At 45.2% G+C, this 144179-nt stretch overlaps 2 protein-coding genes and 1 pseudogene across 2 annotated transcripts; 1 reads left to right on the forward strand and 2 right to left on the reverse strand.

Moving 5' to 3' along the window:
- The first annotated feature begins 38743 nt into the window (after positions 1-38743).
- Positions 38744-40579, forward strand: LOC138287158 (zinc finger BED domain-containing protein 5-like). Its single transcript, XM_069227518.1, has one exon. It carries the CDS (start codon positions 38744-38746, stop codon positions 40577-40579), a length of 1836 nt encoding a protein of 611 aa, XP_069083619.1.
- A 6697-nt stretch (positions 40580-47276) lies between these two features.
- Positions 47277-56991, reverse strand: LOC138288516 (sulfotransferase 6B1-like; annotated as a pseudogene).
- Positions 56992-62472: 5481 nt separating this feature from the next.
- Positions 62473-110048, reverse strand: LOC138287159 (sulfotransferase 6B1-like). Its single transcript, XM_069227519.1, has 6 exons — positions 109844-110048; positions 107845-108029; positions 107216-107342; positions 103032-103096; positions 94893-95079; positions 62473-62546 (listed from the first exon to the last, which is right to left on the reverse strand). Exons 1-6 carry the CDS (start codon positions 109980-109982, stop codon positions 62473-62475), a joined length of 777 nt encoding a protein of 258 aa, XP_069083620.1. The 5' UTR covers positions 109983-110048.
- Positions 110049-144179: the final 34131 nt, after the last annotated feature.

Consider the following 144179-nt stretch of genomic DNA (forward strand, 5'->3'; position numbering starts at 1 on the left):
CAGGAATAGAAGTCCAGACACATAGTGACGGTGAGGAAGAGCAGGCATCAGCTATGGTTCTTAATAACACATTTGAGGAGTACCCTTGATTGAGATTTTTCCAATGTTTACTTTGGACGAATTGCATGCGGATTTACAGGGAACAGTGAAAAAGGAGGTTTGGGATTTGACGGGAAAAGAAGTAGGGTTGATCAAAGGTGTGGAGCCAATTAAAATTACTTTGAAGCCGAATGTTGAGTTTCCAAAACTTCCACAGTACAATATGCCACAGGATGTGTTAATGAAAGTGGCACAAATAATTGGGGATTTCTTGAAGCAGGGTGTTTTGAAGGAAGTGTTGAGCAGTCCACATAATTCACCTATCATGGGGTTGACAAAGCCTTGTGGAAAAGTGCAAATTGTGCAGGGTTTACAGAAAGTGAATGGCATGGTGGTTAAATGTTGCCCGGTTGTGCCCAATCCAGCAGTGACACTGTTTCAGATTCCATGTGAGGCAGAGTGGTTCACAGTAGTCGATCTGTCACAAGCTTTCTTTTCAGTACCACTTCACGAGGATAGTCAGTTTCTTTTCAGTTTCAAATTCCTAGATAAGGGCTACATCTGGTGCAGGCTTCCACAAGGGTATACAGAGTCACCATCCTTGTTTAACCAGATTTTGAAAAAGAATTTGGAGTCATTGGAATTACCCTGCCAATCGACTCTTGTACAGTACATTGATGACTTATTGATTGCATCCAGAACGAGGGAAGAGTGTAAACATGATTTGATTGTCCTACTTAATCATCTGGGAGACTTCGGTCACAAAGTCTCACCTGCAAAATTGCAATACTGTCAGAAGTCTGTCAAATACTTGGGTCATCAGATTGAGAAAGGGTTGAGGAAAATTTCCTGAGAGAGGATTACAATGATACTGCAGAGAAATCCACGACTTCCCAGAAAGATGTGCGCATGTTCTTGGGAATGGTAGGATACTGTAGACAATGGATTCCAAATTTTGCTGAGATTGCCAAGCCCTTTCAACTGTTGACTCACAAGGGAGTTACAGATCCTATTACACTAGATGAAGATCAGATGGGGGCTTTCACTGAATTGAGAGAGAGTCTGTGCAGAGCTCCAGCACTGGGAATGCCTGATTACACGAAACCTTTCACATTGTTTTGTCTGTCTTGACACAGGTCCATGGAGGTGCTTATCGCCCAGTAGCCTATTTTTCAGCTACCTTGGACCCAGTTGCAGCAGCTTTACCAGGTTGTCTGTGAGCAGTAGCCGCAGTTGGTCAAAGTCTTTCCCAATGTGAGGGGGTAATCATGGGATACCCAGTGACGGTAATGGTGCCACATTCAGTTGAAATTTTGCTGACAAAAATAAAAACCCAAAATTTGACGGGGGCACGACTGACAAGGTATGAGACGAACATATTGGGAGCTCCAAATGTTACTTTGAAAAGATGTACACTGTTAAATCCAGCAACACTACTGCCAAGTGATACTATCGAAGTTGGAAAAGAGGAAGACATAGAGCATGATTTTCTTGAGGTGACAGACCTCTGTACAAAACCTAGACCTGATATTAGAGACGCTCGACTGGAAGAAAATGATCAAATTGTTTTTGTTGATGTTTCATGCCTTAGAGATGGGACAGGTACATTGAGAGCAGGATATGCTGTGTGTACAATTACAGGAACACTGGAGGCATCTTGGCTTCCTAGTGTATATTCGTCACAAGTGGCAGAATTGGTGGCTCTCACTAGAGCATGTTATGTCTCTACCCGGCTGCGAGTGACAATATACACAGATAGCCAATATGGATTCGGAATTGTGCATGATTTTGGTCAATTGTGGTTACAAAGAGGGTTTATGACCTCACAAACTGTAAACATTGCAATTCAAATTTACTGTAATATTTACATAGGTATGACATGTAGTGGGCAGCAGTAAACACACCAGGAGCCAGAGTGGGGCACAGAGATCTCAAAATAGAGGGTACAGCAGGTGGTCATAGAAATAGGGAAATCAGGCTACCATGTTCAATGTCAAACACAAAACTGCAATGGAAGGTGAAGTTACAGTGTCCTACCTGTGTGTCACTGGAAGTACTGTTGAATTAGTGTACTTCTGCTGTCCACATCTTCTTCCTCTGCTTCCTCTTCGTCACTGTCCACAGGCTCCACCGCTGCCACACGACCGTCCCCAGACTCATCCGCCTTCAGGAGGCCAAGGGTTCTCTCAATGATCCTTGTTCCTCTGTCCTTGTCCTGGCATTCCTCACTGGGGTCAGTAGCCATGAGAGGTTGGGGTAACCAGAGTCACCTGAAAATGTTAGAGCCACACACTCATCTTTAAGGCCAAACCCACACTCATATACCTACATCAACTGATGTGGACCATGGACTCACCTATTAGCCACACCCGGTGCCACTGGGGTTGAGACATCACATATGGGATGCTGCTATTCCTCAAGATAAAGGCATCATGCACAGAGCCAGGATATTTGGAATTGACATGGGAGATGTACTGGTCCGCCAAACACACCATCTGCACATTCAGAGAGTGGAAGCTTTTTCTATTTCTGAACACTTGTTCATTTCTCCGATGGAGGGGTGGCACAAATGCAATATGTGTACCATCAATGGCACCAATGATGTTGGGGATATGTCCCAGTGCATAGAAGTCTGCCTTTACTGTGGCCAGATCCTCCACCTGGGGGAATACGATGTAGCTGTGCATGTGTTTCAGCAGGGCAGACAACACTCTAGCCAGCACGTTTGAGAACATAGGCTGTGACATCCCTGATGCCATGGCCACTGTCGCTTGGAAGGAACCACTTGCCAGGAAAGGGAGCACTGACAGGACCTGTACTAGAGGGGGGATACCCATGGGGTGGTGGATAGCTGAAATCAGGTCTGGCTCCAATTGGGCACACATTTCTTGGATTATGTCCCTATCAAGTTTGTAGGTCAGGATAATGTGCCTGACCTCCATTGTCGGCAGGTCCACCAGGGGTCTGTACACGGGAGGATGTCTCCATCTCCTAGTCATCCTCAGCGGTTGCACTCTAGGGTGAAAAACGGTGAGCAGAAGGTCATATTCCCACACATGTCATAATTAATATAAAATTCTTCTTTTACAGGAACAGTATGTGAACTCGTAAGTCAGTTGATGTGCCAATGTCTGCTGTGACGCAGTTATCTGCCATGGCCTGTGCCCCCCTGAAATGGCAGCTGCCTGACCTGTGAGGAGAGACAAGTGGAAATGAGGTAATTCCGCTGGCGTTGTGCACGGTTGCGGTCAGCAGTCGATGACCGCCGCGCAACATCACATTGGTTATCATTGGGCCCTATGCGTTCCAGGAGCCAATGGCGATGTACGCCGTCGGTGACGGTACGCACCTCCGTGGACATGACCGCCATTTTCTATCTGTGCACTCACTTGCTACCTGACCTTCAACAGGAGAGGACCTGCGCTGCAAGTGCTGCTGTGACCTGTGTCTGGAAGCGACAATGGCTCAAGTTTCTGGGGAAAGGGCCCCTGCCTTCACTTCCGAGGAGTTGGAGAGACTAGTGGATGGGGTCCTACCCCAGTACACTTTACTCTATGGTCCTACAGACAAACAGGTGAGTACACTGTAAGCATGATGCGTGGGCCATGAATGTATGGATTGCTGTGTGTGAAGCCTCGTGTGGGGTGGGGTCTGAGGGGTCCTGGGGAGAGTGCTGCATATATGTTGGGCAATGTATGTGCGTAAGTGGATGGGGGCGCTATGGTGGGCCATGAGTATAGCAGTCCAGACGGTATGACTAATACCTTTTCTGCTGTATTTTTTCTGCAGGTCACCACCCATCAGAAAAAGGGTATTTGGCATGCCATCGCAAAGGAGGTCCAGACGCTGGGGTCTTTGACAGGCAGAGCACCCACTGCCGCTAACAGTGGGAGGACCTGCGTTGCTGGGCAAGGAAGACGGCGGAGGCCTAGCTGAGGCTGGCCTCCCAACGAAGAAGGGGTGCCTGTCGTACCCTGACCACCTTGATGTTCCGCATCCTGGCGGTGGCCTATCCGGAGTTGGATGGGCACTTGAAGGCATCACAGCAGCCACAAGGGGGTGAGTATAGATTCAGAATCATGACTTTGCGTGCGTTAAGGTATTACCTGGGTGGGGGATGTGGGCTGTGGGTGCCCCTAGGCCAGGGCGAACATAGCAGGGTATGTTTAATGATGGCCAAGGTCAGATGCACTTCAACCCCAATAGTATTAGTGGGCATCTACTACTGGGGAGGGTCCTGTGGGTTTCAAGTGTGCAGCTAATGGTGTTAGGCATTTTACCCCATGGGCTGGTGACTAGCAGTGTAACTGGTAGTGCATGGCCTAGTGCAGAAGTCTGTTCCCTGTGTGTTGTGTACGCCAATGGTAGTGTTGTTGCTGGCATTGACCAAGTGTATCCTCTGTCTCTCCCCCCCTTTTTGTTTTGTCACCCTGTCCTTGTGTGCATTAGCGTCATCTGGCGGAAGAGCAGAGGCACCAGCGACGGAGGGAGCTGCATTCCACATGGGCCTGGAGGTCGAATCCACCGACGGTGAGGGCATCAGTGGGACGGAGGGCGAGGGGAGCACCACGATGGAGACAGGAGGGGACATTACCAACAGCAACTCCTCCTCCGATGGAAGCTCCCTGGCGGTGGTGGACACCTCTGTGCCCACCCCAACTACAGGTACAGCCGCCACCCCTATACCAGCACTGCCCTCCCACCAGCCCCTCAGCGTGTTTCCCGTGCCCGCTCACCCAGGAGGGTGAGCATCTCATTCGCCCCAGGCACCTCAGGCCCTACCCCAGTCATCCCTGCTGCTTCAGTGAGGAGGCTATTGACCTCCTGAGAGCCCTCTCTGTTGGGCAGTCAACCATACTGAATGCCATTCAAGGTGCAGTAGGGCATTTGCAACAAACAAATGCATACCTGCAGGGCATTCACTCTGGCATGGAGGCCCAACAGAGAGTATTCCAGGCTCTGGCAAATGCACTGATGGCAGCCATTGTCCCTGTCTCCAGCCTCCCACCTCCAACTTCCTCTACCCAGTCCCAATCCCCTCAACCCAGCCTATCCCAAGCACACCTTCAGACCAGCAATCACCCAATTCAACACACAGAAGTGGCCCAGGCAAACACAAGCACCACACTACATCTCACAGGCACTTACAGAAGCACCATCAACATGCAGACATACCAACATCCACTGCCTCCACTGTGTCCCCCTCCTCCTTGTCTTCCACCTCCCTCCCAGTAGCATCTGCATTCACACCTGCATGCACTACATCCTCATCCACTACCTCCAGCATGCCAATTACTACACACCCCTCACTGGCAGTCACCACCCCCACATCCATGGACACGTCCCCTGTTTCCTCTCCCACTGTGTCTGTGACCCCTCCTCCCAATGAACACAAACGCAAGCACACACACACCCAACAGCCATCCACATCACAACAGCATCCAGCCCATGCACCTGCACCCAAACACAGCAGACTGATACCTCCTACAACCACTCCCTCTTCCTTCACTCCCAAACCTTCACCATTTTTCCACCCCAGTGTCCCTAAGAAGCTTGTCCTCGCCACCATTGACCTATTCCCTACCCCTCCCCTCATCCTTTACCTCGGGCCAGGGTGGCCAGAACCCACCCCAGCACCTCAGCCACCCAGTCCACGGCCACTGTGGTTTCTGCAGCTACTGCAGGTGTGAGAGGCTCCAAGGAGGCACCCGTCAGCCCAGCCAGGAAAGAAGGGGCCACCACCTAGCAAGGGCAAGAAGGGGACACCAGCCAGCAAGGGGAAGGAGGCACAACCAGTCAGCAAGGGCAAGACAACCAGCTGGCAGAAGCAAGGAGGCACCACCATCTGCCAAGGGCAGGAAGGGGCACAGAACACTAGCCATGGCACTTCAGCCGTCCGAGGCTGCAGGTGAAGGCCTGGAGGCTACCACTACCACTGCCAGCACCCCCACCTGCACCGCGCCCAGCACTGCCACCTGCACCACGGCCAGCACCGCCACATGCACCGCCGCCAGCAGCACCACTGCCAGCAGCAGCCCCAGTGGGCAGCCGTCCGAGGCTGTAGGTGAAGGCCTGGAGGCTACTACCACCACTGCCAGCACCGCCACCTGCACCGTGCCCAGCACCGCCACCTGCACCGGGGGCAGCACCACCACATGCCCCGCTGCTAGCAGCACCACTGCCAGCAGCAGCAGCCCCATTGGGCAGCCGTTCGAGGCTGCAGGTGAAGGCCTGAAGGCTACCACCACCACTAGCACACAAGGGAGAGGGGAGGAAAAACAGAGTGACACACACTCACACAACACCCCCACCCTCACCCCCAACACCATACACAAAATACACATGCAACAACATAACATATACACCCCGTAACCCTCAGGAATAACGCAAGGACAAAAGGAATGGAGTAAAATGAATATAATATTAGTAATTTTCAGAAATAAGTTCATAAAGCGATAAACAGTATGTATAATCTAAACAATAAATACAAAAGGAGGGACAATGCCCACTCCAAAAAGTCAGTGGCCCACTGGGCCAAAACACATAGGCCAAGGCCACACTTGACTCCTGCCTCAATACGGAGAGAACACTACAGGGGCATCAGGTTGAAAACACACAGGCACCTCAGGGGGACGGGGAATGGGGGGTAACTCAGCCAGAAGATGGTACTACGCTACTTGGTCCTGGTAAGAGTGCAAAGCCACAGTCTCACAAGTCTCTGAAGTGGGTGGTTTGCCCACTGCTTGGTCCTGAGGAGGGCAAGGCCACAGTCTCTCAAGTGGGTGGTTTGCCCACTGATTGGTCCTGGGGAGTGCAAGGCCACAGTCTCTCAAGTCTCTCAAGTGGGTGGTTTGCCCACTGCTTGCTCCTGGGGAGTGTAATGCCACAGTCTCTCAAGTCTCTCAAGTGGGTGGTTTGCCCACTGATTGGTCCTGGGGAGTGCAAGGCAACAGTCTCTCCAGTGGATATATCTCTCCACTGGTATTGGAGGGGGCTTTGTGCCCAGAGTGCTTCATCCTGCCAAGGATAGGGTGATAGAATGCTGTTCTCCACTGGTTCTGGAGGGGGCTTTGTGTCCAGAGTGCTGCACAGCACATGGTGTGTGGCAGTTCCCATTCCCGCACCTGGGTGTCTGAGCCACGAGATATCCTGGGAACAGGTAGCATGATACTCCATGGAGGCAGAGACACACTCCACCCTGCGGTGACACAGCCTGCCAACTGTTGGTACTGCCAGTGCTGGTTGTGGTGCATCATGTACTCTGTGCAGGGTCCAGGACGTCTCCTGCAGCTTCGGACGACTGGCCACTGGGGATGATGGTCATGTCGGTTGTGGTGGCACTGTCTGAGCACGTCGCAGGACAGGTGGAGGTGGCTGCAGTGGTGTCAGCGGCGGAGATGCTGGCGGTGGTGCATGTGTCAGCACCTGTGGAGGGAGACACCAGGAAGTCTCCTGCAGCCTCTGACGGCTGCCCACTGGGGATGATGCTGGAGACTGTAGCAGAGGCAGCAGACGTGCAGGTGGGCGTGCAGGTGGTGGTAGTTGCGGCGGTGGCCACCGCTGTACAGGTTGCTGGTCTGTCTTGCAGAAGGGGTGTGACCAGTCCCTCACCCGGAGGCTCTGTGCCCTGAGCTGCTTTCCCTTTAGCCTTGTGTCCCTTCCCCACCTTGGAAGTCGCTGCTGGGACCTTGGCACTGTCCTCTTTTGTCTTGGAGGAGGCCTTGCTGGGTGGTTGGTGCGGCTTTTCCCTACGGCATGTTGTCCCCTTCTTCACCTTGGCAGGTGGCAGAATATGGTGATCCTTGGCCTCACTAGCTGGCACACTGGCAGCCCTGATGGGTGCGGCCCGCAATACTTTACTTACAGGGACCACAGTGCTCAAAGATTTCGTGGCTGAGGTGCTGGCCTGGGATCTGGACATCCTGGCCCTAGGGGAAGGACGGGGGGAGGTGTAGGGAAGCGGTCAATGTTAGCCAGGAAAAGCTTTTTAGACACACTGGGATGGGAAGATGGAGGGGGTTTGGGAGTGGAGAAAGTGGTAGTGATGTACGTCTGCTGAGTTTGGGTGAGGGTGAATGGGCTGGAGGCTGTTGTGAGGTGGATGGCTGTTGAGTGGGTGTGTGCTGGCGTTTGTGTACTTTGGGAGGAGGCCTCACAGACAAACTGGGAGAGGACACAGGTGACGTGTGCATGGTAGTGGGGGTGGTGATTGCACATGAGCGGTGTGTGGTGATGGGCGTGCTGGTGATGGAGGTAGTGGCTGAGGATGTAGTGCATGCAGGTGTGAGTGGAGACGAGACTGGGAGGGAGGAGGAGGACATGGAGGAGGGGGACACAGTGGAGGCAGTGGATGTTGCTGTGTCTGCATGGGGACGGTGCTTGTGTGAGTGCCTGTGGGATGTGTGGTGCTTATGTTTGCCATGTCCACTCTTGTGTGTTGATGAGTGTGCATGCTGGTCTGATGGTGTGCTTGGGATAGGCTGAGGTAAAGGGGATTGGGTCTGGGTAGTGGAAGTTGGAGGGGAGGAGGGACACAGGGACAATGGCTGCCATCAGTGCTGAGTCCAGAGCCTAAAATGCTCTCTGTTGGGCTGCCACGCCAGAATGAATGCCCTCCAGGTATGCATTTGTTTGCTGCAAATGCCTCACGACACTCTGGATGGCATTCAAAATGGTTGATTGCCCAACAGTGAGGGATCTCAGGAGGTCAATAGCCTCCTCACTGAGGGCAGCTGGGCTGACTGGGGCAGGGCCTGAGGTGCCTGGGGTGAAGGAGATGCCCACCCTACTCGGTGAGCGGGCACGGGAAACTCGATGAGGGGCTGCTGGGAGGGCGGTGCTGGTAGGGGGGGTGGCGACTGTACCTGTTGATGCGGTGGGCACAGAGGTGCCTGCCACCGCAAGGGAGCTCCCATCAAAGGAGGAAATTAAAGGAGGAGTCGCTGGTGTCTCCTCCTGTCCCCGTCGTGGAGCTCCCCTCGCCCTCTGTCCCACTGGTGCCTTCAGACTCCGTACATTCATCCTTCAGGGCCATGTGGGTTGCAGCTCCCTCCTGCTTCGGTGCCACTTCTCCTCCGCCAGATGATGCTAATGCACACAAGGACAGGGTGACAAAACAAAAAGGGGGGGAAGACAGAGGAGACACATGGTCATTGCCTGCAACAACACCACAGTTGGCGGTCACAACACACAGGGAGCAGCCCTACGCACTAGGCCATGCACTAACAGTTTAGGGGAAAATCACATGCCCATGGGGGACTGTGCCTAGACCCATTTCATGCACACCTGGAACCCACTGGAGCCTGACAAGCCCTTTTGAAGTTGGACTGGGACTGAGCCTGCCTAACATTGGATCTACCCTGGCACGTTTGCCCTGGCCTAGGGGAACCCACAGCCCACTTCCCACACCCAGATACCTCCTAAAGTGCGCAAAGTCAGCTGCATGAGACTGTACTCACCCCCTGGTGGCTGCTGTGATGCCCTCAAGCACCCATCCAACTCCGGATATGCCACCGCCAGGATCCGGTACATCAGGGGGGTCATGGTGCGACGGGCACCCCTTCCACATTGGGAGGCCATCCCCAGCTGGGCCACCGCCGTCTTCTTCCTCCAGCAGCGCAGGTCCTCCCATCTTTTGCAGCAGTGGGTGCTCCGTCTATGGTAGACCCCCAGGGTTCGCACTTCCTTGGCGATGGCACACCAAATACCCTTCTTCTGGGGGGTGCTGACCTCAAGGAAATGTAAAGTAAGAATGGATTTTACTCGCCCGTCCGGTTATTCTTACTCATTGACCACAACGTCCCACCCTGGCCCACAAACACATATACTGACCATCCTCACATGCTGGCCTCTGCCCACCCCCCACCTCTATCTTACATCGACGCCACTCCATACATTCATGTCCCATCCATCATGCTCACAGTGTACTCATCTGTTTTTCTGGTGGACCGTAGAGTTGCATGTACTGGGGGAGGACCCCATCCACCAGTTTCTCCAACACCAGGCTGGGGTGCTGGTGGCCTGTTGGTCCAGTGGCGGGACCTCCTGTCCACTAGCGCCGGCGGAGGTGGAGGGCTGTTCATCATTCAGGATAGTGTCAGGGGCCCGTTGGTGTGCCACTGTGTCCCTCTTGGGGTTGACCACGTCTGCCAGCACCCATGCAATGGTAACCAAGGTGTTGTTAATTGACTTCAAGTCCTCCCTGATCCCCAGGTAGTGTTCCTCCTGCAGCTGCTGGGTCTCCTGAAACTTGGCCAGTACCGTGCCCATGGTCTCCTGGGAATGATGGTATGCTCCCACGATGTTGGAGAGTGCCTCGTGGAGAGTGGGTTCCCTGGGCCTGTCCTCCACCTGTCGCACAGCAGTCCTCCCATCTTCCCTGTTATCCTGTGCCTCTGTCCCCTGAACTGTGTGCCCACTGCCACTGCCACTGAGCCCAGGTCCCTGACTGTCTTGGGTTGGTGGGTTTGCCTGGGGTCCCTGTAGTAGTGGACACACTGCTGATTGACGTGTCCTGGGGTCGGCCCGCTGGGTGGATGCTGTGGTGGTGTTTCCTGAGGGGGGTGGTTCAGTGGTTGTTTATGACAGTGGCAGGGGAACTGACTGTCCCGAGGTCCCTGATGGGCCGGGCTGGTCATCTTGATCCAGGTGTGCAGAGCTGCCGTCGTCACTGTGGGCCTCTTCTGTGGGGGGACTGGATATGTCTGGTACCTCCTGTCCGGTGATGTTGGGTAGGGGTCCTGTGTAAATTCATAGTTATTGCATCTGTGTGCGCCATCTTGTCCAATGTGTGAGTTACCCTCTACTCCTGTGCTTGGCTTATTGTCTTTGGCCTTGTGTGATTGTTAATTTTGGGGCCTGGGTGAGTATCTGTACTGGACATGCTTTGGTGATGGGGGTCCATGCATTGGTGTAACATGCCGGGCTTGGTATTAGGATGTGTCGATTGTTACAGTGGGGTATCTGTGGGGTGTTGGGGTGATGGGTGTGAGGTTTGGGCTAGGAGTTTGTGATAGCATGCAGGTAGGGTGGGGGTGATATAGTAGTAAAGATTTGCCTTACCAGAATCCAGTCCTCCTGCTACTCCTGCGAAGCCCTCAGGATGCATGATCACCAAGACTTGCTCCTCCCATGTTGTTAATTGTGGGGGAGGAGGTGGGGGTCCACCGCCAGTCCTCTGTACTGCTACCTGGTGTCTGGATACCACAGAACGCACCTTCCCCCGTAGGTCGTTCCACCTCTTCTTGATGTCATCCCGTGTTCTTGGATGCTTTCCCACTGCGTTGACCCTGTCAACAATTCTCTGCCATAGCTCCATCTTCCTTGCAATGGATGTCTGCTGCACCTGTGATTCGAATAGCTGTGGCTCTACCCGGATGATTTCCTCCACCATGACCCTGAGCTCCTCCTCAGAAAACTTGGGGTGTCTTTGAGGTGCTATGATGTGGTGTGGGTGATGTGCTGTTTGTTGTGCTGTGTGATGTGTTGTGTTGGTGTGTGTTGTATGAGGTGCATGGATGTTGTATAAGTGATGGTGTTGTGTGCCTGTGGATGCTGGGGTTGTGTTTGCAATTCTCTCTCTCTCTCTGCTTCTTCCAAGAAAATCATTGTAAGGGGTTGTGGGTTATGTGGGTGTGTGTTTTATAGTGGTGTGAGGTGTGGGTGTGGTGTGTGTATGTGTATCAGGTGTGTGTATTTTGAATTGTCCAATGTGGTTGTGTATTGTAAATGTGTGTGTAGGTTGAGCACAGACGTGTGTACCGCCAATGGATTACCACGGTTGAATGACCGCCGCGTTGATTCATGGGTCGTGATAGTGTGGGTGTGGTTCTATTGGCGTGACGGTGTAGGTTTTCATATTGCCAGTTTATCACTGACCTTTGGTGTGGCGGACTTGTGTGGGTGTCTGTATTATGGCGGATTACGAGCTGTGGGTCGTAATACCTGTAGCAGATTTCCACCGCGACCACGGTATCTTGATGGCCGTAAGCGGGATTTACCGCCAGGGTTGTAATGAGGGCCATAGTCTGGAGACAGCAGTTCACTTGATGGGCAGGGAGATTCTGTATATTGTAAAAATTAAGTACTAAGGGGTCATTTAAGTTTAGTGGACTGACCACAGACAGTGTTGGACTGGCCTCCCAAGCTATCAGACAGCCTGGCACTAACAATTGGCCAGCTTGAAAGGGTCAGTTAGTGGGCCATTTTTTTAGGTCTCATAGGCTGTGACAGGACCAAATCAACACAGCCCAAACACAGGCCCTTTCAATGTGGCCCATATTGTAGTGCCAGATTGCAGAAAATGACAGTGCATTGGCGATCACAGAAGAAACTGTTTATAGGTGTTCTATGACAACGCAGCATGGCTGCTCTATTGACACTTACAAAATTTATGACAGCAAACACCCCAAATTGAGATCCATCTTTCCAAATTACATTATTGATCTCCACTATCTGAGCAAGGGAAATTTGAGGACTTTTCTTGTCCAGTACCATCACAGTGTAAATGACTATTCTTTACAGAAATAAGGCGATAGTTTGTGGTGTCTCAGGGACTGCCCTAAATAGGGTATTCCCTCAGATGTAATTTTTTCCTGCTTCAGGTTTGTACAATGGCTTTCCTGATGGAGGAGCTAGTGGTACTCCACTTTCAGGAAATCTCTGAGGTGGGTGGACACAATATCCACCAAGGGGCCGGTGACATATGTTAAAAGTGGTGAGGCGGGCACAGGGGAAGTACAGGGGGGTCCAAGGGAGGGGGGAATGCATGGGGCATGGGAGGGTTTTACCTTTACAAAAACAACTCACCTGATGCTGCTGACCGCCTCACACTCCTCTTCCTGGTCCCATCAGCTTCAGAGACTTCCTGTGCCATCCCTGTGCTGCTCTCATGCTATTATCAAGCATTAGAGCAGTGTGGGGATTGGCCTGAGCAGGCTGGTTCACTGCATGCTCCGACACAGAGAGTCTGTGCTGTTTCTCCAACGTAAGTGTGCATGTCTGTTTGGCTGGCCTAGAGTGGCCGGCCAAACAGACATGCTCACTTAAGTGCACTCACTCCTCCTCCCCCCTCCCCTGGCCCAGCCCCACCCCTCCATGCACATGCTGGCTCAGAGCCAGCAGCTGAAAAAATAAAACAAAATATAATTTTATTTTTCAGCTACTGGCTCTGAGCCAGTGGGGTGATGCTCCTTTGCCATCACGAAGGAGCTGCCCCTGTATTCATCATTTTTTAGCAGCTATCCTGTTGTCCCCCCACCCCTGAATCCCTATTTAGGGCCGGATTAAGAGCTTGTTGGATGACCTGCTCTGTCACAAATGTGATGAATAACTCACCCAGCTTACTACATATGCCATATGGTATAATTCATGGTATAATGTCTGTTATTTTTGTGATGGAATAAACCATATAAATCAGGCTCCTAATTAATGTGCTAACATTTTAGCATTTATTTCTTCTTTTCTCTCTTTCTGATCTTTCAACATGTAAATGATGTCCTGCATAGCATATTTATATGTGTTTTGTTTTCCTTTCTTGCTTTTTTTTGGGGGGGGGGGTTTACACTTCCGATGCCATTCTTCCTGAAACCAGTTCAGCGCAATAGTGTTCCCATTGACTCTGCTGCTGATATACTGTCTTCTACTGACCTCTAATGGGGCGTGAGAAGTAAAGAGGTGGACGAGACATGTGCCAATTTTAGCAGATGATCCATTGCTCCTACTTCTAAATGAGGCCCAAAATAATTTAATGACATAAGCTAAAATATTTAGATTCTTTCTTTTTTTCTTTCTGTCTGACTTTCTTTCTTTACCATTTTTCATTTCTTTGTCTTTCTTGTTTCCTATTACTTTCTGTTTTTGTATCGTTCCTCAATTATTGATTCTCATTCTTTCTTTTTTTCTCTTTTATTCTACCTTTTTACTTTTGTCTTGTCTTTTTTCTTATCCTTTAATAAGTTTGTTCTTTTTCTGTTCTTTTTCCTCTTTCCTCTTTTCCTTTTTCACTTTTTTATTGTTTTACTATCACTTTTCTATTCTCCATTTTTTTTCTTTTTTCTTATGCCTCAGCTTTTCCTTTCTTTCTTCACTCCCATTTTTCCTCATTCTTCCATCTTGCTAGCTTCCTTTCCAAGTAGCTTGCCTTCCTTTGTTTTTCCATTAATTTCTTCTGTATTCTCTCCAATTGTATTTCTGTCTCCCATTAAATTGCTGTATTGTTCTTTTATACTTTTCTCCCTCTTGTCCTTCCTTTCTCCCTCCTTTCCTCCCTCTCTCTTTTCAATTCCGTTTGATTTTATTGTACCAGCATAAAAATCCTTACAAACATTTTCCCAATTAAAAATCAGTCCTTCACAACAGGACCTATACACAAACATTTCCTACTTAGGTTCAAGAAGGAGAGATACATCAAATACACCATATAACAATATAGCTAAAATCAAACTAGCCTACAGTGAAATGCAAGATATAAAATGCCTCATTCAGACCATGGTGTAATGAAATTTGCCTCCCACCCGCCTGCAAGGTACCTGGAGCGCTCCCCTTACCCCTGGACTCAGTCAGGGGCCTTCCGCCCGTGCACAGTGTTCTGTGCCGATGGGGTGAGGGTAGGAGCTCAGCGCCCTCCCACTTCAGGGACTGCGAGGCCCTTTGTTACGACACTGCATTCAGATGTCAAAACAGACAAAATGAAAGACAAACAAAAAATCCATGTGTGTATTTCTAAATAGTAAGCTGCTCTAAGCTGGGGCGTAGGGAAAAAAAAGATATTTCCTAGCCTGACACAAATCATCATTGCTACAGTTTGAATTGAGCAATACTAATATACCCCAGCATTCTGGACTTTATGGATGCCTAGGTGCCGAGTATCTGAGCCAGTAAACTATTGTAGTTTGACTGAGTACCATCCCCGTTCAGAGTGTCGCCTGATGTAGGATATAAGCAGCAATAAAGTGCCTAGTGTAATAAACGCATTTAAAACTGAATACTGTCCACCAAGTGGTGCGCCGCACAGCATAGCGTGCTAACAGTTATACAGTGCCTAGAACAGCATACTGCAGACTGATATAGGACACAGTTCATACTCCTGCAGGGAAGACGATAGTTATACAAAATTATAGTCGCTGATCAATTTATCACATTTTTTTTCTGTTATTATTTCGTACTTTGAACAGCAAGTTGAAAACAGAAGACAACTTTTTTCACATGCGCAGTCCTTGAACTTAGAAAAGGTGTGGCATCAGTTCACAGAATACTATCTCTATGTTGACAGTTGCGCACACTCTAAAACGGGCGACCTTTTTCCAGTGGCGTGTTCACAATCCTAACTTGATGCTCCCTGTACTTTGCTGCCTTGAGGTGTATCATTCACATAGAAAATAAAAATAAAAACTTGGTTTTTGGCTGATGGTGGGAGATAGGTTTGGTATTTCGTCTTCTTTCGTTCTAAACACCAAACACTGCAGGATTTTATATATTGTATTGAATTAACTGAAAATAACATTCCAACATGGCTGACTTAATATTCCTCCGCAAATCCACACATCTCTTCTGCACCTTTCATCATCCTGTTTAAAAAACCTATAAATATAATCTGTAACAAGCATTGTTCAAAAACACAATATGCTACAAAGCTTAGCTCTGTGGAGAAGTCATCTATTTCTGCATAGTACTATACATAAATTGGTAATAAAGTTTGACCATGCTGCAAGTACCAAGTATTAATATTACCTAATTTAAGTGTGCTCAGTTTAGGAACTTCAAACGTCTGAGAGGTTAAGTTGAATTTGCTGAGATTTGAGCTAATGACTGACAAATCATAGAAGCAGGGGCGGCTGTTTTGCCCCTCACCCCCACCAGCAGCAGGAGCTGCAAACCTTTAAAAGTAAAACGATAATAAACAATGTTTATTGTCGTTTTATTTTTACAGGGGGGGCTAAGGGGGTGACGAGTAGTGAGGGGAGTGCACAGAGTCTACCCTCGGTGTGCATGTATGTTTGGTTGGCCGTCTCGGGCCAGCCAAACACACATGCGCACAAGGGCTCTCTCCAACCTGGCACTGTGTTGCTGATTTGGAGAGAGCAAACCTAGGCTCCCAGTCTGCATTGAAGCGCCCAGACTGGGGCGCTCCAGCCAATCAAATCGCTGCTCTGAGCAGCTTCTTGATTGGCCACAGGGCAGGCCGGGAGCCTGCAGTGCAGCAGAGAAAGGCAGTGAGCTTCACGTAAGTCTTTCTTTGTAATATATTTATTTATTTTTGTGTTATTCCCCTGCCCTGCCACTTTGCCCAGTCACCTGCCGGGACTGCATAGAAGGCCAGCTAAAAACAATGGACCCACGGAATCATCTTGTCAATTAATTTAAATACAGCATCCACCTAAAATATCACAGGCCACTTCCACACTCTGCAATCTTGAATTCCACATATTTTAGATGGCCCAGACCCCCAGAATTTTGCAGTTTTGGGTGGCAAATTTTGTGACCAAAAAAAGCAAAGTTTGCGGCCCAAAACCTCAAAATTAGCAGTATTTTTATGGTGGCTAAAAAATGTGCCTGTCACAAAAATACTGCAAGGCCTGTGCTGTCACTGCTGGAGACTGTGCTGTGTCACAATCTGTAGCCAGGCAGTCTCCAGCAGCACAGTGCCTAGATTTTCAGGGTATCTGATGTCAAAGAGAGCAGAGTACAGTACGAAACCTGCTCTTTCCGACATCTGACATCCTGCATGTGTAGGGCACCAGGGGCTGGGGTTGTGGCAGGGGGAGGGTGGCAGTGGACGTTGGGGACATGTCAAAAAAATGCACAAAAAAAGAGGAGACATGGGAGGGTGTTAGGCATTAACATGAGACAAGAGGGGGCCCGAGGGAGAGGAATGCAGTGGAGGGTGGGGAGCAGGAGAGCCTTTAAAGTACCTGCAAAGTCTGCGGGGCACATAGGTGTGAGGTGAGCTGTAGGCTAATTGCACAGGAGAGGGCTCTGTGCATTTGAAAGGTACCTCTGCTGCCTGCTAGCCTGTTTCACCCTCACTTTACTAACTCAGCGGTAACACAGAGCCAGTGAAGAGAGGGTCATTCCCATGGTTTTTTTTTGTACACAGATTTTGCAGGTACGTTTCTAAAAATTGTGGGACTTTTACAAAAGTGCTGATTTTGTGATTTTTTTGCACATTGCAAATCATGATATTCTGGGATATCTCATATTTGGGAAGCTTCAATTAAAAGTATTTGAGAAGTAGATATTTTGGAAAATGCAAGAATAAAGACCTGGCCATGCCTCCTTAAGGGGGAAGAAGACAAGATATAAAAGAAGAAGAAAAAGTCTTGTGAAGCCCCTTTCATTATTGGCATGATTAGAAGACAATGCGCAACTGCCATCTTGATGGACGCTTGCACCACTGCACCAACTTCACTGACAGTTGTTGCCACTTAATTTGAGCGCGAGTGATGCTGGGTAGGGACAGGGGACACAGACTCCTTCCCCCTCATTTGGAATGCCTCAGCCTAAATTTGACGGTCAGCATTGCCACCTGGAATTCAGAGACCAGTGCTGTGAGTGACACCAGTTGGACAGCGAATGTTTATTACTTTTCATGTGATGACAGTATATCCCCCTTTGAAGCTTCAGGTCTATCTGAATGTCACTGAAAAAAGTGATAAATCAGAATAGGAGCATATACAGAAAATTCATCTTCCCAGGAATACTAACTAGGAGGCTATTCCTTCCAGTCATTCAAAAACTGAAGACAACTATGAATATTTTGAGAATCACATATTTCTTGGACTTGAAATTTGGCTTGTCCTTGAATCATGATTAGTGAAGGACCAAAAAGTAAATGATGATATGGATGTTAGGTATATGAATTTAGTTCTGAAGCGCGTTAGCATAGATAACATTCCAAATGGGGTAGCTTTAGGTGAAAAGACATTGGGTTATTTCGGTGAGTAATAAGAGACAAACCAAAGAATTGAAGCTGGCACTTGACTGGCAGGGTCAAGTCAAGTGAAATCCAAAAGCATGAACTGGAAGAAAGTGAGAAGACAGCCAAACCTTAGGACCAGGAGTGCAAATATGATCTCTTTTATCAGCAATATATTTCCTCTCATGCTTAGAGTGACATAAACTGTCCATTATTTTCTTTGTTTAATCTGGTAGGACAATGGTTCCCAATCTGTGGTCCAGGACCCCTGGGGTCCGCGAAGCCTCCTCTGGGAGTCCGTGAGTGCTTAGAAAATTAAAAAATATTAATAGATTAGATCCCCAGCTTTCAATAATGACTCAGTGGGGGGTCCCCGGATTCCAACAATGATTTAGTGGGGGTTCGTAGGTTCCAGTAATGGTAAAGAGGGTGTCCACAGAAGTCAAAATGTTGGGAACCACCGTGGTAGGATGTTCGTGAATTCAGCATCATCTGCAAACCAAAGGATCAATGAATGCTGAGGAAGGAGCCCCCCTTGGATGAAACACCATTATGCAAAATATGGAGGAATCTTTGATGGTACTATTATTTGATTCTCATAAGAGAAAAGCTGTAACCAAGTAGGGTGTACTTTGTCTTGCAAGGCATTATAATAAAAGCAAAGATATTGGTTTGACACTAGCTCACTCTTTCATTCTGCCCATTGTTCTCAGGATGGTATCCTGATGATAGATGTTCAATACCAAGAGCTCTACAAAGCCTTTCGTAAATGCTATACATATTGTGGTCCTCAGTCTCAAAATGTTAAAAACCCTGAGGCCCCCAAACCATGTACAGTGAAGATACGGGCTGTGTGGCCATGTTGTAGCATTTCCCTACAGGCAAGCCGAGCACTACAGTCGGTGGTTCTCTGCCCACAGTATTCGGTGGCTTTGGGTTGGAGGTTGCGGACCAATTGACATTCTTCTATCAGCCAGGAGCATGTGAATTGTAGCTGTCAAATGGGTGAGATATTGCTCTCTTGTGAGCATTTATGATAACCATTTTTTTAGTTTGGAATCCTGTGGGGGGGCAGAGTTATTTCTTAATAATTGTATAATTGAAAATCAGAGTGTGATTGGGTAATCTTTTTAGGAGTTACCCTGTCCAAAATGGCAGGTTTCCCATTTCCTGGCCACCCCCCACTTCCTCTCATGCTCTCTATAAAAGGCATGAAAAGAGAATGATGGGCATGTCTGCTCCAGATTTATTAATTCCTTCCTGCACAAATTATGATACTCTATTATTTTGCAGCCTCCTGGTTCTCAGCTCAGTCCTGGTAGCTACCTTTTTGAGCCTGCCATTATCTGCCTTCATCTTTACCCAGGATGATTTTTATGCCTAGAGATTTTTCCTTCTAAAGAGCCTTTTTTGGGAACACACTTCCATGAGGTTTTAGCAGTCACTATTGGGGGTTCTCGCTACTGAAAGGAATTTTCCTTTCCTCTGGTCAAGTCTTTCTGAGATAGGGAATGGACTTGGTGGTTTACATGTGGCAGATATAGTGGAAATGATTGTGTGAGGCAGGCAAAAAAGGGTACAAATATCTGTTATGAAACAATTGCCCATTTCAGTAGCTGGGAAAGGTGAAAAATGAGCTATGTTGTAGAAAATATCTACAATAACCATGGAATTGGGACAGAAAAGTCCTCTGCTTGGTAATGGACATGCACTCCTGCGTGCCCAACTACAAGGAGGCCCAGATCCCTAATGCTGAGCAGTTGAATCAGTTGCTGGTGCTCCATCACCAACAGAAGGTGCACGCTTGGGAACTCTGGCCAGTCTGATCTTGTGAGATGCAGATAAGATTGATATTGGGCCTGTCAGCCCTGGGGGAACTTGCTACCACTTAGTGCTACAGCACTGGAACACTGTAGACTTTAAAATAGTGTGATAGTGGACTCTTGAGACTCGGACTACTAGTGGGGCATACCCTAGATGTTGCCTACAGTGAAAGGGGAATAACCACTACTGCTTGCAGCAAGTAAAGCGTGGGACCTGGAGAACAACCTAACAAAACACTATTTGTGAATGTCGGATTTTTCCTCTCTTTTGTTAGCAGTAGAATTAATATACTTCTCTTTTTTCTTAAAAGTGAGTATTTGGCTGGAAAATGATTTATTGCTGCTGTTGCATGCATTTTGAGCTGTGAGCCTATGTTCACTCCCCTGTATCCAGCTCCCCTAGAGGGAGCCTTGGACTGCTCAGACCACTCTGTTCATGAGAGCCAAGTGCTGAAGGGGTACTTCGCCCAGTAGCTCTGAATCCATTTTAGGTTGGGCCCCAGGACATCAGGAATGTAAGCCTTCAATCCCCATGGGTGGGGCCCAGTAACCCCTTCTTGTCCTGTGGCCCTCGGAAAGGGATTCTGACACTTGGTATGCTTCAAAAGCGAGAATGTCAACAACTAATTTGGTGCAAATAGTAAGTATGGATTGGAGCCACTGCTAAGGGCTGGAAATACCCAAAAGGTTTTGAGTGTAAAGACTCATTTTGGGCACAGATACGACACTCTGAAACATAAATTGGTACATCAGAATGTAGTGCTGGTCTACGAAGAAAGTCTAAGGTTGTTCTAAATCCCCTATGGTCAGTCTCATGTGGGGTGGGGGAATCCAGCTCAGGACACTAGGTGACTGATGTCTGGGGGATCCTTGCTGCAGCAGTGGACATAGCTGACATTGAATATGGTGTGCGTTGGTGCCTCAGTTCCCACTCCACAATTGTGATTTGCTATGAAACCCTTCTGAGTCATTGTACCTCAACCAAATTCCTCTTTCAGTTGAATTATCCATCAGCCCCATTATTTGGACCTTACTCCTTTTTTTCATCTTCCTGACATGCTGGAGCACATGGGGATGCCACTGTTGCACACGGGAATCTATGCACTGGGAGCTTTAGAGGGGGGAGCTGGAATGGGTGCCACAGGTTGCAGCCTGATAGCCCCAGGAGGATGACTGAGTAAGGAAGAGGAGGGTCCAGGGAAAGGTCTTGCATAATGTACACCAGAATCAAAATCCGCACCAGATCATAAAAATCAATATACCAATTTACTGACTGCCTTACCTAAGTCATATACCAGTATACTGTTCTAACAATATCATGGGCACTAGTGATATTGCAGAGGTATCAGCAGTGCAAACAGAGGGCTCGGAGTTTGATTAATGTTGGCTTGGGTCATTTGAAGTGATGCCAAGAGTACCCAAGCACATGAGTATGTGAGAGGATGTGGGCATGTCAAACTACCCCAGAGAGGTATTTGAATATATCCACAGGCTTTTAAAGTTGTTTTATGCACAGCAGTCAATCCATATCAGCCTTCTCTTTGCTCTGAGCTCTATGCACCCACCCTTGTCACACACTTGCTGAACTCAAAGCACGCATAGAGCTGGCACAGACACATAGAGAATGCTTAGAGTTAACACAAATGCACATATTGCAACATATTAATGCAACTGCTATGACATCAGTATGGCCTGTGAGAAATAGCAGAGACTCCTAAGGAGTCTGAAACCAAGGCAGTAAATCAGTAATGATCACAATAGCATTAGTACAACCCCAGCACCGAGCCACCAGAAGTCCCCTAACTACTGCACATGAATGCCAAAACCCAGCAGAAACAAGCATAACCTGTAGACTAACACGGAAAAATATTCTGCTTCCATTCAGAAAAGTATGAGTTTGTGAAAGCCAGGATAAGGAATGCAGGTAAGTAAGTAAATATAATTTATTGTGTGTTTACTGAAAACCATTACAAAAACATAGTATGTAAAAACACTATAATAATAAATAAAAGAAACAACACAAAAAAACAGAGTACTCAGCAGCCTGATCTTTGTGTGACTAAAATAACTTAGTGCTTGTCCGTACTCGACTTGACAAACAACTGAAGCACATGCTGAGTTATTTCACTTGCTTAGCTAGCACCACCTTAAGATTTCCATGATTTCACTCACCAATTGCGTATCTATCAAAAAGTAAAAAGTATGGACCTGCTTCCTAATAATCAAGGCTGTTTTCATTGCCATTAAATCAATACAAATGTACAAATTTAAAAAAATGGTCGACGACCTAGACTTTGTAGGAATGAAGTGATAAAATGCTCGTCCATTGCTCAAATTGTCACTTAGCTCTGAGTCATACTAAGTCGCCCTTGTACACCTTGACTAACTTGTCTAGTATCATGTTGAAAATGTTTATAAAACAACTTGCCTATTGTATAACTGTTGGATTGAAGCAGTCCTTCAAAACCAATGTGATTCATCTTATATTCAGGCATCTGAAGGATGGCACTAAGGGCTTCATTACGAGTGTGGAGGTCTGACTGCCAGACCGCCGTGGTGGTGGCCGTCAAAAGACCGCCATATTGGCAGTCATACAGACCGCTGTATTCCGAGTTACACAGCCAGGCCCAGCCAAAATCCTGACACCCCCAGGACTATGAAGGTCTGGAAAGAGACGTCCGATCACAGGCACAGCCAGCCTGTCAACCAACCACCAAACCTATTCCAAGTCGAAAATCGCCGTGGCGGTAGAGCCCTGGTGGTCTTCCAATGGCATTGAAAACCATGGCAGTCGGCGGTCCCCACAGTAATACACAACACCATATTGGATAGATTTGAAAACAACACAGCTGAGACACATACACATACTCGATACACCTACGAACCACACTATAAAACACACCCCTTCACACACCACAATCCTTTGCATCTCCCTTGCCAAACACAGAAGCCAGAGCAACATCAGAGCAAACCGAACCATGGAATAGGCACCACACCATCTCTCACAAAGCACACATCACACATCCTCACAACACCCCCAACACATATATTTGCACCATAACACACTATTTATTCCCCGTCACACCCTCATCACAGAGCACCTACAATTACATTTGTTCCTTATTTCCTTACCACCACCATGTCACCACAAAAACATCCCCATTTCACGGATGACGAGTTAAGAGTCACTGTGGATGAGATCATCAGAGTAGAGCCTCATCTATTTGGATGTCAAGTCCAGCAGACTACTATCACTAGGAAAATGAAAATGTGGCAAAGAATAGTTGACACAGAGTGAATACTATAGACAGCTACCCACGCACAATGGACGACATCAGGAAGAGGTGGAATGACCTTGGTGAGACAGTACGTTCCATGACTGCTAGGCACCAGCTGGCAGCCCACAAGACTGGCAGTGGTCCCCAACCACCTCCCCCACAGTTCACATCATGGGAGAAGAAGGTCTTGGTCATCCTGCAACTTGAGGGTTTGACAGGAATACCTGGGGGAGTGGAGTCGGGTAAGTCACAACAACAAAATTAGCTCACCAAAATGTATTGGCATGCATGCTCACTGATCACCTTTCCCCACCTACAATGTCACCCCACTCAACAGTCCAGTATCCACTTGTCCATAAACCCCTGTCTGGCCTCCAACATGCCACTTACACCCACATGGGGAAACAACATCTCTGTGTAGGGGATGAAGTACAAGGATTGAGAGCACTACAACTCCCAGCAGGTACTGTTCTACTATCACTAATACCAGGGCAGTGCAGCCAAATCAAAATTACCTCCCTTGTCAACTCCATATTGGAGTGTACCCACTTGAGGGTAATTCAATTGTATGATGTGTGGGTAGGACAGGCAAAGACGGCAATGCCAAGGTCAACAGGCACTGGTAATGTCACGCCACTCAGCCAATACTGTGTTCTCTACCACTAGGACCATTCTCCCTCTACTCAGCCTATGCCATGTACTCACCAATGGGGACATCAACTATATAGTGTGTGAGTAGGACAGGCAAAAACATCAATGCCATGGTCAGCAGGCACTGGTAATGTCACTGAACTCAGTCAATACTGTGTTCTCTGCTACTAGGACCATTCTCCCTCTATCCAGCCTATGCCATGTACTCATCTATGGGGATATCAACTGTATTGTGTGTGGGTAGGACAGGCAAAGACAGCAATGCCAAGGCCGTCAGGCACTGTCTACTCAATGCAGAAACACCTGCTGACTGTGCATCTGTCCTAACATCCTTGTACATTAACCTGTTAAGAAAGTCTACTCCCCTGAGAGGATGACTTATGTATGCTGTTTGTGGTACTTGGTGTAACATGACTGTAAATCCCAGGAGGAACAGTCCCTCTGACTCCAGTAACCAGGACACTATCCACAAAGACATTGTGCTGCTGTCTGTTAATTCATGAATGCAGGTTACCTACCTGGGAGGGACCAACATACAGATCATTGTACACTCTGTGATGTGCCTAATCAACTGCATCCATCTTGAGCAGATAAGCCAAGATAAGAATGGTGTGGAAAGAAAGGACAGCCCAACCTATGTGCCCAATGAATAAAGGACAACTCGAAGGTACCAAGATGCATCATCTAAATGCTTGTGGCAGAACACATATTCACAATGAACTGACCACATGATGACAACTAACATATACGACAACAAGGATCCGGGTCTGCCCGCATAACAGTCTATCAGGTCTTGAGATGACCTAAGCCACATCATGCCCAGCCACAGTTTTGACTGCACTGCTGGAAAGATAGGACTCTATCAACAAATATCCAACTGCCAAGATACTCAGACATCCTGTAGTAAGGTGACTTGAAATGGAATTGATCTGTTCCCCAAATGTCAGGTCCATACAGTTGATAGCAGGTGCGCCTTCCACGTAAGGGAAAAATGCGAAGCCTATTGGTGCATGGCCTTAAACAAATGTCACTGTAAACTGTTGAAGGTACATTACATAATACACCCGGTAGCATTCTGTCTCTCACTTCAACAGGTCTACCTGCCACCAATCAAGAGACTGCCACTCCCCCCATGGATGAAGCCCTCAGTGAAGATACCTCTTCTGGACATGTGGACATTAAGGACGGCGCTGGCCCATAGGGGGAACCTGGTCAGACGATACCTGTCAGCCTCACCCTGACCACATCAACTCTTCCCAGCCCTGTTGCATCAACATTGTAGGCAATCAGTTGCCCCAAAACCTGTGTCCCGAGGACAGAATAAACAATCTTGTGCCCCCCAGTCCAGGTACCTGAGTCACATCTAGACACCTCTGACAATGATGGACCTGGGCCCAGTGGTAGGGGCCTAACTGTGCCAATGGTGCAGGCACGTGGGGGTAGGGTGTGTGGGAGGGAGGGTGTATACCAGCGGCATGAGGCTGCAGGGGATGGGTCTGGCCAGAACACCATTGCTCAAGTCTTGGGAGCCTACCAACAATCCCAAGGTGTGATGGGCCAGGTACTCACTAAAATCAGGGCGATCAAGCAGCTGCGTGGGGATTATCACCATGAAATATTGCAACAGTGGGAGGCCCACAATGCCATCTTGTCCTCCCTAACGGGGTGCTGAAGGACATTAAGGCCACCGTGAGCAGGGATCGACAACCAGACCTCTTCCATTGGCCTAGTAACAATAGTTCCTTCGACCTCTGTGGCAGCCCGTGGAAGGGAGGCCCTGCCAGGGGTAGGACCTGCTTCAAACACTCCTGCCTCTATAGCTGAAGAACTCCTCTGCAAGTGGGGATGTCCACCAAAACATCCAGGAGGTGCAGATGCCAAGACCTCAACCACTGCCAGGAAGTGACCTCTTCCTGATGGAGCCCCTTTTTGCGTAACAGAATCATTCTGTTGACTGTTCTTCAAACACTATCCATTTTCCAGGATAGTAGGACAGTGGACTTTGGACTTCAAATGTTGTGGGAGCTACTCTACTGATTACATCCACCATGACTGACCCCTTAACTTTTTGATTTTTTTTAACTTAAGTTTCCACCTTTATGTGTAGTGCACATGTGAATGAACACAACTAGCACACAATCAAGTGATTTTTCATCATTTTGGAATGCAAAATGTGAAATTCAGGTGATGCAAATGAGGTACTCTTAAGATGGTAATGTAGGGAGGGATATGTCAGAGGAAGTGTCAGGCTGAGGATTACTAGCAATGCAACAATACAAGTGGTCAATAATATGTTTATTTACACTTTACAGCCCATAGGCTGCAAAATGTCTGGACTGTCAATGCCAAGAATGAGAAAACATTGTTGCTTTGGCTAGATACCTCAAAGTACCACCCTCCTGGCCACAGAAGAAAGGGCTGTGTCAGAATCTGTTCTGTAGTATAAGCAAACAGATTGGTAGATGTTGTCACCAGCTTGACCATTTTCACATACCAAAACCAGGTCCATCCAACTTAACATACCCCATGAAACAGACAGAGGACAGTACAACAGTCCCTAGTCAGAGGCCAATCCTATTACAATGGTTAGGCATCTAGTGGTATGTTACACAGCTATGCCAGTGTTGTGGAACAGGCACTGTGGCCTGCAATGAGGAAACGCATCAACAGCTACACACTGGGCATACAGAATCATTATCTACAGATTGGAAGGGAGAATGGATGGATTGCACAGGATGATGTTACAAGGTCACATGATCATTCACATGAAACCATTGGACCAACATACCAGGGCACACAGGTATATTCTGTAGCTCAGATAACTGCCCTCCTACAGTCCAGGCAGCCTTGGCATGGAACTCACACAACCCAAATTTGCAACAAACAGTGCCTGTATCAATTCCATGTCTTCTTCACATATCAGACCAGCTACAGCCACCTGCCAATGACACTACTCTGAAATGCTCACATGAGGATGGCATGGTAAAGACACCATGAACGAAAAAGTGACGTACAAGGACTTTAGGCAGGCAAAGGCATACATGAGACACAAAAGTAATTTTAAACCTCTGTTGTTTCTCTGACAGTGCAATGTGACTGCCCCAAACAAAGGAGATCCTCAAGAGAGGCACATTTCAAGTCTGATGTAGCCAGCAAACCTGGCCTGTATGATGTATAGCATGAGAGGCTCTATCTCGTGGTGACAGAGATACCCTTCTCCACAAATCCTGACCATTACAGTATCCTGTGCAGTCACAGTAATCACAGAACATCACATACTTACGCTGAAGGTTGTGGAGCATGCATCAGGCCACAATGATCTTACAAACTTTTGGGGGTGAATAGAGGAGGGCTCCACCTGATTTGTCTATGCTCCAGAATTTTGCCTTCAGGAGCCCAAAAGCCCGCTCCACAACACAGCGTGTTTTTCCATGTGGCTTGTTAAAACGGACTTTCCCTGGCATAGTTGGCTTCCTCACTGGTGTCAACAACCATGGCAGATTTGGATAGGCAGAATCTCCTGTAAGTAAATGTGACATGCGTGCAACCATCAGTCCAGACCAATGTCTCATTAGCAGCAGACATAGCATATAAAAACACATGGCATATGTTACTTACCAACCAGCTAGGCCCTCTCTGGTACAGTCATGTCATCATCTGGGGAATTGCACTGTTTCTCATAATGAAGGCATCATGGACTGAACACAGGTACTGGGCACAGACTTGGTGAATGTAGAGGTCCTCAAAGCACACTACTTGGACATTGATGGAATGGAAGTTCTTCTTTTTCCAATAGACCTGTTAATTGCCATGGGATGGAGCCAGGGCTATATGGGTACCATCAATGGCTCCCACAACATGTAAGATGTCTGCCAAACCATAGAACTCTGCTTTCACATGGGCGAAACCCTCACGTTGAGGAAAACAAATGTAGCTGTCCAGGTGTTTCAACATTGCTGAGAGAACATCCTTCAACACAAAACTGAACATTAGCTGAGACATCCCAGCAGATAGGGCCACTGTGTTTTGGAAAGTCCCTGTGGCCACAACACTGATATGACTTGTACTGTGGGTGGTATGCTATTTGGATGACGTATGGCTAGCATCAGATCTGGTTTCAACTGACTACAAAGATCCATGATTGTCTGCCTATCCAGGCAGTAGATCTGAATGACATGTCTGTTCTCCATGGTCTGCAAGTCTGCTAGTTGGCGGTACACAGGAGGGCGTGTGAGCCTTCTCCTCCCAGGGTAACTATGTGAGCCAAAATGAAATAAAGGCAGTCACTCAATGTGTCCCTAGCAATTTACATACTACATGTCAGATATGAAATGTGTCATGTCATGTGAGTCACTGTAAACATGATACACAGCACACACCAGACCTAACATTTGCACATTTGTGAAACATTAACGCCTTGTTTATCTACATTTGTGTATCTACATTTGTGTATTTGTGTAGTACAGGGATTGCCATGACTCCAACTCCCAGCAGGCCCTGTTTCTGTAACTCCAAACACCAGCACAGTGGTCACTTGCCCACATACCCCTGTTTGCTAACTCACAAATGAACTATAGTCACCTGGAGGGGAGAACATTGGAAAAGTGTGTGAACCAGTTGGAATAACCTGACTGCAACTCACAGTAGGCACTGTTTCAGCAACTAAAAACACCAGAAGAGTGTTCATTCATCAGAAGACCCCTGCTTGGCAACCCTCAATGTAAGTCTACTCAGCTGGGAGGAAACCATTTGTATAGTGTGTGCAGTAGAGGGAGTGACATGACTGCTAAGCCCAGGAGGGTATGTCATTGTTACTTCACTCACCTGTCCAGTGTCCTCTCCTCCAAAGACTCCTGTTTGTTGACTCACAAATGAAGTCTACTCACCTGGGGAGATAACATTTGTATAGTGTTTCTACTACAGGGACTGACATGACTGCTAAGGCCAGCAGGCCTTGTTTCTGCAACTCCAAACACCAGCACAGTGTTCACTTGTCCAAAGACCCCTGTGTCTTAACCCTCAATTTAAACGTACTAACCTGGGGGATAACATTTGAATAATGTGTGTACTAGAGAGAGTGACATGACTGCAACTTACAGCAGGCCTTGTTTCTGTAACACCAAACACCAACCCAGAGTTATCTTGTCCGTGAACCCATGTTTGGCAACTCACTCCCAAATGAAGTTTGCTCACCTGGGAGGAATGGGGAGTAGTGAGAGTGGCCTGACTGCAACTCCAAGGAGGCACTGTTTCTGTAACTCCATCCACTAGCACAGTGGTGACATGCCCATTACATGTGTTGGTGAACTCTCAAATGAAGTTTACTGACCTGTGGGCATGACATTTGTCACGTGTATGAAGTAGAGGCGGTGACATGACTGCTAAGGCCAGGAGGCTCTGACTGTCTAACTCTAAACTCAAGTCCAGTGTTCTCAGCCCAAATACTGCTGTGTATTAACTCTCAAATAATGTTCACTCATCTGATAGGATAACATTTGTATGGTTGTGGGAAGTAGAGGGAGTGACCAGAATGCTAAGCCCAATAGGCCCTGTGTCTCTAACTCCAACCACAAAAGCAATATTCACTTGCCCATATCTATCTATTTATGAACCCTCAATTGCAGTTTACTCACCTAGCAGGATACCATTTGTCAAGTGTGTGTAGTATAGACAGTGACCTGACTTCAACTCCTTGGAGGCACTGTTTCTATAATTCCAAACACCAGACAGTAGGCACTTGGCCAAATACCCTTGCCTGCTAATTTCCAATTGAATTTTACCCATCTGGGAGTGACAAAGATACAGATCATGCTCAACTCTGAGATTTGTCTAGCCACTTATCTCCATCTTGACTACTTTACCTAAGATGAAGCTATTGAGGACAGGAAGGGCACCTTACTCAATGTGCAAAACAATGATCCCAAAGGCCTCAAGATGCATCACCAGAACAGTATTGGCAGCAAACACATTCACAGTGCACTGACCACATGATGATTCCAGTCACATGTACAACAAACTCCTGGGTCTGCCTGCATAACAATCAACTGGGCCTCAACATGGCCAAGGACATATCATGCTGAGCCTCTGTTTTCCCTGCACTGGTGGCCAGATGGCATTCTCAGGCCTTCCTTCCAAGTGCTAATGACCTGCACATTTTAGCAGCTGCTTGGCTTAGATGGAATTGGCATGCTTCACAAATGTCAGGTCAATACAACCAATATCATGGCTACTTGCCACAGTAAGATTAGCTGCAAAATAACTTTGTACACGATCTATGCTTATGCTTAAGGTAACATGAAATTGTTGGAGGTAGATGTCACAATACAACCAGTAACATTGTATCTTTCACATCAACAAGTCGAACTGCCACCAGGCACACTGAGGCCACAGAAAAGACTGCTACAACCCCCTTGGCTGAGGCCCTCAGCGAATAGGACACTACAGGACATCTGGGCAATCTGGTCAGACACCAACAGTGAGTCTCACTGTGGCCACATCAACACCTCCCAACCCGGTTGCCTCAACATCACAGGCAACCATTTCCCCCCCAACCTGTGTTCCTAGCACAGTGTCTACTATCTTGTGCCCCCCAGCCCTGGATCCTGAGTACCCAGTGGGGTAGGGCCCCCTGTGGAAAGGGTACAGGTGCATGGGAGGAGTGCTGTGGGCCAGCAGGTTCGGCCACTGGGGTTTCTCCTTGCCAGCACACCATCACCCATGTCTTGGGGGTCTATCAGGAGTCCCAAGGCGGGATGGGCCAGGACTTGATTGAACTCCAGGAAATGAAGTAGATGTAGAAGGACATCCATAGGGATGTGCCTGAACAGTTGGAGGCTCACAATACCAACATGGTCTCCCTAAAGTGGTGATGAGGGTTATTAACACTACCCTGAGCAGGGCTCTACTACACCTCTCTACCCCTTCTTTGGTGCATCAACACCAGGCCCTCTTAATCGGTGCCTGCCACTATAAGGGAGGCCCTGCCATATGAACAAGACGTAGATGTCACTGCAGCAGCAGATCCCCCCCACCACAAAAGGAGGGGCGTCGGCGAAGAATCCAGGAGGTGCAGATAGCAAAACACCCACCACTGCTAGCAAGTGATCTCTTCCTAAAGGAACTCGTTTGTGTGCCACTCTGTTGACTGATCCTGAACTACCTACCCTGGACCCCCAGTGGTGTGGCATCTACTTCAATGATTTCATTCACCATGACTGACATCTTCACTTTTTTTTTTTTACTGTCAAAATGTTAGCACTGTAATAAATTCACTCATCACAGACTCATTGTGTGCTTGCTTAACTTCAGCATTTTGCTATGTAGAGATGTAAGATCATGTGAACCGTAGGATGAAGACATTACTTACTTACGCAAGGATGGATATGTTATAGGTACACAGCTTCCTGCTCAGGATTACAACCATTTGCCACAAACACATTTGTACAAGTGCCTGGTCACACAAAACATTTTTATCCAGTGTATAGGACACAGGCCATCCTTATGTCTGGAGCTTCTTGACATAATTTGTGACTGACACTGAGTCAAAGTACATATTTCAGGGTACAGCCTCCTAGACCACAGAAGGGAGGGATTTGTCAGACATTGTCCTGTAGAATAGACAAACACTAAAGTGGATGATGTCAGCAGATTGAGCCTTATCACATACCACACTAAAATAATCCAACAACACATAATCCAAGATACAGACAGATGGCAGTACAACAGTCCCTGATCACAGGCACATCAGAATCCAATGACCATGCATCTGGTGGTACGACACAAACATATGTAAGTGTTGTGGCACAGGCACTGTGGCCTGCAATGATTCAACACATTTACAGCAACACACAGGTCATGCAAGAAATGGTTTTAGTCAATGTGAAGGATGAATTACTTGCTTGCAATCAATTACTACATATTTCATGCCCACATAATGACACACATGATGCAATTGGCCCAAGACAGCACACAAAAGAAGTCCAATGTGCACTTCTGAAGTTCCATCCAAATACTGTGCAAGCTGCCTTGGCACAGGTCTCATACACACTGAATCTGTGACCTACATTACCTGGAACAATCCATGTCCGCTTTGTACATTGGTAAAGCATCAGATACCTGCCAATGTTGCAACTCTGAAATGCCCACATGAGGATGTCATGGTGAAGGTACCTGCACAAAGAAAAAAGAAGTAGTATAGGCTTGAAAACATACCTATTATAAAAATCACATAGAAAGCAACTGGAAGTGTAATTACATTGCAATAAAACTGACACAACCAAAGCGACATCATCAGGGGTGGAATATGTCAAAGGGTAACTCTTCAGGCAACCTTTGGCTGAATGTTGCAGGGTATCAGCTCTCTTGTTGTTGCTAAAACACTCTACTTCACGCATTCTCACAGCTACAGTTCATTGTATAGTCACAGTCATTACATCACATGACTCACATGACATACTTACAATCCTGACAAGTAGCTATTGATGAGATCGTCCCCCAAGTCAGCTCCTTCCCCTTCACCACTGTCATCCTCACTTGGCATTTCAACATTTTCACCCGGTGTCACTACAGGCTCCCCTTCCTCTAGGATGTACAGAGGATAGTCCTGCTGAGGATAGTCCTCTGTAGGACGATGTTGTGGAGCATGCATCATGCCACAATGATCTGACACACTTTTCCGGGTGAGTAGAGAGGGGCTCCACCAGTCCTGTCCAGACACCTAAATCTGGCCTTCAGGAGCCCAAAAGCCAGCTCCACTTCCCGCTGTGCTCTTCTATGGGCCTTCTTGAAGGGGACTTCCCATGGCGTAGTTGGATTCCTTAGTGGCGTCACCAACCAGGGACAGTTTGGATTTGCGGAGTCTCCTGTTAAGTAATGGGACATATGTGCAACAATGAGTCACTCACTTCATGATTGTAGCACCAGACATTTTACACACACAAACAGGAGAGATGTGACCTACCAACCAGCCAGGTCCTTTCTGGGTACAGTTGTGATATCAGCTGGGATATGGTGCTGTTCTGCACTATGAAGGAATCATAGGCTGAACCCAGATAACGGGCACAGACGTGTGAAATGTAGAGCTCCACCAAGCAGACAACTTGCCCGTTGATGAATTGGATGTTCTTTCCGTTGCAATAAACTTGTTCATTGGCCTACGATAAGTTCAAGCCAAAATATGTTCCATCAGTGGCCCCCACCACATGTGGGATGGGTGCAAAACCATAAAAAGACAGAACAGGAGGATTATGTGTCTTTCTTTCATGCTCTGAAGGTCTGGCAGTGGACAGTAGACAGGTAGTTGTCGCATCCTCCCTCTTCCTAAGAAATGAGTTCTGACATTAGTCATGGAAGTTGTTTCCGTTGCGTATACTTGGTCATTGGCATGCGGTGGGACCAAGCCAACATATGTGCCATCAATAGTCCCCAATACATGTGAAATGCGAGCAAAACCATGAAAGTAAGCATTCATATGGGCTAAATCCTCGTCGGGCAAACTGGACATAGCTGTCAAAATGTTTCAGTATTGCTGAGAGAACATCCTTCAACACCAGACTGAACATAGGTCGGGACATACCAGCAGATAGGGCCACTCTATGTTGGAAGGACTCTGTGGCTAGGAAGTGCAATACTGACATGACTTGTACAATGGGTGGTATGCTGACTGGATAACTAATAGCTGGCATCAGATCTGGCTCCAACAGATGACATAAGTCCACTATTGTTTGCCTATCCAGGTGGTAATATGTTATTATGTGGCATTTTTCCATGATCTGAATTTCTCACAGTGGACAGTAGACAGGAGGTTGTTGCATCCCCCCTCTCCCTGGGTACCCATGTGTGGCAAGACATGATTTGTAACATTAGCCAGTGTGTCCACAGCAACATACATGATGCATGTCAAAGATATCATGTGACAAGGTATTGCTGAATGGATAGACATAGCTACCAGTACACATCACAACTGAAAAAAAACAAAAGGTCACATGTGGCCCCCATAGTTTTCCCCAAGTGTCCACAATATGTATATGGACCAAACTCAAAGATTTGCAACTTAATTGCCCTTTGAAATGTGACTGGATAGCCTGACCGCCAAAATGACTGTTGGTGGTGGTGGACTGTGCCCCACTGCTAAATGCTATCTATGTCCTGCAACATACTACAACTGTATTTGGGTATTAGGACTACATGACTAGACAGGGTAAGCATATTTGTGCAGTCAAAAATCCTTTTTTGCAGATGTGACACAGTTTCTAAAGCCCAATATAGCATTTCAGGCCACCAAAATGGCAGCTGCCTGACCTACTCCACTGGACATTATCAACCGTCCGCGACTGCCAGCGGAAGTCATCAGGGCACACATAGCCTAACATTGTTGCCAGTGGTGGCTGTGGGCCAATGGCTATGTCTGCCAGTGGTGACGACCACATACATGCCGGACGTGACCATCATGTTCTGCAGATTCACTCACTTGACTCTGACACAGCTGCCAGCAACACCTCCACGACCTTAACTGCTGTGAACCGCCTCTGGGCACAATCATGCTATGTCCAGCAGGTGATAGAGCCCCTTGTCTTCTCACCAGAGGAGCTTGAGAGGCTGATGAGGTCCTCCCCTGTATGGCTCACCAGAGGAGAAGGTAAGTACCTCATGTGTGCAGTTTTCTCTGTACTTCATCAACATTTCCCTCCTTACAGGCTAGAATGTGCCCATATGTGCCAGTTAGACTACTCGTGTGCCTGTATTTGCAGTCTGCGTGGCATCAACGCGATGGACAATGTGGAGCTATTGGTGGCCAGTGCCATATGTTAAGTTCACTGACATTTCTGCCATCCACTGACATCTCTTTCCTCATGATTGTTGTAAATGTCAGACAACATGTATGTGCATGACAGGATGAACTGTGATGCATGTTGTATGAGTCATGTAAGCAATGTGTATATTGCCACAGATCTTTCAAACCACATCTGCCCTTGCTAAACTGCTATGTGGAAGGCATATCATGAGTCACTCTGCCCTTCAGGTTGCCATGCACATGCCATGACACATTGCTGTTGGCTACATGATGTACTGTCACGCATGGAAGTGAGGGGAATTGAGTGTCATGTAGGTTCTGTCAGCTCAGCCTGCAGAAACCGGGGTCTGTCAAATGTATCACCCAGTATGGGACCTAGTCTAGGCTGTGGGAGAGTCACTGTGGCTATGAACTTGTAGCACTGTGTCAACTTTCTGTACCCCAGCAGATCCTGTCATGTGGCCAATATGAAGCTCTGGTGGAATGCCTCGCTCCATTGACTAGGTTAGGAATCGGTTCAGAGGTAAATCATTAGTCTATTCCAAATGACCATTTAGCATCATTGTCAATGTGTGTCTTAAACTCATGACACATCCCGTACTCCCACAGCTCTGTTGTCACCTTCACAAAGGTCATATTTGTCCTGTACGAGTGTACTACCGAAATGACAGTCTCACAGTGCAGACAGTGTGTTGATTCCTGGGAGACCATGATATGTGACTCTGTAGCTTAGTCACATAGCAGAAACTGTAGAATGTATGCCTTTGCTGGATGCCATCTTTGTAGGAAAGACCCATATGTCCAAAGGAGTGTTCTGCGGTACAGGTATATACCACAGAACCCTGCTCCCTGAAGTGGCATGAATCTGCCTTTTTTTGGCCACATGTCCACAAATGGACAAGGAAGACACTTTCTGTACCCACCACTGCAGTCCCTTGATATTTACTCATATGTAATGTTGAAGTTTGGCAGTTTCCTGTAGGGACTGTATGCAGTGAGTTATTCTCCCAGAGTGTGAATGTGTTGCTCCATTCATGCCTAAGAAGTTTAACCTTCAGAAGCCACATAGGTGTGTAGTATTTCATTGTGGCTCACATCACAATACAGGTTGCTAGAGCATGGGCTACCTGATGTCAGTAAGCTTGCTTAGTCATTGTAGGCCATTAGCAGGGTAGTTTGCAGATGCAAATACATATGTCTGTAGTCATGTTTCACCCTTGGGGGGTATTAACATACAGAAATATCCTAGGTTGGAGTCATTGCCATGTATGTGACTGAACCATTTGCGATGAAACGTGTGATTATAATCTCTTGATTTGTCTTTTGCATCCATGCAGGTCAACGCCCAACAGGAAAAGGAACTATGGAGAGCCTTTGCCAAGAAGGTGTGGCCCCTGTGGTCCACAACCTTAGACGCTGGGCCAAGAAGATCGCAGAGGTCCAGCTGGGGATGTCCTCCCAATGTGTACGGAGTGTCCATTGGACCATGACCCCCCCTAATGGCCTGCAGTCTGGCAGTGGCCCACTCAGACCTTGATAGGTGTTTGAGGACAGCACAGCAGCCACAGTGGGGTGACTACAGGGCATATTCCTGCATGTCACACTGCCAAGTGAATGTGTTAGGTTCTGACAGCTCCCCGTGACGATTAGGGATGAGCCATGTGTAACACCGTAGATGAGTGATTGTTTGTGTAGATATGTCATGTGTTGTATACTGAAATACCTTGCCTATTGGCCAGCGGACCAAGGACACAACTGTGTACACTCCACAAACAACTGCTCTCCAGGGACAACATTTGGCTGTGTAAAGTGATCACTCAAGTACTGTTGGTTGTTGTGATGGGTTTATATTTTATGTAACAGATCACTACTCCTCAATGGTACAGGACAAAGGAAAGGAAGTGATACATCACTGTCATCAGCAGTTTGCCTGGAGAAATGAGTATTTTGGCATTTGCCACCCAGAGACTACTTGTCTTCAGCGTATGACGGGTGCTGGTGCCTCACTATAGTCTGTGATGTGAAGATCGCCATCATACATGTGACAGAGCATACTTTGTTTTTTGGATCAGTTACATATCAGAACTTTACCTTGGTAAGTGGGGAATGTCCATTGAAATGATTTATTTCTCATCACTGTTTCCAGCATTCCTTGTGCCTACGTGTCAGCATGTGTCCCTTTTTCATTTTCAAATCATTTGTAAGCTGCTGTTTCAATGCATGGTCCTCCTGTGTTGGTGGGATGATGTTTGTATTCCCTCACATATAGGTACATGGTCTACCTGTGTGTGGAATAGCAGGAGTGTATCACCATTGCTTATTGGCAGACCCATATCGGCATGCATCATAGCATGTCATTTGGCATGCACAACTGCAGTAGCAATGAGGGATATGACAGGTAGGCCTAGAGCAGTGGTCTTCAAAGTGTGGGTCGCGACCCCCACGGAGGTCGTGAAGTCAATAAAAGGGGGTCGCGCATCCCGCACTTCGGCTGCCTGGATCTGCCTTGAACTGGAATCCAAAACGTTTGCTCTTCGTTTTGGATTCCAGAGAGTGGCATTTCATTCTGCATTCTCTCTGATTGGAGGACGTTGGAAATAATGAAACGTCATTGACAACTGTCCTCCAATCAGAGAGAAGGCAGAATGAAAACAAGGAAATGCCGGGAACTGGGGCCATAAATACGAAGCTGTGCAATGCTTTGTAGAGGAGACATTTTATTTCCCCGCTGCCTCGCACTCCGTCCTGCTGCCTTTCCTGGACTTCATCCCTGCAGAACTGGTAAGTAGCACATCTCTCCTTCACGATCTGCTGAAAACCAAATCGGCATTCTTCTATGAGATTTCATAATTCGAAGCAGGGGAGGTGTGAAAGCCCTCCTTCGATTCTTTCAGCATGGACACACTTTTAAAAACTTTACAGAGACCGGTATTTACAAAACAGTATTAATCAGTTCATTTGTATGGATGGCACTTTCCTAACAATGTAAATATTAGTAATGTATTTCCCTTTTAATAAAAAGATTAGGGCCCATATTTATACTTTTTTTTGCGCCGCATTTACGTAGTTTTTTTACGCAAAATCAGCGCAAACTTACAAAATACAATTGTATTTTGTAAATTTGCGCTGCTTTTGCGTCAAAAAATGACGCAAATGCGGCGCTAAAAAAGTATAAATGTGGGCCTAGGTTCGATCTGATGTGTGCTGCTTCTCAATTTGTGGGCAGTATATTTTCAATCAGGAAAAAAAAAACAGTAGCAGATTGCTGGTTCTTTGGATGTTTGTGGCAAGGTATATTTGCTATTTTTAGGATTGTAGGATGCTGGCCTTTAGATAGGAGCAAAACTTTGGGTTGTTATGTGCAGGTGTTGGGTTTTGGTTACGGATTGTGAATACCAGGGTGTTAGGTGCTGGTTGATATTTTGTTATGTGTTGGTTGTTGCATTGATATTTGCTGCTTTATGTGTACTGATGCTGCCAACCGCATTCTTCTTTATTGAATGTGCTAATTTTTTTTTGCAGAGTTCATAGGGGATGGTTTTTTAGGTCACTAGGTGCAGACCCTTGCATTGTTTGGTGCCATATTATGATGTATAATGTGAAAACATCTGTACGCACATGTAGTAAACCGTCTGGAGTAATGGGTTCACTGCAAGGCAAGACTCTGGCTGTATTTTTTAGTAACTTTTGAACAGCTTGTCCAGGGGCAAGAGGAAGCATTTTTTGTTAACATTTGCAGATTATGCAGCAGATAATTATTTGTCTTGCAAATGTGTAAAATTCTTAATTATGTGGAAAAGTAGAAAAAGAAAATTGCCTAATTCCAGTGCCCTGCCTATGGAGGACACAGAGTACCAGCATAGATTGGTAGTTTTCTTTTGGGTTGGCTCTTTACATTCAAAATCTAGACCTCTTGCCCCTGGACATCTCCTGCATGCAGCTACCCATCCACCTCTGCTCCAGAGAACCTGCTTATGAAGTGCTTAATTTGTAAATAAAAACGTGTCGGTGCCCAAAGCCCTCCTCTTCAACATGCAGCTGCTGCAATTTCTGATTTAATCACGTGGAAGGAACTGACTGTGTTATTTGTGTTTTTAAAGAAAATAAGAAGATTTTTTGAGACATTCTGAGAACTGCAAAGAGTTTTTTGAAAAAAGACAGCTATTCCGCATGTAGCAGCAAGTCTGAGCTATTCAGTAATATTGAACTTTGGAATTTTGTACCGTAGGTCAAACATACATTTGCCATGGATCATTTCCTGCTGCAAAAAGATGGTAGGGCATTCAAACGAAAGGCTGAAACAGACGGTGAGAAAAGACCTGGAAAAATTAGGTCATATGACACCTCCTACCTGAATTTTGGATTCACCTGCATCACCATAAATGGCGAAATCAGGCCACAGTGTGTGGTTTGTGGCATGACCTTGGCTAACGAAAGTCTGAAACCAAACAAATTAAAGCGTCACTTGGAAACTGCACATGGGTTACTGGTAGGAAAAAATACAGATTTTTTTGCCAGAAAGCTGGAAGGCATCATCTACCAAAAAGACACTGTGAAAAATCTGGTTTCCACGCCAACAAATGCCTTGAAAGCATCTTACCAAGTGGCATACCACATTGCCAAAAACAAAAAGCCTTTTACAGATGGGGAAAAAGTGATTCTTCCATCAATTCTTGACATGGCCAGGACAATGCTTGGTGAAAAAGCAGCGGAGAAGTTTAAAATGGTACCCATCTCAGACACAACAGTTTGCCGTCGCATCTCTGACATGTCAGAGGACATCCACAGACAACTCACAGCACACTTAAAATTCAGTTTGTTTGCTTGGCAATTGGATGAAGCAACTGACTTATCCAAGGAAGCTCATTTAATTGCTTATGTCCGATACTGCCACAAAACTGTAATTTTGGAAGATTTTTTATTCTGTAAACCAATCAAGGGACATGCAACATCAGCAGCCCTGTTTGATATTCTCAATGAATTCCTGTGCTCCAATGACTTAAATTGGGACAGCTGTGTTGGGATCTGTACCGATGGTGCTCCCTCCATGTGTGGGGCTAGGGCAGGCCTGAAAGCTAAAGTGTTGAAAGTGGCTCCTCATATTCTATGGACCCACTGTATGATACACCGGGAAGCCCTTGCAGTCCGAAACATGGATAGAGAACTTGGGGAAGTGTTGAATTCTGCTGTGAAAATTGTTAATTTCATAAAGGCACACCCAACTAGAGCTCGTCTGTTTGCAATTGTATGTGCCGAAATGGGAGCCGAACATGATGGTTTGCTTTTCCATACAGAAGTCCGATGGTTATCCAGAGGGAAGGTTCTGAATCGTATTTTTGAATTAAGAAACGAAGTACGACAGTTCCTTGTGGATATGGACCCCTACAAAGCAGAACAGCTATGTAATCCCCGTTGGCTTGTGCTTTTAGCATACCTTGCAGACATCTTTGATAAATTAAATTCCTTGAATTTGTCTTTGCAAGGAGCTGAAAGTACGTCTTTCACCATGTACAAAAAAACATCTGCCTTCAAGAAGAAACTGGAGTTGTGGAGAAGACTAATTCAAGATGGCCTGCTTGAGGCATTCCCCTGTTTAGCAGAAGCTCTTGAGGACACAGGATATGAACTTGAAAGTGCTGCTGAGGTCATAATAAATCACTTGACTTCTCTCAGGGACAGTTTAGAAAAGTACTTTCCTGAGGAAACTGATCATGTCAATGACTGGGTCTTTCAACCTTTCCTAGTGGGTGCAGGTACTCGTCTTCCAGTGCACCTTCAGGAAGACCTAATTGAGGTCCAGAGTGACCGTATTCTCCAGATGCAGTTCAACAAAATCTCATTGGGAGACTTTTGGCTGGCAATATCTGAAGAACATTCAGGTTTGTCAAAAATTGCAGTCAAGGTTCTTCTGCCTTTTAGCTCATCATATTTATGTGAGATTGGGTTCTCATCATTGGCAGTATTAAAGACGAAGTACCGTTCAAGACTAGAGGTGGAGCATAACCTGAGGATGGCAGTAGCAAGAATACATCCACAAATTGACCGTCTCTCTGGAGAAAAACAGGCACACCCATCACACTAGTTCAGAAATGTGTTATCATCCAAATAAGTTTTGTTAAATTATGTTTTGATTGAGAAAAATAAAGTACCATTGCATATTTTTGGGCACTTCTTTTGGTAGATTTTTTGTTTGAACTCTGTAGTAAGTCTCTGACTCCAAACCACAGTCACCCACAAACCTTTGATTTGCTAAATACTGTCTACTAATATTCCCTTACCATAAAAATGATTTGCCATGGATATTGGGGGCGTTTATACTTGTCGCTGATGAGGAGTATCAAGTTCTAGAAAAACTTTTGACAGGAAGGGGTCCTCACACCTGAAAACTTTGACAAGGGGGTCCCGGCATCCAAAAGTTTGAAGACCTCTGGCCTAGAGTATTGAGCAACAATATGCATTTCTATGCCATTGACATGCAGCAAAGTGCACTGCACATGGGAAATGGGTAAGGCTTGTAACCTGACTGTTTGCATGCATCATGGAGTGACTTTCAGTTACGTTGAAATCACGTGTGTTTGGGTAGAAGCGTTCAACCACAGACATCTGTGTCTGCATGACCATAATGGAGACCATGATGTTGCTTCCAATTGAGCAACCTGTTGAGGGCCTTCTAGAAGTAGTTGCAAATCTTTTGGCCTCTCCATCATCCAAGGAACTAATGACGTCTACTTATTCAATCAGAGTATGCCATTGTAAGGGGTGCCAGACATTAGTGGTGATTTCCCTGGGGCCTGCTTATCCATTGTGTTGTGGATTTTATTGCCATCACTCCCTGACATATTGCACATGATGTCTACAGTGCCCATTTCCACATGTGTGGCTTATCTGAGCTACTTTAGTACTACCTCAATGACTCCATTGGGATAAATATCACTTAGTGAAGTCTGCATTGTGGAACTGCTTCCAGTGTCACATGAGTATCTCCATGTCACCTTCTCAAACCTATTGTACTTTTGTCAGGAACATGATTTTGGAGCATCAGTTCTTACTGTTAAGTCATTATGTATGTGACAAATAGATGTGTGCATGACCTTGTGTGGGATCTTTGGCAATGCAGCTGGCATTGGCCTACTATTGTATGACAACATGTAACTGAGTTATGCTCCATGTGGCAAAGCATTGAGGGTGATGAGGGCTCTCACTAGATAAATGGTTACTGTTATAGCACAAACTCATCCATGCAATTATAGTTGTTTGAGACCCTGATTTTCCTGTGGGCAAATATTGACAGTTCAGATGGCATGCATGCAAATGGCATAGCACATGTATGGGCCACTTAGATAGAGTTTGTTGCTGGGGCCTATTTGACATCATCGTATTGATTGCTAATCAGAGCTGCTGTTAAGGTGTGATCATGGACATGTGATGATCCTATTTCTCTTTGTATTTGCGGCATCAGCCCAGAGAATGGAAGGAGACAGCATAGATGAGTGGGGATGCATTTGGCCATGGAACCTCAGGTCAAGACATCACGGACACAGAGGTAGCCAGTGGCCAGGAGGGTGAGGGGAGTGCCACGGGGGAGACCGGAACATCATCTTCATGATCGGAATTTTCCTCCAGTGGACACCCCATAGTGGTGGCGGACCCTACGGGCCATACCCCTGTATCAAATTTTTCCTCCAACCCCTGTTCCATCACCACCCTCCCTGTTGCTCCCCACCCAGTTGGCCATGACCGTTTTCTTGTATGTTTTGTTGAGATGTTCTGTATTTTTTTCAGATTTTCATTTCAGCTTGTTTTAAGATGGAGCAGGTGATTAATTACAAATGTTATTTTGTTGCTAGTTTGTCAATGTTTAAGGAGTTAGGCTTATTTTTGGTAGCCATTTGTGTGAGTTTTTTAATTTTTTGTTTATGTATACTTACTTTTATTATATATTCTTGGTGCTTTGTCATAGTTGATATTTTCTGACAGTTTATGGGTCTTTAAGCCTTTTTTTTCTTTTTGGTAGTCTATGTAAAAAGTTAAAAGTTACAGAGTGTGTTACTATTTTTTAGTTATTTTATAGTTTAATAACAGTTAATTTTTATTTTTAATACAAGTATTGTTTATTTGATTACGTAGTTGTAGAGGTGTACCAACAATATCGCTGTCTGGAGGATGCTGCAAAACTACAGTCTCCATACCACCGTACTATGAAATGCGTGCGAGGCTGGTGGGCAGTCAGTGCGGCAGCATTGGCTTTGGCTCTAAATTGCAGACCGCGTGCATTCCGACTTGGCTGACAGGGGGACGTCTGCATTGCCCATGACATGGGCATGGGCAGTGCAGAACCCCCCCTGTGGCTGTGTCGCTGCCTTTCTGACGGCCTTTTCATGGAGCCGTCCCCACCAAGAAAAGGCCCGCAGAAAGGCAAGCCGTGATCATCACTTCTGCCAATGTTTTGGGATCCTGGCGGTGGCCTTGTGGTGGTCCAACCTTCAGCATCATAAACTGGCGGTTAGACTGCCAAGGATGTGGCAGTCGGCCCGCCACCGCGGGTACTGCAGTTTTAGGACCGACGTACTCATAATCAGGCCCTAAATCTTCAGTCTTAATCCAAGTCCCTGTAAACCTGTCCATGGCTGCAGTTAACATTTTTATGAAGGATCTGGGAGTTCAATCCTGCCGAAAATCTAAACAGTATAGTTCAATCATGAGTGCTGTTTAAAACTGACTACGGTAACTATTTCTGGACTGGACTTACCAAATCTCACCTTCCTCCTCTTAGAGCAGTGCTGCATGGAGCAGCTTGTTTTGTCATTGAAAGCAGCAACTGTGACCATATAACAGTGATCTTGCTTATGCTTAAATTGCTCCTCATTGGTGCTAAATTAATTTTCAAATCTGAGTCTATCACACACAATAGTATATAAACAACCATGCTGCAATATCTGTCTAACAAAGATGATCTGTCAGCTTGCCAGTGCTCTCTTCAGAATGTAGGATCACTTCTCTTAAAACCTTCCACATTCAGGAAAGAATGCACATTGGCTCAATCTTTCTCAGCAGTGTGACCAGCATCTGGAACTCCCTTCCACTTGCCTTAAGCACAACAAAATTCTTAGCTATAGTTAAGGAAGATATCGAGCTCTTACCATTCCAAATTTATTTTCAACCAAGACCTTTCTAAATGTGCTTCCTTACACATAGACACTTCTAATCTGTTCTTGTATTGATACAGTTATTTGTCAAGCATTATAGTGCATGTGTACATGTGAAAGAAGGAGATTAGCAACCTCTTTGGTGTGGCTTTTGAGAAAGTATTTAAGAAGACAAGTATATATAAGGAAACTATGTATGAAAACATGGGACTAATAAATTTAAGGAATTAAACTGAAGAGAAGTATTATTGAAAAAGTTTCCTCCTATGCAGAGAAGCAGTCGGACTCCATAGTGAACTGGGGAAGATGTTTAGAGAAAGCATGACCCCTTGTTTGGATCATTAGGTCACTGTGTGGAACTTAATATCACCCCTCACTCATCGCCTGTTGCAATTGTTGTTGTGTCTCCTTCCATTAATTATACATTTGTTGAAACAGCATTACTTTTTGTCATTAGTAGCTATAGACAAAGTTTACCATGTGTGATTGAGAGAGACTTTTTACATCTTTACATGTGTCAATGGAAACATACTAAATTGGTATAATTTAATTGGGTCAGAATGCCCTATGAGTAATATGAACAATATTCATTGAGAGTCGGTTAGAAGATACCAAAGGACATCACAGTTCTGTTGCAAGGGATGGCCAACAACATACATTCAGAACGCATCAAAGATTGTCTTTTAGTGCTAAATTGTTAATGTTAGATTAAGATGAAGGTGGTTAATGAAGGGTCCAGTAGAGACTTAAGGAGACATTGTGAATGGCAATAGGAGGGGTAGCCTAATTAAAGATGGACCCTCCAAGGTCATTCCCACCAGTGTATCTTTTTTGTATGACATGTTAAAACGCACACATTTGGTAGCATACAATTCATAAGATTTGGAGTACATTGGTTGTGTGATTTCAAGAGCCTGACTCCTGCATTGGGGTTCTATTTTCCAGGATGACATAAGAGACAGGTCATCTGGCATGGCGCAGCCTTAATTATCTGTGCTTTTTTCCTGAACCAGCTCCGGTAATACATACAGAAATTGTTCCAAGGGGATAATGACTGCCATTAGATCTTTAGATTTGGAGACCTGGCTACCCCTGGATTCTTATACTCACAGCTCCATCATCTAGGCGAGAATGGAGAGCTCCTGATTATATATGATGACAATGCATTTTTTTTTCTTTCTTTGCATAACAAATTGACACGGATATCCAATATATATGTATTGTTGATTTATTTTTAATTCATAAAGTGCAATGTTTTAGGAACTACCTATTGTTTTTCAACAAGATTAAACATACATTGGCTGGTTCATTATAATAAACATGCATAAGCTGCTTCAAATTCATGGGTTTATGAGCATAACATTTATCACACTACAAAATTATGCCCCCTTTAGTTAGGATTACATCACACTTCAAAAGTTCACAGTGACTTACGGTGTTTTGACAACTACTGATCAGTCTGTTCGATGATGCAATGATGACGCATGCCTACTTTGTGAAAAGACAGAGTAGGCGCTCCAGCGTGCATTCAGTGATTATACTGTTGGCCCTGAGAAAACTGAAGACTTATATAAGAGAATAGAAGACCTTCAGGCAGAGCTAGAGCTAATTTAAAATGTATTCGTGTTATCAATTCACAAAACTATGTAGAAAAAACAACATATTGACCTATGGTTTGGCACAGCATCGCTTTTCACCCACATGGGTTTGTCTTGACTCTTGAAAGAAGAAATTCTGCTTTGTGTTTGATTTACTCAGGACAGGTGTGCGAGGTGCACCTTGAATTCACACTGAGGGAAATTAGAAAATGAACATATACACTTAATTTTTGGGATATGGTGCTGAGCTACAAATGTTGAAAACCTGTAGGACTTTGTGAAAATGTAAGCTTTTTACTATTGTCCTCTACTGAGGGTAAGACGTGACAGAAATACAAAGTAACCCATGTTATTAAACGAGTGTGTTACCATGCGGTTTCCTATTTTCTACACACCACATGCTTCCTACCATCTTTGGAATGATGCCTACATAGCGGATTTACCAATGGACATCATTTAGGTGTTGCCAGAGGTTCTCAGCTGTGACCCCTGGCTCGCCACTTGTGATGCCTGACCCTGCGTTTAGGACCCATGACCTCAGAGGTGGCAAATCGGTGCCAGGAACACAGGAGAATCTCATCCTAATAAACATTAGCTGGGGTTCCACTTTCTTTGTTTTCTGTCAATTTTTTATTACACTAATAGTAAATATGAATTGACTTCCATAGGTTTACTTCCAGTCACTGAGAATGAGCTTCCTTGAGAAGACAGACATAAAAGCATAATCTATTATATATTTTTTTCAACCTTGGAAAGGCTAAAGTCAGAGTTTGCCAAGTGGGAACTGGAGTCTGTGATCTTCAGATGACACACAGACCTTAGCAGTGAACGTTTAACACTCTATAAACTAAATGGAATATTTTTTTATCACTGCTAGATTACTACCCTCCTAGGAGTGAAGTATAGGTGATTGCCATATACACTATGAAAGGGAGTCTTTCTGCATTTAAATAGATATCAGACTGTTGTAGTATTCCCCTGCAACAATAAATGTGAATGTTTTTGTAACATAAGTCCTGTAACTAATAGTTACTGTTTATGGTTCCGTACCAAACAGTAGATCAGTCCTTCATCATGAATTGAGCACTACCCTGATCTGTAAGAGATTGTTATCAAGTGACATACATCAGGTGTTAGAGGCTAGAATGTCACCGGCTGTCCTTCACGACCACCATTTTATGAATGACGTCTGTCAATAAAACGGGAAACTTACAATGACTAAACCATGCCATGTAGAGCACATCTGTTTTCAGCTTATCCCACTGTTTCTATTAATGTTTTCAAGAATTAAGTTCATATTAATAGTGTTGGAATTGGGCAGGACCTGACAGCAGGACGTGCCCATACTTTTTTAATTTAAGAGAAACATTTTCCCTACTTTTTGTGAAAAGACAACTGTCCCGAGACGGTTAATTCTTCAACTCAAATGCTTCACCTGAAGTGTAAGGCAATGAGTCTCCTGCCCCGTGAACCCGAAGGAGGGGCAAATAGTTAAACATTACACATGTCATTTTTGGCCATGCATTTGACTCCGCCCTCCACGCTCACTCACCCCCAACCCCCATTGTGCATAACATCACAGTTATCATTCTTTTCTAAAACACTTGGACCACTGCATATTACATAAGAGTATTTACACATTTAAATCCTAAAGTGCATTTTTTAAACCTATAATTATTACTCCGTAGCAGCGAGTCCACATTTTACCATACGACAAAGAATTGATGTTAAGGTTCCCACATTTAGTATCTGGGACCAGCAGATTATCAAACATCGCTTGTGCTCACATTTGTTTTCCAGGGATTAAATGAGGAAAGCCGGGACCAATCACAGAAGGGATAAAAGTGTCAGTGTAACTGAAAAGTACAGCTCTGGCTCCTAAACTGGCTTTTGGTATTCCTTCATCTCATTTCCCAGCAGCATTTCTGCCAGGAAGTGTTCTTCCAAAACTGTCTCTCCACATTTTGTGGAAAGCCCCTAAAATCTGAGATTGAACTTTCTTTTCCTAGAAATGGAGTGCGCGTTTGTCGCATCCTCATTCGTATCTAATGCGCCTTGCCAAAGCGCTGGACTCCATCTTCGATTTGTAAACTTCATCAAACAGTCGGTTCTGTTTAGAAGAAAAGTGGTTTTTCCAGTCCCCAACAGCTCCTGTAAGAGTAAATAAAATAAAACAAGCAGTGTGAGTTGCCTCTACAGTCAACAGAACAGAGTCAAGTTCATTCTTGGCGATCAGATCGAAGGCGTCAGAATACATTCATCACGTGCCTCTGTATTTCTTTTGACACTGAAGCTCAGGTGTGTTGTCTAGCGCCCTCATCCTATATTTCTTGATATTCCCATTTCTTCATATTTTCTCATCAAGCAGAATTGCAAACACGGAGGGATAATTCAGGAAAACGAGTCACTAAAATCTGCCTGGGCATTGGCAACTTAATCCTGATCCAGAGCAGTGGATCAGGGGCCTGCATAGCTGGGATCTTATTACCAAGGTGTATGTTTCATAGTATTCATGGGTTATTACTGGCCGAAATGGTAGCATAAATTCACATTACTGCAAAGCGTAAAATTAGTCATACTAAAAGTAGATATTATTAAAAGCAAAAGGAATTTTCGCGAGTCATATTGTATTATTTTAGTTTGTTGCAGGCTAGCAAACCCCATTATTTTGAACAATCTGTAACAGTGACCTCAATACACTAATATAAAAAGAACATTTGCTTACGATTCCTTTAGCTAATCCAATAGGAAAGCTGAGCCTAGTGGCAATTTTGGCTGCATGAGGGAAGTGCATAATCAGGAGACAACTCAGTTTGTAAAGTGTACTTCAAAAAACACAAAGGGCCTGATTTAGAACTCGGCAGACGGGTTAATTTGTCACAACCATGACAGATATCCTGTCTGCCGAAATCTAAATCCTATTATCTTCAATGGAATTTAGATTTCAGCCGACAGGATAGCTGCCACCGTTGTGATGGAGTATCCTGTCCGCAGAGGACTAAATCAGGCCGGGCCTGGTTTAGATCTTGTCGGTGTTACAGCCAAGCCGCATCTGCAGCGGACTCCGGAAGACCATCAAGTCAACGGTGTTCTGACTGCCATATTTTGATGTTACGGCTTTGCAAGCGGAGGACTGTCAATGGATTGCTGATGGAGGGAGACAGTGGCGGGATCCAATTAACTTCATACAATGGCAGTGGCTATGGAATAGAGATAACTGACACACACACACACACAGTCTACATGGTGGGCCATACTGCCTTGTACATAATGACCACCATAGTCTCTAGTTCTGCTTACTCACCTTTCCTGAATATGTGTTTCCTGTTGGATGTGAGCGCACACACTGTGTGGTTCGGGTTGTGGTTTTCCTTCTCAACGTTGTTTTTCATCTCGTTGAAAGAAGACATCCTTGAAACTTAATTTGTTTCTTGGTCACTAATACTTAAACCAAGGAGCTGCATATTTTCCGAATTGATTTAGGAAGATTCTGAAAATCAAATAAGAGGAATAACTGTCAGTCACCAGAATCACAGAAAGCAGGAAAACCTTTACCTGCTACCGAGTACTAGCAACATACTTGGATCATATGGGATGTTAATGTTGCAGAAGAGTGTTTTGTAACTCCAAACTCAGACATGATTGCTATTATAAACAACTTTTCCTAAAACGTATGCCTACTAACATAGTATAACGCCTTATGCTAGGTTTCTAAATAGTTACACTACAAACACTTCGTCTGATTAACTGGCAACTTTCTTAGAATCATACAATTTATGTTTGTGAGGTGACAAAACTGTGAGCAAAATTCAGGACTCCAAGATCCAAGGTCTGCAATTTAGCCACTAGACTTCAACCCTTCCCCATAAACCACATCTGCACCACTGATGATCTCCCACTTGTCTGCTTGACAGACGAACCGAGGGGTGCTGCTGCAGTGGGACAATTGACATTCCACTGAATCTTTGTAATTACGATTTTGATGTTGTAGGGGCACTTGGAGCTTCTGCCGGGGATCTGTCCACGTACATTGGGGGGGGAGGGCATCCAGCAGCAGATTTTTGTAAAACAAGCTGAGCCAGCGATTTTATTGTTATTGTTTTTTTTAAGAGAAACAACCATGTCTGTACTGGACTTTTATTTGTTTAAATAGTAGATAACTATCTTCCAAGCTCATAGTCGTCCACCTGATATAGTAGACAAGCTGCTGGAAGCCCTTAGGTTTTGGTGCCCTAAGAATAGTCGTATTTGACATGATGAAAAGGAGAGAGGCAATATTATTATTAATCAATGTGCATGCAATGTCAGTGAGTTGATGATGAAGCACTTTACATCTGCCCGTTCAGACCTACTCTATGTAATAAATACAGGATAGTTAAATATAAATACATTTTGACAATTTTGATAATGGAGTTTTAAGTATTTTTCAGCTGAGTCATAGAATCGCTCGTTCTCACCTTCTTCATTGACTCGTAGTATAAAATTAGGATTGTTCCATCATTTTTGTGCTCTTCCCATCCCAGGATATGGTTAAACCAAGAGCCACATACAACTGTAAAGTAAAAATGTGTTACAGTCAATGGATATATATTCCCAGAAAATGTTATATTTTCATTTAAGCAAAATGAAAGACATACTTTCGCATAAATACTTCAAGCTAGATGATCAAATCAATGTAAATCATCTCACATCTGAAATTGGGAGTTTTTACATCAGAGATCTCTGTCTATTCCTCCACTCTAGTTCACATAGACAACATATTACAGAGAGAAGACATTAAATACTCGTTGATGGAGGAACAGGGTGGGCATAGTGACACCAATAAGCTGAGAGACCTCCACGCGTTCGGGCAGGGAGCACAGCTTCCTCCATGGGCATAGGAAGGACCAGTTTGAAGGAAGTGTCACTGTGTTTTTGCACCTCATGTAGGAGTAAAAATAAAATCATATAGTCCCAGGTCCATAATTATATGAGCACTGGTGTGTGGGGCTATTCGTACAGAAAGTAATTGTTTATTTCTTGTGTGCATTACGCAATCCCCGTTTTAGCGTTCTCGCTGGAACTGGGTAAGGATATTTGGATGTGATCCTTTCCTGTGCACTACTACTCCTCCTTCCTTTTCATTGTTGCCTCCCCCTGTATAGCTATGCTGCATCTGTCCTGTTTCTCAGCATCACATATATGGACGAGTACTGTTCTATGTGCCGCAGCTCATATTTGCGAAGCTTGCCTCCATATTTCTATTATATCTCAAGGATGTGGTTAAATTCCTCTCATATTTAATTTCTATTTGATGTACCACCTACATGCTCATACTAACCATTAATGTTTTGCTTTGATCTTAAAATCCTAAATAAAAACTTTTTGAACAAAAAAGGGAGATTTTATATGTATTAACTTCTTTGCCTCTAGGGTTTGTGTCACTCTCCTTTAGTGAGACTTTGAACATGACCTTATGGATGTGCAAAAACTAATGCACTTTGCATAGCATATGCAAGCTCAATGGCACTATATAAAGCAGGCCATCTGTAATATGTTATTTTACGTTTGTGGGCTCATTTTGAACAAGTAGGTTGGAAAATGCATTTGAAAATCTGACTTTTATTTACAGTGCTTGGTAGAATATATCAAATGTAAATCGCATTAGAGCATTTGTCAGTGAGCTAACAGCTATTTTCAGCTGACACAAACCTCTTAAACATATCTGCATTGCTTAATACAGGTATGTATTTTGGCGACAAAACATTCTTCGTGCCAGTCTATAGACATAACTACTTACTGGGACTAATTTGTGCTGGGGTCTGCAGACGGAGCAGCTGGAAAACAATTTGGGGTTCCAGTTCTTATTTTGTGTCTGTAGGCTTTGACCCAATCCAAGACAAAGGAAAGAATAAAAACGAAAGAAGAGAGATAGAAAACAGGGAGAAAACCGGAATTTAATACAGCCTGCAAGAGAGTGAAAATGGACAAGAAGTATAGGGTGGTGGAGGCAGTGGAATCTAGATGGGCAACCTAGGTTTTGGGCAACCTCTGAATACGACGATGATGGTGGCAATCTCCAATGAAAGCTTTTCAACTTCTACACGTATGCATTTTTCTTTACAAATTAAAAACTAATTCTTCACTATATTTAGCCCACCACCTCAAATTCAGAAAGCAATATTAGTACTACTTTTCTGCAATTCGCCAAACGTGGTGAGGTTTTTCCAGTCAGTGAAAGTATGGGCAGGTGAGGTTTGTCCTTGGAGGGGCCCCCTGAGCCCAGGGACTGCAACGGCCATGCCACGCCCCTGATGTCATTATTTTACTGTAGCTGTGACAGTGCACTCACAGTACACCCACCATTTGGAACTCGATCAAGCATTAACAGCACCAAGGACACGTGGGACGTTCTATAAAATGGCTAAATAAACAAATGAGTACGGCAGATCTTGTAGTAGAGTGCGCCCCCCCCCCCCCCCCCCCCCCCTTTCCCTTCCAGGCACGGTCTTCCTGTTTTCCTGTCAGGGACCCTTCCAGTAAATCAAGAACACGCACTGTTTGAATAAAAGGAGCTCTTTAAAAAATCAGACACATCACTATAGTATCCGCTCACAAGATTTTGGGCGCGTACTTTGAAAAGTATAAAAAGAACAACTGTTCAAAAAAACATACCCAAGACCCATCAACGCAATCTAATCTGCTTCTTCGATGAATCTGGGGGAAAGGCTACACTCACACTCTAAGGAGCAAAGTTCAGGGTGACATAGCAGTCTAAAAGCAAAGTATAAGGAAGAATACAAACCACACGGCCTCAGCTGAGCCTTCATAGTCACTTCAAAAGACGTTATTACAATAGCTCAGCCGAGCAACAGTGTAAAGCTTTCTGCTGAAGTTGAAACATCGAAAGCAACTCACAGGTGCACATTGTGGCTGAAAAAGATCTTGCAAGTGGAAACACGATGGTTCCTCGAAACAGCAGCTCGTTGCACTAGAGAATCATACTGGAACTCGTTTTTATAATGCTACATTTGTTATCGAAGTGAGACAATGTTAAATGGCTTCGAGCCTCAGGGACTCGTGCACAAGTTAAGCCACAAGTCACAAATCACGTGATCATCGTGTAACAGTCGAATGGGTGAGGTTACACAGTAAACACTGCTGTGGGCTGTACTGGGTTTGCAGGAATGCCAGGTGATATTACTGCTGCCGTAGCCAGGGAAAGGGTGGTGTGGAGGTGATGTGCAGAATCACTGAGCTATAAGAAATCATTAGCACTGCTTCAGAAGCAGAGAAACCAGAGGACCAGCAGCAGCAAAGAAGCCTGGCTACAATGGACAAAAACAAAACGGAAAGAACAGCTCAAAGTTCTGTGAAAAACTTACTTTTTCTCTGTTCTCCTTATTGTGTCCACTTTCTGTGGTATGTGGTGACTGTGCCAGGCCAGTGCCCTCCTAGACTGTCAGTGTGACAAGAAGCAGTAGGAGAATGGAGCATAACGAAATGTTCAGTTATGTACAATAGTGTGCTGTCTTGCACCGTTGTATGTCCTCTACTGTCTGTACAGCGTGCCTCTGCACTGCAGGCTACGTGATTGCACGATAGCTGCTCAGGCTGCACGTGGCCTTTCAATCTATCTTTTTCTATCATGCTCAAAATTACAATGCGAGTATCAACATTTGCTGAAGGAGTTCTGACCACAACTCCACGACCATGACAACTAGAATGGGTACCAGTGGTGCTTCCTACAGCCAGCTGCCTTCCTCCTGCAAGAGTGTTTCCGGTCTACTAGTCAACGAGACATGTAAGGTCAACCTCCCCAAAGCGTCTGACTATCACCCAGAAAAGTCTAAATGTTTTAGGGTTAGATCCCTTTGCTACAAAGGCTCTTCTGCTGCACCCCTTTTGGAACGTTGCTGTAGGAAGTTCTGAAGAGTAATGAAGGCCAACCTGTTCTGCTCTGCGTATGAATCCCGAACGGTAGACTAATTAATGTATTGTTTTTCTCCCACCACATCTGCTCCTTCTCTTCTGCGTTCGACACCTTAGTCCTCTTAAGTACTACCCTGGTAGCCAGATTGCCATTCTAAGCAATGCTTTGTAAAATAAACTAAGTAATTATTAGACTCGAGTTTATGTTCTAGTTTTCGAATTTACTATAGTCAGTCCAGTCATACGAACTTTGGAAATTCTCTTTTGGACAACACGAGCTTCTAGGCAGTCTAGGAATGGTATGAGTTAGTAAGACAATTTAAGAGATGCATCCGAGCATCCCCCTTCCCCTCAATTTTGTATGTCAAGCACGGGAGCGCTCTGATGTGTTGTAATCTATCTGTGGGCTTTTAACCACACCCTCCTCACGACCATCACTATCACTAGTTCATGGGCTTGCCTTTCAAAAGTCCTTTATCATCATTGGTAAATGCTTTACGTTTTTATCTCTTTGGGGCAGTTTTGTTACTGCCTTGGCCATCGACTTTGTTACATGTATAATTGGGCATTTGCCAATACGTTTGACTGCAAGCGAACTTCTTTTTCCTTTTGTGTCTCTTTTTCCCGCTCATGGCGGACGTGGCACTTTGAATTGGCTTTCTTATGTCAACTGTTTTACTTTTCATTTTCAATTTATGTAGCAAGAAAAGTCCAATTAAGAGTTTACAACGCAAATAACTCTACCACTGAGCAACCAAATAGCTTTCCTTGCGTTTCAGTTGCCAAAACTAGGTTTTCACTTACGGTTAAACTCCAAAGTTGAATGGCTTCCTAAGTTTTGTGCATAACCAGGCTCTAAAGAACAATGAAGATGGGGAGTAAGACAAGAAGCTGATAATGCGGTCGAGCATTCTGCTAGACTGACAGCAGCTTTAGAGAGGGGAGGCAAAGGAAAGGGCTAAAGGACTAACAGAAAGCATATGAGATGCGAGAGTGTTTGTGATTGGACAGCTGGCTTGGGCACTGAGATGGCATAATGGAATATGACCAAACAGGAGGCAAGAAATGTTAATATGCAAATTGCCTAACTGTCGTGGTACTGCAATCCACAGCTAGTGGTAAGTTAGGGTGCACTGTTGAAAGTTAAAAGTGCATTGTAAGTGAACGAGATTCTCAGTTGTGTATTTGGGAGACATTATAGGCATAATTAATCCCATTAAAAGCCATGACCTTCGGTTTAGCTACACACAAGACTTCATTATGTACAAACATAACTGGTGAAATGTAAGGGACAAAGGTCTCAGTAGAGGAAAACCAATAAAGATGGTGAATCTGACTTATTAGGGTGCATATGATGTATCCTTGCTTCTCAGTAGACTGGAAAGATAACCAGATTATCAGCTACAGGCCTCATTAATTACGCCAACAACCTATTGCAATTGGCGTGAAAACCTAACATTGTTGATTCCCACAACTCATATTTCTGCCTGCAACGTAAACATCCAACCGGTTAAAAGCTTTGAATGAATTATAATACATTGCTTGTATAGACTTGCTTACCTTCTCCCTGCATGAACATGTTGAAGTAAGCAGGCCATGCCTCAATAGTTGGCAGGTTTGGGTTGTCTCTGTAGTAATGATATAGTGAAACTGCTGTGTCCTTTGGATTTCGCACAATGTAGATTGACTATAGAAAGGAAGAAATACTGTCAGTGGCGGCAAAATGTGATCAACTCTGAAAAATATCTGCCTGTCAATGATTCATACAAATGTTAACAGTGCACATTTCTTTATATCCTCATCTTGCTAATACGTGTTCTATGTTGTTGCTCCCATCTGGTGCAGAGAGAAATTCTACATCAGATTCGAAATATTTTCTATGATATTTTTTTTGTTCAGTAAATGTTTTGCTATATCATTTGATTCATTGTTCTTTTATGGCGATCCGCCGAAATAGAGAGTGTTGAACTGAATATCATTTCAACATCTGTACATTGGGCCATAGCTGAATTAAAATATTGTTTAGATAGAAAAATTGAAATATATCAAGTTCTTTCAAAATTATTGAGATACTGAAAAGTATTGCATTCTTGTTCTACATACTAGATATGGTGGGAATGTGATATAACAGTATGTGTTCCACATTTAGTCAATGTATTTTGTTTAGCACTGTTGATATTTTTACTTATATTTGGAAAAATAATTCTTACCTTGCATTTTTTTGCTTTCAGGTCATGTGGCAACATGTTGTAGCTCAAATGCGTAGGGATAATTCTTCTGGAAGGCAAATTTTTCATTTCTTCTAGTTTTGAAATATCTCCAAACTCAAGTGGGGATGTCAGGGTCACCTTGGAGTCACACAGGTTCTTAATAATTTCTGCCAGCCAGTGGGTTCCTAGAAGAACATAGTAAACATATAGAACCTTTCCCAGAAGTCCCTCAATCACATTTGGTGATACTATCAAAACCGATAAAATGATCAGGTTAATTCATGAGAAAATATCTAATGTGACAAGATCGTCACATCGTAATGTTGAAGAATGCCAAGTTCATTTCTCCATAATATTGAGGAATTTCTATTCAACCGTTCACATTTTCACAACATTTATGGACAAAAGAATTTTCTAAAACATAAAAGTGTTCAATTGCAAGCTGCCTTTGAGTTAGGGACCGCCAAAGATGCAAAGAGGACGCCATTCTTTTTTGGAACAAATGCTTCTTTCCAAATGGAACTCTACAAATGCTTCGGGTCTGCTGCGATGTGTCTTAACTCTGAGAGACCTGGTAATGCTGAAACACTACCTGACTCAAGTCAAACCCAGCAGTTGTGTTCCTCAATAACCTAACACTTGAAAATTAAAATATATTTTTATATATTAGCTGCATTACTGACCTAAATAATCACTTACACTAATTTGAATTAGAAAAATAAAATAAAAACAATGGCAAGGTTTTGGCAATTTTTGGTGCTTTGATGTAAGTAAAGAATCATCTTCCACCAGGCTCTGCGTTAAGGATGAACATGTGTATATACAAAAATCTTCACCTGCCTAGAACAAACTTTAATGTATGGCTGTGCCTATTGCACCCACATAATGACATGGGCAGTCGAATCTGGCGTAGAAAACATATGTTCCTCCTTGAGTAAAAGCTCCTGTAGACATATTCTCACAATATTTAAATTTGATATTACTGTAAGTAATTGATCCAGTCCACCCAATAGATGCTGCTAACACTAGTCCCATGTCGTGAACAAGCCTTCTTGATTCTAGCTCAAAAATATCTGTACAGAGTTTATAAACAGGAGTCCAGTGAATATTGTTATACTACTATGGCATTCTTATTAACATGGAATACGTAGGTTTTTTAACCTTAAATTCTCATAAAATTGCTATCTCATTTCATTCGGGCTATGACAAGCATACACTATTGGATAGTGAAGTGTTCAACAAGGATTACTACACCAAATATAAATTCTGAGGATAACCTTTTCAACATGTATAAACTATTTAATTTACAGCCAATGGCATGGACACACATTATTCATAAAGTACAATAGATTAGAGTCCAGGAATTGTGCCACATCAAGAGAAAACTACCAATGTACCCTTAAACGAACTCTGAAAAATATCCTGGTTGTCAAAATGAAATATTTCGAATGCAACGCAAACAACTGGAAAGTTTTAAAATGCAGGATTACCTGACTTTGGGTAAGAAACGAGGAGCAGGTCGTCTTCTCTCGCCTGGAAGGTATCCAGTGACCTCAGGAGGTCAGTAGACGACCTTGTCGTGAAGGGGATACCATTGAACATGTGAATAAGGTTTGGGTGGCTTGACATTGTTGCTAGTGTGGTAAGGTCTTACAGTATCACTGGAGTTAAGGTGATTTCTCAGTCAGTGATACACTAGCATCAGTGCCCAGGAGAGAGAGACTGAGGCACTTTCGGAGGGCTTCTTTTATACCCTTAACTCCCAGCCACAACATTCCAGTCAAACCTTATCGGGAACTTTATGGCATGCCCCGGGTGCCTGACGCTGACCCAGAGAGCGTGATATCGGCACGGCCCAAAGAAAAAAAGATCTCTTTCAGACCTTCCTTTCATCAGCATTGCCCAACACGTACCTCCCTCTTATCTCATTTAAATAAGATTAGTGTGGTGTAGCTGCAATATCCTCCTTCCGCGAGGCAGGATTTTCTACAGCCTCGATCCTAACAACTGTATTTGACTAAAGAAAATTAATTTAGCATCTAATTAAGCTCAAGGGTAATGGCTCTGTGGGATCTGGAATTTCCTGGCGAAACTCGCATCACATCTCGAGTGAAGATGATCATACCAGTTCGAGATTATGCTTGATCGAGACCGCGTATATAAGGCAGATGCCTAGGGACCCCCAGATATGCCACCTAAACGCAATGTCACACTAACTGAAGTGACATATGCATAAACTTGCGTTAGAACAAAAATGCTCGAAGTTGACTTTAACCCCTTCGCTGCCAGGCCTTTTCCCCCTGAGGTGCCAGGCCTTTTTTTGGCTATTAGGGGCAGTTCGCGCTTAGGCTCTCATAACTTTTTGTCCACATAAGCAACCCACGCCAAATTTGCGTCCTTTTTTCCAACATCCTAGAGATTCGAGAGGTACCCAGAGTTTGTTGGTTCCCCTGAAGGAGACCAAGAAATTAGCCAAAATACACCGAAAATTTCGTTTTTTTAAAACCAAATGGGGAAAAAGGGCTGCTGGAGAAGGTTTGTGATTTTTTCCCCTGAAAATGGCATCAACAAACGGTTTGCGTTGCTAAAATCTCCATCTTCCCAACTTTCAGGAACAGGCAGACTTGAATCATAAAACCAAATTTTTCAACACAATTTTGGCATTTTACTGGTATGTACCCCATTTTTACTATTTTTGGTGTTTTTACCCTCCTTCCAGTTAGTGACAGAAATGAGTGTGAAACCAATGCTGGATCCTGGAAAGCTAAACATTTCTGAAAAGTAGATAAAATTCATAATTCAGCAAGGGGTCATTTGTGTAAATCCTCCAAGGTTTTCCTACAGAAAACACCAGCTAAAATAAAAATATATTGAAATTGAGGTGAATAAACAGCAATTTTTCTCCACATTTTACTCTGTAACTTTTTCCTGTGATGTCAGATATTTGAAAGCAATATACTGTTACGTGTGCTGGACTCTTATGGTTGCAGGGGTATATAGGGCTTGTAGTTTCATCAAGAACCCTAGGTTCCCAGAGCCAATAAAGGAGCTACACCTTGCAGTGGGTTTTTGCTTGTATACCTGGTTTACAACAATTCATTTGGGGAAATATGAAGAGTGAAAAATAGGTATCAAGGAAACCTTTGTAGTTCCACAATGAGCACAAGACAAGGTGTTGAGAAGCAGTGGTTATTTGGACATCTCTGAATTCCGACGTCCCCATACTAGCATGTGAGTTACAGGGCATTTCTCAAATAGTCATCTTTTTTACACACTGTCTTACATTTGGAAGGAAAAAATGTAGACAAAGACAAGGGGCAATAACACTTGTTCTTCCATTCTGTGTTCCCCCAAGTCTCCTGATAAAGATGGTGCCTCACTTGCGTGGGTAGGCCTAATGCCCGCAACAGGAAATGGATCGTGTTTTTTTATGGTCCTGTAAGCTGGGACAGGACCAAAACAAAACAGCCCAAACACGGGCCCTTTCAATGTGGTCCATATTTTGGTGCCAGATTGAAGAAAAAGACAATGGTGAACACAGAAGAAACTGTTTACAGGTGTTCCATGACATCGCAGCATGGATGCTCTATTGACACTTAGAAAATTTATGGTGGCAAACACCCCAAATTGAGATCCATCTTTGCAAATTACATTATTGATATCCACTATCTGAGCCAGGGAAATTTGAGGACTTTTCTTGTCCAGTACCATCATGGTGTAAATTACTATTCTTTACAGAAATAAGGCGATAGTTTGTGGTGTCTTAGGGACTGCCCTAAATAGGGTATTCCCTCAGATGGAATTTCTTCCTGCTTCAGGTTTGCACAATGGCTTTCCTGATTGAGGAGCTGGTGCTACTCCATTTTCAGGAACTCTCTGAGGTGGGTGGACACAATATCCACCCAGGGGCGGGTGACACATACTAAAAGTGATGAGACAGGCACAGGGGAAGTACAGGGGAGGTGCAAGGGAGGGGGTAATGTAGGGAGCATGGGATGGTTTTCCCTTTACAAAAAAAAAAAACTGACCTGATGCTGCTGTCCACCTCACACTTCTCTTCCTGTTCCCAGCAGCTTCTGAGACTTCCTGTGCAATGCCTATGCTGCTGTCATGCTATTATCGAGCATGACAGCAGTGCGGGGATTGGCCTGAGCAGGCTGGCTTACTGCATGCTCAGACACAGGGAGTCTGTGCTGTTTTTCCGACGTAAGTGTACATGTCTGTTTGGCTGCCTAGAATGGCCGGCCAGACAGACATGCGCACTTAAGTGCACCCACTCCTCCTCCCCCCTCCAGTGGCCCAGCCCCACCCGTCCGTGCACATGCTGGCTCAGAGCCAGCATCTGAAAAATAAAACAAAATATAATTTTATTTTTCAGCTACTGGCTCTGAGCGACTGGGGTGATGCTCCTTTGTCATCACGAAGGAGCTGCCACTGTATTCACCATTTTTTAGCAGCTATCCTGTTGCCCCCCCACCTCTGAATCCCTATTTAGGGCCTGATTAAGAGTTTGTTGGAGGACCTGCTCTGTCACAAATGTGATGAATATCCCACCTACCTTACTACATACGCGAGATGGCAGAATGCACTTGGAATAGGGCGGACAGAATATCTGTCATTTTTGTGATGGAATAATCCATATAAATCAGTATCCTAATTAATGTGCTAACATTTTGCATTTATTTCTTCCTTTCTCTCTTTCTGATCTCCCAACATGTAAATGATGCCCTGCATAGCATATTTATAAGTGTTTTTTTCCTTTCTTACTTTTTTTGGGGGATGGGTGTTGCACTTCCGATGCTATTCTTGCTGAAAGTATGTCAGCACAATAGTGTTCACCTTGACTCTGCTGGTGATATGTCTTCTACCGACCTCTAATCTATGCGTGAGAAGTAAGAAGGAGATGGAGGAGACAGGTGCTAATTTTAGCAGATGATCCATTGCTTCTACCTCTAAATGAGGCCCGAAATAGTTTAATTACATGAACTAAAATATTTAGATTCTTTCTTTCCTTCTGTCTGATTTTCTTTCTTTTTGTCATTTTTCATTTCTTTGTTCTTCCTTTCTTTCTTTCTTGTTTCTTATTACTTTCTGTTTTTGTGTTGTTCCTCAATTATAGATTCTCCTTCTTCTCATTCTTCCCTTGTTTCTCTTTTATTCTTCCTTTTTTCTTTTTTCGTATGCCTCAACTTTTCCTTTCTTTCTTCACTTCAATTTTTCCTCATTCTTCCATCTGGCTAGCTTCCTTTCCAAGTAGCTTGCCTTCCTTTGTTTTTCCAATTTTTTTTCTCCGTGTTCTCTCCAATTGTGTTTCCTTTTGTTTCTGTCTCCCATTAAATTGCTGTTTTATTCTTTTATACTTTTTTCTCTCTTGTCCTTCCTTCCTCCCTCCTTCCCTCCCAATCTCTTTTTAATTCAGTTTGATTTTATTGTACCAGCATAAAAATCCTTACAAACATTTTTTCTATTAAAAATCAGTCCTTCACAACAGGACCTATACACAAACATTTCCTACTTATGTTCAAGAGAGAGAGATACATCAAATACACCATATGACAATATAGCTAAAATCAAATAAGCCTACAGTGAAATGCAAGATATAAAATGCCTCATTCAGACCATGGTGTAATGAAATCTGCCCCCCCCTGCAAAGTACATGGAGGAGCTCCCCTCACCCCTGGACTCAGTCAGGGGCCTTCCACCGCTGCACAGTGTTCTATGCCGAAGGGGTGGGGACAGGAGCTCAGCACTCCCCGCACCTCAGGGGCTGCAAGGCCCTTTGTTACGCCACTGCATTCAGATGTTAAAACAAACAAAATGAAAGACAAACAAAAAAAATCCATGCGTGTATTTCTAAATAGTAAGCTGCTCTAAGCTGGGGTATAGGGAAGAAAAGATATTTCACAGCCTAACACAAATCATCATTGCTACAATTTGTATTGAGCAGCGCTAATATACCCCAGCCTCCTGGACTTTATAGACACCTGGGTGCCGAGTATCTGAGCCAGTAAACTATTGTACCTTGACTGAGTACGGTCCCTGTCCGAGGGCCGCCTAATGTAGGATATAAGCAGCAATGAAGTGCCTAGTTTAATAAACACATTTAAAACTGAATACTGTCCACCAAGTGGTGCGCCACACAGTATAGCCTGCTAACAGTTATACAGTGCCTAGAACAGCATTCTGCAGACTGATATAGGACACAGTTCTTACTCCTACAGGGAAGACGGTAGTTCTACGAAAGTATGGTCGTAGATCAATTTATCACATTTCTTTTCTGTTATTATTTCGTACTTTGAACAGTAAATTGAAAAGAGGAGACAACTTTTTTCACATGTGCAGTCCTTGAATTTAGAAAAGTTGTGATAGTTTACAGAAAGCTATCTGTATGTTGACACCTGCGTACACACTAAATGTGCGATCTTTTCCCAGTGGTGTGTTCACAGTCCTAACTTGATGCTCCCTGTTCTTTGCTGCCTTGAGGTGTATCATTCACATAGAAAATAAAAAATAAAATTGTTTTTTGTTCTAAACACCAAAAACTCCAGGATTTTATATATTATTTTGAATTAACTGAAAATAACATCCCAATATGGCTGAAGTAATATTCTTCCACAAGTCCACATAACTCTTGAGCATGTTTCACCATCCTGTTTGAAAAATGTATAGACTATCATCTGTAACAAGCATTGTTCAAAAACACAATATGCTACAAAGCTTAGCTCTGTGGAGAAGGCATCTATTTCTGCAAAGTAATAAAGTACGACCATGCTGCAAGTACCAAGTATTAATATTACCTAATTTAAGGGTGCTCAGTTTAGGAACTTCAAATGACCAAGAGGGTAAGTTGGATTTGCTAAAATTTGAGCTAATCACTGACAAATCATAGAAGCAGGGGCAGCTGTGTTGCCCCCCACCAGAAGCAGAAGCTGCAAACCTTAAAAAATAAAACGATAATAAACTGTGTTTATTATCATTTTATTTTTTAAAGGGGCATGGCCATGGGGTGACGAACAGTGAGGAGAGTGCACAGAGCACTACCCTCAGTGCGCATGTATGTTTGGTTGGCCGTCTCATTTCCAGTAATGGTAAAGAGGGGGTCCACAGAACTCAAAATGTTGGAAACCACTGTGGTAGGATGTTCATGAATTCAATGGCATCTGCAACCAAAGGATCAATGAATGCTGAGGAAGAATGGATAAAAAAACATTATGCAAAATATGGGGGAGTCTTTGGTGATACTATTATTTGATTCTCATAAGAGAAAAGCCTTGACCAAGTAGGGTGTCCTTTGTCTTGAAAGGCATTATAATAAAAGCAAAGATATTGCTTTGGCACTAGTTCACTCTTTCTTTTTGCCCATTGTTCTCAGGGTGGTGTCCTGATGATAGATGTTCAATATCAAGAGCTCTATAAAGCCTTTTGTAAATACTATTATTGTGGTCCTCAGTCTCAAAATGTTAAAAACCCTGCAGCCACCAACTCATGTACAGTGAAGATACAGGATGTGTGGCCATGTTGTAACATTTCCCTACAGGCAAGCCGAGCACTATACTTGGTGGTTCTCTGCCCACAGTATTCAGTGGCTTTGGGTTGGAGGTTGCGGACCAGTTGCCATTCTTCTATCTGCCAGGAGCATGAGAATTGTACGTGCCAGTTGGGTGAGATATTGCTCTCTTGTGAGCATTTATGATTACCATTTTTTTTAGTTTGGAATCCTGTGGGGGGGCAGAGTTATTTCTTAATAATTGTATAATTGAAAATCAGAGTGTGATTGGGTAATCTTTTTAGGAGTTATCCTGTCCAAAATGGCAGGTTTTTCATTTCCTGGCCACTCCCCACTTCCTCTCATGCTCTCTATAAAAGGCATACAAAGAGAATGATGGGCATGTAGCAAAAGTGCCCAGAGGTTGTCCTGTTCTGGAAGGTTTTCACTATTTTCTTTACTTCTTTAGATTTCTAGTATTCTGAAATTGCTAGTCCTGTTCTGCTCCAGATTTATTAATTCCTTACTGCAAGAATTATGATACTCTATTATTTAGCAGCCGTCTGGTTCTCAGTCTAGTCCTGGTAACTACCTTTTCGAGCACGCGATCATCTGCCTTCATCTTTAGCTAGGATGTTTTTATGCCTAGAGATTTTTCCTTCTAAACGGCCTTTTTTTGGGAACACACTTCCCTGAGGTGTTAGCAGTCACTATTGAGAGTTGTGGAAAGGAATTTTCCTTTCCTCAGGTCAAGTCTTCCTGACATAGGAAATGGACTTGGTGCTTCACATGTAGTAGACATAGCATAAATGATTGTGTGAGGCAGACAAAAAGGGCACAAATATATGCTATGAAACAATTGCCCATTTCAGTAGCTGGGAAAGGTGAAAAATGAGCCATGTTGTAGAAAATATCTACAATAACCATGGTGTTGGGACAGGAAAGTCCTCTGCTTGGTAATGGACATGCACTCCTGTGTGCCCAACTACAAGGATGCCCAGATCCCTAATGCTGAGCAGTTGAATCAGCTGCTGGTACTCCACCACCCACAGAAGGCATGCGCTTGGGAACTCTGGTCACTCTGATCCTGTGAGATGTGGATAAGACTGATTTTTGGCTTGTAGGCCCTGGGGGAACTTGCTGCTACTTAGCGCTACAGCACTGGAACACTGTTGACTGTAAAATAGTGTGATAGTGGACTCCTTTAGACTCAAACTACTAGTGAGGCTTACCCTGGATGTTGCCTACAGTGAAAGGGGAATAACCACTACTGCTAGCAGCAAGTAGAGCGTGGGGCCTGGAGAACAGCCTAACAAAACACTATTTGTGAATGTCGGATTTTTCCTCTATGTTTTGTTAGTGGTAGAATTAATATACTTCTCTTTTTTCTTAAAAGTGAGTATTTGGCTGGACAATGATTTATTGCCGCTGTTGCATGCATTATGAGCTGTGAGCCTGTGTTTAGTCCCCTCTATCCAGCTCCCCTAGAGGGAGCCTTGGACTGCTCAGACCACTCTGTTCCTGAGAGCCAAGTGCTGAAGGGGTACTTGGCACAGTTGCTCTGAATCCATTGTAGGTTGGGCCCAGGGACATCAGGAGTGAAATGCTTCAACCCCCATGGGTGGGGCCCAGTAACTGCTTCTTGTCCTGTGGCCCTCGGAAAGGGATTCTGACACTTGGTATGCTTCAAAAGCGAGAATGTCAACAATGAATTTGGTGGAAATAGTAAGCATGGATTGGAGCCACTGCTAAGGGCTGGAAATATCCAAAAGGTTTTGAGTGTAAAGACTCATTTTGGGCACAGATAGGACACTCTGAAACATAAATTGGTACATCAGAAATTATTGTTGGTATATGAAGAAAGTCTAAGGTTGTTCTAAATCTGCTATGGTCAGTCTCATGTGGAGGGGGATACAACACAGGACACTAGGGGACTGATGTCTGGGTGGATCCTTGCAGCAATGGAGATAGCTGGCATAGAATATGGTGTGTGGGTTGGTTCCTCAGTTCCCACTCCACAATTGTGATTTGCTATGAGTCACCTCTGAGTCATTGTCCCCCAACCAAAATTCCCCTTCAGTTGAATTATCTATCATCCCCATTATTTGGACTTTACTCCTTTTTTTCATTTTCCCAACATGCTCTACCACATGGGGATGCCACTCATGCAACCTGGGATCAATGCACGGGGAGCCTTAGAGCGGGCGGAGCTTGAAACTGGGTGCCACTGGCTGCTTCCTGAGAGCCCCAGGACGATGACTGAGTGAGGAAGAGGAGGGTTCAGGGAAAGGCCTTGTATAATGTACACCAGAATTAAAATCAGCGCCAGATCATAAAAAAGAATATACCAATTTACTGACTGCCTTATCTAATTCATATACCAGTATGCTGTTCTAACAATATCATGGGCACTAGTGGTATTGCAGAGGTATCAGCAGTGCAAACAGTGGGCTTGGAGTTTGATTAATCTTCGCTTGGGTCATTTGAAGTGATGCCAAGAGTACCCAAGCACATGAGCAAGTGAGAGCATGTGAGCATGTCATACTAACCCACAGGGGTATTTGAATATATCCTCAGGCTTTGAAAGTTGTTTTATGCACAGCTGTCAATCCATATAAGCCTTCCCCTTGCTCTGAGCTCTATACACCCACGCTTGTCACACACTTGCTGCACTCAAAGCACACATAAAGCATGCATAGAGCTTGCACAGACACATAGAGAATGCTTACAGTTAACACAGATGTACATATTGCAACATAATAATGCAACTGCTATGACATCAGTATGGCCTGCGAGAAATAGCAGAGACTCCTAAGGAGTCTGACACCAAGCCAGTAAAGCAGTAATGATCATGATAGCATCAGTACAATACCAGCACCAGAGCCACCAGAAGTCCCCAAACTTCTGCACATGAATGCCAAAACCCAGCAGAAACAAGTATAACCTGGAGACTAACACAGAAAAATATTCTGCCTACATTCACAAGAGGATGAGTTTGTGAGAGCCAGGATAAGGAATGCAGGTAAGTAAGTAAATATTATTTATTGTGCGCTTATTGAAAACCATAACAAAAACACAGTATGTAAAAACACTATAATAATGAATAAAAGAGACATTACAAAAAAACAGAGTACTGAGCGGCCTGATCTTTGTGTGACTAAAATAACTTAGTTCTTGTCCATACGCGACTTGACAAAATACAGAAGCACATGCTGAGATGCTGAGTTATTTTACTTGCTTAGCTAGCACCACCTTAAGATTTCCGTGATTTAACTTACCAATTGCGTATCTATCAAAAAGTAAAACGTATGGAAGTGCCTCCTAATATTCAAGGCTGTTTTCATTGCCAATAAATTAATACAAATGTACAAATAAAAAAAATGGTCGACGACCTAGACTTTGTAGGATTGAAGTGATAAAATGCTAGTCCATTGCTCAAATTGTCACTTAGCTCTGGCTTATACTAAATCACCCTTGTACAGCTTGACTAACTTGTCTAGTATCACGTTGAAACCGTTTATAAAACCAATTGCCTGTTGTATAACTGTTGGATTGAAGCAGTCCTTCAAAGCCAATGCGATTGATCTTATATTCAGGCGGCTGAAGGATGGCACTAACTCATTACGAGTTTGGGTGTCTGACTGACAGACCGCCGTGGTGGTGGCCGCCAAAAGACCGCCATATTGGTATTCATACAGACCGCCGTATTCCGAGTTACACAGCCAGTCCCGGCCAAAATCCTGACACTGCAAGGACTATGAAGGGCTGGAAAGAGACGTCCGATCACTGGCACTGCCCGCCTGTCAACCAACCACCAAACCTATTACAAGTCAAAAATCATCATGGTGGTTGAGCCCTTGCAGTCTTCTAATGGCGGTGAAAACCGTGGCGGTGAAAACTGTGGCAGTTGGCAGTACCCACAGTAATACACAATACCACATTGGATACATTTGCAAACAACACAGCTGACACACATACACACACTCAATATACCTACAAACCACACTATAAAACACACACCTTCACACACCACAATCCTTTGCATCGCCCATGCCAAACACAGACGCCAGAGCAACATCAGAGCAAACCAAACCATGGAATATGCACCCCACGACCTCTCACAAAGCACATATCACACATCCTCACAACACCCCCACCACACGTATTTGCACCATAACACACTATTTATTCCCCGTCAACCCCTCATCACACAGTTTTTTGTTCCCTCATTTCCTTACCACCACCATATCACCACAAATACATCCCTGTTTCACCGATGACGAGTTAAGAATCATTGTGGATGAAATCATCGGAGTGGAGCCTCATCTATTTGGATATCAAGTCCAGCAGACTACTATCGCTAGGAAAATGGAAATGTGGCAAAGAATAGTCAATATAGAGTGAATACTGTAGACAGCTACGCACGCACAAAGGATGACATCAGGAAGAGGTACAATGACCTCGGAGAGAAGATATATTCCATTACTGACAGACACTAGCTGGCAGTCCACAAGACTGGCGGTGGTCCCCCACCGCCTCCCCCACAGTTCACATCAGGGGAGGAGAAGGAGATGGTCTTGGTCAACCTGCAACCTAAGGGCTTGACAGGAATACCTGGGGGAGTGGAGTCGGGTAAGTCACAACAACAAAATTAGCTCACCAAAATGTATTGCCATGCATATTCACTGATCACCTTTCCCCACCTACAATGTCACCTCACTCAACAGTCCAGTGTCCACTTGTCCATAGACTCCTGTCTGGCCTCCAACATGCCAATTACACCCACATGGGGAAACAACATCTCTGTATAAGGGGTGTAGTACAAGGATTGAGAGCACTACAACTCCCAGCAGGTACTGTTCTACTATCACTAATACCAGAGCAGTGCAGCCCAATCAAAATTACCTCCTTTGCCAACTCAATATTGGAGTGTACCCACCTGAGGGGATTTCAATTGTATAATGTGTGGGCAAAGACAGCAATGCCAAGGTCAGCAGGCACTGGTAATGTCACTCCTCTTAGCCAATACTGTGTTATCTACTACTAGGACCATTCTCCCTATACTCAGCCGATGCCATGTACTCACCTATGGGGACATCAACTGTATAGTGTGAGAGTAGGACAGGCAAAGACATCAGTACCAAGGTCAGCAGGCACTGGTAATGTCACTGCAGTCAGCCATTACTGTGTTTTCTGCTACTAGGACCATACCATTCTCCCTCTATAGAGCCTATGCCATGTACTCATCTATGGGATATCAACTGTATTGTGTGTGGGTAGGACAGGCAAAGACAGCACAGCCAAGGTCATCAGGCATTGTCTACTCAATGCAAAACACCTGCTCACTGTGCATCTGTCCTAACATCCTTGTACATTAACTCGCTAAGAAAGTCTACTCCCCTGAGAGGATAACTTATGTATGCTGTGTGTTGTACTTGGTGTAACATGTCTGTAAATACCAGGAGTAATAGTCCCTCTAACTCCAGTAACCAGGACACTGTCCACAATGACATTGTGCTGCTGTCTGTTAATCTATGAATGCAGGTTACCTACCTGGGACGGACCAACATACAGATCATGCTACACTCTGTGATGTGCCTAATCAACTAGATATATCTTTAGCAGATAAGCCAAGAGGAGAATAGTGTGGAAAGGAAGGGCAGGCCAACCTATGTGCCCAATGAATGAAGCACAACTCAAAGGTACCAAGATGCTTCATCTAAATGTGTGTGTCAGAACACATATTCACAATGCACTGACCACATAATGACAACTAACATATATATCAACAAAGACCCGGATCTGCCTGCATAACAGTTTACAGGTCTTGAGATGACCTAAACCACATCATGCCCAGCCACTGTTTTGACTGCACTGCTGGAAAGATAGGACTCTATCAACAGATATCCAAGTGCCAAGATACTCAGACATTCTGTAGCAAGGTGACTTGAAATGGAAATGGTCTGTTCCCCAAATGTCAGGTCCATACAGTTGATGCCTTCCACATAAGTGAAAAATGCATAGCCAATAAGTTCATGGCCTTAAACAAATGTCACTGTAAACTGTTGGAGGTACATGTCTCAATACAACCTGTAGCATTCTGTCTCTCACTTCAACAGGTGTACCTGCCACCAATAAAGAGACTGCCACTCCCCCCCTTGGATGAAGCCCTCAGTAAATATACCACTCCTGGACATGTGGACGTTAAGCAGGGTGATGGCCCATCTGGGGAACCTGGTCAGACGACACCTTTCAGCCTCACCCTGACCACATCAACTCTTCCCAGCCCTGTTACATCAACATCGTAGGCAATCAGTTGCCCCAAAACCTGTGTCCAGAGGACAGAATCAACAATCTTGTGCCCCCCAGTCCAGGTACCTGAGTCACATCTAGACACCTCTGACAATGATGGACCTGGACCCTGTGGTAGGGGCCTAACTGTGCCAAGGGTGCAGGCATGTGGGGGTAGGGTGTATGGGAGGGATGGTGTGGACCAGCAGCATGAAGCTGCTGGGGATGGATCTGGCCAGGACACCATCGCTCACGTCTTGGGAGCATACCAACAATCCCAAGGTGTGATGGGCCAGGTGCTCACTAAAATCTGGGAGGTCAAGCAGCTTCGTGGGGATTACCACCATGAAATATTGCAACCGTAGGAGACCCACAACGGGGTGCTGAGGGACATTACCACAATCCTGAGCAGAGATCGAGAACCAGGCCTCTTCCATTGGCCTAGTAACATTAGAACCTTTGATCTCTGTGGCTGCCCGTGGAAGGGAGGCCCTCCCAGGGGTAGGACCTGCCTGAAACGTCCCCTGCCTCTATAGCTGAAGAACTCCCCTGCAAGTGGGGACGTCCACCAAAACATCCAGGAGGTGCAGATGCCAAGACCTCAACCACTGCCAGGAAGTGATCTCTTCCTGATAGAACATCTTTGTGCGTAACAGAATCACCTCTATTGACTGTTCTTGAAACACTATCCATTTTCCAGGATAGTAGGACACTGGACTTTGGACTTCAAATGTAGTGGCAGCTACTCTACTGGTTACATCCACTATGACTGACCCCTTAACTTTTTGATGTTTTTTTAACTTAAGTTTCCACCTTTATGTGTAGAGCACATGTGAATAAACACAACTAGCACACAATCAATAATGATTTTTTCATCATGTTGGGATGTGAAATGTGAAATTCATGTGATGCAAATGAGGTACTCTTAAGGTGGTAATGTAGGGAGGGATATGTCAGAGACAGTGTCAGGCTGAGGATTACTAGCAGCGCAACAATAGAAGTGGTCACTAAAATGTTTATTTACAATTTACAGCCCATAGGCTGCAAAATGTCTTGACTGTCAATGCCAAGAATGAGAAAACATTGTTGCTTTGGCTAGATACCTCAAAGTACCACCCGATTGGCCACAGAAGAAAGGGCTATGTCAGATTCTGTCTCGTAGTATAGGCAAACAGATTGGTAGATGTTGTCACCAGTTTGACTATTTGCACATACCAAAACCAGGTCCATCCAACTTAACATACTTGAGGACACAGACAGGGGTCAATACAACAGTCCTTTGTCAGAGGCCCATCCTATTACAATGGTTAGGCATCTAGTGGTATGTTACACAGCTATGTCAGTGTTGTGGCACAGGCACTATGGCCTGCAATGAGGAAACACATCAACAGCTACATACTGGGCATACAGGATCATTATATACAGAATGGAAGGGAGAAATGATGGATTGCACAGGATGACGTTACAAGGTCACATGATCATACATATGAAACCATTGGACCAATATACCAGGGCACACAGGTCTATGCTATAGCTCATATAACTGCCATCCTACTGTCCAGGCAGTCTGGGCAAGGAACTCACACAACCCAAATTTACAACAAACAGTACCTGTATCAAGTCCATGTCCTCTTCACTTATCAGACCATCTACAGCCACCTGCCAATGGCACTACTCTGAAATGCCCACATGAGGATGGCATGGTGAAGAGACAGGGAATGAAAAGGTGACGTACAAGGAGTTCAGGCAGGCAAAGGCATACATGAGACACAAAAATCATTATAAACTTCTGTTGTTTCTCTGACAGTGCAATGTGACTGCCCTAAACAAAGGAGATCCTCAAGAGAGGCACATCTTCAAGTCTGATGTAGCCAGCAAACCTGGCCTGTATGATGCATAGCATGAGTGGCCCTGTCTCATGGTGGCCGAGATACCTTTCTCCACAAATCCTGACCCCTACAGTGTCCTGTGCCATCGCAGTAATCACAGAACATCACATACTTACACTCGAGTGAAGTATTGATTGATGAGATCTGCCCGCATGTCTCCACCTTCATCCTCATCACTGTCATCCTCACTTGGCATTCCCAGAGGCTCACCTGGTGGCACTGCCAGCTCCCCTCATCAGGGATGTATGGGATGTTTCTCCTCAGGGCAAGGTTGAGGAGCATGCAGCAGACCACAATGATCTTACAAACTTTTGGGGGTAAATATAGGAGGCTCCACCTGATTTGTCTATGCTCCAGAATCTTGCCTTCAGGAGCCCAAAAGCTGCCACTCCACAACACAGCGTGTTTTCCCATGTGACTCATTGAAACAGACTTCCCCTGGCATAGTTGGGTTCCTCACTGGTGTCAACAACCAGGGCGGATTTGGATAGGCAGAATCCCCTGTAAGTAAATGCGACATGCATGCAACCATCAGTCCAGAGCAATGTCTCACTAGCAGCAGACATAGCATACAAACACACAGGGAATATGTTATTTACCAACCAGCTAGGCCCTCTCTAGGTCCAGTCTTATCATCAGCTGGGGAATTGCGCTGTTTCTCATGATAAAGGCATCATGGACTGAACCCAGGTACCGGGCACAGACTTGGGAAATGTAGAGGTCCACAAAACACACTACTTGGACATTGATGGAATGGAAGTTCTTCTTGTTCCAATAGACCTATTAATTGCCATGTGGTAGAACCAGGGCTACTTGGGTACCATCAATAGCTCCCACAACATGTGGGATGCCTGCCAAACCATAGACCTCTGCTTGCACATGGGCGAAAGCCTCAGGTTGAGGAAAACAAATGTAGCTGTCCAGGTGTTTCAACATTTCTGAGAGAACATCCTTCAACACAAAACTGAACATAGGCTGAGACATCCCAGCAGATAGGGCCACTGTGTTTTGGAAAGACCCTGTGGCCAGGAAGTGCAACACTGACATGACTTGTACTACGGGTGGTATGCTAATTGGATGACGTATGGCTGGCAATAGATCTGGCTTCAACTGACAACATAGATCCATGATTGTCTGCCTATCCAGGTGGTAGATCTGAATGACATGTCTGTTCTCCATGGTCTGCAAGTCTGCTTGTGGGCGGTACACAGGAGGGTGTCTGAGCCTTCTCCTCCCAGTGTAACTATGGGAGCCAAAATGAAATAAAGGCTCACATAGTTACTCAATGTGTCCCTGGCAATTTACATACTACGTGTCAGATATGAAATGTGTCATGTCATGTAAGTCACTGTAAACATGATACGCAACACAAACCAGACCTAACACTTGCACATTTGTGAAACATTAAAACCTTGCTTATCTATATTTGTGTATATTTGTGTGGGGATAATATTTGTCTACTGTGTGTAATATAGGGACTGCCATGACTCCAACTCCCAGCAGGCCCTGTTTCTGTAACTCCAAACACCAGAACAGTGGTCACTTCCCCACATACCCCTGTTTGCCAACTCACAAATGAATTACTCACCTGGAGGGGAGAACATTGGAAAAGTGTGTTAACTAGATGGAATAACCTGACTGCAACTCACAGTAGGCACTGTTTCAGCAACTCAAAACACCAGAAGAGTGTTCATTCATCAGAAGACCCCTGTTTGGCAACCCTCAATGTAAGTCTACTCAGCTGGGAGGAAACTATTTGTATAGTGTGTGCAGTAGAGGGAGGGACATGACGGCTAAGGCCAGGAGGGTATGTCATTGTTACTTCACTCACCTGCCCAGTGTCCTGTCCTCAAAAGACTTCTGTTTGTTAACTCACAAATGAAGTCTACTCACCTGGGGAGATAACATTTGTATAGTGGTTCTAATACAGGGACTGCCATGACTGCTAAGGCCAGCAGGCCTTGTTTCTGTAACTCCAAACACCAGCACAGTGTTTTCTTGTCCAAATACCCCTGTGTCTTAACCCTCAATTTAAGTGTACTCACATGGGGGATAACATTTGTATAATTTGTGTACTAGAGAGAGTGACATGACTGCAACTTCCAGCAGGCCTTGTTCCTGTAACTCCAATCACCAACCCAGAGTTATCTTGTCCATCAACCCATGTTTGCAACTCACTCCCAAATGAAGTTTAATCACGTGGGAGGAATGGGGAGTAGTAAGAGTGGCCTGCCTGCAACCCCAAGGACGCACTGTTTCTGTAATTCCATTTACTAGCATAGGGGTGACATGCCCATTACATCTGTTGGTGAACTCTCAAATGAAGTTTACTTACCTGTGGGCATGACATTTATCAAGTGTGTGAAGTAGAGGGGGTGACATGACTGCTAAGGCCAGACGGCTCTAACTCTCTAACTCCAAACTAAAGTCCAGTGTTCTCAGCCCAAATACCACTGAGTCTTAACTCTCAAATAATGTTAACTCATCTGAGAGGATAACATTTGTATGGTTGTGGGAAGTACAGGGAGTGACCAGAATGCTGAGCCCAATAGGCTCTGTGTCTCTAACTCCAACCACAAAAGCAATATTCACTTGCCCATATCTATCTATTTATGAACTCTCAATTGCAGTTTACTCATCTGGCAGGATACCCTTTGTCAAGTGTGTATAGTATAGACAGTGACCTGACTTCGACTCCTAGGAGGCACTGTTTCAGTAATTCTAAACACCAGACAGTGGTCACTTGTCCAAATAACCATGCCTGCTAACTTCGAATTTAATTCTACCCATCTGGAGTGACAAAGATACAGATCATGCTCAACTCTGAGATTTGTTTACCCACTTAGCTCCATCTTGACCACCTTACCCAAGATGAAACTATTGAGGATGGGAAGGACACCTTACTTAGTGTGCAACACAATGATCCTAAAGGCCTCAAGATGCATCACCAGAATGGTATTGGCAACAGACACATTCACGGAGCACTGACCACATGATGATTCCAGTCACATGTACAACAAACTCTTGGGTCTGCCTGCATAACAATCAACTAGGCGTCAACATGGCCAAGGACATATCATGCTGAGCCACTGTTTTCCCTACACTGGTGGCAAGATAGCATTCTCAGGCCTTCCTTTCAAGTGCTAATGACCTGCACATTTTAGCAGCTGCTGGGCTTAGATGGAATCGGTATGCTTCATAAATGTCTGGTCTATACAACCAATATCAGGGCTACTTGCCACAGTAAGATTAACTGCAAAATAACTTTGTACAAGATCTATGCTTATGCTTATGCTTATGGTAACATTAAATTGCTGGAGGTAGATGTCACAATTCAACCAGTATCATTGTATCTTTCACATCAACAGGTCAAACTGCCACTGGGCACACAGAGGATACAGAAGAGACTGCTACTACATCCTGGGCTGAGGCTCTCAGCGAATAAGACACTCCCGGTCATCTGGACGTGTGAGGACAGTTCTGTTCCATCTGGGCAATCTGGTCAGACACCAACAGTGAGTCTCACTGTGGCCACATCAACACCTCCCAGCCCGGTTGCCTCAACATCACAGGCAACTATTTGCCCTCCAACCTGTGTCCCTAGCAAAATGTCTACTATCTTGTGCCCCCCTTCAGTCCTGGATCCTGAGTTGCAGTGCAACACTTCAGACAATGAGGGTTCAGGACCCAGTGGGGTAGGGTACCCTGTGGCAAGGGTACAGGTGCATGGAAGGGGTGCTGTGGGCCAGCAGGTTCGGCCACTAGGGTTTCTCCTGGCCAGCACACCATCACCCATGTCTTGGGGGTCTATCAGGAGTCCCAAGGCGTGATGGGCCAGGACTTGACTGAACTCCAGGAAATGAAGTAGCTGTAGAAGGACATCCATAGGGATGTGCTTGAACAGTTGGATGCTCACAATACCAACATGGTCTCCCTAAAGGGGTGATGATGGTTATTAACACCCCCTCAGCAGGGCTCTACTACACCTCTCTACCCCTTCCTTTGGTGCATCAACACCAGGCCCTTCTTAATCAGTGCCAGACACTATAAGGGAGGCCCTGCCATATGAACGAGCCGCATATGCCCTTATAGCAGCAGATCCCGCCCACCACTACACAAGGAGGGACATCCGGCGAAGAATCCAGGAGGTGTGGATAGCAAAACATCCACCACTGTTAGCAAGTGATCTCTTCCTAAAGGAACTCATTTGTGTGCCACTCTGTTGACTGATCCTGACCTCCCTACCCTGGACCCCCAGTGGTGTGACATCTACTCCAATGATTTCATTCACCTTGACTGACACCTTCACTTTATTTTTTTTATTTTTTTACTGTCAAAATGTTATTTGCTGCATAAGCACTATGATAAATTCACACATCACAAACTCATTGCTTAACTTCAACATTTTGCTGTGTAGAGATGTAAGATCATGTGAACCGTATGATGAATACATAACTTACTTACACAAGGAGGGATTATAGTTACATAGCGTCCTGCTCATTATTACAACCATTTGCCACAAACATATATGTACAAGCGCCTAGTCACACCAAACATTCTATTCCAGTGTATAGGACACAGGACGTCCTTATGTCTGGAGCCTTTTGACATAATTTGTGACTGATACTGAGTCAAAGTACATATTACAGGGTACAGCCTCCTAGACCACGGAAGGGAGGGATTTGTCAGACATTGTCCTTTAGAATAGGCAAACACTAAAGTGGATGATGTCAGCAGATTGAGCCACATCATATACCACACCACAATCATCCAACATCATATAATCCAAGATACAGACAGCTGGCAGTACAACGGTACCTGATCACAGGCACATCATAATCCAATGACCATGCATCTGGTGGTACGACACAAACATATGTCAGTGTTGTGGCACAGGCACTGTGACCTGCAATGATTCAACACATTTACAGCAACACACAGGCCATACAAGAAATGGTTTTAGTTAATGTGAAGGATTAATGACTTGCTTGCAATCAATTACTACATATTTCATGCCCACATGATGACAAACATGATGCAGTCGGCCCAACACAGCACACAAAAGAAGTCCAATGTGCTCTTCTGACCTTCCACCCAAATACTGTGCAAGCTGTCTTGGCACAGGTCTCATACACACTAAATCTGTGACCTACATTACCTGGATCAATCCATGTCCATTTTGTACATCGGAACAGCATCAGATACCTGCCAATGTTACAACTCTGAAATGCCCACATGAGGATGTCATGGTGAAGGTACCTGTATAAAGAAAAAACAAGTAGTATAGGGTTGAAAACATACCTATTACGCACATGACATAGAAAGCAACTGGAAATGTAATTACATTGCAATAAAGCTGACGCAAACAAAGAAATATCATCAGGGGTGGAATATGTCAAAGGGTAACTCTTCAAGCAACCTTTGGCTGAATGTTGCAGGGAATCAGCTATCTAGTTGCTGTTAAAACACTCAACATTACACATTCTCAAAACTACAGTTCATTGTATAGTCACAGTCATTACATAATATGACTCACATAACATACTTACACTCCTGACAAGTAGCTATTGATGAGATCTTCCCCCAAGTCAGCTCCTTCCTCTTCACCACTGTCATCCTCACTTGGCATTTCAAGATTATCACCCGGTGTCACAGCAGGCCCCCCCTCCTCTAGGATGTACAGGATAGTTGTCTGTAGGACGATATTGTGGAGCATGCAGCATGCCATAATGATCTGACACCCCTTTCCGTGTAAGTAGAGAGGGGCTCCACCAGTCCTGTCCCTACACCTAAATCTGGCCTTCAGGAGCCCAAAAGCCCTCTCCACTACCTGCCGTGTTCTTCTATGGGCCTCATTGAAGCGGACTTCCCAAGGCGTAGTTGGATTCCTTAGTGGCGTCAACAACCAGGAACGGTTTGGGTATGCAGGGTTTCCTGTTAAGTAATGGGACATATGTGCAGCAATGAGTCACTCACTTCATGATTATAGCACCAGACATTTCACACACGCAAACAGGACAGATGTGACTTACCAACCAGCCAGGTCCTCTCTGGGTACAGTTGTGACATCAGCTGGGATATCGTGGTGTTCTGCACTATGAAGGAATCATGGGCTGAACCCGGATAATGGGCACAGATGTATGAAGTGTAGAGATCAGTAAAGCAGACAACTTGCCCGTTGATGAAATAGAAGTTCTTTCTGTTGCAATAAACTTGTTCATTGGCCTACGGTAAGATCAAGCCCAAATATGTTCCGTCAGTGGCCCCCACCACATGTGGGATGCGTGCAAAACCATAAAAAGATGGTGAAGGAGGGTTAAGTGTCTTTCTTCCATGGTTTGAAGGTCTGGCAGTGGACGGTAGACAGGTAGTTGTCGCATCCTCCCTCTCCCTGGGGACCTATCTATGACAAGAAATGAGTTCTGACATTAGTCGCGGACTTTGTTTCCGCTGCCGTATACTTGGTCATTGGCATGAGGTGGGACCAAGCCAACACATGTGCCATCAATAGCCCCCAACACATGTGAAATGCAAGCAAAACCATAAAAGAAAGCATTCACATGGGCTAAATCCTCATGTCGTGGAAACTGGATATAGCTGTCGAAATGTTTCAATATTGCTGAGAGGACATCCTTCAACACCAGACTGAACATAGGTCGGGGCATACCAGCAGATAGGGCCACTCTATGTTGGAAGGACCCTTTGGCTAGGAAGTGGAATACTGACATGACTTGTACAATGGGTTTTATGCTGATTGGATAAATAATAGCTGGCCTCAGATCTGGCTCCAACAGACGACATAAGTCCACTATTGTTTGCCTATCCAGGCGGTAATATGTTATTATGTGGCATTTCTCTTTGATCTGAATTTCTCACAGTGGACGGTAGACAGGAGGTTGTTGCATCCTCCCTCATGATTTGTAGCATTAGCCAGGGTGTCCACAGCAACATACATGATGCATGTCAATGATATCATGTGACAAGGTATTGCTGAATGGATAGACATAGCTACCAGTACACATCACAGCTGCAAAAAACAAAAGGTCACATGCAATGTTCCCTGTAAGGCGCGCGCGCGAGCGGGCGCGCTCCTTTCCTTCCCCCATCGCGCAGGCCCCTTTGGCAAGCGCGCACGTTGTTCCACCATTCCTGTACTTTGTGGTAGTTTATATGCGTTATCACTTTCTAATCCTAAATAAGCCTTTTAGAGCAATATACGTGCTCCCCTAAGGCAGATAATGCTCATATTTGAATCTGGATTGACGTCAATGAAAACAGCGTCTAAAGGCCGCGGAGAGTGTTTTAAACATCATTTGCCTTACTTTAGCATACAAGCGAGCAAGTGATATTTATGTTGAAAATGAATGGTTAATGAGCTAGGAAATGCTTCAGAACAGTAGAAAATGTGCTGTTATCAACTTTTCCATCATTGTCGTACTTCATAGTTGTTTATATTCATTATCACTTTCTCAGCTCAAATAAGCCTTTTAGAGCGATAGTCGTGCTCTCCTATTGCAGAAAATGCACGGGAGTGTTTTAAACATCATTTGCCGTACTTTAGCATACAAGCGAGCAAGTGATATTTATGTTGAAAATTAATGGTTAATGAGCTAGGAAATGCTTCAGAACAGTAGAAAATGTGCTGTTATCAACTTTTCCATCATTGTCGTACTTCATAGTTGTTTATATGCATTATCACTTTCTCAGCTCAAATAAGCCTTTTAGAGCGATAGTCGTGCTCTCCTATTGCAGCAAATGCTCATATTTGAATCTGGATCGAAGTCAATGAAAAGAGCGTTTAAAGGCCACGGGGAGTGTTTTAAACATCATTTGCCGTACTTTAGCATACAAGCGAGCAAGTGATATTATGTTGAAAATAAATGGTTAATGAGCTAGGAAATGCTTCAGAACAGTAGAAAATGTGCTGTTATCAACTTTTCCATCATTGTCGTACTTCATAGTTGTTTATATGCATTATCACTTTCTCAGCTCGAATAAGCCTTTTAGAGCGATAGTCGTGCTCTCCTATTGCAGAAAATGCTCATATTTGAATCTGGATTGAAGTCAATAAAAACAGCGTTTAAAGGCCACGGGCAATGTTCCCTGTAAGGCGCGCGCGCACCTTTCCTTCCCCCGTCGCGCTGGCCCCTTTGGCAAGCGCGCACGTTGCAACGTTCTTGCAACGTCGCTCCCTGCATCATGCACAGCAAATGTGACAAGACAACAACAAGACGTAAAGGCACCTTCATTGCTCATTTACCGTCTGAATGGACAGAACACTTTTTTTTGTCCACTTGCCAGAACGAGCCAGTAGGCCTAAAAATGGCTCCCCCTTATAAATCCGATTAGTCATAGCGAGTGGCTGAGCAGATAACTTGAGGCCTCTACTTCAAGTTCCGATCTGTAACATCAACAGAGCACAAAACAGTGTTTGGGGGAATTGTAACTCTGAGTGCATGCAATGCGGAGGCTATCACTGCAGCTGTAAAAGAGTTCTACACTGCCAATAAGCTGGACCTTATGAAAATGGTCATGTTTACATCAGATGGTGCATCAGTGATGCTGGGAAAGAACAATGGTGTTGCTACCCGCCTCAAACAATCCATTCCTCATCTAGTTGAGCAGCACTGTGTTGCGCACAGAGAAGATTTGGGAGTTGATGATGCCTGGAAAAAAGTGCTGATGATCAGGGAAATGGAAACATTACTGAGGACTGTCTACACTGTGTTCTCCCGCTCACCTTTAAGAAAGTCCAAGCTGGACGAAATTGCTTTGGTCACTGAATGTGAAGCGGTCTCCTTTCGGCCACTCAATGAGGTGCGGTGGCTTTCAAGGCATTTTGCAGTTGGTGCACTCTTGCGTAATTATGAGGTTGCTCTCAAATACTTTGATCATGAAAGAGTTGAGGAGAATGACCCAATTGCTAAATATTGCTACAAAAAACTATCGGATTCAAACTACCATAATGCCTTTGCAGCACTAAATGACATTCTGGGTGAACTTGCATCTTTGTGCAAGTTGTTTCAGAAAAGCTCTTTGACCACCGTTGAAGCTGTACAGTATGCAAGAGCAAAAATTACCCAAATAAAGGAACAGTACTTGGGCGACACTGTCTTTTGGAGCGACACAGTAAGAGATCTGAGGGCTTTGTATAGAGAAGACCGAGAGTATGATAGTGAGCTGATGTTATCTTCCATTAAACGTCTTTGAGAGCACATGGAAAGAAGGTTCCCAGAAGATAAACTAAAGGAATGGACAAGTTTGATTTCCATACAGTACCAAGACAATCACAGTTTGATTTTGGGACTGAGAATGTACAAAGACTTGTTGAGAAGTATAAGAAGGTCTTGGTCCTGGGTGATTGTGACACCCCTGGTGATGTTGTTCGGCAGTACAGAGATTATAAATATGTGGTGGCAGCACATATAAAAAACGGATTGTTTAGGACCTTTCAAGACATGGTGAATTTCACTCTGCAGAATGCTGCACAGTATAGTGTTGTATCTCAGCTTGTTGATATCTGTGCAACTTTCCAGGCTTCAAGTGCAGACTGCGAACAAGGATTCAGCCTCATGAACTCAATCAAGTCCAAATTAAGAAACAGACTAGAGGAGAGTCACCTAGATATGCTGATGAGGACAAAGGCTTACCTCTCAAATGGGAAAGTTGATTTAGACCGAGTTTATCAGCACTGGAAAAATGGCAAGGACCGGCGAGAAAAAGAAACATGTCACACATCTAACGTTGGCACCTGACTTGTCTAAACTCTGATGCAGCTTCTCCTACAGTCCGTGTGTGGGTGGGGTAGGAACATTTCTCAGCCTGTATCTTGGCAGGGGCATCATGGCATTCATCAGCAGTGTGTTCATCAAACTGTAAATGTTAACCAATTGTACAACTGGCTGTATTTGATGTGCAGGGTCCTCTGCAGCACTCTGAGAGTATCCATTAAAGTTTCATAATGGTTCAACCTCCTGATTTCTGTTTTCTCTAACTGGGGTGTAGGTGGCACTTAACAGGTCATGTCCTTGGGGTGTGCAACCAGGTCACAAAACTGCCTTGATGCCCTATTGCATGGAGCAATGATATCCCTTTTTTGCTTTAGTGGTATGGAGAGGCTAATGCCAAAGATCTTGGCTAGTTATGTGCTGCACGCGCGTGAATGGTCAATTTCTTGGCGCACGTATCCTTGGCTGCAGCGCACAGAGACCGCACACTGCCGCACACAGTGGAAAAAAATTAGAGGGAACATTGGTCACATGTAACCTCATGGTTTTCCACACGTCTCCACAATATGTATATGGACCAAATTCAAAGATGTGCAACACAATATCCCTTTGAAATGTGACTGGGTATCCTGGCTGCCAAAATGACTGTTTGTGGTGGTGGACTGTGCCCCACTGCTAAATGCCATCTGTGTCCTGCAACATACTACAGCTGCATTTGAGAAGTAGGACCTACATGACAAGACAGGGTAAGCATTTTTTTGCAGTCAAAAATCCTTTTTTGCAGATGTGACACAATTTCTAAAGCCCAATACAGCATTTCAGGCCACTAAAATGGCAGCTGCCTCACCTAATGCACTGGACTTTATGAACCGCCCGCGACCGCCAGCAGAAGTCATCAGGGCACACATAGCCTAACATTGTTGCCAGTGGTGGTTGTGGGCCAATGGCTATGTCCGCCAGTGGTGATGACCATGTACATGCCGGACGTGACCTTCATGTTCTGCAGATTCACTCACTTGACTCCTGACACTGCTGCCAGCAACACCTCCACGACCTGAACTGCTGTGTTCCACCACTGGGCACAATCATGCCATGTCCAGCAGGTGATAGAGCCTCTGCCTTCTCACTAGAGGAGCTTGAGAGGCTGGTGACTGAAACCCTCCCCTGTATGGACACCTCTATGACTCACCAGAGGAGAAGGTAAGTACCTCATGTGCGCAATTTTCTGTGTACTTCATCAAGATTTCCCTCTTACAGGCTACAATGTGCCCATATATGCCAGTTAGACTACTTGTGTGCCTGTAGTTGCAGTCTGTGTGGCATCAACAAGATGGACAATGTGCAGCTATTGGTGGCCAGTGCCATATGTTAAGATCACTCACATTGTTTTGTGTGAGGTTGTTGGGGTCCTAGATCCTCCTTGTGTTGGATGCACATATCTAGGTAAGGAGACATTCCTGCCATCCACTGACATCTCTTTCCTCGTGATTGTTGTAAATATCAGGCACCATGTATGTGCATGAACTGTGATGCATGTTGTATGAGTCATGTTAGCAAAGTGTATATTTCCACAGATCTTTCAAACCACATCTGCCCTTGCTAAACTGCTGTGTGGAAGGCATATCATGAGTCACTTTGCCCTTCGGGTTGCTACACACATGACATGACAAAATGATGTACTGTCACACATGGAAGTGAGGGGAATAGAGTGTCAGGTAGGTTCTGTCAGCTCAACCTGCAAAGCCTGGGGCCTGTCAAATGAATCTCCCAGTATGGGACCTAGTCTAGGCTGTGGGAGAGTCACTGTGGCTATGAACCTGTAGAAATGTGTCCACTCTCTGTACCCCAGCAGATCCTGTCATGTGACCAATATGAAGCTCTAGTGGCAAAACCTGCCCTGAATGCCTCACTCCATTGACTAGGTTAGGAATGGGTTCAGAGGTAAATCATTAGTCTAGTCCAAATGAGCATTTAGCATCATTGTCAATGTGTGTCTTAGATTCATGACATATCCCTTACTCCCACAGCTCTGTTGTCACCTTCACAAAGGTCATATTTATCCTTTACAAGTGTACTGCATAAATGACAGTCTCACAGTGCAGACAGTGTGTTGATTCCTGGGAGACCATGATATGTGACTCTGTAGCTTAGTCACATAGCAGAAACTGTAGAATGTATGCCTTTGTTGGATGCCATCTCTGTAGGAAAGACCCATACGTCGAAAGGAGTGTTCTGCGGTACAGGTAAATACCACAGAGCCCCACTCCCTGAAGTGGCATGAATCTGCCTTTTTTTGGCCACATGTCCACAAATGGACAAGAAAGACACTTTCTGTAGCCACCATGGCAGCCCCTTGATTATTACTCATGTGTAATGTTGAAGTTTGTACTTTGACAGTTGCTGTAGGGACTGTATGCAGTCAGTAATTTCCACAGAGTGTGAATGTGCTGGTCCATTCATGCCTAAGGAGTTTAACCTTCAGAAGCCACATATGTGTGTAGTATTTCATTGTGGCTCACATCACAATACAGGCTGCTAGAGCATGGGCAACCTGATGTCAGTAAGCTTGCTTAGTCATTGTAGGCCATGAGCAGGGTAGTGGGTGAGTCTGCAGATGCAAATGCATATGTCTGTAGTCATGTCTCTGTACTTATTGGCTTGTGTGTGTTCACACTTGGGGAGTATTCACATATAGAAATGTCCTAGGTTGGTGTCATTGACATGTATGTGACTGAGCCATTTATGATGAAACTTGAGATTATAATCTCTTGATTTGTCTTTTGCATCCATGTAGATCAATGCCCATCAGGAAAAGGAACTATGGAGAGCCTTTGCCAAAAAGGTGTGGCCCCTGTGGGTCCACAACCAGTGGGGAGCCCATTGCAAGAAAATGTGGGAGGACCTGAGATGCTGGGCCCAGAAGATCGCTGAGGTCCAGCTGGAGATGTCCTCCAAACATGTGCGGGTGCCCATTTGATCATGACCCCACCTAATGGCCCGCAGTCTGGCGGTGTCCCACTCAGACCTTGATAGGTGTTTGAGGACAGCACAGCAGCCACAAGGGGGTGACTACAGGGCATATTCCTGCATGTCACATTGCCAAGTGAATGTGTTAGGTTCTGACAGCTCCACTTCACGATTAGGGGTGAGCCATGTGTAACACAGTAGATGAGTGATTGTGTAGATATGTCATTTGTTGTATACTGATGTGACTTGCCTATTGGCCAAGGGACCTAGGACACAACTGAGTACGCTCCACAAACAACTGCTCTCCAGGGACAACATATGGCTGTGTACAGTGATCAATCAAGTACTATTTGTTGTTGTGATGTGTTTATATTCTAGCATGTCATACACAAAAGATACAATTGGGAATGACCTTTAATTAGGCTACCCCTCCAACACTAATCCACACAAGGACCGGTGTTTGTATGCTTGATGCAGCACCACCACTGAGAACACTTTCTTCTTCCGCACTCTAAATGAGGTGAATTTACATGGTGGTGAGCAGACAGGACAGCTGCTAGTTTTTGGCAGATGTTCTATTACCTTCTGCCTTCAGCGGAGATGGTAAGCCTTCATCTATGCTTTTTGTTCCACTTCATTTTCAGCAGACATACTAGTGGAGCGCTTTCTCCATCATCACTACTCAATTGTGCTTTCTTATTCATCCTTCACAGGCTCCCAGGTCCTATTTACCTTCCCATCATCTCGTTAAGTCTCTGCTGGACCCTTCATTAACCACCTTCATCTTAACCTAACATTAACAACTTAGCTTTAAAAGACAGTCTTTGATGCGTTCTAATTTTATCTTGTTGGCCTTCCCTTCCAACAGAACTGTGATGTCCTTCAGTGGCTTCTAACCGACTCTCAATGATTATTGTTCCTATTACTCATAGGGCATTCTGACCCAATTAAATTATACCAATTTAGTATGTTTTCATTGACACATGTAAAGATGTAAAAAATCTGTCTGATTCACACGTGGTAAACTGTGTCTACAGCCACTGATGACTAAATGCAATGCTGCTTCAACAAATGTTCAATTAATGGAAGGAGACACAACAACAATGGCAACAGGCAATGTGTGAGTGGGTGATATTAAGTTCCACACAGTAACCTAATGATTCAAATAAGGGGTCATGCTTTCTCTAAACATCTTCCCCAGTTCACTATGGAGTCCGACTGCTTCTCGGCCTAGGAGGGAACTTTTTCAAAAATACTTCTCTTCAGTATCATTCCTTACATTTATTAGTCCCACTTTTTCATAAATAGTTTCCTTATATATATACTTGTCTTCTTAAATACTTTCTCAAAAGCCACACCAAAGAGGTTGCTAATCTCCTTCTTTCAAATAGAGTGGACATGTACACAGGCACTATAATGCTTGACAAATAACTGTATCAATACAAGAACAGATTAGGATTGTCCATGTGTAAAGAAGCACATTTAGAAAAGTCTTGGTTCAAAATAAATTTGGAATGGTAAGAGCTCGATATCTTCCTTAACTATAGCTAAGAATTTTGTTGTGCTTAAGGCAAGTGGAAGGGAGTTCCAGATGCTGGTCACACTGCTGAGAAAGATTTAGCCAATGTGCATTCTTTCCTGAATGTGGAAGGTTTTAGGAGAAGTGATCCTATATTCTGAAGAGAGCACTGGCCAGCTGACAGGATCATCTTTGTTAGACAGATATTGCGGCATGGTTGTTTAAATACTATTGTGTGTGATAGACGCAGATTTGAAACTTTATCTAGCAGCAATGAGGAGCCATTTAAGCATAAGCAAGATCACTGTTATATGGTCACAGTTGCTGCTTTCAATCACAAAGCAAGCAGATCTATGCAGCACTGCTCTAAGAGGAGGAATGTGAGATTTAGGAAGTCCAGTCCAGAGATAGTTACCATAGTCAGTTCTAAACAGCACCAGTGATTGAACTATGGTGTTTAGGTTTTCAGCTGGATTGAACTTACAGATCCTTAATAAAAAATGTTAACTGCAGCCATGGACAGGTTTACAGGGACTTGGATTGAGACTGAATATTTAGGGGCTGATTATAAGTATGGCGGTCCTAAAACTGCAGTACCCGCGGTGGTGGGCCGACTGCAACATCCTTGGCAGTCCAACCTCCAGATTATGATGTTGGAGGTTGGCCCACCATAAGGCCACCGCCAGGATCATGGATCCTAACACATTGGCAGAAGTGAAAGCCGTGGTCAAGAACGGAGGTGCCTATGTCACCACCACTGTGCTTTTCACGGCTTACCTTTCCGCCGGTCTTTTCTTGGTAGGGGCTCTGCCATGAAAAGGCCGTCAGAAAGGCGGAGACACAGCCACGGGGAAGGTTTCTGTACTGCCAATGCCCATGTCATGGACAATACAGACGCCCCCATGTCAGCAGAGTTGAAATGCGCACTGTCTGCGATTTAGAGCCAAAGCCAATGCCACCGCACTGACTGTCCCACCAGCCTTGCAGGCATTTATAATACGGTGGTCTGGAAACTGTAGTTTTGCAGTATCCTCCAGACAGTGATATTGCCGGTACACCTCTACAACTACTTAATCAAATAAGCAATACTTGTATTTAAACTAAAAATTAACTGTTACTAAACTATAATATTACAAAAAAATAGTAACACACTCTGTAAGTTATAACTTTTTACATAGACTACTAAAAAGAAAAAAAGACTTAAAAAACCATAAACTGCCAGAAAATATCAACTATAACAAAGCACCAAGAATATATAATAAAGTAAGTATACATAAACCAAAAAATTTAAAAATCACCCAAATGGCTACCAAAGATAAGCCTAACTCCTTAAACATTGACAAACTAGCAACAAAATAACATTTTTAATTAATCTTACTTTTTCCCTTCTTACAACAGAAAACCAAACATCTGCTTCATCTTAAAACAAGTTCAAAGGAAAAGCTGAAAAAAACATACAGAACATCTCAACAAAACATACAAGAAAACGGGCATGGCCAACTGGGGGGGAGTAACATGGAGGGTGGTGATAGAACGTGGGTGGAGGACAAAGGTGCTACATGCAGGCCATCTGAACTGTCAAAAGTTGCCCACAGGAAAAGCAGGGTCTCACACAGCTATAACTGCATGGCTGAATTTGTGCTATAACAGTAACCATTGAACTAGTGAGAGACCTCATCATCCTCAATGCTTTGCCACATGGAGCATGACTCAGTTACATGTTGTCATTCAATAGTAGGCCAATGCCAACTGCATTGCCACAAATCTCACACAAGGTCATGCACACATCTATTTGTCACACACATAATGACTTAACAATAAGAACCAATGCTCCAAAATCATGCCATTTTGCTGACAAAAGTACAATAGCTTAGAGAAGGTGACATGGAGATACACATGTGACACTGGAAGCAGTTCCACAATGCACACTTCACTAAGTGATATTTGTCCCAATGGAGTCATGGAGGTAGTACTAATGTTGCTCAGATAAGCCACACATGTGGAAATGGACACTGTGCAATATGTCAAGGAGTGATGGTGATAAAATCCATGTTAGAAATGGGGTTTCTAGTTGGCTAGGGTAGGCACCTCAGCCAGGCAGAACTTACCCACTCTAGTCAGGGCAAGGGAGTTACACGTCCAAGATAACCCCTGCTCACCCCCTTGGTAGCTTGGCAAGAGCAGTCAGGCTTTACCCAGAGGCAATGTGTAAAGCATTTGCAAAACACACACAACACACGTGATGCAATATCCCCACCACAAAGGAAACACAACACCTGATTATATGAAAATATACTGTATTGTACACAAGGCAATTATCAGACCAATCATCACATATCAGTACTATCCTGCTACCCTTAACAGTTGTCAGAATGTTACACATTAGTTACTCTGCAACCTATCAGTAGTCACACATAACACACAGGTTACTCAGTATTCTGCAACATAAGCAGTATTCAGGAAAACACGTTATTACATCACAGCACTTGTCATAAGAATATCATAAAATGCCCATAGTAGGAACATTAGAAAACATATGGCAAGTTAGAAAAACATATTAGCAAGCATGTCTATAAAAGGAACATTTGCATACACATATGTAAAAACATCAAACGCAGGTAGGTAATGTATGAATCAAACAAAAGTCTGTAGAAAGAACTTTGGATTGCAACTATATTGGTCCTTTAAACAGTACCTGGTTGGATGAAGGCACCTCCAGTGCCTAGAAGGCGAAAAATGGGGCCCCCGGCGCTCCTATGCGCAAAACAGGGGCCTCCCTCATACTCTGGGGTCAGAGGAGGGCGACATGCACGTCCTCTCTTTTATAGACAGGCCCCTCAGGGGACCGTGATTACTGGGGGCCCCCCAGGGCCTCAACCGGCCCTCACGAGGGGGGCCAAAGCCAGCAAACACAACTTAGGGCAGGAGGGGGACACCCCACACCCCCTCTGGTTTAATGACAGGCCCCTCCCGGGACCCGCGATCTCTGGGGGCCCCCTCGGGCCTCCACTGGCCCTTCCACCAAGGGGGGGGGGCCACAATAATGCCCGTTTAACCTAACAGCAGAAAAGGAGCGTCCTGCTCCTAACGCAGGGGCCAGGAGGAAGGGGGCACTCCCCGCACCTTCCCCTGGTCCTGCCGTGAAGCCACAAGAAGATCGGAACCCCCCTGGGGCCCGAGCAGACACTCACCTGCACCTGATACGGTGCGCAAGTGTTCTTCCAGCTTCCCGGGCCGCTGCAGTGATCTTATTTAAAGGGGCACAATGCAGCAAGGAGCCTGCGAGCTCCCAAGGCTCCATAAGCGTGCTGCAATCAGCGCTATGGGAGCCGCAACCACAGAGAAGCACCCCTCGTGAAGAAATGGATGCAGGGGCCACAGCACCCTGCCCCTGGGGAGCAGAATCTGAACACAAGGTCCTCAGGTGGAGGGCCCAGCTACAGGCCAGCACAAGGGAAAGGCAGCAAGTGGCAAGTCCTTCACAGTGACCAGGCAGGTCACAGGTCAGCACAGCAGCAGCAGTCCATGGCGGTTCCTGGTGAGTCCTTTCAGCCTTTGGTGTCCAGTTCCAAGATGATTCTAAGAGTCTCCAAATTGTGGGGAAAATTCCCCTGTACTTACAGTGTTTTACAATGGTAGGGAGAGGAGGTTCCCAGCCAGTTACAACTGGTTCTGGGAGTGCCCCCTCTCTCCTTTCAGCACAGGCTCCAAACATCAGTGGGGGGTTAACGACCCTATTGTGTGAGGCCAGGGCACAGTCTTTACAAATGCAGATGTGCCCCGCCTCTCCCTTCTCTCAGCCCAGGAAGACTATTCAGTATGCAGATGCACCTCTGTGACACCTCCACCCTCCCTGTGTACAGGCTGTCTGAAAAGTATGCACAAAGCCCCAACTGTCACTCTGCCCAGACGTGGATTGGAGTCAAGCTGCAAAACACCAGAGTCATAAGCACAGATAAATGCGCACTTTCTAGAAGTGGCATTTCTGTGATAGTAATACAAAATACACCCACACCAGTAAGCAGCATTTATAATCACCATCACAACCATATCAAACACGCCTACGCTACCCCTCATAAATCAGACAATACCCCTTACACATAAGGCAGAGCATTTCTAATGTAATCCTATGAGAAGGCAGCACTCACAGCAGTGAGACACCAAGTTAGGCTATTTGTCACTACTAGGACAGGCCATGCAATATGGCACATGTCCTGCCTTTCTACATACATGGCACCCTGCCCATAAGGCTAGCTAGGGCGTACCTTAGGGGTGACTTACATGTAGTAAAAGGGGAGTCTTGGGCCTGGCAAGGAAGTTTAGATGCCAGGTCCCTGTGACAGAAAAATGTGCACACAGGCCCTGCGCTAGCAGGCCTGAGACAGGTTTAAAAGTCTACTTCAGTGGGTAGCGCAAGCAGCGCTGCAGGCCCACTAGTAGTATTTAATTTACAGGCCCTGGGTATAGAGATACCACTGTACAAGGGACTTATAGGTAAATTAAATATGCCAATTAGGTATAAGCCAATCATACCAACTTTAGATGGGAGAGCACCTGCACTTTAGCACTGGTCAGCAGTGATAAAGTGCTCAGAGTCCTAGAGCCAACAGCGAGAGGTCAGAAAAACCAGGAGGAAGGAGGCAAAAAGACTGGGGATGACCCTGCGTAAGGCAAAAAGTCCAACAATTCACAACACAATGAATCAGCAAGCACCCCGGAACCCACCACCAATGTCTGGCACCCCTTACAATGACATACTCTGATTGCATCAGTAGACGCAATTAATCCCTTGGATGTTGGAGAGGCCAAAAGATTTGCAAGTACATGAAGAAGGCACTCAACATGTCACCCAATTGGAAGCTACAACATTGTCTCCATTATGGTCATGCAGACCCAGATGTCTGTGGATGAACGCTTGTACCCAAACACATGTGATTTCAATGTAACTGAAAGTCACTCCATGATGCATGCCAACAGTCAGGTTACAAGCCTTACCCATTTCCCATGTGCAGTGCACTTTGCTACATGTCAATGGCATAGAAATACATATTGTTGCTCAATACTGTAGGCCTACCTGTCATATCCCTAATTGCTACTGCAGTTGTGCATGCAAAATGACATGCTATGACGCATGACAGTATGGGTCAGCCAATAAGCAATGGTGACACACTCCTGCCATTCCACACACAGGTAGACCATGCACATATATGTGAGAGAATACAGACATCATCCCATTAACACAGGTGGACTATGCATGAAACAGCAGCTTACAAATGTTTTTATAATGAGAAAGAGACACATGCTGACATGTAGGAACAAGGAATGCTGGAAACAGTGATAAGAAATAAATCATGTCTGTGGATATTCCCCACTTACCAAGGTACAGTTCTGCTATGTAAATGACCCAAAGAACAATGTATGCTCTGTCACATGTATGATGGCCATCTTCACATTACAGACTATAGTGAGGCACCAGCACACATCATATGCTGAAGAAAAGTAGTCACAGGCGGCAGATGCCAAAATACTAATTTCACCAGGCACACTGCTGAGGACAGCGATCTATCACTTCCTTTCCTTTGTCCTGTAACATTGAAGGGTATTGGAATGTTGCCGTGGCAGACAATTCATAAGATTTGGAGTGCATTGGTTATGTGATTTCAAGAGCCTGACTCCTCCATTGGGGTTCTATTTTCTAGGATCACATAAGAGGCAGGTCATCTGTCATGGCGCAGCCTCAATTATCTGTGTTTTTTTCCTGAACCAGCTCTGGTAATAAACACAGCTCCATCATCTAGGCGAGAATGGAGAGTTCCAGATTATATATGATGACAATGCATTTTTTTTCTTTCTTTGCATAGCAAATTAACATGGACATCCAATATATATGTATTGTTAGTTTATTTTTACTTCATAAAGTGCAATGTTTTAGGAACTACTTGTTGTTTTCCAACAAGATTAAACATACATTGGCTGATTCATTTTAATGAACATGCATAAAATGATTCAAATTCAGGGGTTTATGAGCATAACATTAATCACACTACAAAAATATGCACCCTTTAGTTAGGATTGCACAATGACTTACGGCGTTTTGATAACTACTGATCAGTCTGTTCCATGATGCAATGATGACGCATGCCTACTTTGTGAAAAGACAGATTATGTGCTCCAGCGTGCATTCAGTGATTATACTATTGGTCCTGAGAAAAGTGAAGACTTATATAAGAGAATAGAAGACCTTCAGGCAGAGCTAGAGCTAATTTAAAATGTATTCATGTTATCAATTCACAAAACTATGTAGAAAAAACAACATATTGACCTATGGTTCAGCACAGCATCGCTTTTCACCCACATGGGTTTGTCTTGACTCTTGAAAGAAGAAATTCTGCTTTGTTTTTTATTTACTCAGGACAGGTGTGCAAGGTGCACCTTGAATTCACAGTGAGGGAAATTAGAAAATTAACAAATATACTTCATTTTTGGGATAAGGTCCTGGGCTAGAAACAGGAAAATGTAAGCTTTTTACTTTTTTTGCGCCGCATTTGCCCCGCCTTTTGATGCAAAAACGGCGCTAACTAACAAAATATAATTGTATTTTTGAAGCCTACAATTATTACACTGTGGCAGCGAGTCCACTTTTTACCATTTGACAAAGATTGGATGTTAAAGTTCCCACATTAAGTATCTGGGACCCGCAGGTTATCAAACATCGCTTGGGCTCACATTTGTTTTGCAGGGATTTAATGAGGAAAGCCGGGACCAATCACAGAAGAGATAAAAGTGTCAGTGTAACTGAAAAGTACAGCTCTGGCTCCTAAACTGGCTTTTGGTATTTCTTCATCTCATTTCCCAGCAGCATTTCTGCCAGGAAGTGTTCTTACAAAACTGCCTCTCCACATTTTGTGGAAAGCTCCTAAAGTCTGAGATTGAACTTTCTTTTCCTAGAAATGGAGTGCGCGTTTGTCGCATCCTCATTCGTATCTAATGCGCCTTGCCAAAGCGTTGGACTCCATCTTCGATTTGTAAACTTCATCAAACAGTCGTTCTGTTTAGATGAAAAGTGGTTTTTCCAGTCTCCAACAGCTCCTGTAAGAGTAAATAAAATAAAACAAGCAGTGTGAGTTGCCTCTACAGTCAACAGAACAGAGTCAATTTCATTCTTGGCGATCAGATCGAAGGCGTCAGAATACATTCATCACGTGCCTCGGTATTTCTTTCCACACTGCAGCTCAGGTGTGTTGTCTAGCACCCTCATCCTATATTTCTTGATATTCCCATTGCTTCATATTTTCTCATCAAACAAAATTGAAAACACGGCGGGGTAATTCAGGAAAACGAGTCACTAAAACCTGCCTGCGTATTGGCAACTTAAAGAGTAGCACCAGAGCCGTGGATCAGGTATCTTATTACCAAGGTGTATGTTTCATAGTATTCATGGGTTATTACTGGCCGACATGGTAGCATAAATTCATATTACTGCAAAGAAAATTAGTCATACTAAAAATAGATTTTACTAAAAGCAAAAGGGATTTTCGCAAGTCATATTGTATGTTTTTAGATTGTTGCTGGCTAGCAAACCCTATTATTTTCAACAATATATAACAGTGACCTCAATACAGTAATTTAAGAAGCACATTTGCTGACGATCCCTTTAGCTTATCCAATAGAAAAGCTGAGCCTAGTGTCAATTTTGGCTGCATAAGGGAAGCGCATAATCGGGAGACAAATCAGTTTGTAAAGTGTAATTCAAAAAACAAAAAGGTCCTGATTTAGAACTCGGCAGACGGGTTACTTTGTCACAACCATGACAGAAATCCCGTCTGCTGAAATCTAAATCCTATTATCTTCAATGGAATTTAGATTTCGGCAGACAGGATAGCTGTCACCGTTGTCATAGAGTAACCTGTCCGCCGAGCTTGATTTAGATCTTGTCGGTGTTACAGCCAAGCCACATCTGCAGCTGACCCTGGAAGACCATCAAGCCAACGCTGTTCTGACTGCCATATTTTGATGTTACGGCTCTGCAAGCGGAGGACTGTCAATGGATTGCTGATGGAGGGAGACAGTGGCGAGACCCAATTAACTTCGTACAATGGCAGTGGCCATGGAATAGAGATAACTGACACACACTCAGTCTACCTTAGCCATTTGTTTCCCCCTGCACTACAGACTACGCAACACACCTCATAAACGCCATCATCCATTACAATTCCAACACAACCTGTACATGCTGAAAACACACATTGACATACATCCATGACACAACATAGACACGCCATTGACACTGCACCCACACACTACACAAACACAACCAACACAAGTACACACTTAGCTACACAAATACATACATGGAGAACTACACACATCATGACAACGTCCACCACACAACACTCACCTGAATGTGTCACAAGTAACACAACATTCACAACATCAGTCTCTCATGCAAGTGATACACATGCAGACACAACCAGACGACCCACTCTAGCTCCCTCCACCTCAAACAGCCAATCTACACACACATATACATACTAACTAACATACACAACAGTTAGCACAAACCAGCCTACATATCCCCTTGCAATGCGCACACATGGACACCTTTGTTGAGTGTGAGAGTACGGTCACTGGGGTGCCAGCATTCATTTTGCAATTAATGATGACACCAAAATGACAGTTGTGTATATGTGCAATATGTGTGTTGTGCCAGTGTGTACCCAGCCATGTGTGACACAATTGTCTTATTGACAGATGCATGTCACAGTGATTTAAAAGAATTACTGTGAAATGTATATGGCTGCAGTGGTCCCGACCTCCTGAGTGGTGCCAACATCCACTGGCAAAGCGGTGTCCCTACCTTCAAGTCTGGCGACGGGGAGTTGTGTTTTCTCCATGGGTTGTTGGAAACAGTGATGTCAGATTTTGTTCAGTTGTGTCCAGTGGAAAACAGAGATGGAATGGGGCAATTAGGTGAGTTATCATCCCTTCCCCAATCTGCCAACTCAGAAGTGAAGGTCTGACCGCCATTTTTTTCTTGTCAGTAAGGCACATCCAAACCTGCACAGCGGGAAGTGTCGCTGTGGTCCCACCGTCATCCACTTTTCCCTCTCCCACCATAAATGAGAGTAGTGTTTCTTGGCAGAGATGGCAGGTCGAATGCGGGCTTTTGTCTATTGGACACCCAACATCTAATTACGGCGGGCAGACCGTCACAGCAGCTCACAGATTTTCAGTCGAAAAGATGGCAGCAAGACCGTTACTGCCAATATCTAAATCAGGCCCATAGTTACAAATGCTGATATCATTCCTTTGCCTGGTTTTGGATTTTTTTAAATTGTACATTATTGTTTGATGTGATTTAATCCAAGGCTGTTATCATGTTTCCCATCAAAATATGTTTTGTGTTTCACTACTAGAAATACTGATAGGATAGACGGTTTGGCCAGCTTTGCACAGTGAGCCCTGCTCATCCATTGTAAACTGTTGGTGTTTCTTGTGTGATGCTAGGATCACTTGTCGTGGCTTGAAACATTGTAAAAGGGGCTATGTTACAAAGCTGTCAGAATGATGCATTATACATTGGTTAAGAAAAGATGGCTTCACACATCGTCCCACCCACACACACATAGTCTCCAGTTCTGCTTACTCACCTTTCCTGAATATGAGCGTCACGTTGGATGTGAGCGCACACACTGTGTGGTTCGGGTCATGGTTTTCCTTCTCAACGTTGTTTTTCATCTCGTTGAAATAAGACATCCTTGAAACTTCATTGATTTCTTGGTCACTAATACTTAATCCGAGGAAACTGCATATTTTCCGAATTGATTTAGGAAGACTCTGAAAATCAAATAAGTGGAATAACCGTCAGTCACCAGAATCACAGAAAGCAGGAAGCATTTTACTTACTACTGAGTACTACCGGCATACTGAGATCATATGGGATGCTAATGTTGCAGAAGAATGTTTTGTAACTACAAACTTAGACATGATTGCTATTATAAACAACTTTTCCTAAAACGTATGCCTACTAACATAGTATAACGTCTTAAGCTAGGTTTCTAAATAGTTATACTACAAACACTTAGGCGGTCATTCTGACCCTGGCGGTCAAAGACCGCCAGGGCGGAGGACCGCGGGAGCACCGCCGACAGGCCGGCGGTGCTCCAATGGGGATTCCGACCGCGGCGGTAAAGCCGCGGTCGGACCGGCACCACTGGCGGGCTCCCGCCAGTGTACCGCCGCCCCATTGAATCCTCCATGGCGGCGCAGCTTGCTGCGCCGCCGAGGGGATTCCGACCCCCCCTACCGCCATCCAGATCCCGGCGGTCCGACCGCCGGGATCCAGATGGCGGTAGGGGGGTCGCGGGGCCCCTGGGGGCCCCTGCAGTGCCCATGCCACTGGCATGGGCATTGCAGGGGCCCCCGTAAGAGGGCCCCTAAATGTATTTCACTGTCTGCTGCGCAGACAGTGAAATACGCGACGGGTGCAACTGCACCCGTCGCACAGCTTCCACTCCGCCGGCTCGATTCCGAGCCGGCTTCATCGTGGAAGCCTCTTTCCCGCTGGGCTGGCGGGCGGCCTGAAGGCGACCGCCCGCCAGCCCAGCGGGAAAGTCAGAATTACCGCCGCGGTCTTTCGACCGCGGAACGGTAAGCTGACGGCGGGACTTTGGCGGGCGGCCTCCGCCGCCCGCCAAGGTCAGAATGAGGGCCTTAGTCTGATCGACAGCACAGCTTCCTCCATGGGCATAGGAAGGACCAGTTTGAAGGAAGTGTCACTGTGTTTTTGCATCTCATGTAGGAGTAAAAATAAAATCATATAGTCCCAGGTACATAATTATATGAGCACTGGTGTGTTGGGCTATTCGTACAGAAAGTAATTGTTTATTCCTTGTGTGCATTACACAATCCCCGTTTTAACGCTCTCACTGGAACTGGGTAAGGATATTTGGATGTGATCTTTCCTTTGCACTACCACTCCTCCTTCCTTTGCCCCTTTTCATTGTTCCCTCCCTCTACATAGCTATGCTGCATCTGTCCGGTTTTTCAGCATCACATATATGGACGAGTACTGTTCTATGTGCCACAGCTCATATTTGCTGATGCTTGCCTCCGTATTTCTATTATATCTCAAGGTTGTGGTTAAATTCCTCTCATATTTACTTTCTATTTGATGTACCACCTACATGCTCATACTAACCAATAATGTTTGCTTTGATCTTAAAATCCTCAATAAAAACGTATTCAACAAAAAAGGGAGATTTTATGTGAATTAATTTCTTTGTCTCTGGGATTTGTGTCACTCTCCTTTAGTGAGACTTTGCTCATGACCTTATGGATGTGTAAAAACTAATGCACGTTGCATAGCATATGCACGCTCAATCGCGCTATATAAAGCAGGCCATCTGTAATATGTTATTTTACGTTTGTGGGCTCATTTTGAACGAAAAAGTTGGAAAATGTATTTGAAAATCTGACTTTTATTGACAGTGCTTGGTAGAATTTATCACATGTAAATCACATTAGAACGTTTGTCAGTGAGCTAACAGCCACTTTCAGCTGACACAAACCTCTTAAACATATCTGCATTGCTTAATACAGGTATATATTTTGGCGACAAAAACATTCTTTGTGCCAGTCTATAGACATAACTACTTACAGGGACTAATTTGTGCTTGGGTCTGCTGATGGTGGGCAGCTAAAAAAAAATTAGGGTTCTAGTTCTTATTTTTTGTCGGTAGGTTTTGACCCAATCCAAGACAAAGAAAGGAAGAAAAACGAAGGAAGAGAGAGAGGAAACATGGAGAAAACAGGAATTTAATAAAGCCTGCACGAGAGTGTAAATGTACAAGAAGTATAGGGTGGTGGAGGCAGTGGAATCAAGATGGACAACCTAGATTTTGGGCAACCTCTGAATACGACGGTCATGGTGGCAATCTCCAATGAAAGCTTTTCAACTTCTACATGTATGCATTTTTTTTTACAAATTCAAAAATGATTCTTCACTATACTTAGCCCACCACATCAGATTCAGAAAACAATATTACTACAACTTTTTGCAATTAGCCAAACGTGGTCAGGTTTTTCCAGTCAGAGAAAGTACGGCCAGGTGAGGTTTGTCCTTGGAGGGGCCCCCTGAGCCCAGGGACTGCAACGGCCATGCCACGCCCCTGATGTCATTATTTTACTGTAGCTGTGACAGTGCACTCACAGTACACCCACCATTTGGAACTCGATCAAGCATTAACAGCACCAAGGACACGTGGGACGTTTTATAAAATTGCTAAATAAACAAATGAGTACGGCAGATATTGTAGTAGAGTGCGCCCCCCCCTTCCCTTCCTGGCACGGTCAGACACATCACCATAGTATCCGCTCACAAGATTTTGTTTGCGTACTTAGAAAAGTATAAGGAGAACAACTGTTGAAAAAACCATACCAAAGTAGGGTGACCACCTGGGATTGAGGCAAATTCTGGACAGGACTGTAAAAAATTCAGGACAAAGGGTCAAAATTCAGGACAAAAATTCAGGACAAAGGGTCAAAATTCAGGACAAAAATTCAAGAACAAACATCAGTTTTACAGACACACGCAAGAGAGGTCATGCCTCACTATGTTGTCAGTGCATTTATTTACTCTTTTTTTAACATAGCACTATTTATTCACTGTGGTCTTTTTGTGATTGCCTCCTGGTATGCTACATTCAGGTGTCACATTACGTCATTTTTCAGTAGTAAATTAATGCCCTTTCAGTACTGTGGAAAGCCCATCCCCCCTACCCAAATCTACCCGATCTTTCTTGAACAGAAAGTAACAGCAAAATTTTGATTATGTTTCTGAACATTTGTAAACCCCTGGCAAACAGTATGGGAAACATTAAGGTAATTAACCTTATGCTAATTTAAACAAATTGAACAAAAACACCTGGCTTACCCCAACCGCCCATGGACTTTCAACCTATTTTTTTTTTAAAGAGGCTGGGCAGATGGTGTGGGCGACAGTCTCACACCTAATGTCAGGATTAGAGGCACCCATAACTTGTCTGTAGTCTCACTGCACTAGAGTGTATGTCTGGGACTCTACATTTATCTTAGAAATGGGAGCCTGGACTACAAATCAAAGATAATAAAAGAGGAGGATGAAATTGAGATCAAATGGGACATCCTCAGCAAGTAATTCAAAGCGTTGTTGCTAATAACTGGATAAATAAAGAAGAGAAGAACAAGGTGGGACAATTCCTACAATCAGACAAGATGGGTCCACCAAGACTATTCAAAGGTACTGGGTACCTGGGGAAATGTCTCTGCACACAGGAGCGAAACAGAAGAGGCACTATCAAGTGGTCGAACAAGCAACACCCATTCACCTTGGCAAACTCTTCTGGTGCAATGGTCCGCTGTTAGTGCTTGTGAAAGATGAGCAGGGGGCAGACCCCTTGCAAGGTTGTGCAAGGCAATTGCCTGCTTTGTCCATGTCTTTAAATGGTTTTGAAATTGAGCAAAAGCCAAACTAGAGATCTGGGTTATCCTTAAGTGTCAAGTACACATAGAATCTTCAAAATATTTGGGATGCAAATTTTACAAACAAAATGTACAAATTTTAAAATGTAATTAGTGTTTCTTAAACATATGGCACTGTTTTCCCCTTTATATACAATTAGATCTCAGGTTGAACTAGGAACCAGTTACCTTTTGATATCTAGTGATTAAGATCTACCATTCTTACACTGATTTCCAGGATGAAAATGTCGGCAGAGCGAATGGTCCCTCAAGCCCAGTTAGCTTTTTGGTCTTCTCTTCTGCTTTCTTTAGTGGGCCATGTGGCACTAGCGAAGATGGTGTGCTACCCCAATGATAGTATTATTTTGCAAACCTTCCCCTGCTCGTCCTTCATTCCTTCTTCAGACAGGCCACACATCTGATTTGGTTGCTGCAGTGCCATCAGGAGCTCTTTCCACTCTAAAGCTACCCATGACTGGGGGTGGATTAGGTCTTCTGGACTTAGAATGCTATTATTCAGCTGCACAGGTCCAATGGGTGGCTCGCTGGCTTTCTGCCCACCTCCCTGCATTAGATGGGGTTTACCAGTAAATACTTTTAAGGAAAGCTTAATACACTGCTCATTGTTTCCTACTGACCATTCCATGGATCACCATCCGGGGTTAACATGCACAGCTTTCTCTTGCCCTGCCAGAACCTGTAAACTCACTGACCTGAAGAAACCCTGTGCTCCTGCACTACCTTTGCTAAGCCTTCCCACCTGCACACTGCACTGGTCGCCATTCTGCTCTACACCACTCTGCTCTGTACTAGTGCATTCTGCACCAATACACTCTATTCTATTGCACTCTATGCCACTCTACCCTGCCCAATGCCACTCTATGCAACTGCACTCTACACCAGTGCACTCTAAACAACTGCACTGTGTGCCACTGCCCTTTACTCTGAACCACTGTACTCTATGCCACTGTTCTCTGTACCACTCTACACCACTGCACTGACACTCTACTCTGCAACTCTGCACTCTACACCACTCTACTTTATGCCACTGAACGCTAGGCACTATACTCTACTCTACACCACTCTACAATAATCCTCTCTGCACCACTCTACACCACTGCACTCTATGCCACATGAGTTTACTCTGCACTCTGACACTGCACCACTCTGCATTACTGCAGTCTCTGCTACTCCACTGCACTCTATGTAACTCTACCCCATGCCACTCTATGCCACTGCACTCTGTGCCAATGTACTCTAAACAACTGCACTGTACTCCACTGCCCTCTACTCTGTACCACTGTACTCTATGCCACTCTGTGCCACTCTACATCACTGCACTGACACTCTACAGCGTTGCACTCTCCACCACTGTACTATACACCAATCTACTATGTACTACTGCATTCTATGCCAATGCACTCTATGCCACTCTACTCTGCATCACTCCACTCTACAGCACTATACTCTACTCTGCACCACTCTACACTACGCCACTGCACTCCCTGCAACGCAAGTCTACTCTGCAATCTATGCCACTGTACCACTCTACACACTTGCTCTCTCTGACACTCTATTGTATGCCACTCTACTCTACTGCACTCTACTCTGTCCCACGCCACTCCATGCCACTGCACTCTAAACCACTGCACTCTACGCTAACGCACTCTAAACAACTGCACTGTACCCCACTGCACTGTACTTTGCACCACTGTGCTCTACGCCACTGCTCCTATGCCACTCTACTCCACTCCACACAACTATGCCACTAACCTTAAGCCATGCTGAACAGCAGCTACTCTGGTGTATAACATAGCTAATGACTAAAACACATTAGCAAAGACAATAACTCTTTCGTAGACGAGACGTGTTGGCTTTGCCAATGTTTGTTAGTACTATGAGGTACAGAGGTCGCTGAAAGAACTGTGAAAAATACAATTACATCATAATAAAAGCTGCTACAAAATGCGCAAATACATTTTGGTTAAATTTAAAAAAGCGCTTCTCAAATACAGATTTGAATAATATACAGTTTATACCTAGTACTAAAAAATGTTATAACACTCCATTAAAACCACACACTCCACAGCTCAGCTTGGAACACCATTACAATCCCTCTCTAAAAGAAATATCTTTGCCACCAGAAAACTTGCAATGACTCGTTTTAGTAAAGTCAATGCAGGTTCTCAAGCCCCTTTGTATTTGCAGATTTACCAGTTACGCACATTTGCATGTCTTTAGGTAAGGTGACACCCTGGCAAGAGGGTCTGATTCTTATCTGTCTGCCCCTCCCTCCCTCAGAGCACATGAGACTCCCTGCCTTTGAAACCTGCTGGGGAAACTAATCGGCCCGTAATTTCGTTCTACCTTCCCTTGACCATTTGGTGAAAGGCAAAAATTACGGCGTCCGTAAAGCCTTTCATCACGGACAACGGACGGCAGGGCGAAATTACGGACAGTCCGTGAAATTTACTGACGGGTGGTCACCCTATACCAAAGACCCATCAACGCAATCTAATCTGCTTCTTCGATGAATCTGGGGGAAAGGCTACACTCTCACTCTAAGGAGCAAAGTTCATGGTGACATAGCAGTCTAAAAGCAAAATATACGGAAGAGTACAAACCACACGGCCTCAGCTGAGCCTTCATAGTCACTTCAAAAGACGTTATTACAATAGCTCAGCCGAGCAACAGTGTAAAGGTTTCTGCTGAAGTTGAAACATCGAAAGCACCTCACAGGTGCACATTGTGGCTGAAAAAGATCTTGCAAGTGGAAACACGCCGGTTCCTCGAAACAGCAGCTCGTGGCACTAAAGCATCATACTGGAACTCATTTTTATAATGCCACGAATAGTTCTACATTAGTTCATTTGTTATCGAAGTGAGACAATGTTAAATGGCTTCGAGCCTCAGGGACTCGTGCACAAGTCAGGCCACATGTCACAAATCACGTGATCATCGTGTAACAGTCGAATGGGTGAGGCTACACAGTAAACACTGCATTGGGCTGTACTGGGTTTGCAGGAATGCCAGGTGATATTACTGCTGCCGTAGCCAGGGAAAGGGTGGTGTGCAGGTGATGTGCAGAATCACTGGGCTCTAAGAAATCATTAGCACTGCTTCAGAAGCAGAGAAACCAGAGGACCAGCAGCAGCAAAGAAGCCTGGCTACAATGGAAAAAAACAAAAGGGAAAGAACAGCTCAAAGTTCTGTGAAAAACTCACTTTTTGCCTGTTCTCCTTATTGTGTCCACTTTCTGTGGTATGTGGTGACTGTGCCAGGCCAGTGCCCTCCTAGACTGTCAGTGTGACAAGAAGCAGTAGGAGAATGGAGCATAACGAAATGTTCAGTTATGTACAATAGTGTGCTGTCTTGCACAGTTGTATGTCCTCTACTGTCTGTACAGCGTGCCTCTGCACTGCAGGCTACGTGATTGCACGATAGCTGCTCAGGCTGCACGTGGCCTTTCAATCTATCTTTTTCTATCATGCTCAAAATTACAATGCGAGTATCAACATTTGCTTCAGGAGTTCTGACCACAACTCCACGACCATGACAACTAGAATGGGTACCAGTGGTGCTTCCTACAGCCAGCTGCCTTCCTCACGCGAGAGTGTTCCCGGTCTACTAGTCAACGTGACATGTAAGGTCAACCTCCTCAAAGCGTCTGACTATCACCCAGAAAAGTCTAAATGTTCTAGGGTTAGATCCCTTTGCTACAAAGGCTCTTCTGCTGCACCCCTTTTGGAACGTGGCTGTAGGAAGTTCTGAAGAGTAATGAAGGCCAACCTGTTCTGCTCTGCGTATGAATCCGGAACGCTAGACTAATTAATGCTCTGATGTGTTGTAATCTATCTGTGGGCTTTTAAACACGCCCACCTCACACCCATCACTATCACTAATACATGGGCTTCCAAAAATCCTTTGTTATCATTGGTAAATGCTTCACGTTTTTCCCTTCTTGGGGCAGTTTTGTTACTGCCTTGGCCATCAAGCCTGTTATCTGGATAATTGCACTTTTGCCAATATGTTTGACTGCGAGCAAACTTCTTTTTTTTTTTCTTGTCTCTCCTACGCTCTCTGCGTATGAATCCATAACGGTAGACTAATTAATGTGTTGTTTTTCTCCTACCACATCTGCTCATTCTCCCCTTCTCCTCTGTGTTTGATACCTTAGTACTCTAAAGTACTAACTACCCTGATAGCCAGATTGCCATTCTAAGCCATGCTTTGTAAAATAAACTAAGTAATTATTAGACTTGGGTTTATGTTCTGGTTTTCGAATTTACTACAGTCAATCCAGTCATACGAACTTTGGAAATTCTCTTTTGGTCAACACGAGCTTCTAGGCAGCCTAGGAATGACATGAGTTACAATTTAAGAGGTGCATCTGAGCATGCCCTTTCCCCTCAATTTTTTAAGTCGAGCACGCGAGCGCTCTGACGTGTTGTAATCTATTGGTAGGCTTTTAACCACACCCTCCTCACGCCCATCTCTATCACTAGTTCATGGGCTTGCCTTTCAAAAATCCTTTGTTATCATTGGTAAATGCTTTACGTTTTTCCCTCTTTGGGGCAGTTTTGTTACTGCCTTGGCCATCGACTTTGTTACATGGATAATTGCACGTTTGCCATTACATTTGACTGCAAGCAAACTTATTTTTCCTTTTGTGTCTCTCCTTTGCGCTCATGCTCATGGCGGACGTGGCGCTTTGAATTGGCTTGCTTATGTCAACTGTTTTATTTTTCATTTTCAATTTATGTGGCAAGTAAAGTCCAGTTAAGAATTTTCAACGCAAATAGCTCTAATTCGAGCAAACGTGAGACCTATTGCAGTGCAAATGCTTGTTTTATAACGAGTTCTGTGCGTAAAGTAAATGGTTGGTTTGGAAATAATTATATTATGCATTTTCTGTGTCCTTTACAATCTGTGTTTTTGGAGTGTGTTTCCTGATTTTACTACAATCAGAACTGTTGCAGTTTCTGTAATTTAGATTAAATGTCTAAGTGTGTTTTCAGGAATTTGAATACATAAATTACTATTTAAATGGCGATAAGAAGATAATTTGAGTCACACTCATAAAGTCAATGAGTTGTAAGCACTAGAAGCATTAATTCCAACAGAGAAGTTCCTTCTACATTGTGCCTGTGTTGGGTTGAGATAAGGACCATCAATAAAGTTGAGCAACCTAGTCTACCAATACAATCATGTTCTCAGGAGTGCATATCCTGTTTGTGGTGACACAGTAAAACAGTATCCCCGTGCCACTTGAACACATAATAAGGAAACGGGCTGAAAGATGGATCTGAGGGCAGAGGGCCAGCTTTGTGAACTGCATGGCAAGCTCCTGAATCAGGAAAGGGCTGCTTCAGCCACTCATCTTGCTGAGGTCGCCTGAACACGTACCATTGTATCATGTAATAAAAAGCCTCCCATTCAAGCACCTATTTATAGTTCAGTATGTGATGCACACTACGTAGATGTGTATTATAATTATTAATGTTTGAAAAGCTAAAACCATTGCATGTTTTTAAATAAAGCTGCCATATACGTGCAGGGGGCGAAACTACATAACCATCTAGATATTGGTCATCTACTGATTGTTTTGTGGGCTGCCCTAAACACGTGTGTGCAGGCACTCACTCTACCTGTGTAGTCAGCTGTGCTGTCTATAGTTATTGTACCCTACGGTGGATGGACTCGCAATCAGCAAACAGGATTTCAGTGTTTTGTATGAACCTGCACAAGTACATTCTCACATTCATGAGAACTTTGGATACTGACATATTTTTTTATTATTTATTTTTATTGATTTTATAATTTCTCCAATACAGTGAACAACTGTGCATCATACATAGAGCAACTATAGGTGATCAGTGGTACCCTTAATTGTTGACTTTTCATCTCCTCAGGCTTGCAACAATCAAGTAGAAAGGTGACAGTCATCCACTCATCCTCCCACTGGCCACACCCTGAGTCAACCATAAATCATTTAATTCTGCCCAGTAGATTCCTGCCTATAATCACGATGCGGCCAGTGGTCAAGTCTTTCCTGGCTTGTGTTTCCCTACAGACACTGCATTTCTCAAGTACCCCAAATTCTCAGAAATGTCTTCATACAGCCCCTCCCTTTGTATATCTCTTTTTCCAACAATTTACAGTGCTCCATTCGAGTTTCTCATGTATCACATTTGGGAGGGTATTTTAGTCCCCGCTTTTGTGCTATGTCATGTTTGGCTGTTCTGCATCTGATTATAATTCGTTTTTGCTGAGTTTTTGTGACATCCATAGGTCCCCAAATACCCAACAAATCAGTCCATGACTTCAAGTCCAAGGGGACTCCAACGGCACCCTTCAGTAAAAGGCTCAGCTTGGGACATTTCCACAATGTATGCAGTAATGTACCTTCTAATCCGCATTCTCTCCAGCACCGTGGGTTGTCTGCTCTACGTACTTTATGCAGTAATACCCTTGTGCAATATATCCTGTGAAGTATCTTAATTTGTAGTAGGCGTAGCTTGTTTTTATTGTGACTGCGCTGGTGGATCCCAGTGCGGTCATCCAGACCTCTTCATCTAGGTCCCCCTATCTCTCGTCTCCATCATTCTTGTAGGCATGCCAAAGCGTTCTGTGAGTTTTTCATACCGGGTCCATCTGTGAGGGAGAATAGTTTTTTCTTTATTCGCTCAACTAACAGTCTATTCCCAAGGAGGGAGTGTTCATGCGTAACCTTGTTTTGTGGTATGGGTTCCTGCTGTGCATGTCTCAACTGACATTGATTTGAATACCTATAATGTTTTCTTTATTCGCTCAACTAACAGTCTATTCCCAAGGAGGGAGTGTTCCTGCGTAACCTTGTTTTGTGGTATGGGTTCCTGCAGTATATGTCTCAACTGACATTGATTTGAATACCTATAATGACCCATTCAAACAAGAGCATATACTCTTTTGAGCCTAAATATTGACAGTTTAGATTAAAAATATATTTAATGTTTGTGCTTTGGAAATTACAAGAACATTTGAGGTAATGATATCCAAACAGAGGATTTTAACTGACTAGGGATAACATTGTCAGCATTTCAGTTTTAACAGTACAGAGTAAAACTATATACATATTGAAAACTTGCACTGGTGAAAAAACAGTAAGTCCATAATGGAGCATTTATTATGTGCACCATAGCAAATACGATAAAAGAGTTAATCTTATTGTACATTTCAACTGTGAAAGCTGGGGCTATGTCAAATACAATTATTGTTCTCTTTTATTAGATTTGAAAAGAGTGCAAATTCTACTTCCACTGTTTTAATGGGTTCTTCATGTAGAAGGGCATTTATGTTAAAACCTTAAAGAGACTAGTACTGTAATTTATAAACAATGCTGCACATATCCTGTGGCGTAACAAAGGCCTCTCAGCACAGTCCTCTGGCCTGAGAGCTCAGCGTGAGTCCGAAAGGGGGTCACCATCAAATTTCGTTACGCCACTGCACTGATCGGACAGGGAATATTCTTTAAATTGCAAAAGACAAATCTTCTTAAATTATGATATGACCAGTTTTAAGAGACCTCATAGAAAAGTCTGACCCTTACCGTCGCAGATCTGCAAAAAGCAACTCTGCAGTGTGTGGGCCTCAATAATCTTCCTCCATAAACTCTACCACTGAGCAACCAAATAGCTTTCCTTGCGTTTCAGTTGCCAAAACTAGGTTTTCACTTACGGTTAAACTCCAAAGTTGGATGGCTTCCTATTTTTTGTGCATAAGCAGGCTGTAAAGAACAATGAAGATGGGGAGCAAGACAGGAAGCTGACAAGGCGGGGGAGCATTCTGCTACACGGACAGCAGCTTTATAGAGGGGAGGCAAAGGAAAGGGCTAAAGGACTAACAGAAAGCATATGAGATGCGAGAGGGTTCGTGATTGGACAGCTGGCTTGGGCATTGAGATGGCATAATGGAATATGACCAAACAGGAGGCAAGAAATGAAAATATGCTAATCACCTATCTCTGCCTTGGTACTGCAATCCACAGCCGATGGTAGGTTAGGGTGCACTGCTGAAAGTTAAAAGTGCATTGTAAGTGAATGAGATTCTCAGCTGTGTATTTGAGAGACATTATAGGCATCAATAATCCCATTAAAAGCCATGACCTTTGGTTTATTTACATACCAGACTTCGTTATATATAAACATAACTGGTGAAATGTGAAGGATAAAGATCTCAGTAGAGGAAAACCAATAAAGATGGTGAATCTGACTTGTTAGGGTGCATATGATGTATCCTTGCTTCTCACTAGACTGGAAACATGACCAGATAATCAGCTACAGGCCTCATTAATTACGCCAACAACCTTTTGCAATTGACTGAGAACCTAACATTGTTGATTCCCACAACTCATATTTCTGCCTGCAACGTAAACATCCAATTGGTTAAAAGCTTTGAATGAATTAAAATACATTGCTTGTATAGACTTGCTTACCTTCTCCCTGCATGAACATGTTGAAGTAAGCAGGCCATGCTTCAATAGTTGGCAGGTTTGGGTTGTCTCTGTAGTAATGATATAGTGAAACTGCTGTGTCCTTTGGATTTCGCACAATGTAGATTGACTATAGGAAGGAAGAAATACCGTCAGTGGCGGCAAAATGTGATCAACTCTGAAAAATACCTGCCTTTCGATGATTCATACAAATGTTAACAGTGCACATTTCTTTATTTCCTCATCTTGCTAATACGTGTTCCGTATTGTTGCTCCTATCTGGTGCAGAGAGAAATTCTACATCAGATTAGAAATATTTTCTATGATCTTTTTTTGTTGAGTAGATATATTGCTATATCATTTGATTAATTTTTCTTTTATGGCGATCCGCCGAGAGAGTGTTGAACTGAATATCGTTTAAACATTAATGCATTGGGCCATAGTTGAATTAAAATATTGTTTACAGAGAAACATTGAAATATATCAAGTTCTTTCAGAATTATTGAGATAAGGAAAAGTATTCCATTCTTGTTCTATATACTAGATATGGTGGGAATGTAATCTAACAGTATGATGTATTTTGTTTAGCACTGTTGATATTTTTACATTATATTTAGAAAAATAATTTTTACCTTGCATTTTTTTTCTTTCAGGTCATGTGGCAACATGTTGTAGCTCAAATGCGTAGGGATAATTCTTCTGGAAGGCAAATTGTTCATTTCTTTTAGTTTTGAAAGATCTCCAAACTCAAGTGGGGATGTCAGGGTCACCTTGGAGTCATACAGGTTCTTAATAATGTTTGCCAGCCAGTGGGTTCCTAGAAGAACATAGTAAACATTTAGAACCTTTCCCTAGAAGTCCCTCAATCACATTTGGTGATACTATCAAAACCAATACAATGATCTGGTTAATTCATGAGAAAATATCTAATGTGAGAAGATCGTTTAATATAATATTGAAGAATGCCATGTTCATTTCTCTATAATAGTAAGGCATTTCTATTCAACCTTTCACATTTTCACAACATTTATGGACAAAAGAAATTTCTAAAACATAAAAGTGTTCATTTGCAAGCTGCCTTTGACTTAGGTCCTGGTTCTGCCTTTGGCGGTCCCACCACGGGACCGCCAAAGATGCAAAGAGGACGCCACCATCATGGCGGTGGCGTCCTCTCCGAGTGTATTACAATGTTCCCGCCAGGCTGGCCAGCAGGAACATTACATTAAGTGTTCCCGCCGGGCTGACCAATGGGAACAGTGCTACAGTATTGGCTTATGGGAGCCAAGGCCAATATTGTAGCAGTTCAGCACCCTCGGATTGTGTACTGTCTGCATCTTTCCAGGATCATAATGTTGCGGTCGGACGTTAGTGTCTGAAGTAAATCCTCAAAAACCATTGTTCCTGACCACTTTCCATACACAGGTTCCTGGTGACTTCTATGTCAGCCTTTTTGATTAAACTATACTGAACAATGCAGCAGGCTTTTTAATGTACCTGTGTACTCTTTCTAATGGACCTGCTCTTGAAAATCTCTAGCATATGTTCCATAAGCGAGTTGTGGTATACAATGAAATCCACTGACACATGCAGTGTTTTGTGTTTTCACCTGGAAAACTAAAAATTACATGCAAGGTCATTCTTTATTGGAACAAATGCTTCTTTCCAAATGGGACTCTATAAATGCTTAGGGTCTGCTGCAGTGTGTCTTAACTCTGAGAGACTTGGTAATGCTGAAACACTACCTGACTCAAGTCAAACCCAGCATTTGTGTTCCATTGTATACATTCTCTTGTTCCTCAATAACCTAACACTTGAAAATTAAAATATATTTTTATATATTAGTTGCATTACTGACCTAAATCCGCCTACACTAATTTGAATTAGAAATTAAAAATAAACCAATGGCAAGGTATTGGTTATTTTTGGTGCTTTGATGTAAGAATCAAGGATGAACATGTGTATATACGAAGATCTTCACCTGCCTAGAACAAACTTTAATGTATAGTTGTGCCTATTGCACCCACATAATGACATGGGCAGTCGAATCTGGCGTAGAAAATGTATGTTCCTCCTTGAGTAAAAGTTCCTGTAGCCATATTCTCACTGTATTTAAATTTGATATTACTGTAAGTAATTGATCCAGTCCACCCAATAGATGCTGCTAACTCTAGTCCTATGTCATGAACAAGCCTTCTTGATTCTAGCTCAAAAAGATTTGTACAGAGCTTCTAAACAGGAGTCCAGTGAATATTGTTCTACTACTATGGCATTCTTATTAACATGGAATACGTAGGTTTTTTAACCTTAAATTCTCATAAAATTGCTATCTCATTTCATTCGGGCTATGACAAGCATACACTATTGGATAGTGAAGTGTTCAACAAGGATTACTACACCAAATATAAATTCTGAGGATAACCTTTTTAACATGTATAAACTATTTCATTTACAGCCAATGGCATGGGCACATATTATTAATAAAATACAATAGATTGGAGTCCAGGAATTGTGCCACCTCAAGAGAAAACTTCAATGTATCCCTAAACGAACTCTGAAAAATATCCTGTTTGTCAAAATTAAATATTTTAAATGCAACGCAAACAACTGGAAAGTTTTAAAATGCGGGTTTACCTGACTTCGGGTAAGAAACGAGGAGCAGGTCGTCTTCTCTCGCCTGGAAGGTATCGAGTGACCTCAGGAGGTCAGTAGAAGACCTTGTCGTGAAGGGGATACCATTGAACATGTGAATAAGGTTTGGGTGGCTTGACATTGTTGCTAGTGTGGTAAGGTCTTAGAGTATCACTGGAGTTAAGGTGACTTCTCAGTCAGTGATACACTAGCATCAGTGCCCAGGAGAGAGAGTCTGAGGCACAGTCGGAGGGCTTCTTTTATACCCTTAACTCCCAGCCACAACATTCCAGTCAAACCTTATCAGGAACTTTATGGCCTGCCCGGGTGCCTGACGCTGACCCAGAGAGCGTGATATTGCACGGCCCAAAGAAAAAAAGATCTCTTTCAGACCTTCCTTTCATCAGCATTGCCCAACACGTACCTCCTTCTTCTCTCATTTAAATAAGATTAGTGTGGTGTAGATGCAATATCCTCCTTCCGTGAGGCACGATTTTCTACAGCCTTGATCCTAACAACTGAATTTGTCTAAAGAAAATTAATTTGGCAACTAATTAAGCTCAAGGGTAATGGATCTGAGAGATCTGGAATTTCCTGGCGAAATTCGCATCACATCTCGAGTGAAGATGATCATACCATATCGAGACCGCGTATATAAGGCAGCTGCCTATGGACCCCCTGATATGCCACATAAACACAATGGCACACTAACGGAAAGTGACCGATGAATAAACTTGCGTTAGAACAAAGGGCTTGTTGTCCACTTTAACCTCTACGCTGCCAGGACTTTTCTCCCTCATGTGCCAGGTCTTTTTTTTGGCTATATGGGACAGTTCGCGCTTAGGCCCTCATAACTTGTTGTCCACATCAACTACCCATGCCAAATTTGCATCTTTTTTTTCCAAAATCCTAGAGACTCTAGGAGTACCCAGCCTTTGTGGGTCCCCCTGAAGGAAACCAAGAAATTATCCAAAATACAACAAAAAATTAGTTTTTTTCCAAAAAATTGGAAAAAAGGGCTGCAGAAGAAGGCTTGTGTTTTTTCCCCTGAAAATGGCACCAACAAAGGGTTTCCAGTGCTAAAATCACCATCTTCCCAGGTTTCAGGAAAAGGGAGACTTGAATCAGAAAACTACATTTTTAAACACAATTTTGCCATTTTACTGGAACACATCCATCCATTTTTACTATTTTTTGAGCTTTCAGCCTCCTTCCAGTTAGTGACAGAAATGAGTGTGAAACCAGTGCTGGATCCTGAAAAGCTAAACATTTCTGAAAAGTAGATAAACTTCTGAATTCACCCAGGGGTCATTTGTGTAGATCATACAAGGTTTTCCTACAGAAAATAACAGCTGAAATAAAAAATATATTGAAATTGAGGTGGAAAAAACAGCCAGTTACTCTGTAACTTTTTCCTGCGATGTCAGATGTTTTAAAGCAATATACCGTTATGTCTGCTGGGCTCCTCTGGTTGCAGGGATATATAGGGCTTGGAAGTTCATCAAGAACCCTAGGTAACCAGAGCCAATAAAGAAGCTCCACCTTGTAATGGCTTTTCCTTGTATGCCTGGTATACAGCAATTCATTTGGTGAAATATAAAGAGTTAAAAATAGGTGACAAGGAAACCTTTGTATTTCCAAAATGGGCACAAGATAAGGTGTTAAGAAGTAGTGGTAATTTGCACATCTCTGAATTCCAGGCTCCCCATACTAGCATGTGAAGTACAGGGCATTTGTCAAAGAGTCGTCTTTTTTACACATTGTCTTACATTTGCAAGGAAAAAATGTAGAGAAAGACAAGGGGCAATAACACTTGTTCTGCTATTCTGTGTTCCCCCAAGTCTCCCGATAAAAATGGTACCTCACTTGCGTGGGTAGGTCTAGAGCCCGCGGCTGGAAACGCAACATGAACACATCACATTTTTACATTAAAATCTGACATGTTTTTTGGAAATTGCCTCGCTGTGGATTTTGGCCTCTAGCACAGCCGGCACCTAGGGAAACCTACCAAACCTGTGCATTTTTAAAACTAGACACCTAGGGGAATTCAGGATGAGGTGATTTGTGGGTCTCTCACCAGGTTCTGTTACCCAGAATCCTTTGCAAACCTCAAACATTGGCCAAAAACACTTTTTCATCACAGTTTGGTGACAGAAAGTTCTGGAATCTGAGTGGAGCCATAAATTTCCTTCCACCCAGCATTCCCCCCAGTCTCCTGATAAAAATTGTACCTCACATGTGTGGGTAGACCTAGAGCCCGCAACAGGAAATGCCCCAAAGTACAATGTGGACATATCAAATTTTCCCAGAGAAAACAGATCTGTTTTTTGCAAAGTGCCTAGCTGTGGATTTTGGCCTCTAGCTTATCCGGCACCTAGGGAAACCTACCAAACGTGTGCATTTTGTAAAATTGAAGGGGAACCAAAGCGGGTCGAAAAGGGCAGTTTGAAAAAAAAACATTTTTAGGCTGGTTGGTAAGAATTTTGTGGATTCCTGCAGATTCTGCAAGGTTCCATCTAAAAAATGTGGGAAAAATGTGTGATTTCCAGCAGAGTTGGAGGTTTGCAGGGCATTGTGGGTAAGAAAATGGTGCGAGGTGCATGTGAAGCACTGACCAAGATGTTTAGTTTTCAGAAGTGTCTAGGCTTTGTGGATTTTTCTACATGGCAGCGTCCCAAAGTCCAAAAAGCGCATTCCTCACCATTCCAAGTGGGACGATTTTGAGAGTTAGACAAGCTCTCATGGCCCAAATGTAAAACCAAAACCCAAAATAATCAAATGTCCTCTTGCTTGCCGTGTGATAAGATGTTTTAGTGTGCGGGGAGAGCTGAAAGACTGTTACCCCCTTCAGTTGGGGAAGGGGCATAAACATGCCCCTACTGGTTGGTAGCCACCACCCCACTATTTTGTTTAATTCCCTGGCATCTAGTAGGGTTTCTTTCCCCCTCCCGGGGAGTGTATCTGGGGTAATGGTCCCATTTATTTTGGTTTGGGGGTATGGGCATACTCCCACCCTCTTTTTTTGAAAAACAAAATCTTTCCTGGTCGCCTTGGGTGCAGTAGGGCCTTCAAAAATAGGCTTATCTGCCCCCAAAGGCAGCAGATATGGCCAACAGTAATGTGCCCCCATGGGGAGCAACCCTTGCCCCACCAAACAAAACACACACACACACCAATCCCTGGTGCCTAAGAGGTTTTTGCCCCCCCCAGGGGAATGACCCTTGCCTAAGGGGTCACTCCCCTTGCGTGAAATTAACACAAAAAAATAACAATCCCTGGTGTCTAGTGGTTTCTGCACCCCTTGTGGGCAGATTAGCCTAATAAAAATAGGCAGAAATGGCCTAAAGATAATTTTGCCCCCAGGGAAGTGACCCTTGCCTAGTGGGTCGCTCCCCACATATAAAAAATAAAGTAAACAAAAAAATATCCCTTCTGTCTAGGGGTTTCTGCCCCACTTTGGGGGAGATCGGCCTAATTATAATAGGCCGATCTGCCCCCGGGGGGTAGAAATGGCCTTACATTAATTTGCCCCATAGGGACTGACCCTTGCCCAAGGGGCCACTCCCCTCATTCACAAATAAACAAAACAAAAAAAACTCCCTGCCGTCTAGTGGCATTTCTGCTGCTCGATCACCATCGGGCAGCAGAAATGAAGAAAGAGCCCCTTCTACGTGATCGGAGGAGAATAACTTTTGCATTTCTCCTCCAATCCACAGTGGAAGCTGAGCTTCGATCGCGGAAGGGGGAAGCTTCTGATGACGTTGTTGGAGCAGATATGCTAACACACTAATGAAAAGAACAATGTTAATAAATGAAATAACGTGTAATGTGCAAAATGTGCCCACGGGGAGTGGTCACCATCTGTGCTAAAAGTACTAAATACTGTGAAATGTTTAAAGTTTGTATTAATATATCATAATTAACTATATAATCTATGTTTCGTAATGCCATATGTTCTTAGCTTAGCCAGAGGCCTAGTCAGCTCTAGGCGTTGCCTGCTTAAACATGAAGACGCGATGAGCTGCTGCAGATTGGAACTGGAGAGAAGAACCTTGAACTGTACGGAGTTCAACTACGAGCTCTGCTGAGCTAAAAATGCAAACTCACCAGCGGACAGGAGACGATCAGAACAAATTGATACAATTATTTGTAGAGTAGGCTAAATGTACTTTCCCAGGACTTGAACAATGGAGCTACAGACTAAAAGCTGGGAGCAACAATTTCGTTACCTGGGGAGAGGGGTGCCAGGCCCTCAGTGGGGAGCACTAGCGCTCCCCAAGGGCCCATAGCAGGACAAGATGGCACCGGAACGCCGTGGCCGAGGGTGAGATCAGCTCATCCTGGGCCCCCAATCGGTCAAAGTGAAATCCTAAATGGTTTGCAAAACTTACAAATCTGAGATAGTATTTGTTGCATTTCTCCATGTAAATACTTTATATCTTCTCTCATCTGCTCAGAATACTTCACATTGTCGCAAGTTACTATCACTGCCTATGTTTTATTAAGAGGATGTGCATAGACGTCAATTCACCTAAATGCCAGTGGTAGCGCAGGTGACATCCCATGGCCTTTGACCCCCCTCTTTCACTCACACATATACTTTCACATACAGACAGTTTCACACTTACATACAAACTCTCTCAGATAAACACATTCTCACCTGCAAGCACACACAAAACATACAGTTAAAAACGTATTTTACTTCCCTCAGCTGCCATGGAAGGGCATATTCTAGCTAACTGTACTCCATTTTTATTACACTAAAAGACACTTTTATTCACTATTAGAGTAATAAAATATTGAAAGAAAACAGAGTGGAGCCCCATCTGACATCCATGAGGATGAGCTGTACCTTGCACTGATTTTGCCACCTCTGAGGCAAGGGGTTGCAAAGTCCATGCCGACTTTGTGGCTAGTGAACTAGATTCGGCATTAGCTCAACATCGTGTGATTCTGGGCACATCTCTTAATGTCCCTGTGGCTTAAAAATAAGTCTGCCCTTGTGTAATGTAACTGGTGCTCGGGTAAAGTTCTGCCAAACCTTCATGTCAAGTTTGTGCTATAACAAAAACTGGGATAAAAACAATACTGGCCTCATTGATGTCTCTAAAATGTCTCATCTTTTGAAGGTGTCCCATGGGTTGAAACTACCCAGTTGGAAATAACCCCCAAACGATTTTAGCAACTATAAAAGGTAGGGCAAACCATGCCTTTGCTCTCTAAATATATCTATGTAGCAGCATCACTTCAGGCTCCTCTTCTTTGGGGTTTATTTAAGAGGGCAGACAGCATCTCTGGCAGACAGGACGTTGCAATCGGCTTCTCTGTTCCTTCTCGACTCCACATGTCTGGGATGTGTCTCGAGTCCCACCGGCCTCTGCCTCACTGCCTTTCTTCTTCACTCGATTGGGTCGTCTTGTCAAAGGGTTGGCTTTGCTTGGGGTAGCAAAGACTTTCTCTGGAAAATGGGTTTAGGCCTCGCCTCCCTAAACCTACACAGTTCATTCTAATTGTCTTCACTTATTTTTTTGCCTTATGCTAGTGCATTAAACAAACTACTGAATCACTTTTAACATGCCCATCCAAGCTGCAGCATGCTTGATTTATAACATATTAAATGCAGAAAAATGCGGAAAAAAGATTCAGAACTATTTCTCACCCACCTAAACCACAAGGGAGCAGATGTTTCAAATCGTGGCATACAATTTCCTCACTCTTACCAGACTCAAGCAGGTTTTTTGGTAGAGACCCTTTTAATCATTCAGAATGGTAGACTCCAATTTAAATGGAAATTGAGGCAGTGACTTTAACGTTGGATCAGTTGTCTAATCAAGAGCAAAAATCCAACAAGGTCCAGGCGTCTTTCACTGCATTACAAATATGTCCCAACCCAACTATTATCAGTTTCAATACAAAATCACTGAATCAAAAAGAAACACATGAACATTCAAAGTTGTAAATAAATCTATACATTTCTTCAATCTAAGAATAATTCACAGCTTATGAAGACATGAAACAAGCGTACACCTTTTATGAGGTTATGGTTTGCTGGGTTTAGAACTAGTCACCAATAGCTGATACAAATGATAATTCCTCAATAACGTGATAACTGAGCGAGGATCACCACCCTTCAAATGGTGTTCAGTTAGGATCGGATGAGTCTCGTGGATCACGTCTGCAATTCTAAGCATCTTTTAACATTCCTCTTTATTACCAGAACTAGAAGCAAAGTCCTCATGCTGCTTTAGCACACCTCTCTCTGGTACTTACGCCATTCCATCCTCTGAGTTTTACAGTCTGGCTGGTGGCAATTGTTCTCACCCAGCTCACCCTTCTCACCCTCCTCTGAAGATTTTGACTTTCTGTGTCTTGTGCCTTTCTGAATGATCCTCGAAAGACTAATCATTATGTCTTCAGTAGGATGTTTTAAAGTCGGAACATTAAACAGACAGATTGTGATGAAAATAAGTTTAGTAAAATCATTCAGGGCCAGAACACAAGCGCCGGGGCACTGAATATCAGCATCAGAGTACACACAGGCCAAGTACCAGAAACAATAGGGTCCAGAAAAAGTCAAAAAAATCATGTGACCGTGCAGAAAAACTAGTTGCTATGGTTAGCTATCATACAGTCTCGTTAACTGCACTTCAGAAATTTCTCTTACGAAAAGTAGTGACATATCTCGTTTTTGATTGTTATTTATTTTAATCCTGTAAAATAATTAACACAGATTCTAAATATCAAAAGTACATCATAAAAGCATCAAGTGCCCTTTCAACACCTGTTCATCTCAGTATTCGTTGCATGTCAAATATTTCCATTCTTATGCTATTTTGCTTGTTGGCCCAATACAATCATGACTTTTGTCATGGCTAAAAATGTTTTATGGGCCCAGACTTAAAGAGCCCCTATGGGTGTAGACTGTGGAAAAACTTGGTACACCATAAACAAATAAACAAAAATATATCATGTATAAAATATAAACACCTAACAAAGTTTACAAACACATTTAAAGAAACATATATCACGGCTCAAAGACAATCCATCAATTTAAAAAACATATAAAACTTAATTTAATGGCATCCTTTATTGCCCATCTTTGAGTATTACAATCCACACATATTTTTCATGCTTTCTGGATTCCAAGGTGACCAGAGATATGTGTCTCATGATCAAGATCATGATCATTACATATAGATATGGACTTAACTCTCAATGATGTGAAATAGAGCTTGCCATTAAACGTAGTTTAATATATTTAAATTGATGCATTGATTTTGAGCTGTGATATGTTTTCTCTAATCATATGTGATGTGCTCATTTTTAATAAATACTATTTGTTTGTATATGATTTATTGTGTAGGATGTTTTTGCACAGTCTACACTCATAGGGGGTATTTGAGTCTGGGTCCAGGGGAATTTTATTGTTTGCTTGTTTCAGTGACCCTATCCCCTTGGTTTTGAAGGGGCCTCTCGCTTTCTTTGTTTCTGATTATAATTACTTGAAGGAATCATAGTCTACACATGTTGAATAGTGGACCCCTAGGAGGATCGTGAAAAGTAAAGCAGGAGTTACATTTTTTGGCTGGAGGAATTGAGATCAGCTCCCCTCCTAAAGGATAACAATAATGTTTGTTTCCTTTCCTTTGAAACAGTCCAATTTTGGACATTCAGGACCTCATTACGGCCCTGGCGGCCGGCGGTACACCGCCGGTAACACCGCCAACAGGCTGGCGGTGTACTGGCAATGTATTATGACCGTGGCGCATTAGGCACGGCCATACTGCTGGCCCCTCCAACTGACAGCCAGGCTTCCGCCAGGTGGTCATAATCCCCAGGGCAGTGCGCTGGGGATTATGAGTCCCCAACCGCCAGCCTGTCCATGGCGGTAAACACTGCCATGGAAAGGCTGGTGGTAAGGGGGACTTCGGGTGCCCCTGGGGGCCCCTCCACTGTCCATGCACCTGGCAGGGGCAATGCAGGGGCCCCCAGGCACAGCCCCATCACGCACTTCACTGACCGAATTTCAGGCAGTGAAATGCACGACAGGTGCTGCTGCACCCGCTGCACATCAACATTGCGCCCGGCTCTATTATGAGCCGGCTGCAATGTTGATGTGACTTTTCCGTTGGGACAGCGGACGGAAACATTGTTTCCATCTGCTGGCCCAGCGGAAAAGTCATGATGGGGAGCCACATATACCGCCAGCACTGGCGGTATAGTGGTGCCCGTGGCTTCAGAGGTCTTCTAGTAAGACAGCCAAAGTCGTAATTAGGGCCTCAATCTTTACTGAATTTGCAACTAGCGTACATTAGCCCATGACTGCTTGTACACTAACTCCCCCAGAGATGGAAGGCTTTGAAGAAATAAGTTCCACCTCGGATTAGTACCAAGCAGCGTGTTAGGAAGGCGATAAATGCAGCCTCACTTATGTTATTGATAGGTGGTCCCTAGCATCAAGTATCTGGGAGAATGACAGACATTAAGGCCCTCATTACAACATTGGCGGTAAGTGCGGCTTACTGCCATGCTGACTGCTACCAACATACCATGACCACTGCGGTATACCGCTACAGGTACTATGACCCACACATAGAAATCCGCCACTATACAGACACCCACACAAGTCCGCCAGCTCAAAGGTCAGTGACAAAATGGCAGTACCAAATCCCACACCATTACGCCAACAGAAATACACCCACAGCATCATGACCCACGAATCACTGCGGCGGACATTCAACTGTGATAAACCATTGGCGGTACACACTGCTGCGCTCAAAATAGACACACACATACAAAACTACACCACATTGGACAATTCAAAATACACACACATGACACACATACACACACCACATCCACACACCCACAACACTATAAAACACACACCCACTATACCTACAACACTTTACGACCCAAAGATTTTGGCAAGTGAGAGAGAGACACAAGCCTGGAGTACCCACTGAATCTGAGCCACAAAACACCATCACCCATACACCATCCATGCACCTCACAGAACACACCCCAACACATCACCCCACACACCCTCACACATACCACTCACACTACACCCATGGCACTACAAAGACACCCCAGTTTCTCAGGGGAGGAGCTAAGGGTCATGGTGGAGGAAATCATCCGGGTGGAGCCACAGCTATCTGGGTCACAGGTGCAGCAGACATCTATTGCAAGGAAGATGAGGCTATGGCGGAGAGTCGTGAACAGGGTCAATGCCGTGGGACCGCACCCCAGAACAAGGGATAACATCAGGAAGAGGAGGAATGACCTACGGGGAAAGGTATGTTCTGTGGTAGCAAGACTCCAGGTAGCTGTACAGAGGACTGGCGGTGGACCCCCGCCTCCTCCCCACAACAAACAACATGGGAGGAGCAAGTCTTGGCGATCATGCATCCTGAGGGCATCGCAGGAGTAGTAGGAGGACTGGACTCTGGTAAGTCAAATCATTAATACTTTATCTCCCACTCTACCTGCATGCCATCTCAAACAACAACCCCTACCCTCACCCCTATCACCCCACCACCTCACATATACCAGACACTCACAACCCACCCATCTCAATACCAAGCCCTGCATGCAACACCAATGCATGGACCCCCATCACAGACCTGCATGGGCACCCATCACCACAGCATGCACACTAGTGACAATCACTTAGCCAAACCAAGCACAACTCACACAAGCCAAAGCTGCCTTGCTAATAACAACCATAGAGGGAAACATATCCATGCACAAGATGGTAGCAGCTACAATAACACTGCATTTACATCCCCACAGGACCCCCACTCAACGTCATCAGAGAGGAGGTGCCAGACACATCCAGTCCCCCACCTGAAGAGGCCCACAGTGACGACAGCAGCTCTGCACGCCTGGATCACAATGACCAACCTGGCCCATCAGGGACCCCTGGACAGTCAGTGACCCAGGCAAAGTCTCAACCCACCACAGAGGTTCCCCCCTCAGGAAACACCACCACTGCACCCACCCAGTGGGCCCATCCTTCTGTCCCCAGGACACGTCAATCAGCAGTGTGTCCACCACTACAGGGACGCCAGGCAACCCCACAAACCCTGGACGATGAGGGACCTGTGGTCAGTGGCAGTGGGCACACTGTTCAGGGGACAGAGGCACAGGACAGCAGGGAAGCTGGGAGGACTGCTGTGCGATGGGGGGGACAGACCCAGGGAACCGACTCTCCACGAGGCACTCACCTACATCCTGGGAGCATACCACCATTCCCAGGAGACCATGGGCCAGATACTGGCCAAGTTGCAGGAAACCCAGCGGCTGCAGGAGGGACAGTACCTGGGGATCAGGGAGGACCTGAGGGACATCCACACCACCCTGGTCACCATTGCAGGGGTGCTGGCAGACATGGGCAACACCATGAGGGAGGCAGTGGCACACCAACAGGCCCCTGACACTAGCCAAAGCGAAGAACAGCCCTCCACCTCTGCCGGTGCTGGTGGACAGGAGGTCCCGCCACAGGACCAACAGGCCACCAGCACCCCACCACCTGCAGAAGGAGAACCACACCGCAACGGTCCCTGCGATCCAGGCAGAAGCCAGAGAACATTGCCAAGACCCCGTCAGGAAATAAGACTCTCCTGATTGTCACCCTTCTGTCCCACTCTGTCACACTGTCCACCTTGAACTGCCACTGCTCCACTTCCTATGCCCTATTGGATAAGGCACCTGTGACACAAATAGACTGGACTCTACCCTGGACTTTCCTCCATCAGCAACCTAGCCCATTGCAATACCCCCTACACTTATTATCACAGAAATAATCACCCTTGGAACGAAATCATATATGGAGTCTGTCAATTCTTTTACAAATGTGTTGGTTTCACAAACTGTAAACATTACAATTCAAATTTACTGTAATATTTACATAGGTATGACATGTAGTGGGCAGCAGTAAACACACCAGGAGCCAGAGTGGGGCACAGAGATCTCAAAATAGAGATGCAAAAGGGTACAGTAGGTGGTCATAGAAATAGGTAAATCAGGCTAGCATGTTCAATGTCAAACACAAAACTGCAATGGAAGGTGAAGTTACAGTGTCCTACCTGTGTGTCACTGGAAGTACTGTTGAATTAGTGTACTTCTGTTGTCCACATCTTCTTCCTCTGCCTCCTCTTTGTCACTGTCCACAGGCTCCACCGCTGCCACACGACCGTCCCCATGCTCATCCTCCTGCAGAAAAGGCACCTGGCATCTCAAGGCCAAGTTGTGTTAACATGCAACAAGCAACGATGATCTGGCACACCTTCTTGGGTGAGGAGTACCTTCAGGAGGCCAAGGGCTCTCTCAATGATCCTTGTTCCTCTGTTCTTGTCCTGCCATTCCTCACTGGGGTCAGTAGCCATGAGAGGTTGGGGTAACCAGAGTCACCTGAAAATGTTGGAGGGATACCTGTTAGCCACACACTCACCTATAGGGCCAAACCCACACCCATATACACCTACATCAACTGATATGGACCATGGACTCATCTATTAGCCACACCCGGGCCCGTATTTATACTTTTTGACGCTAAACTGCGCTAACGCAGTTTAGCGGCAAAAATTTTTGCGCCGGCTAACGCCATTCTGAAGCGCCATGCGGGCGCCGTATTTATTGAATGCCGTTAGCCGGCGCAAGCAGACCGGCGCTGCCTGGTGTGCGTGGAAAAAAACCACGTACACCAGGCAGCGCCGGCGTTGGGAAAAATGGCGCTAGGGCGTCTTAAAAATGGTGCAAGTCAGGTTGACGCAAAAAATCGCCTCCACCCGATTTGCGCCATTTTTAACGACGCCCAGACGCCATTTACATGACTCCTGTCTTAGTAAAGACAGGAGTCATGCCCCCGTGCCCAATGGCCATGCCCAGGGGACTTCTGTCCCCTGGGCATGGTCATTGGGCATTGTGGCATGTAGGGGGGCACAAATCAGGCCCCCCTATGCCACAAAAAAAATAAAAAAAATAAAATTATACTTACCTGAACTTACCTGAATGTCCCTGGGGTGGGTCCCTCCATCCTTGGGTGTCCTCCTGGGGTGGGCAAGGATGGCAGGGGGGGTCCCTGGGGGCATGGGAGGGCAGCTGTGGGCTCATTTTGAGCCCACAGGTCCCTTAACGCCTGCCCTGACCCAGGCGTTAAAAAGAGGCGCAAATGCGGGGTTTTTTGCCCCGCCCACTCCCGGGCGTGATTTTTGCCCGGGAGTATAAATACGACGCATTTGCGTTGCAGTAATTTTTCTAGACGGGAACGCCTACCTTGCATCTCATTAACGCAAGGAAGGCGTTCACGCAAAAAAATGACGCTCATTCCTCATACTTTGGCGCTAGACGCGTCTAACGCCAAAGTATAAATATGGCGTTAGTTTTGCGCCGAATTTGCATAGAAAAAAACTACGCAAATTCGGCGCAAACGGAGTATAAATATGCCCCCCGGTGCCTATGGGATTTAGACATCACATATCGCATGCTGCTATTCCTCAAGATAAAGGCATCATGCACAGAGCCAGGATATTTGGAATTGACATGGGAGATGTACTGGTCCGCCAAACACACCATCTGCACATTCAGAGAGTGGAAGCTTTTTCTATTTCTGAACACTTGTTCATTTCTACGGGGGGGGGCACAAATGCAATATTTGTACAATCAATGGCACCAGTGATGTTGGGGATATGTCCCAGTGCATAGAAGTCAGCCTTTACTGTGGCCAAATCCTCCACCTGAGGGAATACGCATGTGTTTCAGCAGGGCAGACAACACTCTGGTCAGCACGTTTGAGAACATAGGCTGTGACATCCCTGATGCCATGGCCACTGTTGCTTGGAAGGAACCACTTGCCAGGAAATGGAGCACTGACAGGATCTGTACTAGAGGGGGGATACCCATGGGGTGGTGGATAGCTGAAATCAGGTCTGGCTCCAATTGGGCACACAGTTCTTGGATTATGGCCCTATCAAGTTTGTAGGTCAGGATAATGTGCCTGCCCTCCATTGTCGCCAGGTCCACCAGGGGTCTGTACACGCGAGGATGTCCCCATCTCCTAGTCATCCTCTGCGGTTGCACTCTAGGGTGAAAAACGGTGAGCAGAAGGTCATATTCACACATATGTCATAATTAATATTCAATTCTTCCTTTACAGAAACATTATGTGAACTCGTAAGTCAGTTGATGTGCCAATGTCTGCAGTGACACAGTTAGGTTCCATGGCCTGTGCCCCCCTGAAATGGCAGCTGCCTGACCTGTGAGGAGAGACAAGTGGAAATGAGGTAATTCCGCTGGCATTGTGCGCCGCGCAACATCACATTGGTTATCATTGGGCCCTATGTGTTCCGGCAGCCAATGGCGATGTACGCCGGCGGTGACGGTATGCACCGCCGTGGACATGACTGCCATTTTCTCTCTGTGCACTCATTTGCTAACTGACCTTCAACAGGAGAGGACCTGGACTGCAAGTGCTGCTGTGACCTGTGTCTGGAAGCGACAATGGCTCAAGTGTCTGGGGAAAGGGCCCCTGCCTTCACTTCCGAGGAGTTGGAGAGACTAGTGGATGGGGTCCTACCCCAGTACACTTTACTCTATGGTCCTACAGACAAACAGGTGAGTACACTGTAAGCATGATGCGTGGGCCATGAATGTATGGATTGCTGTATGTGTGTAAGCCTCGTGTGGGGGGGTCTGAGGGGTCCTGGGCAGAGTGCTGCATATATGTTGGGCAATGTATGTGCGTAAGTGGATGGGGGGGCTATGGTGGGCCATGAGTATAACAGTCCAGACGGTATGACTAATACCTTTTCTGCTGTATTTTTTCTGCAGGTCACCACCCATCAGAAAAAGGGTATTTGGCATGCCATCGCAAAGGAGGTCCAGACTCTGGGGTCTTTGACAGGCAGAGCACCCACTGCCGCAAACGGTGGGAGGACCTGCGCTGCTGGGCAAGGAAGACGGCGGAGGCCTAGCTGAGGCTGGCCTCCCAACGAAGAAAGGGTGCCTGTCGTACCCTGACCACCTTGATGTTCCGCATCCTGGCGGTGGCCTATCCGGAGTTGGATGGGCACTTGAAGGCATCACAGCAGCCACAAGGGGGTGAGTATAGATTCTGAATCATGACTTTGTGTGCGTTAAGGTATTACCTGGGTGGGGGATGTGGGCTGTGGGTGCCCCTAGGCCAGGGTGAACATAGCAGGGTATGTTTAATGATGGCCATGGTCAGATGCACTTCAACCCCAATAGTATTAGTGGGCATCTACTACTGGGGAGGGTCCTGTGGGATTCAAGTGTGCAGCTAATGGTGTTAGGCATTTTACCGCATGGGCTGGTGACTAGCAGTGTAACTGGTAGTGCATGGCCTAGTGCAGAAGTCTGTTCCCTGTGTGTTGTGTACGCCAACGGTAGTGTTGTTGCTGGCATTGACCAAATGTATCCTCTGTCTCTCCCCCCCTTTTTGTTTTGTCACCCTGTCCTTGTGTGCATTAGCATCATCTGGCGGAGGAGCAGAGGCACCGGCGACGGAGGGAGCTGCATTCCACATGGGCCTGGAGGTCGAATCCACTGACGGTGAGGGCACCAGTGGGATGGAGGGCAAGGGGAGCACCACGACAGAGACAGGAGGGGACATTACCAACAGCAACTCCTCCTCCGATGGAAGCTCCCTGGCGGTGGTGGACACCTCTGTGCCCACCCCAACTACAGGTACAGCCGCCACCCCTATACCAGCACCGCCCTCCCAGCAGCCCCTCAGCGTGTATTTCCCGTGCCCGCTCACCCAGGAGGGTGGGCATCTCATTCGCCCCAGGCACCTCAGGCCCTACCGCAGTCATCCCTGCTGCCTTCAGTGAGGAGGCTATTGACCTCCTGAGATCCCTCTCTGTTGGGCAGTCAACTATACTGAATGCCATTCAGGGTGCAGCAGGGCATTTGCAACAAACAAATGCATACCTGCAGGGCATTCACTCTGGCATGGAGGCCCAACAGAGAGCATTCCAGGCTCTGGCAAACGCACTGATGGCAGCCATTGTCCCTGTCTCCAGCCTCCCCCCTCCAACTTCCTCTACCCAGTCCCAATTCCCTCAACCCAGCCTATCCCAAGCACACCTTCAGATCAGCAGTCACCCAAATCAACACACAGAAGTGGCCCAGGCAAACACAAGCACCACACTTCATCTCACAGGCACTTACAGAAGCACCATCAACATGCAGACATACCAACATCCACTGCCTCCACTGTGTCCCCCTCCTCCTCGTCTTCCACCTCCCTCCCAGTAGCATCTGCATTCACACCTGCATGCACTACATCCTCATCCACTACCTCCAGCATGCCTATTACTACACACCCCTCACTGGCAGTCACGACCCCCACATCCATGCACACGTCCCCTGTTTCCTCTCCCACTGTGTCTGTGACCCCTCCTCCCAAAGACCACAAACGCAAGCACACACACACCCAACAGCCATCCACATCACAAGAGCATCCATCCCATGCACCTGCACCCAAACACAGCAGACTGATACCTCCTACAACCACTCCCTCTTCCTCCACTCCCAAACCTTCACCCTCTTCCCACCCCAGTGTCCCTAAGAAGGTTGTCCTCGCCACCATTGACCTATTCCCTACCCCTCCCCCCATCCTTTACCTCAGGCCAGGGTGGCCAGAACCCACCCCAGCACCTCAGCCACCCAGTCCGCGGCCACTGTGGTTTCTGCAGCTTCTGCAGGTGTGAGAGGCTCCAAGGAGGCACCCATCAGCCCAGCCAGTGAGCCAGCAACGCCTGCCAAGGCAAAGAAGGGGCCGCCACCTAGCAATGGCAAGAAGGGGACACCAGCCAGCAAGGGGAAGGAGGCACAACCAGTCAGCAAGGGCAAGACAACCAGCTGGCAGAAGCAAGGAGGCACCACCATCTGCCAAGGGCAGGAAGGGGCACAGAACTCTAGCCATGGCACTTCATCAGGTGAGAGACTGTGACCTTTCCCCATCCAGGATGAAGCACACTGGGCACAAGGCCCCCTCCAGAACCAGTGGAAGAAGGCATCCACTCAGCCCCTCCTTGCCTTGATGAAGGACAATGGGCACAAGGCCATCCACTATAGAGACTGTGGCCTTGCACTCCCCAGGACCAAGCAGTAGGCAAACAACCCACTTGAGAGACTGTGTCTTTGCACTCCCCAGGACCAAGCAGTGGGCAAACTACTACTTGAGAGACTGTGGCTTTGCACTCTTACCAGGACCAAGTAGCGTAGTACCATCTTCATGCTGAGTTGCCCCTCATTCCCTGTCCCCCTGAGGTGCCTGTGTGTTTTCAACCTGATGCCCCTGCAGTGTTCTCTCCGTATTGAGCCAGGAGTCAAGTGTGGCCTTGGCCTATGTGTTTTGCCCCAGTGGGCCACTGACTTTGTAGATTGTACATACTGTTTATCGCTGTATGAACTTATTTCTCAAAATTACTAATATTACATTTATTTTACTCCATTCCTTTTGTCCTTGCGTTATTCCTGAGGGTTACGGGGTGTATATGTTATGTTGTTGCATGTGTTTTTTGTGTATGGTGTTGGGGGTGAGGGTGGGGGTGGGGGTGTTGCGTGTGTGTGTCAATCGGTTTTTCCTCCCCTCTCCCTTGTGTGCTAGGTGTAGTACTCAACGTGGTGTTCCTGGTGTATGAGAAGGTATACCAGCATGGGGAACACCTGCAGTTCGGGATCCATGGCATCGTGGTTCTTCCTTGAGTGTCAAGAGGTGAGTCGTTTCCCTTCAGAGTAGTGTTTCCGCCGTGCTTTTGATGGCGTTGGTATCGATCCGCAAAAGGTGGCAGATAGGCGTGTTGTAATGCAGTGGGTGGTACATTGTCTTCAGCCTGGCTGTTGGCGGTTACCGCAGCAGTGTTTGTTGCTACCGCCGTGGCGGTCAGTGTGTTAAAGTGGCTGTTTGTATTGACGGTTTCCACTGTGGTCATGATTCAAATTTTTATACCGCCGGCCTGTTGCCTGTATTACCGCCGCTTTATCACCGACCGCTGGGGTTGTAATGAGGGCCTAAGAATCTTTCTATATATTTTAATTTCTTGAAATGATTACTTTATCTACACATTTCTGTTGTTTTATCTCATTTTTATCGTTAGATTTTCTGGTCTTTTTCTTCTTCTTTTTAAATATAAGATAAAACAGTTTTGCGCAAAGCTATAAAAAGCGAATCAAAATCGGTTTTGGCTTTATTCTCTTGCTGCCTGATATGTAGTTACACTGATTTATGTGTGCTTTATTCAGGTTTGCTAATCCAGCTGCTTTTTTACTCAGCATTTCATATTAGTGTATCTATTAGCTACTTTAATCAGCAAAATATTAATCACAGTTGAATTTGTGCTTTTTACACAGATCCATTATCTTTTATGGTAGTGCACACAGGAAAGGAGAAGTGTAGAAATTACGAAATCTGATTTCATCTCACATCTGAATGCTCATAGTTTACTTACTCACATGCCTTGAAACAATAAAATGATATAGACCCTCGTTACAACCCTGGCGGTCGGTGTTAAAGCAGCAGTAATACCGGCAACAGGCCGGTGGTAAAAAAAAAGGGAATCACGACCATGGCGGAAACCGCCAACACAGACAGCCACTTTAACACTCCGACCGCCAAGGGGGTAGAAACAAACACCGTGGCGGTAACCGCCAACAGACAGACGGAAGACAATGCACCGCCCACTGTATTACAAGGCACCAATCTGCCAGCTTTTCCGGGGCAGTACCAACGCCATCAAAAGCACGGCAGAAACAGTACACAGAAGGGAAACCACTCACCTCTCAACACCCAACAAGAAACCAGGACACCATGGAGCCCGAGTTACAGGTGCTACCAATGTTGGTTTACCTCCTCTTCTACCAGGATCATCAAAGGCGGCGGCGACCACCACGGTGAGTACTGCACCTAGTACACAGTGGAGAGGGGGAGGAAAAAGAGAGTGACACACACACGCAACACGCAACATCCCCACCCCCATCCCCAACACCATACACACAAATACATGCAACAACATTACTTATACACCCCCTAACCCTCTGGAAGAACGTAAGGACAAAATGAAATTAGTTTAACGAGCGTAATCATTGAAAATACAGATAGGGAAACAGGTCTGTAACAGATCATTATATACAAATATGTACAACAACTACACAAGTCTGGATAGTGTTCCATTCATTGTCCGTGGACCAGTGGTCCCAAAATGCATGGGCGAAGCATACACAAGATACCTGCCTCAAAATGGAGAGAACACTGCAGGGGCATCAGGTCGAAAAAAACACGGGCAACTCAGGGGGAAAAGGGCACCTCAGCTGGATGATGGGACGATGCCACTGCTCCACGAGGGGGCTCCATGCCCACTGTTTGCTCCTGGGGAGTGCAAAGCCACAGTCTCACAAGTCCCTCAGGTGGGTGGGTTGCCCACTGATTGGTCCTGGGGAGTGCCAAGCCACAGTCTCACGAGTCTCTGAAGTGGGTGGTTTGCCCACTGCTTGGTCCTCGGGAGTGCAATGCCACAGTCTCTGAAGTGGGTGGTTTGCCCACTGCTTGGTTCTGGGGAGGGCAAGGCCACAGTCTCTCAAGTGGTTGGTTTGCCCACTGATTGGTCCTGGGGAGTGCAAGGCCACAGTCTCTCAAGTCTCTCAAGTGGGTGGTTTGCCCACTGCTTGCTCCTGGGGAGTGTAAAGCCACAGTCTCTCAAGTCTCTCAAGTGGGTGGTTTGCCCACTGATTGGTCCTGGGGAGTGCAAGGCAACAGTCTCTCCAATGGATATATCTCTCCACTGGTATTGGAGGGGGCTTTGTGCCCAGAGTGCTTCATCCTGCCAAGGATAGGGTGAATGGATGCTGTTCTCCACTGGTTCTGGAGGGGGCTTTGTGTCCAGAGTGCTGCACATGGTGTGTGGCAGTTCCCATTCCTGCCAACTGCTGGTACTGCCAGTGCTGGTTGTGGTGCCTCATGTGCTCTGTGTAGGGTCCAGGACGTCTCCTGCAGCCTCGGACGACTGCCCACTGGGGATGATGGTCATGTCAGCTGTGGTGGCACTGCCTGAGCACGTTGCGGACAGGTGGAGATGGTTTTAGCGGTGTCAGCGGCGGAGATGCTGGCGGTGGTGCATGTGTCAGCACCTGTGGAGGGAGACACCAGGACGTCTCCTGCAGCCTCTGACGGCTGCCCACTGGGGATGATGCTGGGGACTGTAGCAGAGGCAGCAGACGTGCAGGTGGGCATGCAGGTGGTGGTGCAGGTGGCGGTGCAGGTGGCGGTGCAGGTGGCGGTGCAGGTGGCGGTAGTTGCGGCGGTGGCCACCGCTGTACAGGTTGCTGGTCTGTCTTGCAGAAGAGGTGTGACGAGTCCTTCACCCGGAGGCTCTGTGCCCTGAGCTGCCTTCCCTTTAGCCTTGTGTCCCTTCCCCACCTTGGAAGTCGCTGCTGGGACCTTGGCACTGTCCTCTTTTGTCTTGGAGGAGGCCTTGCTGGGTGGTTGGTGCAGCTTTTCCCTACGGCATGTTGTCCCCTTCTTCACCTTGGCAGGTGGCAGAATATGGTGATCCTTGGCCTCACTAGGTGGCACACTGGCAGCCCTGATGGGTGCGGACCGCAATACTGGACTTACAGGGACCACAGTGCTCGAGGATTTCGTGGCTGAGGTGCTGGCCTGGGATCTGTACATCCTGGCCCTAGGGGAAGGACGGGTGGAGAGGTGTAGGGAAGCGGTCAATTTTAGCCAGGAAAAGCTTTTAAGACACACTGGGATGGGAAGATGGAGGGCGTTTGGGAGTGGAGAAAGAGGTAGTGGTTGTAGGAGGTGTACGTCTGCTGAGTTTGGGTGAGGGTGCATGGGCTGGAGGCTGTTGTGAGGTGGATGGCTGTTGAGTGGGTGTGTGCTGGCATTTGTGTACTTTGGGAGGAGGGCTGACAGACACACTGGGAGAGGACACAGGTGACGTGAGCATGGTAGTGGGGGTGGTGATTGCAGGTGAGCAGTGTGTGGTGATGGGCGTGCTGTTGATGGAGGTAGTGGCTGAGGATGTAGTGCATGCAGGTGTGAGTGGAGACAAGACTGGGAGGGAGGAGGAGGACGTGGAGGAGGGGGATACAGTGGAGGCAGTGGATGTTGCTGTGTGTGCATGGGGACGGTTCTTGTGTGAGTGCCTGTGGGATGTGTGGTGCTTATGTTTACCATGTCCACTCTTGTGTGTTGATGAGTGTGCATGTTGGTCTGATGGTGTGCTTGGGATAGGCTGAGGTACCGGGGATTGGGTCTGGGTAGTGGAAGTTGGAGGGGGAGGATGGACACAGGGACAATGGCTGCCATCAGTGCTGAGTCCAGAGCCTGAAATGCTCTCTGTTGGGCTGCCACGCCAGAATGAATGCCCTCCAGGTATGCATTTGTTTGCTGCAAATGCCTCTCGACACTCTGGATGGCATTCAAAATGGTTGATTGCCCAAAAGTGAGGGATCTCAGGAGGTCAATAGCCTCCTCACTGAGGGCAGCTGGGCTGACTGGGGCAGGGCCTGAGGTGCCTGGGGCGAAGGAGATGCCCACCCTACTCGGTAAGCGGGCACGGAAACTCGATGTGTGGCTGCTGGGAGGGCGGTGCTGGTAGGGGGGGTGGCGACTGTACCTGTTGATGCGGTGGGCACAGAGGTGCCTGCCACCGGATGGGAGCTCCCATCAAAGGAGGACATCAAAGGAGGAGTCGCTGGTGTCTCCTCCTGTCCCCGTCGTGGAGCTCCCCTGGCCCTCCGTCCCACTGGTGACTTCAGACTCCGTACATTCATCCTCCAGGGCCATGTGGGTTGCAGCTCCCTCCTGCTCCGGTGCCACTTCTCCTCCGCCAGATGATGCTAATGCACACAAGGACAGGGTGACAAAACAAAAAGGGGGGGAAGACAGAGGAGACACATGGTCATTGCCTGCAACAACACCACCGTTGGCGGTCACAACACACAGGGAGCAGCCCATGCACTAGGCCAGTGGTTCCCAACCTTTTGACTTCTGTGGACCCCCACTTCATCATAACTGGAGCCTGGGGACCCCCACTGAATCGTTATTGGAATCCAGGGACCCCCTACTGAGTCAATACTGAAAGCAGGGGACCTAATCTGTTAATATTATTACATTTTCTAAGCAGTCGCGGACCCCCTGAGAAGGCTTCACGGACCCCCAGGGGTCCCCGGACCAAATGTTGGGAACCACTGCACTAGGCCATGCACTAACAGTTCAGGGTAAAATCACATGCCCATGGGGGACTGTGCCTAGACCCATTTGATGCACACCTGGAACCCACAGGAGCCTGACTAGCCCTTTTGAAGTCGGACTGGCACTGTGCCTGCCTAACAATGGATCTACCCTGGCACGTTTGCCCTGGCCTAGGGGAATCCATAGCCCACTTCCCACACCCAGATACCTCCTAAAGTGCGCAAAGTCAGCTGCATGAGACTGTACTCACCCCCTTGTGGCTGCTGTGATGCCCTCAAGCACCCTTCCAACTCCGGATATGCCACCGCCAGGATCCGGTACATCAGGGGCGTCATGGTGCGACGGGCACCCCTTTCACGTTGGGAGGCCATCCCCAGCTGGGCCTCCGCCGTCTTCTTCCTCCAGCGGCGCAGGTCCTCCCATCTTTTGTAGCAGTGGGTGCTCCGTCTATGGTAGACCCCCAGGGTTCGCACTTCCTTGGCGATGGCACGCCAAATACCCTTCTTCTGGTGGGTGCTGACCTAGAGGAAATGTAAAGTAAGAATGGATTTTACTCGCCCGTCCGGTTATTCTTACTCATTGACCACAACCTCCCACCCTGGCCCACAAACACATACACTGACCATCTTCACATGCTGGCCTCTGCCCACCCCCCACCTCTATCTTCCATCGACGCCACTCCATACATTCATGTCCCATCCATCATGCTCACAGTGTACTCATCTGTTTGTCTGGTGGACCGTAGAGTTGCATGTACTGGGGGAGAACCCAGTTTCTCCAACTCCTCCGCAGTGAAGGCAGGGGCCCTTTCCCCAGACACTGTAGCCATTGTCGCTTCCAGACTCAGGTCACAGCAGCACTTGCAGTGTAGGTTCTCTCCTATTGAAGGTCAGGTATCAAGTGAGTGAACAGATAGAAAATGGCGGTCACATCCGCAGCGGTGCGTACCGTCACCGCCGGCGTACATCGTCATTGGCTCCTGGAACCCATAGTGCCCAATGATAACACATGCTGAATTGCGCTGCGGTCTTCGTCCGCCTATCGCGATGCTGCACAACGCCAGTGCAGTTAACTCATTTCCCCTTGTCCCTCCGTACAGGTAAGACAGCCGCCACTTCAGGGGGCCACATGACAGGGCAACTAACTGCGTCACAGCACTTTTGAGCATGAATACGGACACACAGCGCAAAACACTGATTACATCACATTTGTTCAAAACACACTTGTGCAAGCTATGTGGTGTATGACTCTCTGCTGACCCTTCTCCTCCATAGGGCACGTCTGCTGGGGCAGATGATGAGATGGCGTCATCCTCCGGTGTACAGACCTCTGGTGGACCTGTTGACAATGGAAGACAGACACATCATTATCACCTACAGAATTGATCGGGCCACAATCCATGAACTGTGTGCCCAGTTGGAGCCAGACCTGATGTCAGTTATCCACAATCCCACAGGAATCCCCCCTCTAGTGCAGGGCCAGCCAGTACTCCATTTCCTGGCCAGTGGGTCTTTTCAAATAACAGTGGCTATGGCATCAGGGATGTCACAGCCAAAGTTCTCTAACGTGTTGTCCAGAGTGTGGTCTGCCCTGCTGAAATACATAGGCAGCTACATCGTTTTCCCCCAGGTGGAGGATTTGCTCACAGTGAAAAATGACTTCTATGCCCTGGGACATATACCCAACATCATTGGGGCAATTGATGGTACACATATGGCATTTGTTCCCCCCCCCCCGAAGGAATGAACAGGTGTACAGCAACCGCAAAAGCTATCATTCTATGAATGTGCAGATGGTGTGTTTGGCCGACCAGTACATCTCCCATGTGAATGCCAAGTATCCTGGCTCTGTTCATGACGCTTACATTTTGAGGAATAGCAGCATCCCTTATGTGATGGGGCAACTCCAGAGGCCCCGTGTGTTGCTAATAGGTGAGTCCAAGGTCCCAACACAGTTCACATAGGTGTCTGGGTATGGTAGAGTCCCTAAGGGTTGGTGTATGTCTCACAGTTGTCCTTTGATATTTGCGGGTGACTCTGATTACCCCAACCTGTCATGGCTACTGACCCAAGTGAGGAACCAGGACAAGGCAGAGGAAAGCTACAATAAGGCACGTGGGCGAACTAGGAGGATAATTGAGCGTATTTTCGGCCTCCTGAAGGCCAGGTTCCGGTGCTTCCATCTGACAGGTGGCTCCCTATACTACTCACGGAGGAAGGTGTGCCAGATGTTCATGGCATGCTGTATGTTGCACAACCTGGCTTTGCGACACCAGGTGCCTATTCTGCAGGAGGATGGGCCCGATGTTGGTCTTGTGGCAGCTGTGGAGCCTGTGGACAGTGAAGAAGAGGAGGCAGAAGAAGAAGATATAGACAACCGAAACAACATCATCATGTAATACTTCCAGTGAGACACAGGTAAGAGACTGGCACTGCTCCTCTCATATCATACTACTGTAGGACATTGCATGATTCTGCCTTTTTACCTCTGTGAATGGACCCTGAGAGTTCACTTTGGCTTTCCATTTTACAGATCTGTGTACCACTTTCTGCCTTCTGCTATGTCTACTGCTGCCCAACAACTGTCTAACATTGGTATGTGGAAATAAACATTGACATTGCTATTTTTCAGATAGGTTGCAATTACACATTTGTGAAAGTACAGACTGACACCAGATTGATTTCTGATTCAAGGGTGTTTATTTCTGTGCTAATAAGTGGAGGGAGCTGTGCAGTGGGCTGGGGTGATGGTGGAGGAATGTCCATGGTGGAGTATAGTCTATTGGTATCACAGGTGCATTGTCCAAGGGGGCATAGGAAGTGGAGTAATGGCAGTTCAAGGTGGACAGGGTAACAGAGTGGGACAGAAGGGTGACAATCAGGAGAGTCTTATTTCGTGGTGGGGGTCTTGGCAATGTTCTCTGTCTTGTTCCTAGATCTCAGGGACCGTTTGTGTTGTGGTTCTCCTTTTGCAGGGGTGGGGTGCTGGTGGCCTGTTGGTCCTGTGGCGGAACCTCCTGTCCACTAGCGGCGGTGGAGGGCTGTTAATCATTCAGGCTAGTGTCAGGGGCCCGTTGGTGTGCCACTGTGTCCCTCTTGAGGTTGACCACGTCTGCCAGCACCCCTGCAATGGTAACCAGGGTGTTGTTAATTGACTTCAAGTCCTCCCTGATCCCCAGGTAGTGTTCCTCCTGCAGCCACTGGGTGTCCTGAAACTTGGCCAGTACCGTGCCCATGGTCTCCTGGGAATTATGGTATGCTCCCATGATGTTGGAGAGTGCCTCGTGGAGAGTGGGTTCCCTGGGCCTATCCTCCACCTGTCGCACATCAGTCCTCCCATCTTCCCTGTTATCCTGTGCCTCTGTCCCCTGAAACGTGTGCCCACTGACCCCAGGTCCCTGACTGTCTTGTTTGGTAGGTTTGCCTGGGGTCGCTGTACTAGTGGACACACTGCTGATTGACGTATCCTGGGGTCAGAGGGATGGGCCCGCTGGGTGGGTGCTGTGGTGGTGTTTCCTGATGGGGGGGTTCAGTGGTTGATTATGACAGTGGCAGGGGAACTGACTGTCCCGAGGTCCCTGATGGGCCGGGCTGGTCATCTTGATCCAGGTGTGCAGAGCTGCCGTCGTCACTGTGAGCCTCTTCTGTGGAGGGAGTGATATGTCTGGTACCTCCTGTCCGGTGATGTTGGGTAGGGGTCCTGTGTAAATTCATAGTTATTGCATCTGTGTGCGCCATCTTGTCCAATGTGTGAGTTACCCTCTACTCCTGTGCTTGGCTTATTGTCTTTGGCCTTGTGTGATTGTTAATTATGGGGCCTGGGTGAGTATCTGTACTGGACATGCTTTGGTGATGGGGGTCCATGCATTGGTGTAACATGCAGGGCTTGGTATTGGGATGTGTGGATTGTGATAGTGGGGTATCTGTGGGGTGTTGGGGTGATGCGTGTGAGGGTTGGGCTAGGAGTTTGTGATAGCATGCAGGTAGGGTGGGGGTGATATAGTAGTAAAGATTTGCCTTACTAGAGTCCAGTCCTCCTGCTACTCCTGCGAAGCCCTCAGGATGCATGATCACCAAGGCTTGCTCCTCCCATGTTGTTAATTGTGGGGGAGGAGGTGGGGGTCCACCGCCAGTCCTCTGTACTGCTACCTGGTGTCTGGATACCACGGAACGCACCTTCCCCCGTTGGTCGTTCCACCTCTTCCTGATGTCATCCCGTGTTCTTGGATGCTGTCCCACTGCGTTGACCCTGTCAACAATTTTCTGCCATAGCTCCATCTTCCTTGCAATGGATGTCTGCTGCACATGTGATCCGAATAGCTGTGGCTCTACCCGGATGATTTCCTCCACCATGACCCTGAGCTCCTCCTCAGAAAACTTGGGGTGTCTTTGAGGTGCTATGATGTGGTGTGGGTGATGTGCTGTTTGTTGAGCTGTGTGATGTGTTCTGTTGGTGTGTGTTGTATGAGGTGCGTGGATGTTGTATAAGTAATGGTGTTGTGTACCTGTGGATACTGGGGTTGTGTTTGCTATTCTCTCTCTCTCTCTGCTTCTTCCAAGAAAATCAGTTCACTTGATGGGCAGGGAGATTCTGTATATTGTAAAAATTAAGTACTAAGGGGTCATTTTAAGTTTAGTGGACTCACCACAGACAGTGTTGGACTGGCCTACCAAGCTATCAGGCAGCCTGGCACTTAACAAATAGCCAGCTTGAAAGGGTCAGTTAGTGGGTCATTTTTTTAGGTCCCATAGGCTGTGACAGGACCAAATCAAAACAGCCCAAACACAGGCCCTTTCAATGTAGCCCATATTGTAGTGCCAGATTGCAGAAAATGACAGTGCATTGGCGATCACAGAAGAAACTGTTTATAGGTGTTCTATGACAACGCAGCATGGCTGCTCTATTGACACTTACCAAATTTATGACAGCAAACACCCCAAATTGAGATCCATCTTTCCAAATTACATTATTGATCTGCACTATCTGAGCAAGGGAAATTTGAGGACTTTTCTTGTCCAGTACCATCACAGTGTAAATGACTATTCTTTACAGAAATAAGGCGATAGTTTGTGGTGTCTCAGGGACTGCCCTAAATAGGGTATTCCCTCAGAGGTCATTTTTTCCTGCTTCAGGTTTGCGCAATGGAATTCCTGATGGATGAGCTAGTGGTACTCCACTTTCAGGAAATCTCTGAGGTGGGCGAACACAATACCCACCAAGGGGCAGGTGACATATGTTAAAAGTGGTGAGGCGGGCACATGGGAAGTACAGGGGGTGCAAGGGAGGGGGGAATGCAGGGGGCATGGGAGGGTTTTACCTTTACAAAAACAACTCACGTGATGCTGCTGACCACCTCACACTCCTCTTCCTGGTCCCATCAGCTTCAGAGACTTCCTGTGCAATCCCTGTGCTGCTCTCATGCTATTATCAAGCATGAGAGCAGTGCGGAGATTGGCCTGAGCAGGATGGTTCACTGCATGCTCAAACATAGAGAGTCTGTGCTGTTTTTCCAACGTAAGTGTGCATGTCTGTTTGGCTGGCCTAGAATGGCCGGCCAAACAGACATGCTCACTTAAGTGCACTCACTCCTCCTCCCCCCTCCCCTGGACCAGCCCCACCCCTCCATGCACATGCTGGCTCAGAGCCAGCAGCTGAAAAAAATAAATATTATTTTATTTTTCAGCTACTGGCTCTGAGCCAGTGGGGTGATGTTCCTTTGCCATCACGAAGGAGCTGCCCCTGTATTCACCATTTTTTAGCAGCTATCCTGTTGCCCCCACCTCTGAATCCCTATTTAGGGCTGGCTTAAGAGCTTTTTGGATGACCTGCTCTGTCACAAATGTGATGGATAACCCACCCACCTTACTACATATGCCATATGGTATAATGCATGGTATAATGTCTGTCATTTTTGTGATGGAATAATCCATATAAATCAGGCTCCTAATTAATGTGCTAACATTTTAGCATTTATTTCTTCTTTTCTCTCTTTCTGATCTTTCAACATGTAAATGATGTCCTGCATAGCATATTTATATGTGTTTTGTTTTCCTTTCTTGCTTTTTTTGGGAAGGGGATTTACACTTCCGATGCCATTCTTCCTGAAAGCAGTTCAGCACAATAGTGTTCCCATTAACTCTGCTGCTGATATACTGTCTTCTACTGACCTCTAATGAGGTGTGAGAAGTAAGGAGGTGGAAGAGACATGTGTCATTTTTAGCAGATGATCCTTTGCTCCTACTTCCAAATGAGGCCCAAAATAATTTAATGACATAAGCTAAAATATTTAGATTCTTTCTTTCTTTCTGTCTGACTTTCTTTCTTTACCATTTTTAATTTCTTTGTCTTTTTTGTTTCTTATTACTTTCTGTTTTTGTATAGTTCCTCAATTATTGATTCTCATTCTTTCCTTTTTTCTCTTTTATTCTACCTTTTTACTTTTATCTTGTCTTTTTTCTTATCCTTTGATTAGTTTGTTCTTTTTCTGTTATTTTTCCCCTTTCCTCTTTTCCTTTTTCACTTTTCTATTGTTTTACTATCACTTTTCTATTCTCCATTTGTTTCTTTTTTCTTATGCTTCAGCTTTTCCTTTCTTTCTTCACTCCCATTTTTCCTCATTCTTCCATCTTGCTAGCTTCCTTTCCAAGTAGCTTGCCTTCCTTTGTTTTTCCATTAATTTCTTCTGTATTCTCTCCAATTGTATTTCTGTCTCCCATTAAATTGCTGTATTGTTCTTTTATACTTTTCTCTCTCTTGTCCTTCCTTCCTCCCTCCTTCCCTCTCTCTCTCTTTTCAATTCCGTTTGATTTTATTGTACCAGCATAAAAATCCTTACAAACATTTTCCCAATTAAAAATCAGTCCTTCACAACAGGACCTATACACAAACATCTCCTACTTAGGTTCAAGAAGGAGAGATACATCAAATACACCATATAACAATATAGCTAAAATCAAACTAGCCTACAGTGAAATGCAAGATAAAAAATGTCTCATTCAGCCCACGGTGTTATGAAATTTGCCTCCCACCCGCCTGCAAAGTACCTGGAGCGCTCCCCTTACCCCTGGACTCAGTCAGGGGCCTTCCGCCCGTGCACAGTGTTCTGTGCCATGGGGACAGGAGCTCAGCGCCCTCCCACTTCAGGGACTGCGAGCGGCTTTGTTACGCCACTGCATTCAGATGTCAAAACAAACAAAACGAAAGACAAACAAAAAATCCATATGTGTATTTCTAAATAGTAAGCTGCTCTAAGCTGGGGCGTAGGGAAAAAAAGATATTTCCTAGCCTGACACAAATCATCATTACTACAGTTTGTATTGAGCAGTGCTAATATACCCCAGCCTTCTGGACTTTATGGACGCCTAGGTGCCGAGTATCTGAGCCAGTAAACTATTGTAGTTTGACTGAGTACCATCCCCGTTCAGAGTGTCGCCTGATGTAGGATATAAGCAGCAATAAAGTGCCTAGTGTAATAAACACATTTAAAATTGAATACTGTCCACCAAGTGGTGCGCCGCACAGCATAGCGTGCTAACAGTTATACAGTGCCTAGAACAGCATACTGGAGACTGATATAGGACACAGTTCATACTCCTGCAGGGAAGACGATAGTTATACAAAATTATAGTCACTGATCAATTTATCTCATTTTTTTCTGTTATTATTTCGTACTTTGAACAGCAAGTTGAAAAGAGAAGACAACTTTTTTCGCATGCGCAGTCCTTGAACTTCGAAAAGGTGTGGTATCAGTTCACAGAATACTATCTCTATGTTGACAGTTGCGCACACTCTAAAACGGGCGACCTTTTTCCAGTGGCGTGTTCACAATCCTAACTTTATGCTCCCTGTACTTTGCTGCCTTGAGGTGTATCATTCGCATAGAAAATAAAAAAAATACTTGTTTTTTTGGCTGATGGTGGGAGATAGGTTTGGTATTTCGTCTTCTTTCGTTCTAAACACCAAACACTCCAGGATTTTATATATTGTATTGAATTAACTGAAAATAACATCCCAACATGGCTGACGTAATATTCCTCCGCAAATCCACACACCTCTTCTGCACGTTTCATCATCCTGTTTAAAAAACCTATAAATATCATCTGTAACAAGCATTGTTCAAAACACAATATGCTACAGAGCTTAGCTCTGTGGAGAAGGCATCTATTTCTGCAAAGTACTATACATAAATTGGTAATAAAGTTTGACCATGCTGCAAGTACCAAGGATTAATATTACCTAATTTAAGTGTGCTCAGAGGTTAAGTTGGATTTGCTGAGATTTGAGCTAATCACTGACAAATCATGGAAGCAGGGGCGGCTGTGTTGCCCCTCACCCCCACCAGAAGCAGGAGCTGCAAACCTTTAAAAGTAAAACGATAATAAACAATGTTTATTGTCGTTTTATTTTTAAAGGGGGGGACAAGGGGGTGACAAGCAGTGAGGGGAGTGCACAGAGTCTATCCTCGGTGTGCATGTATGTTTGGTTGGCAGTCTCGGGCCAGCCAAACACACATGCGCACAAGAGCTCTCTCCAACCTGGCACTGTGTGACGATTTGGAGAGAGCAAACCTAGGCTCCCAGTCTGCATTGAAGTGCCCAGACTGGGGCGCTCTGGCCAATCATAACGCTGCTCTGAGCAGCTTCTTGATTGGCCACAGGGCAGGCTGGGAGCCTGCAGTGCAGCAGAGAAAGGCAGTGAGCTTCACGTAAGTCTTTCTTTGTAATATATTTATTTATTTTTGTGTTATTCCCCAACCCTGCCACTTTGCCCAGTCACCTGCCGGGACTGCATAGAAGGCCAGCTAAAAACAATGAACCCACGGAATCATCTTGTCAATTCATTTGAATACAGCATCCACCTAAAATATCACAGGCCACTTCCACACTCTGCAATCTTGAATTGCACATATTTTAGATGGCCCAGACCCCCAGAATTTTGCAGTTTTGGGTGGCAAATTTTGTGACCAAAAAAAGCAAAGATTGCGGCCCAAAACCTCAAAATTAGCAGTATTTTTATGGTGGCTAAAAAATGTGCCTGTCACAAAAATACTGCAAGGCCTGTGCTGTCACTGCTGGAGACTGTGCTGTGTCACAAACTGTAGCCATGCAGTCTCCAGCAGCACAGTGCCTAGATTTTTAGGGTATCTGATGTCAAAGAGAGCAGAGTACAGTACAAAACCTTCTCTTTCCGACATCTGACATCCTGCATGTGTAGGGCACCAGGGGCTGGGGTTGTGTCAGGGGGAGGGTGCCAGTGGACGTTGGGGACATGTCTAAAAAATGCACAAAAAAAGAGGAGACATGGGAGGGTGTTAGGCATTAACATGAGGCAAGAGGGGGCCCGAGGGAGAGGAATGCAGTGGAGGGTGGGGAGCAGGAGAGCCTTTAAATTACCTGCAAAGTCTGCGGGGCACACAGGTGTGAGGTGAGCTGCAGGCTAATTGCACAGGAGAGGGCTCTGTGCATTTGAAAGGTAGGCAGCAGAGCAGGTTAACACCTCTGCTGCCTGCTAGCCTGTTTCACCCTCACTTTACTAACTCAGCAGTAACACAGAGCTAGTAAAGAGAGGGTCATTCCCATGGTTTTTTTTGTACACAGATTTTGCAGGAATTGTGGGACTTTTACAAAAGTGCTGATTTTGTGATTTTTTTGCAAATTGCAAATCACGATATTCTGGGATATCTGATATTTGGGAAGCTTCAATTAAAAGCATTTGAGAAGTAGCTATATTGGAAAAGCAAGAATAAAGACCTGGCCATGCCTCCTTAAGGGGAAAGAAGACAAGATATAAAAGAAGAAGAAAAGGTCTTGTGAAGCCCCTTTCATTATTGGCATGATTAGAAGACAATGCGCGACTACCATCTTGATGGACCCTTGCACCACTGCACCAACTTCACTGACAGTTGTTGCCACTTATTTTGAGCGTGAGTGATGCTGGGTAGGGACAGGGGACACAGACTCCTTCCCCCTCATTTGGAATGCCTCAGCCTAAATTTGACGGTTAGCATTGCCACCCGGAATTCAGAGACCAGTGCTGTGAGTGACACCAGTTGGACAGCGAATGTTTATTACTTTTCATGTGATGACAGTATATCCCTTTTGAAGCTTCAGGTCTATCTGAATGTCACTGAAAAAAGTGATAAATCAGAATAGGAGCATATACAGAAAATTCATCTTCCCAGGAATACTAACTAGGAGGCTATTCCTTCCAGTCATTAAAAAACTGAAGACAACTATGAATATTTTGAGAATCACATATTTCTTGGACTTGAAATTTGGCTTGTCCTTGAATCATGATTAGTGAAGGACCAAAAAGTAAATGATGATATGGATGTTAGGTATATGAATTTAGTTCTGAAGTGCGTTAGCATGGATAACATTCCAAATGGGGTAGCTTTAGGTGAAAAGACATTGGGTTATTCCGGTGAGTAATAAGAGACAAACCAAAGAATTGAAGATGGCACTTGACTGGCAGGGTCAAGTCAAGTGAAATCCAAAAGCATGAACTGGAAGAAAGTGAGAAGACAGCCAAACCTTAGGACCAGGAGTGCAAATATGATCTCTTTTATCAGCAATATATTTCCTCTCATGCTTAGAGTGAAATAAACTGTCCATTCTTTTCTTTGTTTAATCTGGTAGGACAGTGGTTCCCAATCTGTGGTCCAGGACCCCTGAGGTCCGCGAAGCCTCCTCTGGGAGTCCGTGAGTGCTTAGAAAATTAAAAAATATTAACAGATTAGATCCCCAGCTTTCAATAATGACTCAGTGGGGGGTCCCCGGATTCCAATAATGATTTAGTCGGGGTTCGTAGGTTCCAGTAATGGTAAAGAGGGTGTCCACAGAAGTCAAAATGTTGGGAACCACTGTGGTAGGATGTTCGTGAATTCAGCATCATCTGCAAACAAAGGATCAATGAATGCTGAGGAAGGAGCCCCCTTGGATGAAACACCATTATGCAAAATATGGAGGAATCTTTGATGGTACTATTATTTGATTCGCATAAGAGAAAAGCTGTAGCCAAGTAGGGTGTACTTTGTCTTGCAAGGCATTATAATAAAAGTAAAGATATTGCTTTGACACTAGCTTACTCTTTCATTCTGCCCATTGGTCTCAGGATGGTATCCTGATGATAGATGTTCAATACCAAGAGCTCTACAAAGCCTTTCGTAAATGCTATACATATTGTGGTCCTCAGTCTCAAAATCATAAAAACCCTGAGGCGCCCAACTCATGTACAGTGAAGATACAGGCTGTGTGGCCATGTTGTAGCATTTCCCTACAGGCAAGCCGAGCACCAAAGTCAGTGGTTCTCTGCCCACTGTATTCAGTGGCTTTGGGTTGGAGGTTGCGGACCAATTGACATTCTTCTATCAGCCAGGAGCATGTGAATTGTAGCTGCCAAATGGGTGAGATATTGCTCTCTTGTGAGCATTTATGATAACCATTTTTTTAGTTTGGAATCCTGTGGGGGGGCAGAGTTATGTCTTAATAATTGTATAATTGAAAATCAGAGTGTGATTGGGTAATCTTTTTAGGAGTTACCCTGTCCAAAATGGCAGGTTTTCCATTTCCTGGCCACCTCCCACTTCCTCTCATGCTCTCTATAAAAGGCATGAAAAGAGAATGATGGGCATGTCTGCTCCAGATTTATTAATTCCTTCCTGCACGAATTATGATACTCTATAATTTTGCAGCCTCCTAGTTCTCAGTTCAGTCCTGGTAGCTACCTTTTTGAGCCTGCCATCATCTGCCTTCATCTTTACCCAGGATGTTTTTTATGCCTAGAGATTTTTCCTTCTAAAGGGCCTTTTTTGGGAACACACTTCCATGAGGTGTTAGCAGTCACTATTGGGGGTTCTGGCTACTGGAAAGAATTTTCCTTTCCTCAGGTCAAGTCTTCCTGAGATAGGGAATGGACTTGGTGGTTTACATGTGGCAGATATAGTGGAAATGATTGTGTGAGGCAGGCAAAAAAGGGTACAAATATCTGTTATGAAACAATTGCCCATTTCAGTAGCTGGGAATGGTGAAAAATGAGCTATGTTGTAGAAAATATCTACAATAACCATGGAGTTAGGACAGAAGAGTCCTCTGCTTGGTAATGGACATGCACTCCTGCGTGCCCAACTACAAGGATGCCCAGATCCCTAATGCTGAGCAGTTGAATCAGTTGCTGGTGCTCCATCACCAACAGAAGGTGCACGCTTGGGAACTCTGGTCAGTCTGATTTTGTGAGATGCGGATAAGATTGATATTGGGCCTGTCAGCCCTGGGGGATCTTGCTACCACTTAGCGCTACAGCACTGGAACACTGTTGACTTTAAAATAGTGTGATAGTGGACTCTTGAGACTCGGACTACTAGTAGGGCTTACCCTGGATGTTGCCTACAGTGAAAGGGGAATAACCACTACTGCTAGCAGCAAGTAGAGCGTGGGACCTGGAGAACAACCTAACAAAACACTATTTGTGAATGTCGGATTTTTCCTCTGTTTTGTTAGCGGTAGAATTAATATACTTCTCTTTTTTCTTAAAAGTGAGTATTTGGCTGGAAAATGATTTATTGCTGCTGTTGCGTGCATTTTGAGCTGTGAGCCTATGTTCACTCCCCTGTATCCAGCTCCCCTAGAGGGAGCCTTGGACTGCTCAGACCACTCTGTTCCTGAGAGCCAAGTGCTGAAGGGGTACTAGGCCCAGTAGCTCTGAATCCATTTTAGGTTGGGCCCCGGGACATCAGGAGTGTAAGGCTTCAATCCCCATGGGTGGGGCCCAGTAACCCCTTCTTGTCCTGTGGCACTCAGAAAGGGATTCTGACACTTGGTATGCTTCAAAAGCGAGAATGTCAACAACTAATTTGGTAAAATAGTAAGTTTGGATTGGAGCCACTGCTAAGGGCTGGAAATACCCAAAAGGTTTTGAGTGTAAAGACTCATTTTGGGCACAGATAGGACACTCTGAAACATAAATTCATCAGAAGACCCCTGTTTGGCAACCCTCAATGTAAGTCTACTCAGGTGGGAGGAAACCATTTGTATAGTGTGTGCCGTAGAGGGAGTGACATGACTGCTAAGCCCAGGAGGGTATGTCATTGTTACTTCACTCACCTGTCCA

The sequence above is a fragment of the Pleurodeles waltl genome, chromosome 4_1 (genome assembly GCF_031143425.1).
Source record: "Pleurodeles waltl isolate 20211129_DDA chromosome 4_1, aPleWal1.hap1.20221129, whole genome shotgun sequence".
NCBI classification, from domain to species: domain Eukaryota; kingdom Metazoa; phylum Chordata; class Amphibia; order Caudata; family Salamandridae; genus Pleurodeles; species Pleurodeles waltl.

Bases quoted from the DNA above. Each gene is read 5' to 3' on its own strand.
- LOC138287159 (XM_069227519.1), bottom strand. From the start codon at position 109,982: ATGTCAAGCCACCCAAACCTTATTCACATGTTCAATGGTATCCCCTTC. The intron at 103,097-107,215 runs GTAAGCAAGTCT...TGTCATTCCTAG, and splicing joins CATGTTCATGCAGGGAGAAG to GCTGCCTAGAAGCTCGTGTT. The intron at 62,547-94,892 runs GTGAGTAAGCAG...ATTCTTCCTCAG, and splicing joins GACGCTCATATTCAGGAAAG to CATTCATTGATCCTTTGGTT.
- LOC138287158 (XM_069227518.1), top strand. From the start codon at position 38,744: ATGGATCATTTCCTGCTGCAAAAAGATGGTAGGGCATTCAAACGAAAG.